Source organism: Alnus glutinosa, chromosome 12 (genome assembly GCF_958979055.1).
Source record: "Alnus glutinosa chromosome 12, dhAlnGlut1.1, whole genome shotgun sequence".
NCBI classification, from domain to species: Eukaryota; Viridiplantae; Streptophyta; class Magnoliopsida; order Fagales; family Betulaceae; genus Alnus; species Alnus glutinosa.
In genome coordinates this window covers 15,106,571-15,229,475 of record NC_084897.1, presented here as the reverse complement: position 1 = coordinate 15,229,475, position 122,905 = coordinate 15,106,571, and the positions used below count along the sequence as shown (strand labels likewise).

At 37.5% G+C, this 122,905-nt stretch overlaps 3 protein-coding genes and 1 pseudogene across 5 annotated transcripts; 3 read left to right on the top strand and 1 right to left on the bottom strand.

The window, feature by feature from the left end:
- The first annotated feature begins 8,560 nt into the window (after nt 1-8,560).
- On the top strand, nt 8,561-88,917 carry LOC133851382 (protein PIR). The gene is made up of 31 exons (XM_062287787.1): nt 8,561-8,732; nt 8,845-8,938; nt 9,086-9,158; nt 16,686-16,750; nt 16,960-17,037; nt 17,722-17,841; nt 17,928-17,998; nt 18,202-18,294; nt 19,769-19,838; nt 20,072-20,136; nt 20,345-20,540; nt 20,670-20,821; nt 22,845-22,938; nt 23,036-23,251; nt 29,488-29,699; nt 36,906-37,053; nt 37,922-38,090; nt 38,170-38,246; nt 38,768-38,938; nt 50,914-50,990; nt 51,070-51,172; nt 62,663-62,782; nt 62,886-63,029; nt 67,428-67,577; nt 67,839-67,982; nt 71,898-71,985; nt 74,490-74,617; nt 84,679-84,886; nt 86,951-87,123; nt 88,082-88,288; nt 88,596-88,917. The coding sequence occupies exons 2-31, from the start codon at nt 8,885-8,887 to the stop codon at nt 88,788-88,790; spliced, it is 3,861 nt and encodes a 1,286-aa protein (XP_062143771.1). The 5' UTR covers nt 8,561-8,732; nt 8,845-8,884; the 3' UTR covers nt 88,791-88,917.
- A 1,347-nt stretch (nt 88,918-90,264) lies between these two features.
- On the bottom strand, nt 90,265-91,825 carry LOC133851076 (pentatricopeptide repeat-containing protein At3g61360-like; annotated as a pseudogene).
- Nucleotides 91,826-95,994: 4,169 nt separating this feature from the next.
- LOC133851657 (U11/U12 small nuclear ribonucleoprotein 48 kDa protein) lies at nt 95,995-107,101 on the top strand. 3 transcript variants are annotated; one of them, XR_009895835.1, is made up of 6 exons: nt 95,995-97,337; nt 99,092-99,206; nt 101,504-101,611; nt 104,129-104,925; nt 105,024-105,123; nt 106,778-107,101. XR_009895835.1 is itself a non-coding variant. In XM_062288177.1 (5 exons), exons 1-4 carry the CDS (start codon nt 96,283-96,285, stop codon nt 104,909-104,911), a joined length of 2,061 nt encoding a protein of 686 aa, XP_062144161.1. In that variant the 5' UTR covers nt 95,995-96,282; the 3' UTR covers nt 104,912-104,925; nt 106,778-107,101. The 3 variants fall into 3 exon arrangements, 2 of the variants coding, with proteins under 2 accessions (XP_062144161.1, XP_062144160.1); XM_062288177.1 differs by lacking the exon at nt 105,024-105,123; XM_062288176.1 differs by having other exon boundaries at nt 105,024-107,101.
- A 7,271-nt stretch (nt 107,102-114,372) lies between these two features.
- LOC133852424 (U-box domain-containing protein 9-like) lies at nt 114,373-117,332 on the top strand. The gene is made up of 2 exons (XM_062289182.1): nt 114,373-114,825; nt 116,030-117,332. The coding sequence occupies exons 1-2, from the start codon at nt 114,556-114,558 to the stop codon at nt 117,104-117,106; spliced, it is 1,347 nt and encodes a 448-aa protein (XP_062145166.1). The 5' UTR covers nt 114,373-114,555; the 3' UTR covers nt 117,107-117,332.
- The last annotated feature ends 5,573 nt before the right edge of the window (nt 117,333-122,905 follow it).

The window sequence follows — 122,905 nt, the reverse complement described above, 5'->3', positions numbered from 1 at the left end:
AAAAAAACCAAAGTTATTATTGCTATTTGCATTCTGCTCAGGAAAAAAAGTGCAACTATTTTCATTTGAAATGGTGTTGTCTTCCACTTTATTTAATCATGAAAAATGCTAAATACTACACCTCAACCTACTAGGCTGACGTGGTAATGTATGTCAGGCCTTGAATTTATTTTTTTAGCAATAATTAATTCAAAGGCAGATGGATACTTAGAAGGAGATCCGTTCAAAGAGTTAGCGACTTAAATATGGCCTCGTAGAACGGGGCGCAAGAGGGGGCAAATAATTTCCTGACCCACCTAAAAGAACTTTCACTAATACTCTTTTTGTTTCAACGAAATCAATTTTTGAAGGAAAATAAATGATTTTTTTGAAAATATTTTTCGACTTTTGGCTCGTACGAAAAAATTACCAACGCGAAACGCAATTGGTGACAAGATTCTGGCGATGGTGGTTGGAATTCAGCGGCACTAGCCAAATTCCGGCTGGTTTCGTTGAAATCTGACTAATGCCGTCGGATTTTAGCCAATGTCGCTGAAATTTGACACAATTGCCGAATTTCAGTCAGTATCACCGGAACTAGATTGAGATATATATATATATATATATATATATATATATATATATAAGTTATTGAGAGTACTCTTAGTGTGAGGTCTCTCCCATCATCATAGTGAAGTCTAGTCTTTCTGTGTTCAGTTTGGAGGCTTTACGATTCAACTTGCGGGAGGAAACAAGGGTACTTTTTACTCTACGTTGCAGTGTTATCCAAGAAAGACTGAAGGAGAAGGGTTTTCCACTACCCGTTGGTAATCAACATCCTTCACCTCGAAAATATCTTCACTTTTTTTTTTCTTTTTTTCTTTTTATAAGTGTAGAAAATATCTAATCAATGCTTGAACATAATAAGCCAATTGAAGAAAAGGCCCAAAAAAATAAATAAAATAAAATTGAATATCATGCAGCCATATTATACATATCATCACATAAGGAAGTAATTGATGGCCTTATGGGTCCACCTATCACTATAAATTTTTTTTTTTTTTTCTCCAAGAAGATTACATAATTGTGTTTTTTTCTTTTTCTTTTTCGATTATTTCTATGCCCTTGCTTATCTTTCAAGTTGGGAGCAATCAAAGTGGCTTTAGGTGTTCCTATCCCACCCCCCACCTCATCATAATCAGTATATAAATTCTATTATTAGCGTGATTAAAAGTTAACCAAAGTACAAATTTCTATGTCCATCGTATGACAAATTGAGTGACGACTAGAATTCTTTCTGACTGCATTCTCATCATTTTTTTTTATCTAATTTTTTTCCTCTCCGTTTTGGAAAAGACTCATCTTTCTTTGTTCCCTAGCTTTTTTTTGTTTTTCCTTCTTTCCTTTCATTGTACTTGCAAAAAAAAAAAAAAAAAAAAGGTTGTAAAGTATAAGAAAGTAAATTTTATAATTAAATTACTATCATCCAACATATTAGCATGACAAGTCATATTCCATTTTGAAAGTGAATTAGAAATACTATGCATGTATTGGTAAGCAACTATAAATGGAAAGGACGAGTAATGCTACATTTTACCATTGTATCTTCATTTTGTCTCCCCAAAATTGATGTGGCCCTTAAAATCATCATTAGATCAAAATTTAATAGTAGTCTATCATAAATTCAATGGTGATTTTAAGAGCTACATCAATTTTAAGGGGACAAAATAGGGATACAAAAGTGATATGTAACATTATTTAGAAAGGGCATACCAAAATATCAAAATAGAAAGATAGATAATGGGAAGAGGGTTTTAGAGCTTCGTTAGTTACTGTGATTAAGTATGATTTTAAAATAAATTATAAAAAATTGATTATTTGGAAGTGTTTTAAAAAAAAAAAAAAAATTGTGATTGAAAGTGTAAAAAATTTTATGTTTTCAAATCGCAGACAATGAGTGTTTTTAATAATGCATGATTTTGAAAATTCAATTGCAATTTTAAAGGCCTTTAAAAATCATATTTTCATAATGCACGTTTTAAAATCCTTATTTTTAAATTGCACATTTTAAAATCAAAAAACCAAACAAACCCTTAAATATACCTATCATTTTCACAACAATTATTTATTTGTCCTCTTTTATCCTCTTAAAATTGATGTACCTTTTAAAATCACCATTTACTTTAGAATTGATCATTTTTTATGTTTTAATCTAAATTGTAATTTTAAAAATCACATCAACTAAAAAAAATAATAATAATAATTTCTACCACTACTCTTTTTATTTCCCACCGGTGAATATCAAATTATTTGAATAAAAAATAATAATAATAATTTGGTCACTTCAAATTCTTCAAGTCTGCGATGAATATAAATTACATTTTTTTCCGACTTGGAATTCTTGTAACATCCCCATTCCCCATGCGTAAAAATGTGCCTCCCCCTCCGTTCATGATTTTATTGTTACATATTTATATATATACACGAGAGTTAGTTGGATACATTTTTGGACAACATGTCATGTCTGAATTGTACATGTGTGGGGCAAAGTTGGCCGACCACCTTTTTTCTTTTCTTTTCTTTTTTATTAATATGCTTTTAACTTTTTTAATTTTGGTTTTTTAGTATATTTATAATTTATAGTAATTGTGCCACGTGACACATTTAAATGACACATAATGTATCAAACAAGAGTCACGTAGCATTAATTGATTGATTTAACATGACATGCCGCTAATTAATTAGGTGGTAAATTGATGAAATAACTTATTTGAAATTATATTAAAACTTAAGTTTCTAGTTATTAAAATTGAAAACTTAAGGACTAAATTAAAATCATATGAAACTTAAAACTTAGGATTAAATTTAATATTCTTTTCCTTTAATTTTTTAGCCTTGTTTATTTTATGTGCTCAAAACAAATATATTAACAAATAACTCAAAACATAAAATATTCTTCAAAATATAAAATAATTTTTATAAATCTATCTTCTTCTCTAGTTGTAAGAATATTTTGACAAAACACTAATTTTTACAAAGGTAAGAGTTAACTTATTATTTTTTAAAAAAATAAAATAAAATTAGGGAAAAATACAATTTAGCCTCCTAAACTACCACTATTGCTCCAGATGGCCGCCCAAACTACCAAGACTTGCACTTTGGCCCTCCAAATTAATTACAAAAACCTTTGAAAAATGCCATTTTTTGTGAAATATCCCCCATAATACCCCTTCCAAGTGTCATCTTTCAATTAAAAAATTTCAAAAAAATAATTAAAAAAATTATTTATTTATTTATTTTTAAAAAAGATGGGTATTTGGTATGGTGTTATTTCTCAACCGCAACCCGATCTTCCCGACACCACTCCGTTTGCAACGCCGTGATAATCGATTTTATAACCCGGCTCGACGAGTTCCAATTCGCAATCATCAGCTTGCCGATCTCGGCCGAGTTCAAACTCGCCCCGTTGTGGAAAATATCTTCCACCTGAGAGAAAAGATTGTGATCCTTAAGCCCCAAGTAGCTATTGGTCAACGTTTTGAATGCCGAAAAATCACAGAGAGAAAAATGGATATGAATATCAATGAACAAGCTCATGACCGTTGATTTCTCTGTCAGAAACCGATTGAGATCTTCCACAACGATAATAAACTTACTCGTCGTTTATAACAAAACAAAATTCAGATTGGAATCATTCATAACCTTCGAAAGATCAATATCATAGATATCGAATGATAGGAAGTTAGCCATGCCCATGTTCGGAGAGGCGGGGACAAGTTTGCCGAGCTGCAGGCATGCATCGTACCCAACGATGATGCTGGAAAGAAGTAGTACATCCTTTGATCAATCGCAATATTTTTTCAAAAATAAAAAATAAAATTTTAGTTTTTTAGTTTTTAATTATTTTAAATTTTTTAATTGAAAAATGATACGTGGCATGAGTATTATGGGGATATTTGGCCAAAATGGGTCTTTTTCAAAGGTTTTGTTAGTTTGGGGGATAAAGTGCAAGTCTTGGTAGTTTGATGGGCCATCCGTAGAAATGATGGTAGTTTGAGATGCTAAATTATATTTTTTCCAAATGATTAAGTGAAAGAAGGTTGGCCTTACGACCACCCTCATGTGGGTGTGATGGTCGTGCAGCCACTCCAGTGTCTAGTCAAGGTGGCCACGCGACCACCCGGTCGACCTTTTCTCCTTTTTAAATTTTAAATTGTTTTTTATAATTAGGGTTCTACATCTGCTTAGGTTTATCAAAATCAATAGGTATACTATATAGATGACATTTTCTCAAATGTGGACCGTACTAGAAAACACTTTTAAAAGAGCTCGTCTATACAGAGGACAAGGGTCAGGCCCTTGTTCGACCCTCGTCCTACGTTGCAGCTTTTTTGCGATTTTTTTTTTATTTGTTTTCTTTTGAAAAAAAAAAAATGAAAAACCGATGCATCATTTATCTTCTTGAACATTTTTCATTCCCCAAATTTATTCCCCCTCCTCATCTTCTCTCCCTCGCTCCTACATCTTCCCTCTCCCTCCCACCTCTGGCCGAAAGCCACCCACCGGTGACCATTAGAACCCAACCTTCGAGCACTAGTGACCACGCCGCCCAACCTTCAGCGACCTCAAATATGGTTTTCACCCAAAAATTCATCCCTCCATCTCCATCTTCCCTTTCCCCCTCCAATCGCCGACCTAACCTTCGACGACCTCAGATCTGGTACTAGCTCTAGATTTCCCCCTAATTTTAAGTATCCTCCCTACAATATTGTATCCGTCTCATTCTCCCCAATTTTTTTTCAGCCCATCCCTCTCCAACCCCCACCTACCGCCACCCTCTCCTCCCTCCACTGCAGCCCACAAGGATTCGTGTGGAGAAAAAATTGGGATGGTTTCCTCCTAGTGGCATATGAAGTGCTAGTTATTGTGATGGTCATTTTTTTTCCAAGTGGTTCTTGTATATCTTTTTCACCTTTTTTCCTTGGTTGAATAGGATTTTTGTAGACATTTAGAATGCTTTTGCTATTATCTGGTTGCAAGTATAGGCATTAACAATCATTTAGAATGCTTTTGCTATTTTCCCAGTTCTCAATCAGTCCAAATTGTGGACACGTGAAGAGATATTTGGTTGATTTGTTATATTTTGGTATTGGTGATCCCTAAACGATTTCATGTGTGTAGTACTTCATTTTTGTGGATGGTTTGGAGGACTAGTTCTTTTCCATGGTGGCAGATTTAGTTTTTTTTTGCTTGCGTTAGACCTGCTTTTTTTTTTTGAAAAAAAAAAAAATGATGAACAGAGCTGTTTAGTAGATTCCTTGATTGATTATGTGTCCAAAACCAAAAACATAGTGTATAACTACTGAGATTGTCAAATAACAACCATAAGGAGAAATCGTTGTTAAGCTTTGGGTTGATGATTGGGATAAATATTTTCTGTTAAAATGTAGTAGTTACTGCCAATTAGCTAAATTTGCAATTATCTTATGCATGCAAGATTATGTACAGAGAGCCAGATTGAAGTTTGTGAATAAAGCCAGAGAAGCTCAGAAAAGTAGAAAGAGCTAGTGATTTAGTGAAGCTCAAAGCCAGAGAAGCTCATCAAAAAAATATTTTGGTATCCAAAGATGGAGATTATCATGTGACATTTTGGAACTAAACTTTTTTGTTCATGTAATTTTTTGTTTTTGGGGGCTCCTTAGCATTGGCATTGATGTTGTAATTTTTGTTGATGTAATTGTTCTTATAGGTTTTGGTATGGTACCATATACAAAAAATCTTATTCTTTGCGTGCAATAAATTAAGATTTAAATACATTAATGACTCTTTATCCTTATTTGAATTAACCTTTACATGTGATTTTTTTTTTTTTTATATAATCATCAAATCGCACATTCACATGCCTGAGACCATCAATCCACTGATGAAAATGATGTCCGATTTGTTAACAAATACATATTGTAACTATTAATTTTATTGGCTTCATTCTGTTGACAAAACCACTATACGTAATGTTGTTGTCTTAATAGGGCTACCGTATTATTTTAGAAGTCTTCAGACATTCAGAGTTTATTTCTCTAATATGGAACTGGCTTTATTATGATAAGTATCAGTGTCACAAGCTTCAAGAAGGCAATTTAAGAGTTTCAGGAAGATTCTGCAAAGTTTTCAACTCAGCAAAAGTCGGATCCCTTATTTCTGTCTGGACGCCCTCTTGTGTCGAGAAGATTCTGCCAAGCTCAGCGTACATCCAGCCGGACGTCAAGGCAATACGTCTGGACGCTCTTCAGTGTTCGAGAAGAATCCAGATTTCCTTTGCAGACACGGATCGGGAAAGACAGCTTTGTATCCGAACGGTGTCTGGATGCTAGGGCAACACCGTCCAAATACGACCTTAATATGGAAACAAGTGAAGCGCATTATGAAAAGGCGGTTGCACAGTTCACCATCCGGACGCCGCCTAGAGAAATCTAAATCAGTGGGGATTTAAGTCTTCTAAGCCTATAAATAGAGACCTCTAGGCATGGATTATTTACAGAATTCGGTATTGAATTATCTAAAGCTTAGAGAGGGTGTGTAGGTAGAATTTGTGAAGATTTGCTAGCTCTCTAAGTTCTGCCCGGTGTGTGGTTATTGTTCATGTGAAGTCTAACTTAGGGAGGAGCCTTAAGTTAAATGAATTCATTGAAGACCCCTTCAAGTAGGAGATTTGGTTGTGAAGCATTTACATTGGGTCATGTGTTGGAGTGCAAGGCAAGATCGCTGTATCGGGGTATGCGAGTGTTACTGCTTTGTTACTAGCTTTGTCTTCTGAATAGTGAAATTCCTGAGTTTTGCTGCCACAAAGTGATTTTTCTCTTAATTGAATTTTCACTTCATTAACAAAATATCTGTCTTATTTAAATTCCGCACTTTGATATTTTGTTACACATTGTTCACACACACAGAGGGCAAATTAGAAGTCTCTATATTTTTCAGTAACCAACAATGAAGGTATGTCATGATCAAACATCGAAGCACAGCCGACTAACAACAAAGGCAAAATCTGGAGCCTCTAGCAACATGAAAATGGACGGAACCAAAATACACCCTTCAAATTTACCGGTACCCAGAGAGTCCGTTCACTGTATAAATCACGCAGCCATGCATTATCTTCCAGATTATAACACTCAAGTAGATTCTGTCAGCTTGCATCAAACTCGTCACATGTCTGAAAATCATACACACAACTTCGTATGACACTCTTAATGACATTATACTGTGAATGTGATCCAATTTTTTTTGGAAATCTATTTCAAATGGATACTTTTTTATTTTTTATGTTTTTTTATTTCCTTAATTTCTATTAAAGAGATTATGAATTCCATCTTGAGGAGTCGTGTTCTTAAATGCTGCATATGATCACTCAATACATTAAAGTATTGACCATGCAAGATCTTATTTCTAAATATATTAAAGTGACATATACTTTACATTTGAGTTCACACTCATCTCGAGATTGAGAGTGAATGCGCTAAGTAGTCGTGAGTTCAAATCATTTAGTTAATAGTAGTTTATAAAATAACAATTCATTGTGATCCAGCTCAATGTATTCCAAAGAGATCAATATATATCAATTAGAAGTCACTACTTCCAGGATCAAGATAGATCATAATGATTGATATGTTATAGTTTTATAAGATAAAATGCCCAATTTCATCATTGACTACTAACTAAAATTTATAAGTCACAAAAACTTATGATTTATATCTTATGTGCATTAATCTCATTAACACTACAACATCAAATACGACTAATGGACTACACAATACATTAATTAAATGAATAAACAGTTTCTAGTGTTTATGTAAATCTAAAAAAATAAACAATTTTGTTGATAACTAAGATGTCATACAAAATTGGGTTGTAGGCCAGGCCATTTTTTTTTTTTGAAATCGACTCACAGGTCAAACCGAACTCAACCCAACTAGATAAACATGTTAAACCCCTTAACTTTGACACAACTTATTTAAATTAGTAAGTGAGATAATAGGATCCACTAACAGTTTAATAAACATGCCATGTTGGGTTGACCCAACCCGATCCACATAACTAATTAAATAAACATGTTATATTAGGTTGACCAAAATACGACCCGTTTCAACCTGTATGTCAATTTAAATACAAAAAAGAAAAAAAAGAAAAGAAAAGATGAATTTAAGTTGATATGAATTTTTTTAAAAATGAATTTATAAGAATTTTAGCCTTTTAAGGTTTTTTTTTTAATTATTAAAAAAAACTAATTTAATTTATACAGGTTATACAAGTCACTTATGCATCGAGAGAGTTGATTTGAAATTGACCCATTTATTAAATGAGTTAATCCAGTCTATCTGAATTCGATCGTACAAAATTCTCACTAATTGTATTTTAAATTCGTATTGAATTTGCAAATCAACTGATCGTGCTAAAAGTGATAGCCCGTTAACTTAAAATTTAAATCACCTAAATTACGGTTTCTTTTTTTTTTTTTTTTTTTTTTTTAAAAAATATAGCGGCGGTATGAAGACTCGAGCCAGACCACCCAGCAGCAAGGTGATAGCCACGTCCATTCCGCTACGCTACACCCTGGAACGTCCAATTCCGTAATTTACTCCCCCTGCCTTCACTCTTCAGTCACCAAACCATTACCTGGCGACCTTGAAACGACATTTCCGGAAGCGACTCGCCGGCGATCCCAGTCCTCATTCGCTCCAAAATTACCGAAATTTAAGGTGAGAAAAAAGAGAAAATACTTTCATTCGTAATCCCAGTTTTGATCTATCCGCTTGCCCAAAATGCAAAGCTTTCCATCTACTAACTTTGCAGTGCCTTAATTTTTCGCAGTATTCGACTTAAAGATTAACTGTAAATTTGAGCTTCATCCATGGCTGTCCCTGTTGAGGAAGCCATCGCGGCTCTTTCCACATTCTCACTTGAGGTGAGTCCTGCAACTGCTCAAAACAGTTCCATTTTTGATCTACATTCCGCAACCTTGCTCAGTAAAAAGTGAATATAATTGTATAATGTGCTTTTGAAACCGAAGCGTTTATGTAGATATTTGTATTTTTGTGGATAAATTATGTAGGATGAGCAACAAGAGGTGCAAGGACCAGGACTTTGGGTGTCGACTGAGAGAGGTGCAACCGAGAGTCCAATTGGTATGCATTCTTTAAGATTTTTAGTTTATCAGTCACTGCAATTTTGTTAATCGTTACACATATGAAGAATTGTGTTGGTTTATGTAACTGTTTGGAAAACTATGAATTTTTGTTTCGCAAATCTGTGGCCAAATATTATGTGCATCCGAGTTCATTCCTATCAGGCAAAACTTTATTCTTTTATTCTTTGGCTGGTGTTTAAGGATGCTTTAATCGCCAAAGAAAGAATGTGTAAATGGGGGTTTGAGGGTGACTGCTTGTGTCTGTCTTGCCGGGGTAGTATTGAAAACAGGTCACATTTATTCTTTCAGTGTGGTTTTAGTAGACGCACATGGAGAAATCTCATGTCTCTTTGTTTGGAGCATCGGTCTTTGCAAACCTGGTATGAGATTATTCAGTGGTGCTCTACTGAATTGAGAAAGGAATGTTTTAAAATCAGATTGAAGATTTTGTGCTTGGGAGCTGCAGTGTATAATTTGTGGAGGCAGAGGAACACTCTTCTTCATAGCAAGAATATTGCAACTGAGGAAGTGTTGCTGTCAAAGATTAAATGGGATGTCAAAACGAGAATTTTGGAGAAGGGAATGTTCAAGAGGACAAAGGAGAATTTATGGCTTGTACAGCTTTGGAATATTCCCTTTATCTAGATGTTTGGCTGTATTTTGTTTTTGTTTTTGTTTGTTGTAGCTCAGGCAGGTTGATTGCCTTTGGATTTTGGTTTTTCTTTGCTGATAGGGCTTACAGAGCTTGTTGCTTGTGTTTGCCCTTAGTGTAGTTTGTAAATAGTTGGGATGTTTCTGGGTTGGTTGGTGCTATGAAGGTTTTTTTTCATAAAAAAAAAAACTTTATTAAATTTTTATTTGGATTTTGCATACCTATGGCGGTTCAACTGCACTTTGCCGGATCTATACCAGTCGTTGGAGGGAATGCTACGGGATTTATTCAATCCTCGTACTCTTGGCAATTATCTGTCGTTTTTTTTGGCTTTAACATTTTACTTTTATCGGCCTGAGAACCTCTTCATTTGGAAAACAGAGGGAAAATATTAGTTTTACATATTTGTGGTGTATAATGGTGATTAATGTTTTGGTCTCTCTATTATTAGTGCTAACAAAACAGATTCTCTACTAATTTTCCATAAGAGCTTCTTACGCATGAAATTTTGAAAATATTCTCCTTGTGTCCTATTGTATACAAAATCAAATAATTTTAAGAAAGATGTCAAATATGTGTCTTGGATAGATAAATCATTTTATCAATCTTTATAAACAATTTAGTTTCTCTTATGGCTTCAATAATGACAAAAAAAAAATCCAAATACTATGAGACTTCTGGTACAATGATGAAGTTTTATAGAAAAAATTTCAATTTGCAGAAGAATAATACAAAAATATATATTTTTTTTGATAAGTAATAAAAGTTTTATTTAAAAGCGTAAGGCGCCCCTGAGTATACCGGAAGTATACAGAGAAGCAACCAAAAGCTAGCCAAAAGAAGAGCCCAAAAGAACCTAAAGGATCCCAAACAAACCCTACAAACCGAACAGCCCAAGACCACAAAACCCACCAAGGAGAACACAATCCTACGTCAAGGGATCCTATCCTTTTGGCGGCTTGAGGGAGCGCTCAAATAACCAAAGTATATAACCAAAGTCTTAAAAAATGTTAATAGGTAACCAAGTGTAGCATATAAGAAAGGGAGGCAAAGAGAACATGAGGGAGATAAGGAAGGGGAAAAAAAGCAGGCATGAAGGAATCTTACAGGTAAGAATCCTATTTAATAATTTTAATGCTGTGAATACAAGTCTATATTAAGGAGTAATAGGCCCTTTTTTTTTTTGATCAGTAATGATAGTATTATTGAAAGCGTAAGGCGCCCCTACGTACACTAGAAGTATACAACAGGAAAACACCTAACTAGTAAGCGAAAAAGAAATCAGAAATTCAGCAAAGCTGATAGATAAAGGGTACAAATAAGCCATCGACCAGACATACAAAGTATGGAGAAACAGCTCTAACACCTCCTCTAGGGAGCTTTCTAGATTCTCAAAACACCTAAGATTTCTTTCTCTCCAAATGCACCAAAAAAGGCAAATAGGCACCATCTTCCAAGAAGTAGCGCTCCCAGATCTCCCAGACTTCCACCAACAAGCAACTAAGTCCATCACACTCCTAGGCATGACCCACGCCATACCAAAGCGGGAGAAAATGTTGTTCCAAAGAGCAGAAGCCATATCGCAGTGCAGAAGAATATGATCCACTGATTCCCCATCCCGCTTGCAAAGATAGCATCTGTCCACAATAATTAAGTTCCTCTTCCTCAGATTATCCAACGTCAAGATTTTGCCTAGAGCTGCAGACCAAGTGAAGAAATTTGCCCTCGAGGGAGCCTGAGACCGCCACACACACTTCTATCTTAAATATAGCTACTTAAGGTTTTAATCTGTAATACAGTTTAAAATAGCCGTAACTAATTATTCTTAAAATTAGTAGTCTTTCGGGTATCTTTTCTTTTTTTTTTTTTTTTTTTTTTTTTTTTTTCTCCTAAAAAAAAAAAAAACCCGTAAGTAATGCAAGTAATATTTTATTAATTATCTAATATAGAAGCTGGTTCCTCAGAACAGTTTCAATTATCAGAATTATTGAATAACTTAATACTAATTATTATTATTTTTTTGATAAGTAACTTAATACTAATTATATAAGGGTCAATTGTTTATTTATTTCAATTTCTCTGTATTCATTCTCCTCCCTATCCACATTTTATGTCTTCTCTTCTCTCATGAGGGTTTGTGGAGTGTAGGTAGGTGCAGGGGCCTAGTTAGTGGAAAGGTGATTGAATAAACATTTGACTACCCCCAAAAATGAAATTTCTTGTTTGACACAAAAGAGAAAAGGCGAAATGAAGCGAAAAAATAAATCCGTATAATGTGAATGTTTAGAGGGGTTGGCTTTATCATCCGTTTTTCATAGATGATGTGTTTCTTTGTCATCTATGGATATTGAGACAGTTAGATCATTTGAGCAGCATCGGCGTTTGTATGCTAGTCATATCTATAGCTCTATCTTCTTTGTTAGGGTACGGGATTATATGAAAAAAATGTGATATTGGACTTGTTGGGTTTCAAGGAAGTGAAGCTACATGATATCTTGGTATTAGCACATTGAATCTTTATGCGGGGGGGGGGGAGAGAGTAAAAGAAGAAAATAAAACCTAATACAAAAGAAATGCTGCCCTCTCATCACCTCAATGTTGTCTTGGAATGATTCTGATATGCTCTTTGGTATAATACTGCAAAGATGCAAGAGTTAGCCTCCATCAATCTTTTCTATGGTGGTTTCGGATTTGAGACTTTGGAACTGCTGCCTTTGTGCTCCTAGTAAGGGTATTGAAGCCCATAGATAAGTTAATGATAAACTTATTTAGTAGTTGCACTGATTGAAGCAGTCTAGAAGTTGATTGGCGTGCCTAAGGAAGAAGTGTTGGGTGGTCCCTCCTATGTGAGGGGCCCACCCATGTGAGGAGAAAAAGTAAATATGGGTAGCAACCCACCCATTCTTGTGAAGTGCAACCATTTTTGAGATAGAAGAGAAAAATTGGGGCTTTTCACATAGCCATTTCTGTTCGAGATTGGAGGATCGTTTATGATCCTATCTTGATGAAATTTTAATATGGTGTTCATGATGACGAGATCTACGTATTGACTGGTGTCAATCGTTGGTTTTCCTCTCCAGTTGCTTGGTTGTCCATTCCGACTTGGTGAGATCTTTCTTTGTTGTTCTCGTTGAAATCCATTAATGGAGTGACGAATTTATGTTATGATCCAAGAATGTATGTGTTTTCAATATGGTGGTAGCCTCTAGAAAGTGTTCCAGAGAAGACATTTGTAATCTCATTATTGTTAATAGTGAAAGATTTAACTTGACTATGTCCTATGGTTTTTTCCTTCACACTGGAGGGTTTTCCACTTACAAATCTTGGTGTCTTGCTTGTGTGTTGTTTGATTTATTTCTCTACATTGTTGGTGAGTTTGTTTGGTGCTAGATTGTCTATTTAATTTGTACAAAGAAGGGTAGATAAATTTCTACTGCTTGTGTTTGTGATTGATTTACACTCACTTTCGCCCCTAACAAAGTGGTATCAGAGCTTTGGTTAATTGCTAATGAGAAGTTCTTGTGTTAATTAAATGAATGAGTCATCTAATAGCATGGTTAAACTCACAGCTTCCAATTATTCAATTTGGAAGACCAGGATGGAGGATATTTTGTATTGTAAAGAGTTGTTTGAGCTTATTGAGTTGAAGGGGGTGAAACCGGATGCTAAAACTGAAGATGAATGGAAGAAATTGAATAGGAAAGCCGTTGGACATATTAGACAGTGGGTTGACCAAGGTGTCTTCCATTATGTAGCCAAAGAAGTTGATGCTTACAGTCTTTGGCTAAAGTTAGAAAGTCTTGATGAACGAAAGACTGCTAAAAACAAAGCCTTTAATGATAAGAAGGCTTGTGAATTTGAAGTACAAAGATGGGCAAAGTGTTACGGAGTACTTGAGTAATTTTGAAGGATTGTTGAATGAGCTCTCTACCATGAAACTTGTGCTAGATGATGAGGTGCAAGCATTACTTGTGTTGAGTTCTTTGCCAAACTGTTGGGAAACCTTGGTGGTATCACTTAGTAATTCGGCTCCTAACAGTATGATAACTATGAGTTTGGTTAAAGATAGCATATTCAATGAAGAGGCAAGAAGAAAAGAGCAGTGTATTTCTTCTCATACAGAGGCACTTGTTACAGAAAGGCGGAGGAGAAGTAAAAGTATAAAATCTCGCGGTGACGACGGTCGTGACAAGTCAAGAAAAGAGATAAAATGTTTTCATTGTGGCAAGCCTGGGCATATGAAGAGAGAGTGCAAGAAATTTAAAAGGGAATAGTTGAAAGAAAAAGATGAAGAACCAAAAGAAGTAAAAGAGACTACAGCAGTTGCATTTGATGGTGATGAGTTAGTTGTTTGTGATGATGCTTATGTTAATCTCGCATGTCATGATTCTATGTGAGTAGTTGATACAACAACTTCCTTTCATATTACTCCACATAGATATTTCTCTTCCTACATCAGTGACAATTTTGGTTGGGTTAGGATGAGAAATGAAGCAAAGTGTGAAATTGTGGGTATGGGAGATATATAGTTAGAAACCAGCATTGTGTGCAAATTGCTTATCAAGGATGTCAAACATGTTCCTAAAATGCACTTCAACTTGATTTCCATTGGGAAACTTGATGATAAAGGCTACCATAATCACCTTGGAAGTGGAAAGTGGAAACTTAGTAAGGGTTCTCTCATTATAGCCAGAGGGAAGAAGATCAACACTCTCTACAGGATTAATGCAAAATTAGTCAAGAGAGATGTGAATGTTGTTGATAATGAAACCTCCACTGAGCTATGGCATAACAGGCTTGGTCACATGAGTGAGAAGAGACTTCACTTTCTTGCCAAGAAGTAGCTCCTAACTAATATCAAAGGTACGCCACTAATGCCCTGTACTTGTTGTCTTGTTGGAAACCAAAAAAGACTTTCATTTCATAAATCCCCTCTATCAAGAAAGGCTAATATTCTTGATTTAGTTCACACTGATGTTTGCACTATGAATATTGAAACACTTGGTAGTGCACTTTTTTATGTGACTTTTATTGATGACCACACTAGAAAAGTGTTTGCCTTTTCTTTGGACACTAAATATCAAGTGTTGGATGTGTTCAAAGTCTTTCATATGAAGGTTGAAAGGGAAACTAGAAGGTAGCTGAAATGTGTCTGAGCAGATAATGGTGGTGAATACAGAGGGCCGTTTGAGGAGTACTGCAAAAGTCATGGCATCAGGCTTGAAAAAACTGTTTCCAAGACCTTGCAACATAATGGCGTAGTAGGGAGAATGAACGGAACCATCTATGAAAGAATCATGTGTATGCTCTCTCATGCAAAATTACCCAAATCCTTTTGGGGTGAGGCAATGAGGAGAACAATTGACTTGATTAATCTTTACCCCGTCAATTCCTTTGGATTGTGACATTCCTCAAAGGGTTTGGACAGGGAAAGAAGTTTCTTTTGAGCACTTGAAAGTGTTTGGCTGGAGGGCGTTTGTCCATGTTCCTAGAGATGAGGGGTCCAAGCTTGATAGCAAAGCCAAATAGTGTATCTTCTTGGGTTATGGATATGAGGAGTTAGGTTAAAGATTGTGGGATCTAGTTAATAAGAAAATGATACGAAGCAAAGATGTCTTCTTGTTGGTTTCCAACATCAGATCTGTTTGGTTGGATTTGGCTTGGGAAATAATCATAAGGTTTTGGGCAGTACCAACTTGCTTGTATTTGGCTTGAAGAAAGTTACTTAAAGTGAGAAATACATGCTCTTGATGAGGAATAAAGAGTATTGATGGTATATAACACTTTCCCATACCTCATATCCTGCCAAAATCTGATCTTAGACCCATTATCCACCATACATGCTCTAGAGAAGTCCCCCCACTCCCTTCTAATGAATTCCCACGCCCTAACCACAAAAGACTTAGAAACCGTATTAGAACACCACCCCCTCACATACTACTATATTTAACTTCCACAACCAATCTCCACATAGCCTCCCTCTCCTTGGCATAACACCATAACCACTTTCCCAAAAGTGCTTTGTTAAACAAAAGCAAGTTTCTAACCCCTAAACCACCCGAGAAAATCACAGTGCAAAGCTTAGACCAACCAATAAGATGGAATTTAAACTCCTCGCCAAATCCATCCCACAAAAAATCTTTCTGAAATTTCTCAATACAATTGGCCACACCAACAGAGATGGGGAAGAGGGACAAATAATAAGTTGGAAAATTAGAAATAGTGCTTTTAATCAATGTAATCCTACCACCTCTTAACAAATAAAGTCGCTTCCAACCAGCCACCCGATGTTCCATCTTCTCAATAATACCACCCATATTCATTTTGCCTTGAAAGAAGCCGGCAAAGGAAGACCTAGTTACTTCATATGCAAAGGACTCCTTACAACCAAGAATGCGGGCCAGGCCTCCAACATCTTCCACGGAACCTACATGGACTAACTATGCTTTGGCCAAATTAATTTTCAACTCTAATACAACTTCAAAGCATAAGAAAAGGCAGCGCAAATGACGAAGATGATCCGTATTCACCTCACAATTGTAATAATACATAAACTCCCACCAAAATAACAATAATAAAACAACTTAAAATAAACCCAACATATTATTGGTTGATTGTGTTCTATCCATACTACAGGATCAATTTTGTGCTTTATTTATGCTACAGCTCGTTCGTCTGTCTTGCTCTCTCATTCACACACACATGCTATAGCTCTCTCTGTCTCTCTTGCTGTCATTCACACACACACACATGCTACAGCTTTCTTTGTCTCTCTTGCTCTCTCATTTACACGCACAAACCCACACAAACACATGCATGTATGTCTAAAGACAGTATAGTTGGAAATATAATTACAAGCGTTTCCTATTGTAGAGTACAGTGATGTTTCTGCATACCGCCTATCTCTATCAGAGGACACAAAAGCTTTCAATCAGCTGGTATGTAGTTATTGTTTTCTCCTTTTGCCTTGCCTTTTGAAAGCATAGAACTTATACTTTAAGCATTTACCTTCTATTCAGATAATTGGGATATTAAAAGGTCAGATATAAGTAAAAGTTTAAGTACATAATTACAATTTGATTCGTTCTTGTACGCAACATTGTTGTTATTTTCATGTTATGTGATGGCGAAGCTGTAAAACATGCAGAATGCCCTTATCCAAGAGGGGAAGGAGATGGCATCCGTGCTTTATACATATCGCAGTTGTGTCAAAGCACTTCCTCAGGTTCATTTTGGGTTTATTTTGAATTGAACTTTTCTGGACATCAAGTATATATTTGGTCATTCTAGTCGTTGTTAAACACACACACACACACACACACACACACAAGTCATGCTTCATGGTGAGGCGCATCCATGACCCCCTAATGCATGAAAATTTTGCTAAATCTTTCATGTGTATGCTTAATGATAAATACCAGGCCTCTCAGATTTTAATCAAAGGCATATGCCTATCAACCCCAATTAATTATATATATCTTAAACATAACAACAAAGTTATGTCGATTATTTCTGTAGTCTTGAGTTTGAATCTTGTCTTTATTCTATGCTTTTAATTTAAGTGAAAAATATTCTACAAGTTGCTTCCTACCCATTAAGGGATTTTGAGCTCGTAGGCAAGATGTAGTATTACAATATAAATTAAAAAAAAATAAAATATTATCCTTTCCATCAGTTTAGGCTTTTGACATTATGGTAGTTCGTAATGTACGTTATGTGGCAGCTTCCTGATTCTATGAAGCAAAGTCAAGCTGACTTGTATATAGAAATGTATCACCCATTGAGGGGGAGCTTGGGCTCATGTGTGAGATGGAGTGTTAGAATATAAATTAAAAGGAATGAAATTTATTCTCTCCATCTGCTTAGACTGTTTGGATTATGGTAATATATAATGTATACTATGTGGCAGCTCCCTGATTCTATGAAGCAAAGTCAAGCTGACTTGTATTTAGAAACATATCAAGTTTTGGACTTGGAGATGAGTCGTCTGCGTGAAATTCAGCGATGGCAAGCATCAGCTGCATCAAAAGTATGAGCTCTTATTTACTCTTTTATTTTCTGTGTTTAAACTTGAGCCAAACTTTAAGTACCAAATATTGTTGTTTTGTGATGCAGCTAGCTGCTGATATGCAACGCTTTTCAAGGCCTGAGCGGCGCATTAATGGCCCGACAATAACTCATCTCTGGTCTGTTATAACTTCTCTTTTTTCTTCCGGAACTGATTGCTTGATTTTTCTTTTTTTTGTTACCACCTCATTTCAAGTGCTGAATATGTTTGAACTTAAGCTCCTCACCATCATATAAATGTTAATACGTCATCAGAGAAATTCGTAAGTTCCTATGATGATGCCCTGTAGCTATCCTCCTGAGATATCTTTCTCAACTCTAGGTCCATGTTGAAGTTACTTGATGTCTTGGTGCAACTTGATCATCTCAAAAATGCTAAAGCAAGCATACCTAATGACTTCTCTTGGTATAAGAGGTATGACAATCATCTTTGTTCTATGTCATATTGCTATTTCTTGGTTACACCTCTCTTCTGCTCTTTAAAGTGGATTTATCTTTTATTTTATTTGATTTTATTTGAGTTGATTTGATTTGATTTTTCTGTCTATTATTTTAATTGTTAATGGCTAGTAGCTTGCAGTTGAGAGTCTTCTCCTCTCCCTATCTTCTCTCTGATGTCTAGTGGCACGCTTCTTACAATGTTCTTTAAAAGTTTGTGACTAATGGACTCCTATCAAAAAAAAAAAAAAAAAAAAATTCCTATCAAAAAGTTTGTGACTAATGGACCGTCTTTAAGTATTACATTTGTCTACAGCCTGCATGTGTGGTGCTTAAAATCTGTTCTTTCATGCAGCCATTTCCAGGCCTACTGAGGTGGCTTAGAAGGATGATGTAGGATAATGCTGAAGTTCTAGAATAGTGCCATATATGATCTTTTATATGGTGGGCTAATCTACAACAACTTGTAATTTATTGGTTCTTCAAAAAAAAATTTGAAAGCAAGAGGACTTAATTTTTTTTTTTCCTATCATAAAAATTTATTGGTTCTTCAAGAGGACTTAAAATCTGGTTCTTAAGAAAGCAAGTCATATCTTTTAACAGGTGTATTGAGAAAGAAAAAAGAAGAAGAAAAGAATAAGGAGAACAACAGGAAACCTAAGCGATGACACCCAGAGGTTACTTACTATAGCACTAAGGAATAGATTCCATCCTCGCGCAAGCACTTAGGTGATGGAAATTTTTCAGAAGAGTCCCTTTGAATTGAAGAAGTTGTGTGGATGTGTGCTGTTGGGCACTGGACTGCTAAGTGGGAGTCCAAATTCTTTAACGAGCAAAGCCAACAAAACTCCACAAGCAATAAGAGTTATATTTGGAAACTTTGAACAATGAAACTGAACTTTAAGCTATTAAAGACCATAGACATTATTCTCATACTTGTTCCTCTTTAAATTTGTAATTGACATTATGTTACCTCCATTTGAATTCTTTAGATTTTAAACACTAAAAATTTTGCATTTTGTGCTTAGGAATATAAGATGTGCCCAAGGTAGAGAGGCTTAAATGTCAATGAAACAATAGCGTAGTCCAGGCGTAGTACCTGGAATAGAATTTGTTGACTGAATTCTTGAGTTAAAATTTTTCTAAATATACTTGCTAGTAATTCTCCGGAAATTGTAAAGTTGTTATTTCCTGAAAGTACTTGACCAAACCATTTTACAGCTTCTTTAAATGTCCGTTGAGTTACCAAGAGAAAAAATAGAAGATGTAAATCACAAGATCATTAACGTGTGAACCTCTTATATTGCAGTTTTCCATAATTAGTAGCAATTCATTACTTTAGATTCTTTTATCTGAAAATTTGTAGTTGATGTCGAATTAACAGCATTAGCAGCTCGATCTGCATTGCAGCTTATTATCCATTCTTTTTTGATCTCTACCCAATATTGCAGGACATTCACACAAGTCAGTATTCAGTGGCAAGACACTGATTCAATGAGGGAGGAGTTGGATGATTTGCAGGTGTGTGACTGTGGTTCCCTTTCTGTCTTAACATGTAGGCACAGGATGTAACGTTTGACTGTTCATGTTGTTTGGGAACAGTAACTTTATTTTTTATTTTATTTTAATTTTTTTTCCCTTCCTTTAATGCTCTTGTATTTTATTCACAAAGTCGCAATTGATATTGTGCTTTCTGGTCGTTGATCAATTACAATTATATTTTAACCATTTTTTATTTTTTATTTTTTTTGCAGATTTTCTTAAGCACAAGGTGGGCTATCTTATTGAATTTGCATGTTGAGATGTTTCGTGTGAACAAGTATCCTGCTATTTGTACTATTATTTTTGAAATCTTGTCAAATGCAGAAATTTCTATATGATACATGTGTAGAAATGATTTGCCTACTTTGTATGTGTGCTGATAAATTTTTTACAACTTGGAATGTAATTCTCCTTATGTTGTTCATAGCACATATGTGAATGAGGATACAATGTTTTATTCTCTTGAGTTCCTTGACCTGAAATAGTGTAGAAGACATTCTTCAAGTTCTCATAGTCTTTGCAGTTGAGTCATTGGAATTGGATTTTGCACTTCTGTTCCCAGAGCGGCACATTCTTCTACGCGTTTTGCCTGTTCTTGTTGTCTTAGCAACATCATCAGAGAAAGATAGCGAGTCACTGTACAAGAGGGTGAAAATTAACAGACTGATAAATATATTTAAGGTATTGCTGTTTGTGAATGATTTAAATGTGAATATTTGTGATAAAGTCGCAAGAAACAGATATTTATTTCTTTACGTGTGGCAGAATTGGTCAAGAAGCTTGCATTAATTTTGTTCTTTTTCTTTGCAGAATGAACCAGTCATTCCTGCATTTCCAGATCTTCATCTTTCTCCTGCTGCAATCTTGAAAGAATTGTCAATTTACTTTCAAAAGTTTTCTGCTCAAACTCGTCTTCTCACTCTTCCAGCACCTCACGAGCTTCCGCCCCGTGAAGCACAAGAATATCCTGTTCTTTTGTCATCTTGATCAGTAATTTTTTTTTTTTTTTTGACAAGTAAGAAAAGTTTTATTAAAAAGCGTAAGGCGCCCCTAAGTACACCGTTAGTATACACAGAAGCAACCAAAAGCTAGCCAAAGGAAGAGCCCAAACAAACCCAACAAACAAACCCTACAAACCGACAACCCAAGACCACAAAACCCACCAAAGAGAACACAACACTACGTCATGGGATCCTTTCCTTTTCATACCTATGAAAGAAAATAATGTTAGTTCGTGTTGGTTGTGTTTTCTTTTTCTTTTTTCGTTGTTTGGTACTCTCTTGTTAGTGCTATTAATGCAGACATATGAAGTCAGAGTTCCAGTTTAGCTAGCTTTTAGAAATGCTTTACTTGCCGCTCCCTTTCTTTCAACTTGTAAGAAAGGCAAGAGGGCGTCAAGAGGCTGCAGTCTCCACTTCTAAGTTTAAAGGGAGTCGTGAAGTGAAGAACTTAGAGTGCACGATTAATTATGATGCCAGGGGTTTTGGTTCTAGCCAGGGCAAGGCAAGAGGGCCACTAATGTGATGCAATAGTCTTTGGGTTTTGTTGGGGTGTTTGGGTTTCCTCCTATTTTTGGGGTTTGTGGGTGTTTTTCCTCTCTTCCCTATTTTTTCCAGTTTTGGTGTCATTTTTGTATACTTCTTGTATGCTTAGGGGCACCTTTATGCTTTTTATAAACTTCTTTGCTTACTTATCAAAAACTTATAAGAAAATAATGATTGGATTATGGACATAATAATAAAGTAATGTGGGTTAGCTTTGGCTGCTCCTGTGTACTTAGGGGCGCCTTACGCTTTTATTAATAAAGTTTTCTTACTTATAAAAAAAAATAATGATCAATAAAGTAAACCACATTGAGATTGTTCCCTGCTTTTTGTGGTGTGTTGACAATCTTGCTTATGTGTTTAACTAACCAGTCTCAGATTTGGGGTGTGATAATTTTGAGTGCAAATGCATCTTCAAACTTCCTTGAGATAAATTTTCTAATTGTTGATAGAAAGATAGGGCTTGTGGAATTGATATGTACCCTCTGACCTGCCCGAGAGTAAATAGTTTAAGGTGGGAATCTATTTTGGTTTTGCTTGACTCATTACCCATCATGGCTATGAATGTGTTGGGTTTAGGTTAGTTCCTGTCTCACCAATCTTAAATAATTGTGTGTTTTTTTCTTCTAAGCAATACAAAGGCTAGAGGGAAGGGGGACAATCTTAATTAATTGTGTTGAAACTGATTTATTTGTAATTTGTTTAAAAATATTTTGCATATGGGTCAGTTAGGTTTTTTTTTTTTTTTGGTTATACTTCTATATCATTTATGTATTTGATTGTGAAGTTCTCGTTTTATTGTTTTGGTGGGTTTACCACAGCCTGAATGGGCTCGACTGACTTGGGCACTTTCTGGCCCAACCCAACACTGATCCTCTCTGAACATGGGCCATTTGTAAAAACCATAAAAGTGAACTACGAATTTCAAAAATCACTTGTCTGTGATATAAAATACATGGAATTGATTTGTATTTTAATAATCATTAAGTTTGTAAGGTAACCCCTAAATTGTAAGAACAATTGTGCCCTTTAAAAGATTCAATACATCCAAAGTTATGTTTGGAATCGTTGTCAACCATTAAAGTACTTACTTGCCTGTCAAATATATTACATGGAATTGAGTTGTATTTCAATAATCACAAGTCTGTAATGTACTTGTGGAAACTGTAGCCATTTCGTTTCAATTTTTAATCTTATTATTACTTCATCTATTACTTATCAAAAAAATATATTTTCTGTAAACTTGTGTTTGTCATAGTTGGGATGGCACAAGGAAATATATTCTTTCATCCCTAGAATAATCCACTAATACCCCAGTTAGATTTGTATGGAGTTACAATGCATGAATAGAACTTTAAAGTCTACTTCTTATGTGTATATGCGTTTATGCACAAAATGTCTATTTGCTGTGTCTTTCTGTTGAAACCTTGACATAATCTACTTATCAGAGACATTATCTGATTATCAATCACATTGGAGCAATCCGTGCTGAGCATGATGATTTCGCAATTCGTTTTGCTTTGTCAATGAATCAGGTGCTATCCCCTCCCCTCCCCCTATATGCCTAGACCGTTTCTTGGTGTCCCTGCTGTATATGTTTTCAATGTCCATAACTTTGCTCTTCTCTTGCAGCTGTTATTGTTAAAGTCAATCGATAATGCTGAGGTTGAGTGGGGCAAAGAAGTCAAGGGAAGCATTTATGAAGTAATTGTTGAAGGTTTTCAGCTTTTAAGCAGATGGACTGCACGCATTTGGGAACAATGTGCATGGAAATTTTCTCGCCCATCCAAGGAACCAGTCCCTTTGGAATCACATGAGACTTCAGCATCATTTTCTGACTATGAAAAGGTATATTGTCCTTTATCTGCATTCATATTGTTTTTCCTGTTGATCTGTAACAGAAGTTCTCTCTCATCTTTCCACCTTTTTCTGGTCCTCGGCCTCGAGAGCTGTAACAAACCAGTATCTTTGCACGTGCAATGAATTTTCTGAGGGTCTGAATTGTATTGAATTGTCAGTAATTCCTCTTTTTGTTTCTCTTAGTTTCTTGTGTATTTTGGGTATTGCAGCTTATTTGGTGATAACTATGCTTGCTTTTGTGCTGGTCATCATTCTGCACCTAGGCCCCACTTAGACAAAATTTGTTTTATAAGCTATGTGGTTGAACTATGAAGCATTTTAAGTTCTATATGTCATATTCTTGCATCTGCAGTGGTACCTACAATTAAGGGGGTTTCTATAAATTTGTTAACACTATTACATCATCATGATATGTAGCTAGAGGATCAAAAGGGCTTGAAAGCTTGCTTATGAATTTTTATTCTCCTCCTTTCAGATCTTTCTTCTTTTCAAAATTCAAAACCATAAATGTTTCTCTTTCATATATTGCTTTTTTTTTTTTTTTTTGATAGGTAAGCGAAGAATTATATTAAAAAAGCGTAAGGTGCCCCTAAGCATACAAGAAGTATACAAAAGAAACCAAACACGAGCAAACAAAAAAAAAAAGAAAAAAGAAAAGAAAAGAGAAAACCCACAAAACCCTACAAATAGCTGAGAAACCAAGCCATAGTTAATTTTGATCACAAACTGCATAAATTAGTTTTTGGATTAGATCCTTTGGTGTTAATTATATATGTATATATATAGAGGATTAGATCCTTTGGTGTTTGCCTATCCTCAATTTTTGACTCTGAATGTTTTCAGGATTGGATTTCATATTCGAATGAACCTCATAATCGTAAGAAAGTAGGTTTTTTAGCTATGGGCCTAGCAAAAGAAAAATTTGGGTAGGATCCTATAGGATATCCCCCTTCAAAATCAGACGTGAAAGTTTCCTTTCATCCGGCCCCCCCCCCCCCAAAAAAAATAAATAAATAAATAAATAAATAAATAAATAAAAGATCTACTCTTTACTCAAGTTAAACATACAAGTCTACACCCAAACAGGATAGAATACATGACCTAACCCTCTACACCGTACTTATTGGGGAATAGATGTCATTTAGATCAAGGACCATTGGCATCTTAGTAGTTTGATGAGTACACATAATTTTTGGGCAGTGTTTCAGGTCTATTAAAAATTCTCTTGGTCAATTTGAAATTGCAGTTTAGTACTTCAGCATGAGACATGAACAGACTGGCTCCTTGCATCCCTATGTTTTCTGTGGTTGATGGTGTTCACTTTACCATTTATTTTAATTTTTTTTTTCTCGAATTCGACTTTCAATTACATCTTCTACTGGCTCACAAGCTTATTGTTTATGAGTGTATTACTCAGTTACATTTCACACAATCAGTCTAAAATTTTTCACCATCTTTCTTTCTATCTTTTTATTTTATTTTATTCAATTTTCTTTTTATCCTGCAAGTTCATTGAGTGGCGGGCTAGATTTATGAAAAATTTGGGTTTAGAGTTTTAGAGAGTGGAATGGTGGATTTAGGGGTTATGTTTTGAACTAGTCTTGAAAAGGATCACTTTTTATCGCTGAAGGAATTACATCAGCGAAGGAAGCAAGGACATCTATTGAAGGAATTACATCACAGAGGCCATTTTACTTTTTGGGATGTAATAGTAAAGGCTCATGGGGTAGGAAATGGTTATGGCTGTGAAAAGTACGGTTTACATCAGTGAATTGGAAAAAGTTACCTTATTGGAGAAGATTAGTTGAAGGCAGAAGTCAAGAGCTTTTTGGCTAAAAGAGGGTGATAAATGCATGAAATTTTTCCATAGGGTGGCGAACTCAAATAGGAGAAACAACTCTATTGAATTGTTGTTAGTAAATGACTCAGTTTCCTTTGTACAATTTGCTATCAAGGAACACATTGTGTAATACTATGATAGTTTGTTTTTCAGAACAGTTCAGTTGGTGGCCTAAGCTGGATGGCCTTGCTTTTGACTCCATAGATGCGGAGGAAGCCTATAGGTTAGAGAGTCCGTTTGAGGAGAGTGTGATTCTTGAGGTGGTGAAAGGTATGAATAGTGATAAGGTGACAGGACCTGATGGTTTTTCTATGGCTTTTTTCCAAGCTTGCTGGGATGTGATCAAAGCAGATATTATGGGGGTGCTCCATGATTTTCATGCTGGTAGTAAGTTTGAAAACAACCTCAATGGCACCTTCATTGCTCTTATTCTGAAGAAATTTGGGACTATTGATTTTAAGGACTTTCGACCTATTAGTCTTGTGAGTGGAGTTTATAAGATTAGTGCCAAAGTTCTTGTCAATAGGTTGAGAAGGGTTGTGGAGAAGATTATTTCGAAGCCTCAGAATGCTTTTGTTAAAGGTAAGCAAATCCTTAATTTCGTTCTCATAACAAATGAATGTCTGGATAGTAGAATTAGATCTGGTACGCCAGGGGTGCTTTGCAAACTGGATATTGAGAAGGCCTATGATCATGTCAATTAGGATTTCTTACTTGTTAAGGAGATGTGGTTTTGGGGAAAAATAGTGCTCTTGGATAGTGCATTGTATTTTCTTCAGTGCGTTTTTCTATTTTGGTGAATAGCAATCTGTCCTGTTTCTTCAGTAGCTCCCATGGTTTGAGACAGGGAGATCCTTTATCGCATTTTCTCTTTGTTATTGTTATGAAGGCCTTATGTAGAATGCTTTTTTTGCATTTGTTAATGGGGGGTTTTCTCTCAGACTTTTCTGTGGGTTCTAGGCACTCTGGTATGGTTAACCTTTCACACCCGTTGTTTACAGATGAAACTTTGGTTTTTTGTGAGGCCAAGCCTAACCACCTTCACTATCCGCGTGCTTTTATTTTTATGATTCGAAGCTGTCTTCGGTTTGAAGATTAATCTAGCTAAGTCAGAATTGGTTTCTGTGGGTAATGTTGATAATGTGGATGGGTTGGCTGGCATTTTGGGCTATAGGGTTTCTTCTTTGCCTTTGAAGTATCTTGGCCGTTCGATGGGGGCCTCCTATAAGGCCAAGTCTATTTGGGATGGTGTTATTGAAAAGATAGTGCTTCGGTTGGCTAGTTGGAAAAAGATATACTTTTCTAAGGGTGGTAGGGTTACCATTATAAAGATTATACTTTCCACTTTTCCTATGTATTTAATGACTCTCTTCTCTCTCCCAACGAGTATTGCAAACCACATAGAGAAGCTTCACTGAGATTTCTTATAGGTTTTTTCTCTGATCTTTGAGTGAGGGTTGGAGGTTCGGAACTTGCTAATGTTCAATAGTGCTCTCTTAGGAAATGGCTATGGCACTATGTGCATGAGAGAGGTTTGGTGGAGAGTTGTGGTGGACTCTAAATTTGGAAGTTTGTGGGGTTAGTGGTGTTTTAAATTGCCTCTTGGGTCGTATGAGGTGAGGTTATGGAAGAATATCAGGAGGGGTTGGGGATGTTTTCAAGTCTTAAAAGATTTGAGGTGGGAGATGGCTCTAAGGCTAGATTTTGGAATGATCTGTGGTGTGAGGATAAGGCCCTAAAGGAAGCCTTTCAAGATTTATATGTTATTGCTTGTGCTAAGGATGCTTACATTGCGGCTCACCTTGAGCTTTCTGGTGGCTCCTGAAACGTAGACTTTGCTAGAACGGCTCATGATTTGAAGGTAGATGTCTTTGTCTCGTTCTTTAATTTGTTGTATTTAGTTAGAGTGAGACGGGGAGGTGAATACAAGCTTTGGTGGGCCCCCTCCAAAAGAGGGTTCGATATTTTTTTTGATAAGTAAAATTTATTGAAAAGGCGCAAAGGGGCGCAACCCAAAGTACACAGGAAGTATACAAGGGACCCCTAAGGTAAGGGGGAAAGAGAACAACTATCTAAAAATTCACAATAGGAACATTCCTGCATAGAAATAAATCTATCCCTCCACATATACAACATTTGGAACATCTTTCTCTTCAGATTCGAGGCATCCATCTCACAATCTTCAAAGCAGCGAGCATTGTTTGTAATGATGACATTCATTTCCCTTGGAACAATTTTTTGCAGACTATGGTTCCTTTGAGAGCGGGTTTTTTTGCTTGGTTGGCAACCCTAGGGAAGATCCTTACATGGACAACCTTTGGAAGCGACATATCATTGTGGTCGATAGGTACTGTATGTGCAAGAAGAATGGAGAGTTTGTGAATCATCTTCTGCTCCATTGAGAGGTTGCATGTGCTTCATATAATGTATTTTTATTTTATTTTATTATTATTATTATTTTTTTCCCCAGTTGAGCTGTATTGGGTTTGCCTAGACGAGTAGTTAACCTGTTTGCTTGTTGGTAGACTATTGGTAGCATTTAGAGTGTTGCTGTGTGGAAAATTGTCTTTTTGCCTTTTGTGGTGTCTTTGGAGGGAAAGAAATTATAGAAGTTTCGAGGCTTTTTGTGATGCTTGAGTGGTCCAGCCTATGCCGGAAGCGATGAGCTTGGTTTGTCCCCAGTTCTCATCAGTTGAATAGTCTCCTTCGACAAATTTGGTGGCCCTTGATTAGAACGGGATTCAGCACGTACTACGTAGAGGAATTAGAGATTGTGCAATGTGTGATGGAGATTGGCCCTTTATTGGGGATTTCTTGTGGAGCTGATGGGAAACAGTTATTAGGTCTCTTGACAAGCCTCGATAAGAAAACATTGTTAAGAGGTCTTGGCTACTCTTTCCAAATGTGGCATGAAAAGTAGAAGGGAACTCAAAATCTTGGAATGTTCCATTAATATTGAAGGCTCTAGCCGTGGCAAAGGGAAGAGGGCTATGTCAGTCTTCTGAGGTTCCGAGTTGTGTTGTTGGGGGTGTTTTTTTTAGTTGTGGTGGGTCTCAAGGTTAAGGCTGGCGGTTTCGCTATGGGTGTTGTTTTGGGTTTTTGTGGGTCTTTGTTTCCTTTTTGTTTTTCTCCTTTTAGGTTTTTTTTTTTTTTTTTTTTTTTTTTTTTTTTTTTTTTTTTTTTTAATAAAACTTGACATTACTTATAAAAAAAAAAAAAAAGTTTCGAGAACTGCGAGAAGATGGTGGAGTTTGTCTTTTTTTCTTAGTACTCTTTATCTTTGAACAACTGCTTTTATATCTCTTTTGGTGCTTAGTTTTCATGATTTCCTTCTTTTTTTTTTTCTTTTCTCCTTCTAACTAGGTGTTTCTCTTGTATACTTCCTTTGTACCTGGGTTGTGCTTTACACTTTTAATGATATCTCGATTCTTTATTAGAAAAAAGAAAAGTAGGGTTTTCATTCAAAAGACTAGAAAACCAGGATTCTTTGGGGCTTAAAACCAAGTACAAAAGGACAAGAAAAGAATTAATGAAGATGGAAGCATAAGAAGATTTTAGGTTTAGGCCAGAGTTGCAACTCAAAATCCTTAGTGGGAGCTTCATCACTGCTGAAATGTCTCTACTTGCTCTTCGATTGATTGTAATTGTAATAGATGTAACTAAGTTACTTGGTACTCCTAATTCTAGTTGAACAAAAATGCCAAATGTGGAAGCTAGAACCAAGATACTTTGTTTAATAGAACTTATTTTGTAGCCTTACTTAGTTCAATTGAAGTTCTTTCATCTACTAAAACCCTGAGAACTTGTTTTTTTGGATCATGTATTTAAGGCATTATGTAGTTTCGTTTGCAAATATTGATTTGGCAATCTGGAAATTTCCTTCTATTTCTGTCCCTAATTGTCATTTTCAACTAGCACAAGATAAAGTGTAACGTTGAAACTTCATACATTGGGCAAAAAGAGGCTACCGTTATAAAGATTTTGAGTGAAGACTACGTGGTCACTTCATAACCTCGAATTATGCAAGATTAGTAAGTTGTAATAAGCCTAACCCATCGTACCACATGGTGGAAAATGTGTCATAATACGTTCACATTTCCCTCCTATGTGCCATAGTGAAAGCTAAAGTTTGGTTTGGGAGTGCTTGCTTGAGGTGTCTTTGAAGGTTATACACATGGAAGGAAACTCTTATGAATTAAAAATAACTTGAGTTTGTTGGGTTGGTGTTGCATGCGTGCATATCTAGGTTAATAAAGTTGATAAATTAAGATAATTTGTTGGTTGTGTGTTAATCAATAAATTTTAGCTTTTAGCACTACAAATACATGTTTATGTCTATACTACAGTTTGTCTGATAGTGGCAAGTTTCTTGCATTACTTGTAGGTTGTACGATATAATTATAGTTCAGAGGAAAGGAAAGCATTGGTCGAACTTGTTAGCTACATAAAGAACATTGGATCAATGATGCAGCGGTGCGACACACTTGTAGCAGATGCATTATGGGAAACAATTCATGCTGAGGTCCAAGATTTTGTCCAAAACACTTTGGCAACTATGTTGCGAACTACCTTCCGAAAGAAGAAGGACCTTTCAAGGTGGGGATTTGAATTTGTAATAAATGATCACTTGTTAAAATTTCTAAATGTATCCACTTTTTAAATTATTAGAATTGTTGTTATTATTATCATTTTAAGTGATCCATCAAGAAATTTAATCCTTTTTTATTTTTTAATAAGTAAATGGAGGTCACTAAAAACCAAAGGGCATACCTAAGTACACAAGAATTATACAAGAGAAACACCTAACAAAAAAACAAAATATAGATCAAACTAGTCATGAAAACTAGAAATAAGCAAACAATCATAAGCAGCTATCCACTGAAAGAGGGTATGGAAAAAGAAGTCCTTTAGCTCTGCCACCGTCCTCTCATTGCTTCAAAGCTCCGGTCATTTCTTTCTCTCCGAATGCACCACGTCAAACAAAGTGGAGTCATCTTCCACACAGCTTCACTTTGAGAATTACCAAAGTCCTTTCTCTACAAGCGAGGAGATCTCTCACCCAACGAGGCATGACCCCCGCTAAACCGAAAAAACCAAAAATAGAGTACCATTAGGCACAAGCTATCTCGCAATGGAGTAAGAGGTTGTCAACGGTTTCCCCACTCTTCTTTACACATGCAACAACAATCTACTACAATGATTTTTTGCTTTCTTAAGTTGTCCACAGTAATCTTACCTAAAGTGGCCAACCAAGCGAAGAAGACCACTCTCAAAAGGGGCCCTGCTCTGCCAAATGCACCTCCAAAGGAAGGGATTGTTGTCATAGGGGATTAAGACATTATAGAACACAGCCCACATTAAGCTCTATCTTCAAGATAGAAACACCGTGGCATGTTGGGTTTGCTTCCCTTCGGGAATATGGAGAACCGGTTCTATGTAGAGGCTAAGTCGTTTTTGTTCTCAGTGGGGCTTGGGATTGCAGAACTCAGAGTACTGGAAAAGCGGAAAGCTTTCTTTGGGGTGATCCTTTTGGGATCTCATTGCATCGTGTGGCTATTGTCGATGTTGGAAGAGGCTTTGCGTAATCCTGGACTTGTAGATTTCGTGAAGTCTTATAGGGAGGGGTCTAAGGTGACCATCGTGCGAAGAGGTGAGAATAGTTCCGGCCGTTTCTTGGAGGTGGCGGTCTATGACGTGGGTGGCCGGAAAGGTCTGGTTTTGTTTCTCGAAGGTCGTGATGGGTGAGGATGGAGTCGTGTCTCTGGCAAGTTGTCTAAAGTCTTGGCTTTTTTTGAAGATGCCAGGAAGACGATGGGGAAGGCAGCTGGGTCTCTGCCGTTCACGGAAGTGGTGCGTACAGCAGCTCCCGTCTTTGTCAAGGACGTCTAGAAGCAGCGTAGTGCCACGTACGTTGTGTTAGAGCTAGTGGAAGCCTGGCTAGAACCAAAACCCTTATCTTCAAAATTAATCGTGCACTCTAAGTTCTTCATTTCACGACTCCCTTTAAACTTAAAAGTGGAGACTGGAGCCTCTTGACGCTGCTCCGCATCAACTTGAGCCATAAAGTCTAAAATGCCCTTAACATTCCCCTCGTGGGAGACCTCAAAAGTTTGAAAACATAAGCTAAGATCAATTGTTGCCCCAAGAGGACCACCAATCTCTACAAAACCACCTCCTCTCGAAGAATCACCCACCTTGAGAAAGACAACATAGGAGGGCACCCAAGCACAAACTAGACCAAAGAGCGAGGAGACCCACCCACTTCTGACGGTGGAAGGACCGAGTCGCTTGGGAGAAGGAAGCCACACTGAAGAAGAGGTTGACAGACCTCGTCTTGAAAAGGCACAGACGTAGACACTACCCGATCCCTCGCTGGTGCTGACAAGGGCTTGGCAGCAACCCGAAATAATGGCATAGAAGGAGCCATGGGAGCACTGAAAGCCTCCACAAGCAGATGCTCATCCAATTTGAGAACCTTATGCTTCCAAGAGTATCTACGCACCGACTTGGATTTTGATGGATAAATAGGCGCTCTAGACTCCGACATCACAGAGAGAGAATAACACAGCCTTTCACCTAACGCATCCGCACCTGAAGAGCAGTCGCTGGGAACATGCAAGAATGCTGGACGAAACCTAGCTAGAGCTAGAGACGTAGCCAGCTCCGGCAAGGCAAACTATTCATGTTGACCAGCTCTGGCGGACTTCCTGATAGCACCCATCTCTAACACCCCGGAGCTGGCCACTAATGTGATGTTAATAGTCTCTAGGTTTTGTGGGCTGGTTATGTTCGGGTGTTTGGGTTTCCTTTTGTTTTTGGGTTTTGCGGGTGTTTTTTCTTTCTTCTTTTTTTCTGTTTTTGTGTCCTTTTTGTATACTTCCTATATGCTTAGGGGCGCCTTTACGCTTTTTATAAACTCCTTTGCTTGCTTATCAAAAAAGACACAGTAGAACGATCCTACATCAAACAAACCTTTCTTGGAGGGGTTCTAACAAAGCTTGTATGCACTGTCTTGTTTTAACTTAATGGAATACAATTTCGGCTCTCTTGATAGCGTTGGAAGAGGATCATGCGAAGGTGGTTAAGGGTGCTTGCTCTAAGTTTAGAGGGAGAAAGGAGCTTCTGAACCTTGAATGCTCTAAAAATAATGACTCTACAGGTACATGCTCTGGGCGTGAGAAAGGCAAGGTCCATGTTTTTTAGAGTTGAGTGCTTCTGGCGGGGATCGGGTTTGAGGGTTGTTGTTTGTGGGCTTTGGGTTTGGGAGCTTGGTCTTTTGTGGGTTTTTCTTGGGTGGGATTTTTTTTTTTTTTGGATTGTTTGGGTTTATCTTGTGCTCGTTTTAGTTGGGTGCAGTTTGTTGTATACTTCCTGTGTACTTTGGAGCTCCTTAGGCTTTTTATAATATTGCTTTCAAAAAAAAAACTTAATGGGGCTATGGAAGAACAGTAGGAAGGGGTGGAGTCTGTTTAGTAGCCATACCCGATTTATTTTGGGTAATGGATCCAGGATCAGATTCTGGGATGATGTGTGGTGCGGAGAGATGCCCTTCAAGGAAGCTTTCCCAGGTTTGTATGACATAGCTTGCGACAATAATTCGTTCGTGGCAGCTCATTTGATTCTGGAGAGCGGATCTTTTTAGTGGGATGTCAAATTTATTCGAGCGGCACACGATTGGGAGGTGGACATCTTGACTTCTTTCTTTACCTTATTGTATTCCATCAGTCTAGATCGTGATGGGGAAGATAAGCTTTGGTGGTCTCCTTCTCGCAAAGGTAAGTTTGATATTGGATCTTTCTATAAGTCTCTTGCCTTTAAGGAGACAAGTCATTTCTCCTTGAAAAGTATTTGGCGTACCAAGGTTCCCTAGAAAGTGGCCTTTTTCGCTTGGGCGGCAGTGCTAGGGAAGATCCTTACATTGGATAATCTCAGAAAAAGGCGGGTCATTATAATTAATAGATGTTGTATGTACAAAAAGAATGGGGAGTCTGTGGATCATCTTCTTCTCCATTGTGATGCCGCTTGTGTTCTTTGGAATGCCATATTTAGCCGCTTCAGTCTTTCTTGATGCCTCGTTGGGTGGTTGATCTTTTCGCTTGTTGGTAGACGGGTGGTTGCTCTCAGAGTGCGGTTGTGTGGAAGATGGTTCCTTGTTTCCTTACATGGTGCCTGTGGAGGGATCGCAACGATAGACAGTTCGAGGACAAAGAAAGAACCATTGAGGAGCTCGTTTCTTTTTTCTTTTATTCTTTGTACTCTTGGACGGCTGCATTCCTTGCCCCTTTAGTGATTAGTTTTAATGATTTTCTTGTAATGTTTGCTTCTTCTTCTTAGTTGCCATTCTTGTATACTACCTGTGTACTTGATCGCTTCTTGCACTTTTAATGAAATTTCTCTTACTTATCAAAAAAAAAAAAAAAAACTTAATGGAATACAGCTGATCGAAAAAAAAGGAAAAGAATTCCAACTTCCAATCATGGGCCACTCTAGCAAAATTAATGTTCCACAAAGGAGAAACATTAGAGAATTGAAGATGATCAGCCACGTAAACATCCTTGAGGCAAGCGATGCTATACAGCTTCAGAAACGTTGCCTTATGAGACCATTACCCACACCACATATCGTGCTAAAAACTAATCTTCGAGCCATCACCCACCTTAAATCTAGAAAACTCCTTTCAACCCTTCCTAATGAATTTCCAGAGACCCACTCATTAAGACCCAAAGACTTCATTAGAGCACCACCGACAACACTTACTGCCATATTTAATGGCCACTACCCTTCTCCAAAGAGCCTCTCTCATAGGCGTAATGGCATAAGAGAGAGAATATACCTTGGACCAGCTTTCTAGGTGGATTTGACCTCTTCCCCCATACCTCCCTATAATAAATCCCATTGTAACTCCAAGATAGAGTTGATTAAAGAATCTATCACTCAATATTCCTCGAATCTCCTCACCGAATCAGCTCCTTGGTGGACCCTCTTTAGATGGTTAAGCGTTCCCTTGTGCGTCCAAAGACCAAAGGTATGAAGGAGCTGTTGAATCTGGTAAGCTCCATTAACTACGGCGATGCAAGCGCGTCTTCCTGACTAAGGAAAGACAAGGCTCACATGCTGTAGTGTTGAGTGCTCCTTGAGGGTTTGGGTTTGAGGGCATAGGTTTTTGAGGGATTGTTAGGTTTTTTCTTGTTGTGGTCTGCTTTGGTTGTTCCTGTGTATAATTCTTATGTACTTAGGGGTGCCTTACACATTTTTTTTTTTTTTTTTTTTTTTTTTATATATATATATAAAATTTTATTACTTTATCAAAAAACAATTTCTAATTATTTTGATTTTGTAGTTTTTTGTTCTTTTTTTTTTTTGATAAGTGGTTGTGGTGATATGCTACGAAGATGGAGGCTCTGTGGAGATTGGTGGTGGACCATAAATATGATAGTTTGAGTGGAGGTTGGTGTTCTAAGGGTTGCGGGGCCCTATGGTGTGGGAGTGTTGAAATGTATAAGGAGGGGGTGGTAAGGTTTTTCTAAATTTGTGAGGTATGAGGTGGGAGATGGATCTTCAATGCAGTTTTGACATGATTAATGGTTTGGGGAGCAGCCTTTGAAATTCTCTTTTCAGAAATTAGTCATTGTTGCTCGTTGTAAGGATGCGTGGGTAGCGGATCATATGCAGTTCCGTAATGGAAACATTCATTGGAATATTTTCGTTACAAGGCTTGTGCATAATTGGGAGGTGGAAGTGGTGTTTGCTTTTGTTGAGTTGTTGTATTCCCAAAGAGTAAGGCAAGGATGGAGGATAAAATGTGCTGGATTTCTTTTTAAAAGAAATCGTTTGAAGTGAAGTTTTACTATCATGTGTTATCTACTCCGGTAAGTTCTCATTTTCCTTGGAAGAGTATTTGGAAAGTTAAGGCTCCCTCGAGAGTGACGTTTTTTGTGTGAATGGTAGTTTTAGGGAAAATCTTAACTTTGGATAATTTACAAAAGATAAATGTTATTGTGGTGGATTAGTGTTGTATGTTTAAGAAAGTGAAGAGTCTACTGGTCACCTCCTTCTCACAATAGGTTGCAAGAGAATTATGGAGTTCGCTTTTCTAGTTGTTTGGGGTTACATGGATTATGCCTCGAAGGGTGAGAGAGTTGTTGGTGAGTTGGAGGGGACAATTTGGACACTGTAATGCTTTGGAAATGTGGATGTTGGCTTCTTTGTAATTTTGAGAGAAGGGAATGCTAAGAGTTTAGTTTTCTCTTGTAACTCTGTTTGGGCTCCTTGTAGGTTGTTTGGTTGTTCTTTCTTGGGTTTTGGGGTCTTTTCTGTTGGTTTTGTTGGTTGATGCGGGTTAGCTTTGGGTGTTTCTGGCGTATACTTCCTGTATACTTAGGGGCGCCTTTACGCTTTTTTAATAATTCTTTTCTTACTTAAAAAAAAAAAAAAATCAATACTTGCCATACAATATTGTTCAAAAACTGGATGAGCATGATGGTGGTGAAGTTATAAAAGTTTTTGAAGAAATGAAACTTAATGAATTTTTAGCTTGTGGCCAGCAAGTTTGATATTTATGGGTCAACACTGTCCTTTATACTAGAGTTTCCAAAGGAATATGTCTTTTGTGCCTCATGCGGTTTGGGTATATGATTTATTTTTCATAACTGCTAGCCACTTTCAGAGGTGAGGGAGGACTCCTCCATAGATTCTACTCTCAAATTGCTTAAAGGTAATAGAACTTGGAAATCAAAATTATTTGCTCTAGCTGACTTCAGTTTCTCTGTTAGTCCAAATTGTTGGAACCAGACGAGTGGTTGCCTTGTCATAGGCATGGAGGTGCTTGATTGAGATGTGTTTCTGCCCTGACACAACCTCTGTGTGCCTAGATTAGGTGTTCCATGAGATTAGTTATTTGTAAATATCTGTTTTGTGCGAAGCCAAGAATAGAGTAGAAGAAAGAGAATGGATGTTTATGAGGGACGGCATTCTCTGTGACAGCAGCATCAAATACATAATCTTGCAATAGCACCTCTAGCATTTTATCAAAAGGAGTAAAACAATACTGTTACTCAATAACCATGTGTACAATGTAGACTATAACACACATTCATGATATTGTAATAGATTTGTAGAGAAAGCAGTTATCCTTAAAAGATTTTAAAATAGAAAGGAAGTTTGGGACATCTTATGGATTGGAATTAGTTAGACATGGCAGTGATGTGATGGTTGTTATTATGAATATACATAGATAAATATTGAACCAAGCAACTACAAGCAGCCAGTTACACACACATACAACAAACTTAGTCAAGTATATTACTACCCACTAGCACTCATTGTATATGTCGGCGTGTCTAGTGCGTGACTGCAAATGAAATTGGGTGTGTGCGTGTGTACAAACACATGCACACACCACACAGAATCCAAATGTTCATTGAAGTGATTGGGCAACTCAAAATTACAATTTATGATGTTAGAGCTATAGGTGATTAATCAGTTTCAGCCTTGTAAGTCAGGTTATTATTATGTTTCAAATGGTTATGCATTGAAATCCTCATCACGGATTTTTCTTAGTGCTATGGTTAATTGCACTCAAAGTTTGCTTGAGCCTTCAATTAGGGCTATCATACGATAATACCATTAGGTGGAGTTCATGATTCTTGCATCCCATACATTATCTGATTAATCTGTGCTTTTGCCATGAATGTATTTTGGAAATGTATGTACTTGTTAATTATTGTCAAACCTGCTGATGGTAAATCAAGTTTTCTACCTCAGTGTTTTGCTTATATGTTTCATCTGACTGGTAACTTTCAGGATTCTTTCTGATATGCGGACCCTTTCGGCAGACTGGATGGCAAATACAAGCAAGTCTGAATCTGAGTTACAATCTTTACAGCATGGAGGTGAGGAAAGCAAAGGGAATCTTTTTTATCCAAGGCCAGTCGCACCAACAGCTGCTCAGGTTTTTCTCATTTTTTAAACTTGTTTTTGTTAAAGTATTGATTAAATAAATAAATTTACCTCTTCTTATTAGCTTAAGCTTTTAGGATAAGTGGTGATTTAACAGTTTTGTGCATACAATTTTTTTAGTGTTGATTATTTATACTGTTAATAATTCTTGGACTATGACTATTTCTACAATTGGTTTTTGCTAAGAATATTACCCAAAATCTAATATCTACACACACACACACAACCATGCATGCATCGTGTATTCATACTTACATGTGTATGCTTCTGCATTCACACGTAATATATTAAAATTTAGATTGTAATAATTGCTGGTTCACTTCCTTTGTATTTATTCGTGCGCGTGCGCTCACATACGTGTGTATAATGCCCTGAGATTGTCATAATTGATATATTCATGTGTAAAGGCCACTGTTTTTAGTTCCAGGCATATACATATTAACTGAGATTTAATAATTGATACATACATACATACATGTCTAGGTGCATCCTTCAACAGAAAATGTTTTGACAATTAGTAAGTATTGGTTTCCCCTAGAAGAGTTCCTTCTTACCTTGGGTCCCAATTATGTCCTACATTCTAAATCACTTGATTATAAAATAATGAAGAATTTAAATGTGTTCATACTAAAATATAGATAAGCTTATTTAAGAAATTCATGATTTTTCTCCATTAATAAATTTTGGCAGATACTGTATATGACCTAATAACATTATCTTGCAGATGATCACACAATTGGTATGGCAATGTTTCTTCCTTAGATTCCCTGTACAATTATTTTGTGAGGCATATGCACATAAATATTTGTATAAGATGGATGAAGGTTGAATGAGCTGATAGATGCATTTTCTTTTTGTAGGTCCACTGTTTGCAGTTCCTGATATATGAGGTGGTCTCTGGTGGTAACCTTAGGAAGCCAGGGGGGCTCTTTGGGAATAGTGGGTCTGATATTCCTGTCAATGATTTGAAACAGTTGGAAACCTTTTTTTACAAGCTTAGCTTCTTCCTGCATATTTTGGACTTCACAGGTATTCTTCTCAACTGTAGATACATCGCCCTCATGAGCTGTAATATGGTTAATTTTAGCCTGATCTGATGTGATTGCAGCAAGTGTTGCAACTTTGACGGATCTTGGTTTCTTGTGGTTTAGAGAATTTTATTTGGAGTCTTCTCGTGTTATTCAGGTACACACCATATACATCAAAATGATCTTTTTTTTTTTTTTTTCTTTTTTCTTTTTTTTCCCTTAATTCGTACTATGATGATATTTGTATCTATACTGGTTTGACATACTGAAAATGATATTATGCTCATAATTTCTGGATGTTTAGATGAAGAATTTTAAATCATTCTTGCAGACATTGAAAACTCTTGTAGTTTGCATGAAAGGTTTAGAGAGAAGGTGTCGGCCGTTACTGTTACGTAGCCTACCTCCCACATCTTATTATATAATTTTTGAGAAATATGACAATAACCAAAATACCCACAACCCTAATAACTCTTCTAACACTCCCCTCAAGCTGGAACATATATATCAATAAGCCTAACTTGGAAGAAACAAGCAATTGTAATTCTTGATTTTTATTGCAATGAAGGTTTCTTTTTGTTTTTTCTTTCTCTCTCTTTTTCCCCTTGATATAGCTCTTTTTTCTTCACTCTACCCCTAACATGGATTTAAGGGAAGTTGCTTGTTCGCTGTGTGCAGTTTCCCATTGAATGCTCTCTTCCCTGGATGTTGGTGGAGTATGTGCTTGAGTCGCAGAATGCTGGTCTTCTTGAGAGTGTTATGATGCCATTTGATATCTATAATGATTCGGCTCAGCAAGCATTGGTTGCACTGAAGCAACGCTTTCTCTATGATGAAATTGAGGCAGAGGTATGTGAAATTTAAACTAAATTATAATATTTTGATTGGGATGGTGTTGACTATTGTCCGTTCGTGATTCGAGTTTTCAATTAGTTCCATTTCTTGGAGTTATGCTTCATATGTCGTCTGCACTCTACACACTACTATTTATTGATTGATAAACTGGTAGGTGACTGCCCAATTTGCTGGAATATCTGTGAAATAGCTCCTGCTCTACTAGCCCTTTTTACCGCTTTTAGTATAGATTTCAAAAAGATGTAATGCCTTTCGTGTGAATAAACAAACTTCGTTGACTTCAAAGAATTTCCTTTCAGGGGATGAAGACCTTTTCCGTCTTTTTTTCTTTTTCTTTAAAAAATAAAAATAAAAATTTAAGTAAATGAAATTCATTAATAATGTAAATGGCGCATCCAAGTACACAAGACTTCTATCCGATCATTTTCCTTTGTTGCTGGATTGCGAGGCACCAAGAGGAGGTAACAAGTACTTTAAGTTTGAGAACATGTGGCTGAAACATGAGGGCTTCGTTGAGCAGGTTAAGAATTGGTGGTTGTCTTATGAATTCTTTGGTTTACCTAGTTTTATTTTGGCTAATAAATTGAAGGCCTTGAAGAAAGATTTGAAGAAATGGAACGTAGAAGTGTTTGGTTATATAGGGAAGAAAAAGAAAGAATTATTGGAGGGTATTTGAGAGCTGGATGCTATTGAAGAATGTCGTAGCTTAGAGGAGGACGAAAGGGTTTGTAAGATTGATATGTCTAGAGAGATAGGGAAAACTCTTCTTTTTGAGGAATTGAACTGGAGACAGAAATCTAGAACTCTGTGGCTGAAGGAAGGGGACAAGAATACAAAATTTTTTCACAGGGTGGCAAACTCACATCGTAAATTCAATCAAGTGAACTCTTTGAAGATCAATGGTGAAATTTCCAAGAACCCTGCGGAGATTCAGGAGCACATAGTTCAGTTTTACAACAATCTGTACTTTGAGAATTATTCTTGGCGACCAATGGTGGATGGTCTTTCTTTCCTATCCATTGATGAGGATGAAAGTATTTGGTTAGAAAGAGATTTTGAGGAGAAGGAGGTGTGGGATGTGATCAGGGAGTTGAACGGAGATAAGGCACCGGGTCCAGACGGCTTCACTATGGCATTCTTTCAGAAGTGTTGGGATATTTTAAAATATGATATTATGGCTGTTTTCGCAGAATTTCACTCTCGAGGTAAGTTCGAAAAGAGCTTTAATGCTACTTTCATTTCTTTGATTCCAAAGAAGACTGGTGCCATGGAGGTGAAAGATTTTCGCCCTATTAGTTTGATTGGAGGGATCTACAAGATTATATCCAAGGTCCTTGCGAACAGATTTAAATCTGTTTTGGGCAAGATTATCTTCAACTCTCAGAATGCGTTTATTGGCGGTAGACAAATTTTGGATTCTGTGCTTATTGGTAATGAATGTGTGGATAGTCAAATTCGATCGGGGGGCCCAGGACTCCTGTGCAAGCTAGATTTGGAGAAGGCATATGATCATGTGAACTGTGATTTCTTGCTCTATTTGTTGCAAAGATGTGGTCTGGGGGAAAAATAGAGGGATTGGATACGTTTTTGTATTTCTACGGTGAGATTCTCTATTCTTGTAAATGGAACCCCGTCGGGATATTTTAATAGTTCTCGTGGTTTGCGACAAGGAGATCCTCTTTCTCCTTTGTTGTTTGTGGTGGTTATGGAGACTTTGAGTCAGATGCTAACTGCCGCATTGGATCAAGGTAATTTGACAGGGTTTTTAGTGGGCTCCAGGGATTCCGAGGCCTTAGTTGTGAATTAACTTAGGATTGGATCAAGGCCTTCTGTTTGCTGATGACACACTGATCTTTTGTGGTGCTCAAGAAGAACAAATTCGACATTTGAGATGTATCTTCTTATGCTTTGAGGCAGCTTCTGGCTTGAGAATTAACTTAGGAAAATCAGAAATTGTTCCTATTGGTGAAATAGAGGATGTCGAGGTGTTGGCTAATCTTCTTGGATGTCGGGTTGTGTCTTTGCCTATGACTTACTTGGGTTTGCCTTTGGGTGCCTCTTACAAGTCCACTTCTATTTGGAATGGTGTTATTGAAAAAATGGAAAGGAGGTTGGCGGGATGGAAGCGAATGTATTTGTCGAAGGGGGCCCGGTTGACTCTTATTAATAGTACGCTTTCCAATATTCCTACGTATTACTTATCTTTGTTTCCTATTCCAGTGAGGGTGGCTAATCGTCTTGGTAAAATTCAAAAGGATTTTCTTTGGGGTGGCATTGGTGACGAGGCCAAATTTCATCTAGTGAATTGGAACAAGATTTGTACTCCTTTGCATGCAGGAGGATTGGGAGCTCACAATTTCATTCAATTCAATCGAGTACTCCTGGGAAAGTGGTTGTGGAGATATGGTAGGGAGAGAGAGGCTTTATGGCGATTGGTGATTGATGCCAAATGTGAGAGCCTAAAGGGTGGGTGGTGCTCGAAAGAGGTGGCGGGTTCTTTTGGAGTGGGTGTATGGAAACATATTAGGAGGGGGTGGGAGAAGTTTCGCAATTTTGTTCGTTTTGAAGTGGGGAATGGATCACATATTAGTTTTTGGCATGATTGGTGGTATGGGGATAGACCATTGAAGCAATGCTTTCCAGCTCTTTTTAGTATAGCGAGGAACAAAGATGCGAGGGTGGTGGATAATTTGGCTGTTCATAATGGTGTAATTCATTGGGATGTTCTTTTTACGCGTCAAATCCAGGATTGGGAGATGGATATGGTCCTTTCTTTCTTCGATCGACTATACTCTGTTTCGGCTCGACATGGAGAGGGCGACAGGTTAGTGTGGAATCCCTCTAAAAAAGGTTTATTTGAGGTGAGATTCTTCTATGATGAGCTTATTAGGAAAGATGGCCCATCTTTTCCCTCTTTTCCCAGGAAGAATATATGGCGTGTTAAGGCTCCAACAAGGGTGGCTTTCTTCGTTTGGTCAGCTGCTTTGGGCAAAATATTGACGCATGATAACTTGCGTAAGAGAAATGTTATAGTGATTGAGTGGTGTTGTTTGTGCAAGAAGAGTGGGGAGTCTATTGATCATTTGTTGCTTCACTGCGAAATCACACGGGATCTTTGGAGCTACATTCTTACTTTATTTGGGGTAGAGTGGGTTATGCCACGATCGGTATTGGAGTTGTTGAATAGTTGGGGGCCGGCAATAGGGTGTGCTCGTGCTAAAGAAGCTTGGCGGTTAGCTCCTCTGTGCTTATTGTGGTGTATTTAGAGGGAGCGAAATGCGCGGCTCTTTGAAGATGTAGAGACATCTATGGTGGAGCTACGGAAGCGGTTGCTCAATACGTTATATATTTGGATAGCGTCCTATCATAGTTTGAATGTGTTTACTTATGTAGACTTTTTAAAAATTTTCTATGTCCGTCCCTTTTAGGGGTTCTCGTGTATAAGGGTTGCGCCCCTCTGCTCTTTTTTATAAATTGCAATTACTTATCAAAAAAAAAAAAAAAAATGAAAACATTCATAGGCAGCCATCCCTTGGTATAGGTGTTGAAGAAGAAAGCCTTTAATTCCACGACCGTTCTATCACTGTTTTCATAGCTTTGATCATTTCTTTCTCTCTACCTGTACTGCCAAACTGATCTCTCCAACAAGCGAGGAGATTTATAGCTTAGCAGGGCATGACTCATGTTGATCCAAAGAAACCGAAGATAGAGTTCTATCAGGCACGGGCCATCTTGAAATGAGTAAGAGGTGGTTTGCGGCTTTCTCACTCGTCTTGCACATGTAGCACCAACCTACCATAATGATCTGCCCCTTTCTTAAATTATCCAAGGTGAGGATCTTATGTAAAGCGATCAATTAAGCAAAGAAAGCCACTTTCAAGAGGGCCTTATTTTGCCAAATTCTCCTCCAAGGGAAAGGAGTGCTAAAATGAGGAATTAAGACATTATAAAACGAGCTTACATCAAACGACCCTCTCTAAGAAATGGCACTACAAAATTTGTCTCCACCTTGTTCCAACCTAATGGAATAGAACTGATTGACGAACGAAGCAAAGAAGGGCACAATCCTATTGACACAAAAGACTAAGGATTAGAGGGCTTCTCAGAGATTGGAAGGCGGACATTGTATGTTTATTAGAGATAAAATGAGAGAATATTTCTAGGGAGGTGGTTCAGAGTTTATGGGGTTGTCAATATGTGGATCGATGCCTTTTGGGATCAAGAGGGGCTTCTAGTGGAGTTTTTTTAATGTGAGATAGGAAAATGGTGGAGAAGATTGAGGATTATGTGGGGAGTTATATAGTTGCATGCTCTTTTAGAAATGTAGACGATAATTTTGTTTGGGTGTTGGGGAAGAGGGGGGGGGGGGGGGGGGGGGGGGGGCATGATGGTGAAAGGAGCATTGTTTCTCTACGGTGCACTTTTCCATTCTTGTGAATGAAAAATTGTCTGGATTCTTTTCTAGCTCTCGTGGGTTCAGATAGGGGCGTCTGTTATCGCCACTATTGTTCGTGGTGGTTATGGAGACGTTGAGTCAGATGATGACTGCGGCAATGGATAGGGTTTTTTGATAGGTTTCTCAGTGGGGTTGAGGAACAATGAAGAATTGTTAGTGTCTCATTTACTGTTTGCTGATTATATGCTAATTTTTTGCAATGCAAATCCCGAACAAATTCGACAGCGGTGTATTTTCTTATGTTTGAAGCAGTTTTGAGGTTGAGAATCAATTTAGCAAAATCAGAAATTGCTCCTGTAAGCAAAGTGGAAGATGTAGAAGAACTGGCCAGTATTCTTGGGTGTAGAGTCTCTTTTTTGCCAATGAAGTATTTGGGTTTGCCATTGGGTGCTTCTGATAAGGCCACTTTTATTTGGAATGGCGTTATTGAGAAAATGGAACGGCGGTTAACTGGATGGAAGAAACTCTATTTATCAAAGGTTTGTAGATTGACTCTAATCAAGAGTGCTATATCCTATCGTACATAGGGGCGCCTTACGCTTTTTTTAATAAAACCTTTCTTACTTATAAAAAAAAAAGAAAAAAAAAGTACTATATCCTATCTACCTACATTTACTTGTCTCTTTTCCCTATTTCAGTGGGAGTGGCTAATAGGCTTGAGAGACTTCAAAGGGACTTTTTATGGGGTGGTATTGGGGATGAGTTTAAAGACCATTTAGTGAATTGGGTAAGGATTTGTACTACAATAAAATTAGGTGGGTTGAGATTAAGAAATATGATTTAGTTCATTCGAGCCCTATTGGGAAAGTGGTTCTGGCGGTATGCTATGGATAATGAGGCATTATGGAGATTGGTGGTTGAGATTCCACTTTCTATCTTTGATCCATTGACTCTCGCACCAAAACATTTGAACTGAGCGTCCTTTTTTTTTATTATTCTTTTTTTCACTTGTCTCTTTTCCTCCTTGACCTGTGAAATGACCTTTACCAAAGCCAAGTTGTTTTCTTTTTTATTTTCTTCTTCTTTCTCTTTCTGAACCAAATATAAGAGTTCCTTCTCTTGAAGCCAAACGAAGTGGAACCTTCATGCATTTCTCTCGCAACATAGTAGTAGAGGGGAGGTCCAAGAACGTGGCTGGGTGTAGTGCAGAAGCAGCTCGTGGATGCAAAATCCGGCAAGGATGTGATGGTAGAAGAACTCTCCGGTGAAAGGTGTACATCGGCTCTATGGAGACTGGCGGTGGCACGCGAGCTGGACGGTGCAGGCTGAGATGCTGGGAATTGTGGTTTCTTGCGGTGGCTGGTGGAGAGGAGATCTACAAGTGATAGGTGCTTTAGATTTGTGGCGGGTTGCGAAGGAGTTTGCCTTGATTCGCCTATCAGACACCCGGTTGCTGTTCGGGGATAGTGTGTTGAGCATCTGGTGTTTGTGGGTCACGCTAGTTGCTCGCGTAGGGGCGTCAGCCGGTGGGTCTTGTGACTGTGTGGCTCCTTTTTGTCGAAAATGTGATCATTCTCTGGGTCGATCGCTTGGGTTATGGGTGTTTTTTGAGATGGAGTTAAGTTTTATCGTGGAGTCAAAGACTTTTGTCTTCTCGGTTCTGGATGGGGCGTCGACGCTGAGGATGGGGGAGAAGCTTCTCTGGGGAAATTTTCATTAGTTCTTCGTGCTCTGAGTGGTTGGCTTCGACGTTGGAGTGTCTTGTGGATTTTCCGGAAGATCAAGTTTTTATCAAATCTTTCAAGGAAGGATCGAGAGTCTTGATGGCTCGAAGATGGTGTAACCAAGCCGGCCGTTTCTTAGAGGCAGCTTCATTCGGGATGGGTGGCCGAAAAGGGTTTATTCTGATCCCTGAGGGACGTGGAGGGTGGGGTTGGATCAAATTCTCTTACGAGCTGAGGAAGGCCGTTGTTTCCTTCTCTGCTTCAGTGGGCTGGGGGTCTGGGCTCTTGCATGAGTCGGTGGAGAATAAGGGGAAGAAAGTATAGGCGTGGCCGGGTTTGGTTCCTTTCACGAAGGGGCCCTCCTTTGTGGAGGTGTTGAAGGCAGGCTCAGCCGCTGTCGTGAAGAAGGCGCCTATCGTGGGGGGTCGTTTGTCCGGGAGAATGGTTACGCCAGTGGATCAGTGTGAGCTTGACCTTCTTCCGGCGGTGAGGGTGATAGATGCAGATCTGAGGTCGACGTTGGACTGTTCAACCTTGGAGTCTTCTTCGTTTGATCTGTTGGGTAAGGACCAGGCTCACCGTCCGATGGGTAAGACTTTTCTCCCACATGCGAGTTTGAAATTTGAAATTTCAAAGTTGCGCACGTGGAGTAAGCGGGTCATAGGTTTCAACTTGGCTTTGGGCCGGGCTGCTAAGAAGCTTCTGAGCCGGCTTGCAAGGAATGGACTGAGACAAAAGGAATTGCGTTTGGGTCGCTTCTTGCGAAAACCTATTCCCTTCTGGTCGTTGAGTTTCTCGACGGAGACGACGCTGGTGGCTTCTTCTGGGCCATGCAATCTCAATTTATCGGAGTTTCCCGTTGGGGTTCCTTTGTGCGAAGACCGATCTGGGGGTGGGTCGTCTCTGGTTAAGTCGGTTCCTCCGTTCGTCTTCCCTCCTCTGCTGACTGCGGAGTTGCCGTCGCCAGCAACTTTGGCTGCTTCTCCAGCGTCGACTGGGCTTCTGTGTGGTGCAGATCTGTCCGTCTCTTCTGTTCCTTCTCTCTCAGGGGCCTCTGAGTTGGGGAAGAAGATTCGTTCTTCCCCCTCCCCCTTGCTGCATAGTCGCTCGTTTCAGCGATATTTCAAGAGGGCTAGGGAGCGCAGGGTAGGGCATTCTGTGTTATGGAATGATGGGTTTCTTTCTGACTCTTTGGAAGCTTCGAAGTTGACCGCAGAACCTGTTCTTTTTAAGGATACGGGTGGAGAGTTTTATGCGAAAAAGAAGAGAGAATCTCCAGCGAAAAAGGGTCTTTTTAGGAAGGGATTTCTTAATCTTCCCCCGATTGTTTCTGTCCCCCCCATTTTGCCGTGGGAGGTTAAGGACGTCGGGGTGGTTCGTCCTTCCTCTCCTCCAAGTGGCTGCATCTCTCCTTGTTCCGTTGAGGGAAATGGATTCTCCCATTATCGAAATTGGTCTGTCGGTTTTGACCACAACGGGGAGATTGTAGTTTGGGAGGAGGTGGAAGATGATTATTGGGATGGATTGCCCTTGGATTGGGCATTGGAAGGGGATTTTGGGAAGGAGGCCTTGGCAATTAGGGATGCCATGGAAGAAGATTTTCAGCGGGAGAAGATGATTGCGCGCCAAAAGTCTAAAGGAAAAAGGGAGCTTTTAAATCTGCATAGCTCCATCAATTATGGTGATGCTAAAGGTCCGTCTAGGAGTAGGAAAGGCAAGGCACACATGATGTAGGTTTGTGTGCTTTGGTGGGTGGGTGGCGGGTTGTTTTGTTCTTAGTTGGGTGCTATTGTAGTTTGTTTCGGGGTTTTTCTTCGTTTTCGGGGGTTCGGGTCGTATTGGTTCTTTTGGGTTTTTGCGGGTTAGCTTTGGTTGTTCCTGTGTATACTTCATGTGTACTTAGGGGCGCCTTACGCTTTCATTAATAAAGTCTTCTTACTTATCAAAAAAAAGATTTGTGGTGGTCAGATGGCGGAGGAAATTGTCTGAGCGATGTCTCGTGGATATATGCGGATGGTATTTTCTGAATGGCTCCTTTCAGTTTTGGGCATTGGGTGTCAACGGTGGTTGGATTGTGGATATTGGCAGTGGGTGGGTGTTGTTTTCTTTTGGATTTTGAATGGTAGTGATTGCCGATTGGGTGTGGGTGATTGGGATTTCTTGTGTTGCCTGTGTCAGTAGTTTAGTTTCTTGTGGGTGGGATGGTACCTTAACTGGGTGGGGTTTTCTGTTTGGGTTCCATGGTTGACGACTGAAGGAACAATGGTCTTTTGTAGTTCGTGGGCAATAGTGGTAGGGTGGGGGTTTTCTGTTTCGGATTTTTTGTTGCCCGATGGTGGTGATGACTTTTGAACGACAGTGGTTGCCAATTTGGGGTGAGTGTTTGGATGGCCTTTGTGGCACGGTGGGGGTGATGGTTTTGGTGGGGATTGGGTTCTTAGGACATACCTTTGCCAAACAGCGTCCATACGTTTATTCCTAGCATTCATCTATTTCATCAATTCTTGATGGTAGTCTTCATATGGTGTTGGACTTGCACGACCGGTTCCATACAGTTGTTGTTGAGTATGATGGTTAGCACCATACTTATCTTGCAATTTGAGTCTCATCTCTTCCCAATCTGAGATGGGTGGTAGACGTGAGTAAAGTATTCGTCGACACTCTGCCACCAAACACTTGCTTGTTCCTTGAGTTTCATCTTCACAAAATGAACCTTTCAGTCTGGAGAGAGACCAATCCACTCAAGGTAGTCCTCTAAGTCATTGAGCCAATCTTGGATCGCATACGGATCCCGTTCGCCGTGAAAATCTGACACATCCATTTATACCTGCGTTGGGATGTCGTACCGTTGCTGTTGCATAAGTAGGCTTCTTGTGTTGATGGTGGGGTAATCATAATGATACATGGTGAATTTTGGGCATTGGTTGGGTTTGAGTGTTTGGATTTTTGGCTTGGTGGTGGGTTTTCTTTTTGGTATTGGTTGTGTCGATGGGTTGTTTCAACGAAGGTGTGGGTTTTGGTGCTCGTCGGTTCTTGCAAAAAATAATCGAATATGAACTCTGATACCAAATTGACGTAGGACGAAAGGATTTTTCCACAAAAATAGATAAAGAACAACATAAAAGATATAGATAAATCTTATGTTAATTCAGAGGCTGACCAAAATAAAGATAAGAATGGGTTGAACCAGAGTCTCACTGGCCTTGGTAGAGTCTCACCCCAAAAGAGAAGAGAAATCACATCTCAAACAAAATATTTATTTTCATTAATCATAATCTGAATCATAGGGTTACAAAAGATTATTTAAATAGACTCTGACAGAACCCTAACCCTAAATTGACCAACTTTTGGGCCAGGCCTATTATTTTTATTTTTTTGATAAGTAGAGAAGTTTTATAAAAAGCGTAAAGGCGCCCCTAAGCATACAGAAAATATACAAAAAGGGCAGGAAAACAGGAAAAAAGAGGAAAGAGAGGAAAAACACCCGAAAAACCCAAAAACAGGAGGAAACCCAAACATCCTAACATAACTAACCCAGAGATTATAACTTCACATTAGAGGCCCTCTTGCCTTGCCCCGGCTAGAACCAAAACCCTTGGTATCATAATTAATCGTGCACTCTAAGTTCTTCACTCCATGACTCCCTTTAAATTTTGAAGTGGAGACTGGAGCTTCTTGACGCTGCTCCGCATCAATTTGATCCATAAAGTCTAAAAAGCCCTTCACATTCCCCTCATGGGAGACTCCAAAGTTTGAAAACAGAAGCTAAGATCAATCGCTGCCTCGAGAGGACCACCAAACTTTTCAAAACCACCTCCCCTCGAAGATTCACCCACCTCTGAGAAAGACAACAAAGGAGGGCACCCAAGTACAGACTAAATCGAAGAGAGCGGAGACCCACCCACTTCTAACGGAGGAAGGGCCGCACTGCTTGGGAGAAGGAAGCCATGCCGAAGAAGAGGCTGACAGACCTCATCTTGAGCAGGCATAGACACAATCCCATCCCTTGTTGGTGCTGACAAGGGCTTGGCAGCAACCCCAAAAAATGGCATAGAAGGAGCCTTGTGAGCACTGAAAGCCTCTAGAGCCTCCGCAAGCAGATGCTCATCCAATTTGCCAACCTTATGCTTCTGGGAGTATCCAAGGACTGACTTGGGATCTGACAGATAAATAGGCGCTCCAGACTCTGACATCACAGGGAGAGAATAATGCAGCCTTTCACCTAACGCATTTGCACCTGAAGAGCTGCCGCCGGGAACATCGGACTTCCAGACAGCACCCAGCTCCAACAACCTGGAGCTGGCCTCAGACGAAGACGGCAAAGGAGGATCCCCCCCCAGCAGGCCTCATCAAGGCAGAGGCAACCAATGGAAAAATCTGATGAACCACTGCCTGCTGATGGAGAAACCCTGAAAGGACACCGGATGAACCACTGCCTGCCGATGGAGAAACCCCCACTGAGACCTGCCCAGACCTTGCCAACAACGAACCAGACTTGGTCGTCGGACCTGTAAAGCCCCTTGTCAAGCCCATTACTAAATTACAAAATAACTGCAACCTTATTTTGACTTACTTTGGGCCAAACCCATTATTGAATTGCTAAATACATTAACTCTTAAAATATAAAACCTAAATAAATCTAAAGACCAAATATTATTTTCTCATCCTGCATCTGACAGTTTTGTCGTGGTACAGTTATGGAAGTATGGAAATTGGTTCCATTGTGTCTTTAGAGAGAGAGGAATACTCAGAGCTTTGAAGATGTAGAGACTTCGAAGACAGAGTTGCGGAGGATTGTGTTCAACACTTTATATACTTGGATATCTGCTCATCATAGTTTGCTTGTTTCTAATTTTGCAGATTTTTTGTCTTTTTGTTCTTCTTTCTCTTCAGATTAGGGGTTTTCTTGTATACTCTGTGTACTAGGGTTGCACCTCCTTGCACTTAATTAATAATATTGATAATGAGATTACTTATTAAAAAAAAAAAAAAAATTCTCCACAAGCTTGAAAGAACGCCATAGAATAATCTTTAGGACCCAGGACCTTATCACTATTCAAAAATGAAAGTCAATGGAGAAGTTTTTGAGTGTTATGTCAGTGCAAGAGAATTCCATTGTAGCCTTGAACTTAAAAATAAAAAAATATAAAGAGATTAATTTGGAGATGGATATGGAAGTAAAAACGAACATGGGCTTTTTGCTGTGAGGTGATGAGCTGCTACATACGCACACGCAGACATTCCGAATCAACACATGAGGACTATATTCAAGAAACAGAGCAGCTGGGGCAGTGCACGTGTCTTGCAATTTCCATAAACTAACTAAAATCTCACTCTTTCAGATACTTAGCGCAAAGAAACAATTGCTAATATAATCTTAAACATGCCTAAGAATATGGCATAATTAAATCTTGGCTGTATATTCCTTTTGTCCCTACGATGAAGGGAAACTAATGCTGGTGTCTCATCAATTTGACCCTGATGAGACTTCAATTGAAGTATAAAATGGTGACATATTAATGCATTTATAACTTTATTTAATCTTTTTATTTCTGCTAGCTAAGTTCTTGATTCCCTCAAACCAATCTGGAGTCTCACTGGTGTCCTTATGGCTACCACAGACTGGATTATCTGAAGCCATGTTAGTTTGGTGCAATAAGTTTTCTTGCATGAATTGTATAAGGCACTAAAACATCTTGTGCAACTGTTCATAAAGCGACTGATAGACACACATGCTTCTATGTTAGTGGGCATGTATATAGAGACAGCCCTCAAATCTTTTTACAAGTTCCTTTTATGTTTTCTGCTTGTACTGTCAACGATGAGTTATATTTTTTTTTTTTCTGTAGGTGGATCACTGTTTCGACATATTTGTTTCAAAACTTTCTGAGACTATTTTCACTTACTACAAGAGTTGGGCAGCAAGGTACACCACTTGGCCTTTGGCTTATTCTCCTGTACCACTAAAAGTTTGTAAATCTTGTATCAATTGCAAAATCCTGCAGTGAGTTACTTGATCCATCATTTCTCTTCGCATTGGACAATGGAGAAAAGTATTCTGTCCAGCCTATGAGATTCACTGCGCTACTAAAGATGACTAGAGTGAAGGTGAATACATAACTTCCATTTTTTGAATTTTTTTATTTGTTGTGGAACTATTCTGGTTTTATTGGGGGCATTGGTATGAGCTAAATATCGTTAACCATTTGTTTTGTTATTTGGTTATAATCTTGACCTTATCTCTCGCCAAAGTTTCATGTGTTGGCCCCCAGAGCATAGGCAATGCGGGACAAGTTGTTACTGGCAGTAAGTGATGTGACGGGGTGGAGTGGGTTATGCCTAGTAGTGTCCTTGATTTATTGAGTGGTTGGGACACTTTGTTGAGTCGTGGTCCTGTTAATCGTATTTGGAAGCAGGTTCCTTTGTGTGTTTTGTGGGGCTTGTGGTGTGAGAGAAATTCTAGTCTTTTTGAAGATGTGGAGGTACCGGTTGGGGCTCTTTGTAAAAATATGCTTAATATGTTATATCTTTGGGTGTTGGCGCATAGCCCGGGTAGTATGTCGTTCGCTGATTTTTTACTTGTTTGTTTCTTTCCTCTGATTAGGGGCACTTTTGTATACTTCCTGCGTACTAGGGTTGCGTCCCTCTGCGCTTTTTATTGAATTTTTACTTATAAAAAAAAAAAAACATTTCTCTTTAATGGGTCACTTTCCCAATTTTAGGCAAAAGAGAGGTAAGTAGTGGAAAGGCATGGTACTGGTTGTCCTTTGGTGCATTTGGAGGCAAAAGCAAGCTATACTTTTGGCTATGGGAATGCTGATATTAGTTTATGTCATTAGAGCAACACATCAAAAGATTGTCATGGTTTTTTTGGCTTAGTCTTTGTGGAAAATTCCAATGTATAAGTTTCTCTTTTCATGAGAGATTGGAAGGTTTTTTTTTTTTTTTTTAATAAATATGTCGTTAAGATCAAAGAAGTACATTTAAAGCCCTCCTTTTGGTTGCCTAGCCCTTGTTTGGTGGTGTTGGGCCTGCTTTTTCGGCGTTTTGGTGGGGGGGGGGGGGGGGTGCAGTTCCCTCCCTCTTTTCAGTGGGTTTTGTTTCCGTCTAGGCTGTTCTCCTTTGTGAATGGGTATTCTTCCCAATTTTTACTTGGTATGTCTTCGAGGGACCAGTAGTCTACTTGGGTCTTCGAGGTGGGCGAATCTTTGAAAGGGGGATGATCCTAAGGGAGGGGTTGTTGGATAACCCAGGGCAGTGCAAGTTGCTAGGTCATGTTATCACACAATGGGGGTTTCTTACGGGGGGACTGAGAAAGGTTTTTTAGATTTCTTGACTTTAGTTGATGAGTGGTAGGGCTCTGTCTCTACTCCTAAGCAAAAAGGAAAAAGAGAGCTCAAGCTTTAAGAATGCTTGATCAATTTCGTTGCTAGGGGTGTCGATTTTAGCCGGGTCAAAGGCAAAAGGGTCCTTCCTGATGTGTAAAGGAGCCCAGGTTTCTTTGAGGGCTATGGGTTTTGTGTTATGGTTGGGGGTTTCTTCTGTCTTTCTGGTTTTTTCTGGTGTTCTATTGTCGTTTTCTGTTTTTCTTTTATTTTGGTGTCCTTGTATACTCCTTGTATGCTTAGGGGCGCCTGTCGCTTTTTTAATGCTATTTCTTTGCTTACCTATCAAAAAACATTTAAAGTCCTCCACCCCTTGTCAAGGTGACATATTTAATGGTTGCTCTTCATAAATCCTGGGCCTATTGGAGCTGATGAAACCTCTAGGAGTCATGAATATGCTTTAATTCATGCTTGTTTTTACCTAGAGTCAAGCTCTTTTGGTAGTCTAAGGTATCCTAAGATGGGCTCTTGGCGACTTCTGAGTAAAGCAGCTATTTTTTGTTTGTATTTTGGAGAAAAGACTGGGTGGAGGGAAGTATATGATATAGGAAATTCATGATAAGGATTTTGGACACAGTAAGAAATGTTGTGGCTTCCTCTTGGGTGCACTAATCAGCAAATCAGGAGGCAGACTGTCTTGCCAAGGAAGATAGGGGCTATAATCATTTTAAATTTTGACACATTTCCGTCCTTCATCAGCTTAGTTCTTACATAGGTTTTTTTGGTGCTTTTTGGTTTTTTGAGGGTTTTCTTGTTTGCTTATTCTGTTTGTTTTTGTGGAAGCATGAGAGTTTTATTTACTTTTAGACTCTTCATTCTTTTTGCCTGCTCTTTTTCACATTTTGAATTAATACTTTCTTTGTCCTAAAATTGATGGGGAGTTTGCAACTGGCATGCATTTTAGTGAAACAAATGAATATCACAATCTTTTGAATGCCCTTGGGTGGTCCAAGATGTCACGGCCCCCTTTTTATACCAAAGGCCAAGTCGCCACCATAAACCTGTACATACCAGATATCATCTCACAACATGAGCATATCATTTCATAGATGTTTACATCGCAGTAGAAACATCTCACAACATGAGCATATCATATCATAGATGTTTACATCGCAGTGGAAACATAATACACTTGAGTAGCCACAACACTGAGAGCTGACTTAAACATCTATATTTTTAAAGCTTATACATTGATTCTTTTACATACAAAAGAATGACTATACAAAAGTATCACATACGACACAATGCCATAGGTGCATCATAAGTGTTTATAAACATATTAAAAATAAAGTAGAAAAGGGCCATGCTAGTCTAATACAAAAGTATGCGGCATCCCACTACCTCAATCATAATAGCCCAAGTACGAGACCACTAGATCCTCGTCGACACTGTCATCAACTACAACCACATTATCTATGCGATCATAGAGTTAACCACGTTGGCTATTCTAGTAGGAGTGGCCAATTGATTAGAAAAACTTTAGAGTGACTTTCTTTGGGGAGGTATTGGTGATGAATTTAAGTTTCATCTGGTGAATTGGTCGAAGATATGTTCTCGGATAATTTCAGGGGGGTTAGGGGTGAAAAGTATGATTCAATTTAATCTGGCCCTTTTGGGCAAGTGATTGTGGAGGTTTGCTACGGAAATGGATGCTTTGTGGAAAAAGGTGGTGGACATTAAATATGATAGTATGAGGGGAGGTTGGTGTTCAAAGGAGGTTGGGAGACCCTATGGGGTGGGAGTGTGGAAATGTATAAAGTGTTGTTTTGGCATTATGTTTGGTGTGGGGAACAACCATTGAAGGTCCTATTTACTGAATTGTTCACTTTTGTGTGGTAAGGATGCGTGGGTGGCGGAGAATGTGCAGTTCCATAATGGAAACATTCATTGGAATATTATATTTACTAGACCTATACACGATTGGGAGGTGGAAGTGGTCTCTAGGTTCTTTGAGTTGTTGTATTCTCAAAGAGTAAGGCATAGAGGCGAGGATACAATTTGTTGGATACCATTTAAAAAGAAATTATTTGAAGTGAAGTCTTACTATCAAGGATTATCTAATCCTACAATTTCCATTTTACCTTGGAAGAGTACTAGAAAGTTAAGACTCCCCCGAGAGGCGTTTTTTGTGAAGATGACGGCTTTAGTGCAATATTAACTTTGGATAATTTACGAAAGATGAATATTATTGTTATGGAGTGGTGCTATCTATGCAAGATTTGTGGAGAGTCTATAGATCATTTTCTCCTTCATTGTGAGGTTGCAACAGAGTTGTGGAGTGCTTTCAGTTGTTTGGTGTTGCTTGGGTTATGCCTCGCAAGGTGAGTGATTTGTTGGGAACTTGGAAGGAACAATTGGGAAACCGTAATGCTTTGAACATATGGAGGTTGGCTCCTTTGTGTTTGATGTGATGTCTTTGGAGAGAGCGGAACGCAAGGAGCTTTGACAATCGTGAGAATGGATTGTTGGAATTGAAGAAAATGATGCTCACACCTTGTATAAATGGAGAGTGGCATGGAATAGTGTCTATTTCTAATTTTTTTGAGTTCTTAAAATTATGTTCTTTCTTTATGATTTAGAGTTTCTTTTGTATATTTCTTGTGTACTAGAGTTGCACTCGTCTGCGTTTTGATTGAATATACATATCAAAAAAAAAAAAAGAAGAGTTAACCATGTTCGCACAGGCGGAAATATGAATCCACAAGCGCGGCGAGTATCATTATCACTAACTTTTCACATTGAGCCAACTTTTCTACATGAGTTTACAATAACAGCTACCTTTGGTTTTGTTAAATTACCACTTTTCCTAAAAGTTTAAGCTGATAAAAAGAGATAAATTTAATTATTTAATCAATACTTTAACACTTCCCCTCACGTGTGGGCTCAAACTCTCTTTTAATAGGTGATGCCTAACACGTGGAATATTTAAATGAAATGGGAGGTAAATGACAGAGTTAAGGTTCGAATTCAAGACCTTTAGTTCTGATATCATGCTTATATTTATGTAAAAATCTAAAATATGAGAATAAAAATGAAAGCAAGAGAGAGAAAAGAGAGACAGAATTACGGGTGGTTCAATGTTAAACACTTACGTCCACCACTCGGAATAGCTCCTAGCACTACATTGTGCTTATTGACTTATTTGTCTACAATACAAATGTCCCTATTTATAGGGTATAGAGTAAATACAAGTATTGTAATCAAATACCCATAATTTAATTACAATTAACCCGTAAATAGAGAATATTTCAATATCAACCAAATATGGAATATACAGAAAATATATTCTATATATTCTAAAATCCTCCTAAAATTCAAAGTGAATTTTTGGAAGCTTGAGTTTGAAAATAGAAAACAAAGGCCACTTATCAAAAAAAAAAAGAAAATAGAAAACAAAGGCCGGTGGGGAAGACTGACAGACGCTGCCAGAGGAGATAGAGGCTGGCGGGCTGAAGGCCAGCAACAGCGGCAGGTTGCAGCATTAGCAATAGAAACAAGGTTTTTTTATTTATTTATTTTTTTTTGTGACGACGGCAGCGATGGAAGTCGGGAATGGGCCGTAAACGGTGGCTGATGAACAAAGGCCAGTGGTAAAGGCTTGTGGTAGACAGTGCCAAAGGAGATAGAGGCTGGCGAGTGGGTGGCCAGTGACAGCGTCAGGTGATAACATTGGAGGCTTCGGAATGCAAGGCCGACTTGGGCCAAAATCCAAAAAAGGCCGACAACAGACTGAAAACCAAAAAGGGGCTAACAACAGGCTAATAAACCAAAAGCGGTGAGCCCCACTTGGGCGATTGTCGAGTTAGGGCACCGAACCCGATTCGCGCATGATGTGATCCACATGTTCTTCTCTTTTTTCTTTTTTTCTTTTTTGAAAAACCAAAACATAACTTACAAATAGTCTGGATGATTCCTTACCCAACTTAACTTGGACGTGAGGCATGGCCTTCATGATTGCTAATAGTAAGTCTCTAACCAAAAAAGAACCATAAGTGCACATGCTGTGAAGAAAGAAAGACTTGGCATATGTAAGACATGTTGGACAATCTCTAGAAACTTTATGCACATCTAGATGAAACACAAAAACCAAGAACTTGAGCAATCTGACCGAATCCTTCCACAAATAAACTGAGAAAGTTGAAGACCTTCTGTGTGGTACATCTATCCTCTGGCATGCTCAATTGTGATCAAACCAGTTGAGCAAAAGCAACGAAGGCTAGGACCCGTAGAAAGCAGCGATGACATCGATAAATAATTGGAGTCTAAAGAAAAAGTGGCTCTGATACCATGTTCAATCACCACTTTTCCTAAAAGTTTAAACTGATAAGAAGAGGTAAATTTAATTATTTAATCAATACTTTAACATGTTCAATATTTCTTTTTTAAAATCAGTTTGTGGTTATGAAATCATTGTGAAACATAATACTTAGCTGTGAATGAATGTGCACGTTCCAAAATCATGCTCGAAAATCATGCACATACCCATCTAAAACATATCATATATCTCATATAACTTAGCTACACCCATATCCTTGTGCATAACGTACATATAGTCATGAGGGAATGGTCCCTAAGCTGTAAGAAATGACTCATCCCATCTTAAGGAATATATCTCATCACATTATTTCATTAAAAGCGTTGAGGGATGGCCCCCGGGGAATAGTCCCTTAATGTAATGTTGAGGAATGATCCCAATTTAAAAAAATCTCTTCTTACATTTTTATATTTATGTTCATAATTATGCTTCATGCCATAAAACTATTATACTTTTGCTTTCATGTTTATGCATCATTTGACATCATTTCATTACTCATAATTCATCAAAACATATCTTTAACATACTTGAAAACATCGAAAGTAATCATCGTATGTTCATCAACACAATATACAATTGGCTCGATTTCAATTCATATATCATGCTTTTGAAAACACTTTAAAGCATTAAAACATAGTATTTTTGCTCAGTTAGTAATATCCTCTCAAGTATCCGTTTGACGTCTAAGAATAACTCCCAACACATGCCCGGCTTTGCAACATCACATTGCATGTCCCAATTATACTCAATTCACAACTTACTTTAACTCTAGACATCTCATAATACTCGAATTTCACAAGTATTAACTACTCATGGATCATGTACGCCCTTTCGCAATTGTGACACGTGGAATACATTATGTACTCCCGCCAAGGTAGGTGGCAATTCAACTTTGTATGCCATGGGGCCAACAACTCCAATCACTTAGAAAGGCCCAACAAACCTTGGACTAAGTTTCCCCTTTTTGCTAAATCGGACTACACCTCTCATCGGCGACACCTTGAGGTACACAAGGTCATCAACATCAAACTCAAGCTTGCGGTGATGCTTATCCACATAGCTTTTCTGTCTACTTTGAGCGGTGAGTATTCGCTTTGGGATGAACTCAACGTTCTCTTTCATGTCTTGTATCATTTTCGATTCCAATAGTTGTCCTTCTCTGACTTCATTCTAATACAAGGGCAATCTACACTTACGTCCATATAACGCTTTATACGGTGCCCTACCAATGGTTGTTTGATGCTTACTGGTACAAACTTAACTAAAGGTAAGTATTGAATCCAATTACCTTTGAAGTCGAGCGCACACAATCTCAACATATTTTCAAGGGTTTGGATAGTCCTCTCATATTATCCATCGGTTTGCGGATGGTACGATATGCTAAAACACAGCTATGCTCTCATTGCTTCTCGTAACCTCTGCCAAAACTTCGATGGAAACTGAGCATCACGGTCAGAAATTATGGAGAGAGGCACTCCATAGAGTTTGACTATCTCCCGCACATACATGCTCGCCAATTTCTCCATTGAATCTATAATCTTGAAAGGGAGAAAGTGAGTGCTCTTTGTGAGTCTATCAATGATCACCATATAGCATCTTGACCACTAGGTGCTTTAGGTAGACCTATGACAAAGTCTATTGCAATCTGATCCCATTTCCACATTGGGATTTCAAGTGGTTGTAATTGTCCTGCTAGCCTTTGATGTTCAGCTTTCACAAGCTAGCACGAAAGACATCGTGCAACATACTCAACAACCCTACACTTCATGCCACGTCACCAAAACTTGTTCAAGTCTCGATACATCTTGGTATTGTCTGGATGAATTGTGTACCACGTTTGGTGTGCTTCGTCAAAAATTTCTTTCCTTAACTCAGCATCATTAGGCACATAAAAGCCAGATGCTTCTCCATGTTTGGCTTCTTCCATAAGCTCCCTTAACTCAGGATCATCCTCTTGTGCTAGCTTGACTCTTGCTTGGCTAACGGTTCCACCACCAAGGCTACTAGAATTGGCGACTCTCCAATTAGCACATCATCTATTTTTCCACAATTGCAAATTGCTGCGCTAGCTGATCAATAATTGACACAATCAGCCTCAACATCATGAGACTTCCTACTTAACACACTACATTAGCTTTACTAGGGTGGTAAAATATTTGGCTATCATAGTCCTTTAGCAGCTCTAGCCATCTCCGTTATCTCATATTCAAGTCCTTCTGCGTGAAAATGTACTTGAGACTCTGATGATCGGTGTGAATCTCACACTGCTCACCATAAAGGTAATGTTTCCATATCTTCAAGGCTTACACCACAACCGCTAACTCCAAGTCATGAGTAGGATAGTGCTGTGTCAAAAAGATTGCAAACCCAAGTGCAGGCTATCACTAGTAATAAATTCTCGATAAGACCAAGGTCGATCCACAGGGAATGATAGATACTAAGTTAAAATTTCTATTATAGTGCAGAAAAATTAAATGATTCGGCTTCTGTTTTTCACTAAGAAATGGAGCAATGAAGTGATTAAGCTAACAAAACTAAATTAAGTAAAATAGAGCTAAGGAAAATTAATGGGAAAAGACTAGGGCCTTAAGGATCCACCTAGCATTCTATTACATATTCTCAAGACATTTTTAACTCATCTAGGTAGAGAATCAACTCTCCTAATTGGAAGATTGAATAGTCAAACATTAATTTAAAATAAAGTCAATTGAGCATGGGTTTGATTGAAGATTTGATTTCAATGACATGTTAAGAGAGATTAAGCATTCACTATAAATTCGAATCATAACAAATCAAACGAAAAGTAAGCATTTTTTTGATAAGTAATAAAGTGTTTTATTAAAAGCGAAGGCGCCCCTAAATACACCGGTAGTATACAAAGAAAGCACCGAACAAAAAGTAAGCATTTGATATAAACAAAAATGATAATGAATCAAAAACTTGTCAACATGAAATATTTCTCAAATTAAAATCATCCCTAACATTCAATCCTTAATCATTGAAAAACATTAAACACAGTCTCAAGAACACATAATAAAAATACTAATATTCACCTCTAGCCCTAGCTGAAAGATTAGCCACTCATAATTATGGAAATAAATTCCATAATCAAAGTGCTAAACATTAAACACAACAAAGAAAATAAAAACTAAGAAAAGAAATGCTATTGGCCGAATGGGAAGAACCCCAAGCTTCAGACCCAAAAATCAGACTCCACCCTCTGGCCTTCCTCTAAGTTCACCTCTAGCTCCTTTTATAGAGAAAAATCTCCCTAGTCTTAGCTCATGTTTTTCCTCTTTTTCAGCTTAAGCAGCTTTAGCATTTATTTCTTCCCACGCTTTGCCGGTTCTCTTCATAGATTTTCTCTCTTGCACATTTTCAACCAGATTTTTCTCTCCAAGTATAACTGTATGTCAGATAAGAAGAGATCCTACACCAATTCGTGGGGCTCATGTTGTTGACGTTAACTTCAGCTGTCAGGATAAGGAGACAAGAATTCATCTCATTCGATTTGCTCCTTTCTTTCAGCCTCTTTTCAAAAGATTTGAGTTTCATCATTTTTTTTTTACGCTTTGCTTCATTTAATTCCTATTGTAGTACTGATTCACGTTAGTCTTAAACTTTTCTTTTTGTTTTCTTCTCTCCTTTACATCCAACCACCACGTAGACACACCAGCCCTTTCTCTTCCAAGAGTGAATTTCGTCTTCTTCATCCCCTCTTTTGTTGACTTTCGTTTCATTCCCTTTTTTTGTTTTGTTTTTTGCTACTCTTTCTTTTGTTAGCCATACACGATAAAGACTTGCAAAATGAGCCTTTGTCTTCTTTGCATGAGGGCCCCATGTCCCATTGCTAAGGAGCTTCTTCTTTTTTTCTTTTTAATTATTATCTCTCCTTTCTCAAAAATTCTGCTAGTCCCTACAAGAAGTGATTTCTTGCATTAGTATATTATTTAAGCTCAAGATTAATAATTAAGCAAAATTTCACAATTAAGTATAAAATATAAGAATTAGTACAACTAAGCATGATAATGCTTACTTTTAATAAAAAAAGGAAAGGCACATTTAAGCTATTATCAGATATTTCTTCTCATGATCTTTTAGTTGCCTTGAGGCGTAACTTACTACCTTGCCTTCTTGCATAAGCACACACCCCAATCCTTTTCAAGATACGTCAGTGTAAACCACATACCCAATTGATTGCGCGGGTAGTGTGAGAACAGACGCAATCACCAACCCCTACGATTTAGCTCTTAGAAGTTTGCTTCACATTCGTCATTCCATACATAACGAGCATTCTTCCTTGTGAGAGTAGTTAGAGGTCCTGACAATGAGAACAATCCTTCAATGAATCTCCGGTAGTAACCAGTTAAGCCCAAGAAATTAAGAATCTCTTGGACATTTGTTGGTCGCTCCCATTCAACTATAGGCTTAATCTTCTTTGGATTAACATCGATTCCATCCTTGAAAACCACATGTCCCAAGAATCACACTTCTTCTAACCAAAACTCACATTTCGTGCTCAAGATAATTAGTTGAGTAGACTAAGATGTCATCAATGAACAGGACAACGACCAAATCCAAATATTTATGGAACACCTGGTTCATCGAGTCTATAAATACCGATGGTGCATTGGTCAATCCAAACAGCATAACCAAGAACTCATAATGGTCATATCCTGTACGGATAGTTGTCTTTGGCACATCTTCTTCTCGCACTTTGAGTTGGTTGTATCCTGACAGGAGATCAATCTTCAAGAATGCTGAAGCCCCCTTGAGTTGATCAAATAAATCATCAATCCTTGTTAAGAGATACTTGTTCTTGATTGTTACTCGGTTCAACTCTCGATAGTCTATGCATAACCGCATTGAGCCATCCCTTTTCTTCACAAATAATACCGGTGCTCCCCACGATGATACACTTGGACTCTATGCGTTCTCTTTCTCCACACTATCGCATTCTCTATCACCAAAGACTCGAATAGGTTATTTTAAAGACACGGGAGGGGTTGCTAAAGAGGGCTTTATAATTGGCTGGGAGACGGAGAGTAATTTGGCTCAAACACAAACTCCAAAACCAAATACAAAAGCAATTCTGCTGGACCTTCTTCATTGTGAAGTAGCAAGAGATTTATGGAGCTCGCCTTTTATTTTATTTAATGTTGATTGGGTTATGCTTAGAATGGTAAGAGAGTTGTTGGTGAGTTGGGGAGGTCAAGAGGGGCGTCGTAACATTTTGGAAGTTTGGAGGTTAACTCTTTTTTGTTTAATGTGGTATATTTGGAGAGAGCGGAATGCTGAGAGCTTTGAAAATAGAAAGACTTTGGTGGTAGAGCTGAAAAAGATAATATTCATTTCTCTTTACACATGGATGGCAACACATAAGTTTTTGCTTTTTGTGGGCTGGTTTGGGTTTGAGGGCTTTTGGTTTTGAGGGTTTGGTGGGTTTCTTTCTTTTTTTGGACTATTTCTTTTTCGCTTTCTAGTTAGGTGCTTTATCTTGTATACTTCCGGTGTACTTAGGGGCGCCTTACACTTTTAATAAGACCAGTTTATTACATATCAATTTTTTTTTTCTTTCTAATTTTGCTGTTTTTTTTTTTTTTTTTTTTTTTTTAACTGGTCTTCTTTTTCTCCAAAATAGAAGGTTTTCTTGTATACTTCCTGTGTACTAGAATTGTGGCCCTTTGCACTTTTCTAATGAAATTAAACTACTTATATAAAAAATAAAAGAAAATAAAAATAAAATTATGTTTTCAGACAGGTACATATTCAGTAGGATGTAATCATGCAGTTGTAGACTTAAAATCCACATATCTATAGATCTAGGGTATGTATTTATTTGGAGTCAATCAGAATCCTTCTCTCTCACAACTTGACTAAGATTTTTATGGAGTGTAGTTACTTGGGAGGAGCATTGATTTAAGAAGTTTGATTGCGGAACGGATGAACAAAGTTTTCAGGGACAATCTCGAGTTTCTGTTTGATCGTTTTGAGTCTCAGGATCTATGCGCTATAGTGGTAAGTAATTCCATTTTTGTTTTCTTGATTCTTGTTATCATTGAAAGCTGTTTGTTTACCATATTCCATCAACAGAAGACTGACACGATAGTTTGGTATTTAGGAATTAGAGAAGCTGCTTGATATCTTAAAACACACCCATGAATTGCTATCAAAAGATCTTTCAATAGACTCTTTCAGTCTTATGTTGAATGAGATGCAAGAGAACATCTCTCTTGTGTCATTTTCAAGTCGACTTGCTTCTCAGGTATGGCAAATATTTCTTCCTCTGATTCTCTTTTTGGACATATTCTGTTTTTGGTTGATGCTCTCTCTCTCTCTCTCTCTCTCTCTCGCACGCGCTCGTTCACATGCGCACTGTATACTAACTTTTTTTGGATAGATATTAATCCTGCCAATAATGAATTCCGAATTGTGGTTTGTGAGAATTGGATTGAAATTTAATATCTTGTTCTCTCTCTTCAGGTCCAATATGTTCAGGATGGGTAGACAAATCAAGAAATTTTTAGCTCTTTCTGCATGTTGTTAATCTTATTGATTCCTGAGAATATAAATAGTGATAATTACAAAAAAAAAAAAACTTTTCAATTTTAGGATGCATGTGATATTTAATATATATATATATACACACATTGTTAATTTCGGTATTGTTGTTGTTGAGTGGAAGGTTAGATGACGAAACAAAAATGTTTGACGTATATGAGGATAATGAGTTTGGATCATTTGTTATCAATTTCTTTCAGCACTTGAATTCCTTTCTTCTTCAAGCAGCTTTTTTTTTTTTTTTTTTTCTTTTTTTTATAAGTAGAGAATTTTATAAAGAGCGTAAAAGGCGCCCCGAAAAACTCAAAAACAGTAGGAAACCCAACAACCCCTACAAAACCAGCCCACAAAACCTAGAGACTAAAACATAACATCAAAGGCCCTCTTGCCTTGCGCTAGCTAGAACCAAAACCCCTGGCATCATAATTAATTGTGCACTCTAGGCTCTTCACTTCACGACACCCTTTAAACTTAGGAGTAGAGACTAAAGTCTCTAGACGATGTTCCGCATCAATTAGAGCCATGAAGTCTAAAAAGTCCTTCACATTCCCCTCGTGTGAGACCCCCAAAGTTTGAAAACAGAAGCTAAGATCAATTGCTGCCCCGGGAGGACCACCAAGCTCTTCAAGACCACCTCCCCGCGAAGAATCATCAACAAAGGCTACCCCGGGAGACTCGCCCACTTTTGAAGGAGAATGGGTCGTGCCCCTTGGGAGAAGAAAGCCACGCCGAAGAATTGACTGACAACCCTCGTCTTGAGCAGGCGTAGACACTATCCCGTCCTTTGTTGGTTCTAACAAGGGCTTGGTAGCAACCCCAAATGACCTTAAGGAAGAAGCCTTGGGAACACCGAAAGTCTCAAGAGCCTCCTCAAGCAGATGCTTATCTAATTTGCCAACCTTATTCTTCCGGGAGTATATAAGCACAGGCTTGGATTCCGATGGGTAAATAGGCGCTCCAGACTCATCACAGGGAGAGAAAAACACAGCCTTTCATCAAGTGTTGCCGCTTCTGATAAGCAAACGCCGGGGGCTAGACCAAACCCATCTAGAGCCGGAGAAGGAGCCAGCAAATCGCAGTAAACCTAAGAAGAAGACGACAACAGAGGACCCTCACCCAGAGCAGATCTCACGAAGGACGCCGAAGACAGCTCAGCTGCAAAAAGTGTCAAGATGCAACCCACGACTGACTACTCCGGAGTAGCGGCAAACACCTCCACAAAAGCCGTCGGAGATGAGACCTTCAGAGAAGGAGAGTGCACAACAGACACCGAGCACTCACCTGATGAACAACCTAAAGCAATCGGCGCCGGAGAAGCAACAGCGTCCGCGGAAGCCGCCAGGCCTAAGGTCGAACTCGGACTTGCTCTCAAATCCATAGAAAAAGCGTTGGAGACCTGTATCTAATCAAAACCAGACATGGAAGACTTCTTAGAGCTACAACCCACTCTACTAGACCTATCCCTAAAATGCCTCCAGCCCAACCCATAACCACTCTTAAGCAACCGACCCAACCCAAATCAGTCCATTCTCCACTTCAGTCCAACAGAGGAGTGCAAGGCCAAAAAAAAGCCTATGCTGACAAGCCCAACCAAGCCACGCTTCAAAAAGACCAAGAAGCTTCCTAAGAACCCCAAACTCCTTTAAGGCATCACCATCACACTTCTTCAAGCATGCCAAACTACTTCTTATGGACACGAAACCCTCTGAAGCATCACATTCACCCACCGCAGCCCTCTGCATGAAACATGCCAGACTGCACATACAGGAACCTCGAATCTTGGAGCCACCAGCAAGAGGATCTTTAGAGCATCACTAGTGAGCTCTCTAAATTTTCTTTAAATTTTAGCTCAAGAATCTACTTTTTTTTTTTTTATCTGTCACTTTTAAAAAGCTTCCTACATCAAACTCTCTAAATATTTCTATATTTTAAACATATATTATTTTTTAATGATTTTGATAGAGCCCTTGAGAGTTGAGAGATAAAATTCCCCAACAAATGAATTGGGTATTGCAGATTATACACAAATTTGACCCACCTACCCCTACTCCGGATGACAAGCCCATGGTCCCACCTTAGTCTTCTTCCTCCAAACCCCTTCACGCAACATAGAAGAATCCAACCCAACGGCAACAAATCCCTCTCATCACACACACAGAGGTGTTGAGTCCATTAAGACAGAAAGAACGGGGAAGAAGAACAGGGAAGGGTCAAACTTCTTCGGGGAGGAAAAGTGAAGGAGAGAGAGGCGGGAAACAAAGGAAAAATAATAAACTATTGAATAGCTCATGAATTTTGTAAGCTAAATTTAGAGTGAAATTCTGACGAGAGCCAAAATAAAGAAACTATAGAGAGTTTGCTGGAGTTGACTTTTTTGAGTTTTTCATCAAATTTTGGTGAAAATTTTGAAATGGAGAGCTCACTAAGGATGCTCTTACCCAAAGGATCAGGAAAAAAAAAAAAAAAAAAACACTCCATTGCGTAGCAGTCCACTGCCTGCCAGATCATCTCCTACTCCCGACCCATCGGAATAAGCTTCTCCATCTCACACCAGACCACAGGCATCGACTGAACCTGAGGCCCGTCAACTACGACAGGAGTCGGCAAGCGTACCACCTCAGCGAATGACAAAACGCTCGCAACCTTACCCAGAATCTTTCCCGCCAGAGCGCCACTAGAGGATGACGACACCATCATGGAACCTAAAAAAATCAACACTTTGCTCAACTCCCCAAAAACACGACCCCACCCCCGCTTGGCACATCCTTCAGGGAACACTACCATTCCTCTCAGGCCACCCACATCATAAACCGCCACCTCCGAGAACCGGCCGGAGCTATTACCACCTATCCGAACAATGGTCACCTTTGAATCCTCCCTAAAAGATTTCACAAACAACTTGGAACCACGATCTCCCAGCACCTCTTCCACCATCAACAGCAACCAAGCTACGCAACACTCACCCAGCAAAACCCACCCCGAGAACCCATTCCTCTTTTCCACCACCCTCAACTCAACAGACCCTTTCACCACAAAGAAGGTGAAAGATTTGCCTCCACAAAGAATCGGTTCTCTATACCCAACCACACAGGACAACCCCCAAGGGGGTTCGCAGCATCCACGTGGCCACGCGGTGCTCACATGACTGAAAACCAAGAGACACAAGCTGATCAGATCCAACAAACTCTATGGAGTGCAGAACCACTCTTTACTTAGCACTCCTAGACAAGTCAGTGAGAAAGGAAGGAGGAAGAGAGATATCTGAGGCTGAAGGCTAGCGGGACGCGCCACCACTAGGGAGAGGAGAGAGGAGAGAGCGTTTGTGGACATGCCTAAACCCAAAAGTTGGTGCTAGCAAGTTTTTCTTTTGTATACACACTGTTTGTGTTTCTAATGTAAGGACTTTGGCTAAAATATCTTAGTAAGACAAAATAATGCATAAATCCTAGAGTCACCGGACCTCCCAACAATAGGTATCAGAGTTGGCATTGATTTTATGCGGACCTTTTTTGGCAGCTATCTTATAAATATTTTATCTTTTGTTCTAGATTGTCATGTTCTTTCATTGGTCTTTGATGCCATTTGTGTGTTATACAGTTTGTTGCAACATAATGTGAATTATGGAAAATAATCTAAACACTAATAATAGAACAAAGAATTTAGTATCTGTATGGCAGTTGTTTATCTAATCCTTACTTATTTCTTTATCAAATTCGTTGGAGAGGATGGATGCAAAGGAAACCTTGTTTTTTATGTCCATTTATATGCTAGTTTAACGTTTGAACGAGCACTGGTCTCAAGGCTGGTGGTCACACTCATGTCATTGGGGGAATCAGTGTAGAAAGTGGTTACTCCTAGCTTTTTAAAATTACACTCGTTGTATTAACAGTATAGAAAACTTCCCCAATACCTTTATCTTATGCATTGGATTATGGATATTGGATTTGATAATTAGTTGATGTCTTGTATTATAGAAATTGTCAAGTATCTTCTTACTTTTTGGCTGCTTGGAAGAATCTTGGTTATTTTTAGAAATGCGATTTTGTTGCTCTTGCGGCTTAATTGCTAGCCTTCACTTGATCAATTTGTTTGTGTCTATTAGATCTGGTCAGAGATGCAGAGCGACTTTTTACCAAACTTTATCCTTTCCAATACTACTCAGCGTTTTATCCGATCATCGAAGGTTGCCCTTGTTCCTGTTCAGAAGCCATCAGTTCCCCATGCCAAGCCTAACTTCTATTGTGGTACTCAAGTAAGGAACGTACCTTAATCACATTGTTGGATTTTATAATTAAGGTGTTCTCATACATAATTGTGAAAGCAACTTTTACAGTTTCATAACTCTTATTTACCTTTTTCAAACACCTTAGTTTAACCAGATGTATTATTGACCTAACTCACTTTTGTAAATATTTGTTAACTAAAAAATAATGAGTAGCTTTCAATATAGCTGTACTTGGTCATGATATATTGTTCGTATTTGCTCTTAATTATTTGTTTGTTCTCGTCATAGGATTTGAATTCTGCTCATCAAAGTTTTGCACGACTGCATAGTGGGTTTTTTGGAATACCCCACATGTTTTCCATTGCAAGACTGCTTGGATCTAGATCATTGCCCTGGCTTATTCGAGCGCTTCTAGATCATATATCAAATAAGGTTTGTCATGATTCATTAAAATTGATATGAATTATGTATCAAAAAAAGAAAAAAATAATTATGTGAAGACTGAAGTTGCACAGAAAGGCATACGAGCTGTTACCTTGAATTTGTTTTGTTTTGTTACTTCTATTACTACAATTGATTCCATCTGAGTCACGATGCTGTCATGATTGTTACTTATATTTTTTTAGTCAAAATATTCATGATAATTGGCTCATTTGTCAAAGAAATCTGTAAAATACAATTGTAGTGGATTAGATCAACAGGCTGGATAACTATGCATAAAACCTGCTATTTGCAAACTTTTCTTCTGTTACTTTTAGGGAGTCTTTTATGTGTCACGTAATCCTCAAGTTTTACAGCCTTTAGGTCTCTGAATAGCTTTCACTGCCATAGTTTTTGGTTGCAGTCATGGCAGCATCTTGTGTGACCCAGATTTCTGGCTGTTAATTAGACTCAATTTAGCCATGTCTGAATTTGCTCAACCATAATGATCTGATATCATACATTCGGTCAGCCAACTTACGCATGTATGGTGTATATGAGCATTTTGTTGGTCTGCAATGCAAATTGAAAGATACTACTCGAGGAGACCTTTATCCCAACTATATACCTTTTGGCCATTCAAATTCATCTGGAACCTCAGCCTTTTTAAAAATCATTTTTTGATAATTAATCAAGATATCATTAAAAGCGTAAGGTGCTCCATGTACACAGGAAGTATACAAGAGATGCCACCTAGATACTAAGGACAAAAAGAACAAGAAAATCATGATAACTTAAAGAAGAAACATAAACAATTGTCTGAAGATACAAAGTGTTAAAAAATAAAGATTTCAACTCCTCCAAAGTCCTCTTGTGGTCCTCAAAATACTTATCATTCATTTTCCTCCATAAACACCACAAAAGGCACGTACGTACCATCTTCCATACAGCGAGACTACGAGTGTTGCCGGCAGTGCTATTCTCCCATATCTATATATATATAGTGTTAGAATATATCTGAATATAATATTATTGATTTATATTTCCTAGTCTAGGTTGATTTGTGTTTCCTTGTTAAGTTGATTTAGGTTGCTTGTATAATTCGACTTATTCAACTATAGATAGGGACCTATGTATTGTAAACATTCAAGTTAATGAACACAATGTAGCCTTTAGGACTAATTTAGAGTAGCGGACATAGGTGTCTAACACCAAACCACCCGTAATTCATTGTGTCATTTTCTCTCTCTTGCTTCTGCTATTATTCCCGTATTTTAAATTTCTACACAAATCTCAGCATGGTATCAAAGCCATCTTTCATTGGCTTAAACAATCCAGTCACGCTTCCATGCGCCGTCAAGAGTTTCTGCTCTGAAACTCCGCCCCTCCAAAGTTGTCCAATCACCTTGGTAGTAGTACCAATCGATAGATCTGAAGCAGACGTGTCCATCGCTGCCGAAATCGCCGACATAGTCCATGTCACGCGCCGCCACGCCCTGCCCAAAGATTCTGCCTGTTCAGCCACGTACCACAACCAATCCGCAACGCTCATCTCACAGTCAGCTCCAGCCTTGCACCACCTAGTAACCGGCAACCCCGAGGCACTGCTGCCCACAAACAAGTCCACCATCGAGCCACCACAAGCAACTCCGGCCTTTTCACCAGCAGCCAGCTGCCATCCAGCACCGCGCCGTAAGCCCACCTCCCAAAACGCATCGCTCTAGCCACAACAGCCCTACCGGCCATCTCTGGTCAGATCTAGCCCAGTGAAGCCCACCATCAACGTCAGTCATGCCGCCACCAATTCTGACCATCCTCTCCAACACCAGTTCAACCTCTACCGGAAGCCACAAAGTCTACCTCTATGTCAGCCTGCTGCCTAGAAGACACCACCCCAACCGTGCTTCACTGTTCACACCTCACGGCCGATCTAAAGATCCACTAGGTTCATCCACTCTAGGCCACCATCGCGATTATATCGCCGATGTCTCCACTAAAATCATCAGCGTTGCCGTCTAGATCATGCAACACCAAACTAAGAAGACGAAGAGTGAAGAGGCTTCCTTGTTTGGTTTAAGAAAAGACAAGGGCTCACAACCCCTATGGTGTGTCCACTGACACCAGATTCGAACCCATATAGCACCAAAAAAAAAAAAAAGGGTCCATGCAAACCACATCACGCGCGCCACACACGAGTCGGGTTCGGTGCACCATCTCGATAACTGCCCAAGTGCGCTCATCCTTTTTTTTTTTTGTTCTTGGCCCGCAATCGGCCCATTTTCAGTTATGGCTTGCAATCGGCTCCTTTTCGGTTCTGGCCCGCAATCGGCCCTTTTTTGGTTCTTGGCCCGCAATCAACCCATTTTTTGTTCTTGACCCGTAGTCTGCCATTTTTCGGTTCTTGGCCCGCAGTTGGCCATTTTCGGTTCTTGGCCCTCAGTAGGCCTCTTTTCGGTTCATGGCCCACAGTTAGACCCTTTTCGGTTCTTGGCTCGTAGCACCTACCTAATAACTACCCAAGTGGGCTCTTTTTTGTTTTTTCCTCTTCAGCAGCATTTCAGTCTTCACCAACGGTCTCCGTTTTTCTATTTTCAAACTCAAGCTTCCAAAATCTTCCACCTTGAGTTTGAGGAGGAATGTTAGAATATATTCTGAATATAATATTATTGATTTATATTTTCTAGTCTAGGTCGATTTGTGTTTCGTTGTATAAGTCGATTTAAGTTTACTTGTATAAGTTGACTTATTCAACTATAAATAGGAATATATGTATTGTAAACAATCAAGTTAATGAATATAATGCAGCCCTTAGGGCTAATTCAAAGTGGTGGACGTAGGTGTCTGACACCGAACCACCTGTAATTCATTGTGTCCTTTTCTCTCTCTTGCTTTCACTATTATTCCCGTATTTTAGATTTCTACACAAATCTCAACATATAGTTGGAGAGGGAAAGGAAGAGCAAGTTTGAAATCTCTCTCTCAAATTCTTCTGAAGTTGTGTTTTCTCTTTTCTTAACAAAGCCTAACTTCTATATGTTATCAAAGTAATGATCATTTAGATTATATTTTGTGAAATTTTTAAGCTTGTAAGAGTCTTTAATGATCATTTAGATTATATTTTGTGAAATTTTTAAGCTTGTAAGGGTCTTTTTTGTTTCTTATTTTCCTTTATTTTCTTCCCCATTTATCCTCTCATTGGTTTACCTCTTCTGTGCTGGCCTTCATCGAAAATCCACTTAAGCCTTTGATTGATGTTTGTCATGTGGAGCTTACTTGTCAATGGTATTTTGGGCTTCGTCGATGTTATGTTGGTTGGTTTGTTAAATGGTTCTGGTTATGCCTTTGTAACAATCATTTTCGGAAACATGATCTTCTTTAGTATCTTTCAGCCGAAAATCTTATAGTGGATGATTTGTTGCTGATTTCATCGTTAAAATTGGTTTGATGGTTCATTTATTGATTTTTTGTTTGGCTCCTTCATAGTTATTAGTGATTGTACAGTTGTAAATGTCATTGCCGTCAATGTGTAATGCGTCTCCCTCTTAGGTGTGATGTCCAAGGACCCTAGTATGACACTACCTTTATGCATCTTCTTCTTCACTCTTTGCTTTACTTGCTGGTTGCTGTGTTCCAACCCTTGATTAGATTTTTCCAGCCCCAAAAAACTAGTTTCCTGTGCCCAAATGCGATATACAAAACCAAACCTTTTACAAATCTGTTAGTATATCCTATATGAGCCCCAAGATCCCTAAATCCTTAGTGATTAGATGCTGAACCGCATAAGATGCTGCATCACTGTATTAATGTTCGTTTAGTTGAATGAACGTAGCTAAAACATTCTATGTGTACCTTATATATGTTGACATTTTATTTGAAGATAATACTTAATTGTGGTTTTGTCTAATGTTTCACGCATGCATGTTTCAGATAGCTACACTTGAACCAATGATCACAGGATTGCAAGAAGCATTGCCAAAATCTATTGGATTGCTTCCTTTTGATGGAGGTGTGACAGGTACCTGACTGTGTTGCAAATTTTTATTGAAGTCTTTTTCATTTTTTGCGTTTTTTTCACATCATTACTAGAAACAATCTTCCCTCCACATAGTTTAAAATGCAAAACAGAACTATTGCAAAGACTTTGGTCATTCAAAGCTGATGACAGCATTGGACGCTTATGGATGCATCAATGTAGATCATGATACATTTGGGATTTAGAAATGTTATTGAAATTAGGGGAATCTTTGTTGATCATTCCATACACTGGATACTTTAAACTTGGATAAACAAATAAAAATTTATATTGAAGAGAAAAAGTAATAGGGACACCACCAAGATATAGGGAATTCTAGTCAGTGTTGAAAAACTTTTCTGCTATATTTTGATATCATGTGATGAGTAAAAGCTATCATCATGTTTTTCCTTATTGTTTTTATCAAATTATGATCTGCTTAAACTTGATCACATTCTCATCTTTTTTGTTCATAGTATAAAAATCTCAAAGTAAAAAGCAGGGCATGTGAGCTAAATTACCAAGCGAAAAGAAAAAAGAAAAATCTCAAATTCAGGACAATGAACAAGTGAATTATTAAAATGCTGCCTGTGCCTTCATGAATAGTTTAGGGAAGAGTAGTACATTTGGCCAAATACAATAATGTATGTTGTTCGAATGTGAACTTGCTTTAAAAAAGAAAGGGCTATTGTATTACATGTATTTATTGACAGTTTCTGTCAAGATTATTCTCCACTATAAATTGAAAATTTCCAAAACCCAACATTCAAGGTGAGTCAGTATAATGAAAGAAACGAATGTCAGTTTTTGAGATTGACAATTTTTTTTTTATCAGTATAGTATATTTCAAAAAGCGCAGAGGGGCACAACCCATACTATACAGGATGTATACATGATACCCGATATTCAATGAGAAAAGAGAGCACATATCTAAAAAATCAGAATAAGAACACGCAGACATAGATTGTATCTTCACTTCACATAAGTAAGGTTTTTATCACCAACTTTTTCAAGTTAATCAAACCAAACTCAATCTTTAAAACTGCATGCATTCCGCTCCCTCCATATACACCACATCAAACACAACGGAGCCATTCGCCAAATCGGCATCAACGTCCGGTTACCCTTTTACCCCCTCCAACTCCCCAACATCTCTTTCACCGATCGCGGCATTACCCACACCACACCAAACAGCTGCAAGATTGAACTCCACAATTCTGTAGCAAGCATACAATGCAAGAACAAATGATCAATGAATTCTCCATAAGTCTTACACATATAGCACCACTCCATCACAATAATATTCATCTTTCGTAAATTGTCCAAAGTTAGAATTTTCCCTAAAGTCGCCGTCCATACAAAAAAATCCACTCTCGGGGGAACCTTAACTTTCCAAATACTTTTCCACGGAAAAGAAGACTTTATAGGACTAGATAAAACCTTATAGTAAGACTTTACTTCAAAGGATTTTCTACGCGCAGGAACTTATCAAGAAAAAAGGATTTTCTACGCGCTGGAATCTAACAAATTGTATCCTCTCCTTCACACATTACTTTAAGAGAATACAACAGCTCAAAAAATCTAGTAACCACTTCCACCTCCCAATCATGTACAGGTCGAGTAAACAAAATATATCACAGAATTGTACCATTTTGCCTTTGCATATTCTCTTCCACCCATGCATCATTGCCACATGCAATAAGAAACAGCTCTGGAAAAAGAGTCTTCAAAGGTAACTCTCCACACCACACATCATGCCAAACAAGACTTTAGAACCATCCCCGACCTCATAACTCACATGAGCTGCAAACGCATCCCAACCCCTCCTAATACCTTTCCATACTCCTACTCCAAAAGAACCCCCAACCTCCTTAAAGCACCAACCACTTTTGAGATTGACATTAAATGTCAAACACCGCAACTTTGTGAGATCTAGACGGACACAGCCACATACATCTTTTGATTATTTAATATGATGCATTAACATGTGTTTCCTGTATGTGAAAAACAACAAAGAATAACTTGAGATGACAAATGCATAGTTAGGTCTGTTACAAAAGACAAGGCTCGTGGAAATTTTTGAAATAAATGGAAGTGGACAATGATATGAAGTGTCCAAACATGTTTCTGAAAAAGTTTAAGCATGATTCTGTTCGACACAGCAGTTGTCAATAGGCGCAAGGGTTTTATATATAATAGGAATTCGGCATATATATTGCAAATGTTCACTAATCTGATTTGAAGCTGATCAAAACATGATGCCTTTTCATAGGTTTTTTAGTCACTTGTATTTCAGAGCCAGAACCCATGTAAGGTTGACAGTGAAAAACAGTTTTGTGGACTACTAACCATCCTCTTGCGGTGTTTAAGTTTTCATATCCACTGGAATTATTGTTCCTTTTTTAGATATCAGATTTTTAGCATGCATGCTCTTGTCGTTTCTGCTCCCATTTTCTTGGACTTAGTCTCTCCTTTCCTAGTTTGTGAATTTAATTCTCCATACACAGGTTGTATGAGGCTTGTGAAAGAACAACTTAATTGGGGGACAAAGTCAGAGCTCAAAGCAGAGGTTCTTCGTGGGATAAAGGAGATTGGAAGCATATTATATTGGATGGGACTTCTTGATATTGTGTTGGTTAGTGTTCTAAACTCTTCATAAAAATGACTATGTCTAGCGATTTCTTACTGAAGCAAATGCAGTTCAGATTTGAGTTAAATCAGTGGCTCCTGAATTTGCGAACTTCGAAAATATTAACAATGCGTTGGAATTTCTTTTAGAGTTTCTTTTGGCGGCCCCACACACCCAAATCAATTTTTTCCTTTATTGTTCAGTATACCTGTGTTGTATTTGTTTAATTCAATCTTGGACTTCCTTTAGCAATATTTTACACTTAATTGCTACATTGACATTAAAAAATATAAAATAAAATATGAAGGAGCCATATATGACGACCCTTTTTTTTTATAAAAAAATAAAAAATCCGGATCATTGCAATGGCATGACTACACGCCATGAACCAAACATCAACATTAAAAAAAAGTCTCATAGCATGAGCATATCACATTAGAGATTACACATAGCAGCGGAAACTACTAAACATTAAATGATGAGAACATATACAACACAGAGCCAGCATAAACATCTATGTGATTAGAGTTTGTACGTTGTATCTATTACATATAAAATGTGTCACATGCAACACAATGCCATATATACCAAATAGTCTAGGTACATTTGGAAGGTTAAGGCCCTTCTTTGCATTGCGTTCTTTTTATGGACTACAACAAAGGGTAGAATCCGCACAGTTGATAACCTTAGAAGGCAAGGTTTCTTTCTTGTTAACTGGTGTTGCCTATGTAAAAAGAATGAGAAGGCTATTTCTTTCTTGTTACCCTTCAGATTTCGAGTAGGTGCAAAGATATTATTGGAAAGCAAAGAAAGGCAATGTAGCACAAGTGGACACTTCTCTAATTGTTGAGGCTGTGGCGGCGATCAATGTTCCGACAGTGCAGTCCTTGGGTGTTTCTTCTCAGCCCCCTATCAGGGTCATGGACCGGTCCTCGATGGCACTAGGTGGGGGAGGGGTTTCGGTTGCCCAACCCTCTTCTGGTGGTGTTGGGCCTGCTTTTTCGTATCCGTTTGGCGTGGTGGGCTTCTCTCCCTCTTTTCAATGGGTTTTGTTTCCACCGAGGCCGTTCTCCTCTGTGTATGGGTGTTCTCCCCAGTTTTTACTTGGTATGTCTTAGAGGGGCCAACAGTCTTCTTGGTGTAAACTAAAACAAAACTAGGGTAAAAGACCTTAAGCACTTGATGCTTAGGGTTTTGTATTGATGTATATTTATAAGGATTTACAAGTACATATATGCCGTGTACACTGTCGTTTACATAAGGTAAGAATTATTCTATTCTAGGAAGGTAGATATGGTAATATAGCCGTTGAGGTACAATAGGAAAGTTGCGAGAGAATAATGCTAGCTGTAGGTTTTATATGGAGAGAGTATCCGAGTGTGTGATTATTGGGGAAGATTGCCTTGATTCACGGCTGATTGAGCTAGGGTTTGTGTGGCAGCTGCTAGGGTTTGTGTGCTGTCCATGAGTGAACTTGAGATGGTAGATGCGGCTGTTGGCATGGGATGTGAGTTGACTATTATATCCTTAACACTTGGGTCTTCGAGGTGGGTGAATCTTTGAAGGGGAATGATCCTAAGAGAGGGGTTGTTGTATACCCCAGGGTAGTGCAAGATGCTAGGTTGTGTTTTCGCACGATGGGGGTTCCTTTCAAGGGGACTGTGAAAGGTTTTATGGACTTCTTGGCTTTAGTTGATGAGGGGCAGCACTCTCTCTGCTTCTAAGAAAAAGGGAAAAGAGAGGTTAAGAATCTAGAATGCTCGATCAATTTCGATGCTAGTAGTGTTGGTTCTAGCCGGGTTAGAGGCAAGAGGTTGGGGGTTTAATGTAGCCTTTCTTCTGTCTTTTGGGTTTTTTCAGGTGTTATTCCTTTGTTTTCTGTTTTTCTTTTGTTTTGATGTCCTTGTATACTTCATGTATACTTAGGGGCGCCTTTACGCTTTTTTAATGCTATTTTGTTTTCTTACCTATCAAAAAAAAAAAATTAATCACCTTCTCATTCATAGTGAGTATACTAGTGATATCTAGCACTTGGTTCTCAAGTTATTTGGGGGTTCATGGGCAAAGCCTAGTAACATTCTAGAGTTACTTCTTTGCTGGAAGTTCCAAGGGTGGGGACATCCCAAAGAGGCAATCTGATAGGTTATTGTTGTTTTCTTAATGTTGAGCATTTGGAGAGAAATGAATATGAGCCTCTTTGAGGACTGCGAGTCCAAAATGCTTTCTCAAAAATCTTATTTTCTTTGATCTCGTTTGGATTAGGTTGTTGTACATATTCCTAACTTTTCCTAATCGGATCTGGTAAATCTGATTAAGTTTTTAGATTGTAGAAGCCTATAGGGTGTTTGGCTCTTTTGTATACTATTTGTGTACGAGGGTTCTAAAAAACTCTTCATGTTGATAGTCATCCCCCTCAATTTTGTTGCCATCTTGAGAAGGATTCTCTCTTTGCGCAACGCACTGGACAAAAGCTTCAATCATACGGACCACTAGTTGTTGATCAAATGCAACGTTCTAATTTGGTGCTCCACAAAGCTGATTCTTTCTCCTTAGTGGCATCTTGCAATTCCTTAGAGAAAATAACCCCAAATCCCCACTCAATTCCAACGGACCAAAACTTGCTCTGATACCAACTGATGCAATTCCGAATATGAATGAGAGAAAAAGGGAGTTTAAGAAGGGAAATCGGAGAGCTCGTTCAAGCTATCAATTTAGCAAGAACACCCAAACTCAATCCCTAAGCAAGAGGGAGAGAAAAGCCACAAACGTTGGCTGAAAGTTCATTCAATTCTCTGGAAAAAGTTGTTATTACCACTTCAGAAAACTCTTAAATAAGACAGTAAGTTGCTGCCCTAGATAAGACGCGATCACAACCACTGATTCAAATCTCTTCTAATGTTTTTAAATTTGTCCTACAGTAGTCACATGCCTAATTAAAAAGTCAGATGACTTGTTACATAAAAATTAAAAGACTTCATGTAAGGAAATACTTAAGTCCAAGGCACAAAAAAACAACTAAAATCAACCAAGATTGATCACATAATCAAACTTATGGACGACTAGGCTTTGTTTTAGTGTTCCTCTTCGGATATCAAGTCCTCTTCCATATACTTTGCATCATAGTGCTAGAGTTTTTTTGTGTAGAGGCTACTTTTTCTCATTTCCAGCAGGCCTTATTACAGGGATTTTCTACGCTTGCTAGAGATCTTTTCCCTCTTTGCAGAGGCAAACTTCTGCACAGTTGTAAAAACTGGGTGCCTTATATGCCCCATTATATGGTATCATAATCCACTAACCAAGGTTGTGAATAGATAAGTCATGTCATAATGGCATAGCTACAGGGAAGATGTAAAGGCAGGTAGCAATTTTTATACGGATTCCTTAGAAGCCTTCAATAAGCTTCTTGTGGTCAGCTATACGATTCTCCTTTTCTCTGTCCAGCACTATCTTGGTTGTTTCCTTTGTGAAATCAATGGTTATGATAGGCAAGTGAAGTTTCTATCTTCTGTCATAAAATAAAAGGGTAAATGTATCATAATTCTCTGACTCGGAGCGCAATTTGAAACTGGTCCCTCATTTTTTAGAAATCAATGTTGGCTCCTTAACTTTTTTGCGAATTTGAAATGAGTCCTTCCGTCACTTTTTTGTACATTTTCGCAACTTCCTTTAGTGCCACGTCAGCCTTTTTGTCACATCACTTTAAAATATTATTTTTTTAATAATTTTATTCAAAAAGGAAAATTAAAATAAAAAAGGAAGGGTTGGGGGTGGCCCCCAGGGGCGGCCACCCCGGGGGTAGCCGCGTGGCCACCCGTGGCCTAGCAACTATCCCCAACCCCTAGGGGTGGCCGCACGCCACACCCAGGGGGTGGCTTTCAGGTCACCCCTAGATGGATCTAGGGGTGGCCTTCAGGCCAACCCTAGGCCCAAGGGGTTGCCGCGCAGCTACCCTTGGCCCTTGGGGTGGCCATGAGCCACCCCTGGCCCCAGGCCCGAGGGTGCTTTCAGGCTACCCCCAGGCCCGAGGTGTGGCTCGCAGGCCACCCCCAACCCTTACTTAAAAAAATCTTTTAAATAAAATTGTTAAAAAATAATATTTTAAGGTGATGTAGCAAAAAGGCTGACGTGGCATATTAGAACACCTCTCGCACAAGACTCAAAGTCCTAGCAGGAGTCTTGTGCGGCTCAATCTGTGGAGGTGTCCAACCGGGACTCTACTAAGAAGTCCTCTACTTCTATCCAAAAGCCGAAACATGTTATAGAGTCCTAATGAAATAGTATCATAACTAGATAAAGATTTCAAGTGTTATAGTTTGAATGTATTTAGAGGTAGAAACCGGTTGCTAGACTAGAGTTAGTATTTAACTTAAACTCTGTAATCAAACTCTATATATGATCAATGAATGCTCGGTAAAGAGCACGGTTTCAACTTCCATAATTTCTATGTTCTATCATGGTATCAGAGCCATCTCAAAGACACATGTCTTGAGCTATGGCTCATTCTGATTCTGAATCCAGTGCTTCTGCCAGTTCGGTGGCTCCCATAGCCACTCAACCTCATCTCCCACCTCCCCAACCGCAACCGGTTGTCTTTACCATACCCAACATGAATCCGAATCTTCATATCAAACTCTCCAAAGGAAACTTTATGGCGTGGAAAACACAGACTCTCGCCTACATCAAAGGACAGGACGCCTACGGCTTTCTTGACGGCTCATCTCAGCCTCCACCTCAAACGATTCCGAATCCTTCAACTGATGCTTGAGCGCCTGCCACAATTGTCAACCCAGAATTTCTTGCGTGGAACCAGCATGATCAAATGATACTCAGCATTCTTATATCCACATTAACCGAACCCTACGTGGTTCATGCAGTTGGCAGCATCTCCTCGGCAGCTCTCTAGTCCACTCTGCTTTCCATGTTCGAATCTCAAGCCCGTGCTAGAGTCATGCAAATATATTTTCAGCTTGCCACAGTAAAGAAAGGTAGAAGCTCCATTACAAAATACTTCCAAACCATCAAGACTCTTAGTGACACTCTCGCTGCCGCCGGACAACCTCTCAATGACTTTGAGAGCGTCTCTTTTCTCCTCAAGGGTCTTGGCTCCGAATATGGCCCATTTGTGACCTCTGTCACCACTAGGGTTGATCCCTTATCCATAGATGAACTTTATGGTCATCTACTGGCTCACGAGATGCGCCTGGACCAGCAGACCTCTGCCCTTGATCTTCCTCCGGCTGCAGCAAATTTTACAAATCGCTCCTTCCCACCTCGAGGCAGGGGCTACCGTGGCCGTGGAGGACGACCCTTCAACCGTGGTCGTGGCTATTTTCCTAACAATCGTGGCCGTGGCTCCTATTTTTCTCCTGATGCTGCTACCGGTTCCCGTCCTACCTGCCAAATTTGCGGGAAAATTGGCCATACTGCCTTTCGTTGCTACCATCAACAGGAGTCTATTCCAGATCAGCAACCTCCTCCTTCTCCACAGGCCTATTACTCCACACCAGCCCTACCAGCAGAGGATGTTTGGTATCCGGACACCGGTGCTACACATCATGTCACTAACGAGCTACAGCACCTCAACTTATCTCGTGAGGAATATCACGGCCAGGATCAGATCTGAGTAGGGGATGGAACAGGTTTGCCTATTTCTCATGTTGGTTCTGCATCATTCATCTTTTCTCGGCGTAAATTTATCCTTAACCAACTCCTTCGTGTTCCATCCATCTCTAAAAATCTTCTTTCAGTTCAAAAATTTGCCTTTGACAACCCTGTATTTTTTGAATTTCACTCTTCTTATTTCTTGATTAAGGACATTCAAACCAGGACCATCCTCCACCAAGGGCCAACTAAAGATGGTCTCTATCCCCTTCTTCCGTCAACCAGTTCTTCGTCAATAAAACAAGCCTTTGTCGGTGAACGCACTTCTACAGCTTCATGGCACAAGCGCTTGGGTCATCCTGCCTTTCGCACAGTTCAGCATGTTCTTTCTCAGTTCAACCTTCCAGTTTCTTCAAATAAGGCTTCCTCCCCTTGCTCTGCATGCGCACAAGCCAAGGGTCATCAGCAGCCATTTAGTTCTTCTAGTGCTTCAATTTGTAGTCCTTTACAATTAATTTACTTCGATGTATGGGGACCTTCTCCAACATTATCAATAAACAGAAGTCGGTTTTATGTGTCTTTCATTGATGCCTTTAGTCGTTTTACTTGGGTTTTTTCTCTACAAGCCAAATCAGATGTCATGTCTGTCTTCCTTAAGTTCCAAGTTATGGTTGAACGGCTCTTAAACACAAAAATAATCAGTGTGCAATCGGACTAGGGGGGTGAATATCGTAATCTTCACTCTTATTTTCAATCTCAAGGCATCACGCATCGTATTTCTTGCCCTCATACACACCAACAGCAAGGGTGTGCCGAACGCAAGCATAGACACTTAATTGACACCACTCTAGCCTTACTGGCCGAGAGTTCTCTCCCTCAAAAATTCTGGGAAGATGCCTGCCTTACCTCCTGTTATCTTATCAACCGAATGCCAACTCCATTGCTCAATGATCAGTCCCCTTTTGAAAAATTATTTCATCAAATTCCTGATTACCAGTTTCTTAAAGTTTTTGGGTGTGCGTGTTTTCCAAATCTCAGGCCTTACAACACTCATAAATTCTCCCAACGTCCAAAGAATGCGTTTTTCTTGGATACAGGCAACATCACAAAGGCTATAAATGCCTTCACATAGAATCTGGCCGATTGTACATCTCTCGGGATGTCATCTTCCATGAATCCCGATTTCCTTATGCTTCTCAAGGTTCTGCAACTCCTCCTAATTCCACTCCTGTTCAAGCTCCTATTTTCCCTCTTATTCTTTTACCTCCACCCGCTCCATCTTCACCACAACCTCCTGCACCACCACCTTCTTCTTCCAATTCCTCTTCTTCCAATTCTGCAGAACCACACGGCTCTTGTTCCAGTTCCTATGAGGAAACTCCTCCTGCCCGAGTACATCCCATGCATACCAGGTCTATGAACAATATAGTTCAGCCAAGACAGCTCACAGATGGCACTGTCCGATATCCTGCTCCTCGGGGTTTATTAACACAGCATGCCTCAGCCACTCAGGAACCGACCTGTTTCTCAAATGCTGTGAGTATTCCAGAATGGAGAAATGCAATGCAACTTGAGTTTAATGCTCTTCTCCATAACCAGACATGGTCCCTTGTACCTCCACACGGCTCCCAAAATCCAGTAGGATGCAAATGGGTGTTCAAACTGAAAAGAAAAGCCGATGGTTCCATTGAGAGACACAAAGCTCGGCTGGTAGCCAAAGGATTCCATCAACAAGCAAGTGTGGACTATGGAGAAACTTATAGTCCAGTTGTTAAGCCCATTACGATCCGAACAGTGCTTTCCCTTGCATATTCTGCTGGATGGTCAATGAAACAGATTGATATACAAAATGCTTTTCTTCATGGTCTTTTGTCCGAGGATGTTCATATGGTTCAGCCACCGGGATTTACCAATCCTAACTTTCCTTATAATGTGTGCAAGCTTCACAAGGCTATATATGGCCTCAAACAGGCGCCTAGAGCCTGGTTTTCCAGGTTAAGTGCCAAGCTCATCCAACTTGGTTTTGTCGGGTCCAAGGCCGACTCGTCTCTTTTTCTCTACAAAACACAGTCAGTCACCGTATTTCTGCTTATTTACGTTGATGACATCATCATCACAGCTTCGGATCCAGCTGCCATCCCGAATTTACTTCACCTCCTTAATGCTGAATTTGCTGTTAAAGATTTGGGTGATTTACATTATTTTCTTGGTGTTGAAGTTTACAAACTGAACTCAGGTCTTCTTCTCTCTCAACGGCGCTATATTATGGATCTTTTAAAGAAGACAAACTGCATGAAGCAAAGCCTATTACTTCTCCAATGGCTTCCTTGTCCGTCCTCTCTGCCTTTTCAGGGGATCCAATGGAAGATCCGTCTCTCTATCGCAGTACAGTCGGCTCCGTACAATATCTATCTCTCACAAGACCAGACTTAAGCTTTGCTGTAAACCACGTGTGCCAATTCATGCATCGACCACTTAAACCACATTGGCAGGCCGTTAAGAGAATTCTCAGATACTTGCAGTATACACTATCTCATGGGCTCCTTCTTCATCGCTCATCTTCCAATGTTCTTCAAGCTTACTCGGATGCTGATTGGGCTGGATGTCCAGACAATCGTCATTCCACCGGTGCATATTGTGTTTTTCTTGGTTCAAATTTGGTATCTTGGAGCTCCCGCAAACAACCCACTGTCTCTCGGTCCTCTACAGAAGCAGAGTATAAGGCTGTTGCAAACACCACAACTGAACTCTTATGGATCCAGGCACTCCTTCAAGAACTTGGTGTTCGGACCTCCTCTCCCCCAACTCTTTGGTGTGATAATATTGGTGCCACCTACATGTCCGTTAATCCGGTATTCCATGCGCGTACCAACCATGTGGAAATTGATTTCCACTTTGTCCGAGATCGCGTTGCTGATAAGTCCTTGGTGGTTCGGTTTGTTCCTAGCTCAAATCAGCTTGCCGATGTCCTTACAAAACCCCTTGTTTCGGCCAAGTTTCAACAACTCTGTTTCAAGCTCAACGTGCGATCTCCCCCGTTGAACTTGCGGGAGGGTATTAGAACACCTCTCGCACAAGACTCAAAGTCCCAGCAGGAGTCTTGTGCGGCTCAATCTGTGGAGGTGTCCAACCGGGACTCTACTAAGAAGTCCTCTACTTCTATCCAAAAGCCGAAACATGTTATAGAGTCCTAATGCAATAGTATCATAACTAGATAAAGATTTCAAGTGTTATAGTTTGAATGTATTTAGAGGTAGAAACCGGTTGCTAGACTAGAGTTAGTATTTAACTTAAACTTTGTAATCAAACTCTATATATGATCAATGAATGCTCGGTAAAGAGCACGGTTTCAACTTCCATAATTTCTATGTTCTATCATGGCATTAACAGAAGTTATGAAAATGGACGGAAAAGTGACGAAATGACTCGTTTCAAATTCGCAAAAAAATTAAGGAGTCAACATTGATTTTTAAAAAGTGAGGGACTAGTTTCAAATCGCTCCCCGACTCAAGAAGTTATGATATATTTACTCTAAAATAAATATCATGCCATTCAACCTACATCATGGGATCACCATGCTTTGCAATTAGACTGGATACAGAATCAATTCCTTGAATGAAGCTGAACCAAATAATTTTTAAGACTCCAATTTTGTTGACTTGAGAATCAATTGCATGAACAAATACCAATCTTGCTCATGCCGTTTTTCATGTGAAATTACTACTTTATACATAAGCATTGTTGGAGCCTCAAATCTATCTTTTTTCTGTTTTTATTACTTTTGGTATAGGTGGCGATCCAAATAAAGATAAGGAGTTGATAAAAGAAGGGAGAAAAAATAAATTCTTTTCCAACCCCATAATTTGTCTCATTTGGAAAAGGAAACAGACATTTTATGGAGCATTTAATGCCTTGCCAACTCAATTTTTCGTCTGTTCTCCCAAAGTAACCTTTGTATTATTTTGCTTTGAACTTTTCATACAGGATACAAACTTCAAAATAAGGATAAAAAGGGAATGCGAAAATTCAAATTCTTATTGTTTTATTCTGGGACAAACTATGGGGCAAACAAAATTTGAGAAGGCATTCGTCATGAGATGAGAGTCCAAAACAATGCTTATTCTATCAATTGGATCCTTTGTTTACATAGACTAAAGAATCTAGGCATACCTATTTCTTCATATTTCATATACTCAGTATGTTTGTGTGCTTGATAAGATTCAGAATGAATCTATATAATTAAAAACCTTTCATTTGAACATTGAGATTTTATATCCCATATTTTCATATTCAGTAATATAAAATGTTGTTGAGCATGGTGGAAGCCAATTATATTGGTTCTTTTCATCGCTCAGAAAAGTATTGATTCTTTTCATCTTATAACTGTGTATCATCTTTGATGTTGTCAATGTCTTTACCTGCTCGAGTGATTTCTGCTTACTCTTGCATTCTTGCATGCTCAACAGAGAGAAGTGGATACCATGCATTTCATGCAAACGGCCCCATGGTTGGGCTTGCTTCCTGGTGCAGATGGGCAGATATTGCATTCTCAAGATGGTAGAGATAGCCCTATTGTCAGCCTTTTTAAAGCTGCCACTACTGCTATAGTGTCAAACCCTAGGTGTCCAAATCCAACATCTTTCCACACCATATCAAAACAGGCAGAAGCTGCAGGTACCCAATTGCACATCTTCCAATCTTGCTGTTATTTATCCCTGTTTATGTGCAGGCAAAACAGAACTTATGCCAGTTCTATCATATACAATTTACAGGTCAGTTATGTATGGCTTAGCTGTCAAAGAAGTGCTGTTCGATCTTTGTGATGCAGTTGTAACAGTATAATGTTCATAAGCATTTGTCTTTCCTTTTCATGGTGTCATCTTTATCTTATGAAATCTTAACTTCCTGCTAAAACTCATTGGAACATAGACTGGGTTGCCATAGGAATAGCTCTGTGGGCTAGTTCAAGGCACATTTTTTGTGTTACTGTTGCATATATGCATTCAGAAGCAACCTTAAAAGACAAAATTGGAACCATTTGATAGCAAGCTTGGAAAAATGGTCAGAAGCTAACAAATAGATGAATGAAGCATATTAGTTTATCACAAAAATAGCTGGAAGAAGTTGATGAATAAGACAGATGAAGAGTGATGGGGTTGAGAGGAGGATGTAGGTGGGGAATGAAAGGTAAATTTGAAGCAAATCACTAAGATTCTGTTGCAGTGAGAACTGCTCTGGACTTTTAAACGTTGTCCTTAATATAACTTAATTGCTCTTCCAGGATAAAAGCCATTAGAGAAATGCCCCAAAAACCTCCAAGACTTGTTTCTAAACTTACTATTTGCTTTTTTCACACTTGCTGCTTATGATAATCCAGAAATTTTGCAAATGTCACTTTAAAAAGTTTACATTTTCTTTCCAGTTTTACGGAATTCCACCGAGTTTGTACCCATATCATGACCTGGAGGTAGATTTGTTTGAGATGTTATGTCATTCTTTAAATGTGCATAACTTCATTAAGGATGCATATAATAAAACTTATGCCAAATTCATGACTGTACATATCTTTGAGAACAGCAATGGCTATTCAAAATTGGAATTTTTGTATGCAAAACTGCTAATATGCCAACTTGTGACATACATCACGATGAAGAATGTCAAGGATTGCGTCGATTTGGATTATGAGGACATTGCATGTGTTTGTTTAGTCTTACATTGGGGCATGGTCTAGGTCGATCTAGGCCATATGAACCAGTATGGAGAGCCCCAATAGTGACTGATCTTTTTGGGGTATTCTACCAATGTGGCATCCCATAAGTGGGTCATGGCACAACTTGTTGAAACTCTGGACAATTAGTGTGCTGAGAATAAAGATGTTTTGCTGGCCAATAATATAGGTGTTTCAGGTGATTATATTGTGTTGGAGCCTAAGACTGATGTGGACATTTATTATTGGGATTGGATTTGGTGAGTTTCTTGCTTTTTGTATTGGGTGAGGCTGCAAGTTGATAAGGGAGGATTGTATTGCTTGAAGGTTATCCAGGAATCAGAATTTTGAGCATAATGATATAATATGGTGGTTTGGGTTCCTTGTTAGTGTCGGTGTGTTTTTGAGCTTGATATACATTTTTAGGCCACTTCTTAACATGGTACCAAAATCTGGTTGTCCATTTCGTCATTGGTTCAAGTCTTGATGACCTTGATTCAATTGATTACTTTTATACTGTTTGTGCAAACACATCCTTGGTGTTCATTGCATGGTTTACTTATTCAATCTATTACCCTGAAAGAAAAATTGATAAAATCGGGCCAGCCGCTCTCTAAATTTTACTTTCAGGACTGGTTTAGTTTAGACTGTTTATAGGAGAGATACAAGATCAAGTTAAGGCCTCCACCTACTAAAAAGAAGGAAAAAGAATAGGGGCCTACACCTCATCCTTGACACAAGACTTGTCCAAATTTGGTCCTGGTCCAATGTCCATATGTAATTCTCTGCACGAATGTGCAGTTGAGAAAGAAAACCAAGAGAGAAAGAGGAGGGGGGGGGGGGGGGGGGGGGGGGGGGGGGGGGGACTATATATGATCTTTGTGTTTCATAATTCCAGTGCTAGTCCTGAAAATGTAAATTCTTTATTCAATAACTATAAGCCTTTAGGTGTTTGTCATTTTCGTAGTCATTTTTTCATTGCTTTGATGGCTCTTCAGTTTAAGGGTTTAGATGTCTTCCTATTGTTGCAGATCTTTTGTACAAGGCTAACATGAATACTGGAAATGTACTGGAATATGCTCTCGCTTTTACAAGTGCAGCGCTGGATAAATATTGTAGTAAATGGAGTACTGCCCCAAAGACAGGGTTCATTGACATTACAACCTCAAAGGATTTCTACCGTATATATAGTGGCCTTCAAATTGTAAGCAAGAATCTTCCAACACGTGTTTCCCTGAAATTGTATATAGTTCTTCTGACCTAAAATGTTCTAGGTCTGCATGTCTTTGTTGATACGTGATTTTTTTCCAAGTGGCATCTACGTTGAACATGCCGTAAATTTGCACAATATAAAGCAAATAATTGAAAGGGGGATATCTCTGCATTTACACTGCAATATTTCTAAAAGAAAAATTGATCGCTAAAGAGCCATATCTAGGAAATACATATTGATTTCACGGCGTCTCATTAGTTTTTCAGTACTACTAGTTTTTGTCTTGGGACATTAACTGCTATGTTTCAATATAGATCTCTGTTCGGCCAAGATAAAGTTAGGTTTCATCTGACATTTGGCCTATTGATGGAGTGGCTGGCATCTTAAATGATCATGTCACTTTGTAGCCATTACAATGAATTCACTTCTGGAAAAATTGGTATTACATGAACCTGGACTATAAAAAGTTCATATATTGGTGAGGAATGCTATGTTTGTTAATGTGTTTTGGGGAATGTTTTTCGTTTTTGGTTTGAAAAAGTGCTCTTACGTGACATAAAGGTGAAAATTATTTTTGTATTTTTAACAATGTTTTGTGTTTTGAGTTGTTTGTTAATGTTTTTGTTTTAAAAATAAAAAATAAAAATAAAAGACAGAACAAGAACCAGAGCCAAAGCCTTATGATAATATTCTTTCCACCTTTATTTTTTAAAAAAAAAAAAAAAGAAAAAGAAAAAATAAATAAATAAATACTTGAGCATAGTTGTGAGCTACAAGTAACAATTGTCTTCAGGAGTTACGTGATTATTTCTCTTCATTGTAATGGTTGACGACTAACCTTAAGTGAGCCTTTACTTATTTTTTTCATACCTCGTATGGTTCTAGTTGTATGTGAATGCTGGATATATTTGTTTTGCTGCTAACATTCTCTAATTCTTGTATTACATAGGGATATTTAGAAGAGAGTGCTCAAGCACCATCAAACAATCATGAAGTGCTGGGTGATTCAATAGCTTGGGGTGGCTGCACCATAATATACTTGCTTGGGCAACAGCTGCATTTTGAGCTTTTTGATTTTTCATATCAGGTCCTCAATGTTGCCGAAGTGGAGGCTTCATCAATAACTCAGACACACAGAATTCCTCAACATGTCCAGGTAAATATATTTTCATTTTGCTCCTACTGTTGTACTAGTAGCCACTCTAGACAACTTGAGTCGGAGGTTTGTGTAGCCAAAATATTTATCGAAACGCTTTTCTATTGTTATATTGATGTGTCTGTATGGGTTTCCGATTTCAAAACGTGCAATTTGAAAACGCGATTTTTAAAAATGTAATTAAGCGTTTAGTAAAATTGCAGTTTGGCCTTTAAAATCACGCGCTTTTAAAAATACACCACATTGCTTGTGATTTAAAAACACATTCTAGCTTCCTTTGATGGTATTCATGTTTCTGTTAAAGTAGGGATGGGACGGACTATTGGAAGCAATGAAGAAAGCGAGGAGGTTGAACAATCACGTGTTCTCCATGCTGAAAGCACGTTGCCCTCTTGAGGACAAGACAGCTTGTGCTATCAAGCAAAGCGGTGCCCCTATACACAGGATTAAATTCGAGAACACCGTCTCTGCATTCGAAACGCTGCCACAGAAAGGAGTCTAAACTTTTGGCCATGGGTCTCTTTTAAGCTCTGTTTCTGTTTCTTTTTCTTTTTTCTTTTCAATCAAGCAACCCGATTGATCTTGGAGGAATGTTTAAATGAAAAAGAAAATGCATATTTGTTTGTCCATTGAATTCGTGGGAATCATCGTGTATGCACATGCATTATTTTAGAATTTAGAAAAATTGTTTCAAATCAAAAATGTCCATTTGATAAAATGGTTGTTGAGTGAAGATTGCTTGGGCCTCCCGAGGTTGTTGGACTGGCCCGGGTAAAGAATACAAATTGTGCGTTGAACCCAACTTTGACCGGCATCCCCTTGTTGGCGATGGGCCCAATAAAAATATGATATGGGCAATGAACCCAATAAAATGTGAAGATTGTTGATAGAGATCTTGTGAGCTCTATTTAACTGGACTTCGGCTCAAAATCATGATTCGGTTTGAGTTGGCCTCTAAAATCTTTCTTAAACTTGCTTTTCCCCAAACCCTATTACCTATGCGGTTTACTGGGCGTTAACTCATTCTTTCATTTTTTTTCTTCCAGAGTTAGCAGGTTGGCTCTCGAGTTAGGGTGTACAATTAGCTCGTTTTCTATAGTTAATATTTGGAGTCTGGTTAACTATATTTTAACATTAGAAGTTTCTTCTTCTTCTTCTTTTTTTTTTTTTCTTGTTCTAATTGGAAAGGGGAAAGGTTACAGGGGAGGGTAGAGGTTTCTTTAATTGTTTCATCATATTAGTTATTTGTTCCTATTGGAATGTGAGCCCTGGGTTTTGTGATTTTTAAGTTTGTTAGATCCAGATTATGCTGCTGGTGGAACATGTCTTAGAAATGAATTGGTATCTCTGATTTCAGATCAAAAAAAAAAAAAAAAAAAGATTGGTATCTCTGATTTACTTGTATTTGACATTATGGAATATGGAGTGTTTTAATGGAAAGCCAGGAAAGGTATGTTTTTTTTTTGTTTATATTGGGATTTGGTGGGTTTATCTATTAAACTCTAACTCATGGTCTGTAATTTTAATAGTATAAATAGTTTATTCTTTGATAAAATAAAAATCATTAAAAAAAAAAATCAAGCAGTTTTAATGTTAATATTTTGACAAAGTACACTTATTGTTTGAGGTTTGAGACATAACAGGTGTTTTTAAAACTAATTAGAGGCATTCAGTGAAACAAAGTGATTGACTGCCCTTATTACGTTGTTGCTAGCAAATATCACTCTTCTTCTAAAATAAAAAAAATAAAAAAAAATTAAAAAAATTAAAAAAAAAAAAACAATTAGATCTTCCAAACCTTCCCAATCCAAATTATTTATGGTCCTTCAATTGAAGGATTTAATGCTCCACTCCGAGCAAATGCGCCAATAGCACGCCTTTTTGTCGGGGCAGAAAGCATAAAATCTAGAAACTCAACAAATGGATCAAATAAAACTATTCATACATAATTAGAACAAAGTTTAATGAATCATTCATAAAATTAAACATACTACTTTATCTCTGTTGAGGCAGCAACACAGCATGCCCTGTTGATGGCGGCAAAATATCTTGTAATTTCTTTATCATCTGGTTGAGCGTACTCAACTTGTCCATCTCACCTCTCTGCAGTAGAAATCTTCCCAACATTCAAGACACTGACTCACTAATATGCCTCCCTCTTTCCAAAACCTGTTTGGTGCAGTCAAATGCTTCTTGGACCCTCCCCAAGGAGCACAGTCCTATCACCAAGAGATCCAACGCATGGCCATGAGGACAAGAGCCTTTTTCCACAAGGCAATTCCAAAAATTCAAACCCAAATCAAGCTCACGATTTTCACAGAAAATTTTCATCAACATCACTACCGTTCGTGTTTGGGCCACAAAATTTCTCTCAACCATCTTGTGGTATAGCTCACAAACACCCTCAATGCCATTTGACCTCTTCAATCCTGAGAAAATGATATGATAGGTCATACTGTCATGCTTAATATGTTTCTCTTCCATCTCATCCATCAAAGCAACTGTAGAATTCAGATCTTTTGATCTAACGAGCGAGCTCATCAAAGCATTATAAGTACCAGAATATGGGCGTAAGTTCCTCAAAGGAACTTCATCGAATATCTGCTATGCCTTGATTGGATTTCGAACAACCCCTGCTCCATGAATCAAAGTAGTGATTGTTTCCAAGGTAGGCAAGCAATTCGCCTATTCCATTTCTTTGAGAAGCCTCAAACCATCGCCATAGCAACCTTTCTTACAGTAAGCATCAATTCTGATATTATAAGTTATACTATTTGGATTAAAACCTCTTAGGACCATTTCATGATAGAATAGTTCTACTGCAGTAACATCACCTGATTCCCTAAACCCCAAGAGCAAGATATTCATTGTCTTTGTGTTGGGAGGAAATCGAGAATGCATATTTAGGAACACTGAGCGTGTCTCCTTCATCTGCCTCTGCGTGCAGAATGCTCAAAGCAATACATTGAATTCATCGGTACCAAACTTCCTACCAACAAATACATCATTCTCCATTTTTTTAAATGCCTCCAGGGTATCTTCAAAGGATTAGAACTTTGCAATTTTAGATAACAAGATACTCATTGACTTGAGGGTGAGCAAGGAAGGATGTCTTTGTTGGATTTCTTCCATCAGTTCCCAAGATTTATCAAAATATCGCATTCGTGCAAGAATATGAAGCGTCTTTTCAAAAGCATCTGAACTTGGACAAAACTGGGAAATGATCGAGGTAAAATTTGAAGAATTCAAGTGCTTTGAGACCATTGGAGTGGGCAGCAAAGAGGCAACCGAAAACATTCTCCACAAAGGTGTTGGAAAGGACAGGTAGAAGAATGCACTAGACAATGGTAGGTTGAAGCGGTTGATCAGAAATGGATGGTCGTTAATAATTCTGATAATCTTGTTGATGCCAGAATTGGTTTCTATGGATAGATTTGATTGGTTGGATGATTTAACAGCAACAATGAACAAAGAGGAAAACTTATGAGGTAAGCAAAAAACTTGGTTAGATCCCTTTCTTCTCATCCAAATGAGCATCCTCTCTTTCTGGAGAGTTGAGTCGTGAGTGCAACGCTGCAAGCACTTGTAAGCCTCCATTTGTGGAATGATCTGTTAGCTAATCAAACTCCTGAAGCTCTTAACCTAAAGATGTGAAGTTGGTATCTTACAAAATCTGCTACAAAATAAGGGTAAGCTTTTCACATATGTGAACTTCTTATTACTTTTACAAATATGTTTTTTAGAAGTAATTGAGATATCATTAAAAGCATAAAGCGCCCTCAATTACACAGAAAGTATACAAAAGAAGCTACCTAGGAGCAATTACTTCACAAAATTGAAATTTTTATTTTCTAAAGAAAGAGAAATACTAATCAATTCAATTGTCAATGTTGATAATATTGCTAAATCCCAAACCTGCCCAATGTGGAGCAGTATACATGTTATATTTCTATAACAAAAGGCATATGCAATGTTGTGCAAAACAAATAGAGTGAAAAAATAATTTCATGTACATACAACAATTGGCTTGTATTAATTGAAATGCAAATGGATAAAAAAAAAATGGCAATTAAAGATCCCATTAATTGTGAAAACTAAGAGGATGAGAAATTGAAATGAAGGAAAAAAAAATGAATAAAAGAGAACCAAAATAGTCAAACAAAAAACAAACATCTAACAATAGGATCAGAAAGCAGTGTAAATATAAAATGAAAATTGAATACTTCTCTCCCTATTCCCAATGAGGACTAAATTAAAGATACTTAATTTTATTTGTACCTGAGCCTTCTAGTTGACTTCTTATTTTTCTTTTGGCAATTCAATGTTGAATCATCCTACTCCATGTAAGTATTCAGCAAAATCTTAAAAATAAATTCAAAAGAATTACACTTCTACCTTCTCCAAAGAAGTATTCTTTTCAAAATTTATGTTAGATTGGTTTAAGTGGAAATACTACACTTGCACGGACATATTTCTAAGATGTTAATGGGTTTACACTCCGTAATCTTTTGCCGTCTGCAACTCAAATTCAGGGACCATACACTGACAATATATTTTTCTCTTTCTTAGATTCATAATTTATCAACAAGCAAAAATTTAAAATTTTAAAAAAATAAAATAAAAAACTAATGGATAAACAATTACATGGTTATACTAACTAAATTTTTAATGAATAGGTTACACTAACTAAATAAAACCTCATAACCGCATTAGATTAAAATATGAGGCACTGTACTGAAGTAATTATCAGTCCTCATACAAGATCTATTAAGCACGAACTTGGCCATTAGGGGTTTCGCTTGAACGGAGTTTGATGTTGAAGAGAGATGGAATGAAGTTGGAAAAGAGGGTGCAGATTCAAAAATAATGAAACAGAGAATTAGTGAGACATAGAATAAAGAAACTCTTACTAACAAATGTAGAAGATAGAGATGAGAGAAAAACTATGAACAATTAACTCTAAAAGAAAATGTCCTAATAGAGAACACATAAAATATTGAGAATTTTATTAGGATTTTATGAGACTTCTTCAAAATTTTGTATTAAGCGGAGACCCAAAAGGACAAATGCCTTTCTAATAACTATAGTTATTTTCTGTTTTTTTTTTTTTTTTAAAAAAAAAAAAAAAAAAAAAAAAAAAAGGCAAAAAATTGAGAGATCAATCATAAATTTTTAGAAATGTAAAAATTGAAGTGCCTAGTCTTTAGTGGGATTTTATCCAGACATGCTAAGCATATCTAGTTTTGTTGTTCTGAATAGGTCGGGGTGATTAAAACATGCAGCAAAACATTCAAATAGGAAAAACAAATGCCAACTATATGATTCTAATTAAATCCTAAAATATGGAAGGTAAAAGGTGTAATCCAAAATCCACCATGTATTTGGAGAAACTAAGTTATTGGAGAATGCGTAAAAAGATGTTCAAAGGTTATATATGTTGTTTATGTCTAATAAGCGTCGATGTTTAAGATTGCTGAAGTTTCTAATAGTTGTAAAAAATTTTGCAGGAGGAACTCAGGATTGAATATAATGAAGATGTTGGCATAAGTTTGCAATCATATGACTGGTAAGAAGCATGATTAGTATTATCACTCATAAGTACTTTAAGGTTACAAAAACATACTTCAATTTTTTTTTTTTTAGCCTGCCCATCTACTCGTGTTACAGACACAGAACAGTAATTAGTATTATCACTCATAAGTACACAAATTAACACCTATACAAAAGAATATTTGTCGGTTGCACTTACAAATTTTCCCATATGATGTTCTCCTTTACCCAAATCATTTGTCTATATTTTTTAAAATAATCTTTCTCTTCTTTTCTTTATTACCCGTTAATTACTCTAGATGTCTTAGAAATTAGAATAATGTTAAGTGGTGTTGTATTTTGAACTCATGCACCAGTTGGTCATTGCATTTGTAGATTAAGAGAAGGAATTTTAGGATGTGCAAGCTCCTTGTAGCTTTCTTATTATGCAAACGAATATAAGGGAATAGATTATGGTGTTATTTGTTCCTTTATGGCATGCAGCCACCAATTATAGGCTCATTAAGTGCCAAGGCGTAAGTGGCTGCAGTTTTTATATGTTAATTTTAGGACTTGCCTGAGGGGTTGCAGTTTTTAATGTATTGTTTTATGATATATCATGTTTTACTATCTGCATATGTAATTTTGTTCGACGTTTTAACATTTTTGAATTCCTAAGAAACATCAAATAAGCTTCGGAAACATCAAATGCAGAGAACATGTGTACAAAGAAGTTCAAAGATTAACCTAAATTCATCACAAAACTCATTCTAAACAACAAACAAAGCAACCACATCAAGCTTGCAAAGATAAGCCCATGAAACAATAAAAAGTTCTTCCTAAGACATTTCATCAAACATATGATAGACAAAATTTTCTATGCAGTTTTCTCAATAAAATTTTACAAATCCATCCGATCTTTTTTTTCATATCCGCACTGTAAAAACATGAGAGAGCAACTTTTTCACATGGCCATCACAAATTCAAACGAAAAACAATGAAATTTATGGACAAAGACGTTCCCACCCATACCTGCACATTCAAAGAAACCCACAACTAAAAATGTAACCTATAAAATGTTATCCTCTAGAGTGGCGAAGAGAGCAGCTGGAGGGATAGGCGCTCCTTGTGCTGTGAGAGAGAAAACTGATCCTGGTGAAAGAGACGATACTTGTGCTGAGAGAGAAAGAGAGAGAGAGAGAGAGAGAGAGAGACTGTGCTGTGAGAGGGAGAGAGTGAATAAACAAAGACAAAAATGGAAGTACTGACTACTGAGACGTGGGAATGCAGTTTCGAAATATTTCGTTTGTCGTTTTTTTTAAAAACGACGTAAGGGACATGGATAAGTCGTTTTTTACACTGTAAACGACGTCAACAACCATTGTCAATTCACGTCGTTTATACAAACAAAAATGACGTGAATTATTCACGTTCTTTTGGCCATAAGTTCACGGAGTAATGCTACACACCATCCTCTTGTCCACCTTTTATCCTCCCAAAATTGATGTGGCTCTTAAAATCACCATTAGATCAAAATTCAATAATGATCTATCATAAATTCAATGGTAATTTTAAGAGCCACATCAATTTTGGGAGGATAAAAGGTGGACAAGAGGATGATGTGTAGCATTACTCTAAGTTCACGTCCTTTTAAGAAAGGTTGTGAATAATTGACGTGTTTATTCTAAAAACCGACTTAATATAATATTTTTTGGCTAAAAGGACTTTAAATGTTTAAACTTTGTTACGTCACCAACTCACAAAATTAAAAACGCTTTATTAAAATAATCCAAAAAAAGAGACATAAAATCCCTACTTTTTTGTAATGTGCATCTGACACTTAGATAGCGAGCAAAGTTGAGACATTTGTTTCCATTAATGCTTAAATGTGACACATAGAATTGGTTGACAAAGATATATGTTGCCTTAATTAGAGTAAGATGTAGTCTATATACGTCGATTTATTAAGATTCGGACTAACGAGTCAAGCGAGTAATTTGGTCGATCTTTAAATGAGTGAAGTTTGGAAGTCCTTTATCAAATTTTGTCGAACGAGTAGGATATATATCACTTACTAATCGAGTGAGTTTTTACAATATCGAGCTCGAGTTCGGATGAGGCTAAATCAAGCTGATCGTTAAACTGACTGATTTTTTTATATCCAGTTTGAATGAAAGGGAAAAAGAGGTTTTTGTAGACTTTTGTTTTGGGTTAAGATTCGGTATTTTCATTGGTATTTTATTTGGTGTTTTTAGTTGATGCCTCAAATTTGAATCGGAGGCTGTAAATAGGGGGGTTTTGCACCACTTCCGGTGACTGTCTCTGTATCTAAAGTTGGTTTCGAGTTACTTTCACCGGAAACGGCGATTGGCTCACCGCCTTCCTCATTCACCGGAGCAGAACCACCAACTCAATGTTCTCTCTCTCTCTCTCTCTCTCTCTCTCTCTCTCTGTGAATTGAACCCATGAACCCTTCTTCTTCTCGCCCATATTCCAACCCATCTTTCCCTTTCCTTCCTCCAAACCCCTTTTACTCTCACCCTCAGAACCCTCCGCCTCCGCCTCCACCTCCGCCCATCGCCGACCTGTCCACCACACTCTCGTCCCTCAAAAGCCTCATCCACCTCTCCCACCAAACCCTCCAATCCCTCTCCACTCTCCTCCCTTTGAAGCCCCACAACCCCAATCACATCCCATGCAAATCCCGCCAACACCACCCTTTTTATCAGCCTTCTCCCCATTCCCTTCCCGACTCCGATCAACTTTGCTTCTCTTTCGACAACGCCGCTTCCAATTATTTCTACGACGATTACCCGGGCGTAGTTCGCTTCTCCAATCCACGTGCTGCAAAGAAGACCTTGACGATTCCGGGCTTTTTATCCGTCGAATGCGCGAGAGGAGAGATTGAGGGGCTTGGGGAGCAGTGCCTTTTCAGGATTCTTCCATCGGAGCTGCTGGCGATTCGAGGCGAAAGCGAGGCCTGGAGTGATTATCCGAGTGCCTACTCGTGTATTGTTCTTCGTGCGCTTTCTTGGGGGACGAGGATGGTTAGAGAGCGTGATTTGATGAATTGGGTGATTGCCAGTTCCCCGCGTTATGGTGTTGTGATTGATGTCGCTATGGCGGACCATATTTTTTTGCTATTTAGTCTGTGCCTCAAGGCTATCGTGAGGGAGGCTTTAAGTTTGGATGGGGATGAGAACAAGGGGTGTCCCGTTTTGGTTCAGGCATTGATTTGGTTCGCATCTCAGGTATCTATTCTGTATGGGGAAACGAATGGCAAGCTATTTGCAATTGAGATGCTTAAACAGTGTATATCGGAGGCTGCTGCGCGGGGGTTGATGATGACTGAGTCTCCTACTCTGAAAGAAGAGGGCTCCCACTCTCAGAATGAACTAAATCCCACTGTTACAGGAAAGGTCATTTCTGCGTCACAAGTCGTTGCAGCGGTTGCTGCATTGCATGAATGGGCTTTGTTCGAAGAGAAGACTAAGGGTTTTCGGGTTTCTCAACCGCTAACGTATGTATGGCCTGTATTTTTCGATTCTTATTTTTTACTTGTGCTTGCACCAACGTTAGTGTTTACTGTTCTGATTTGTATGTTGTTGTCTCAATTGTGGTATGATCACTGTTGTCAGACACAACAAACGAGGTAGAAGAGCACTGGAATATGCATTTATAGTTTGCTTCCTTTTATTTAAAGGTTGTTTGTGTTTGTTTTCTGTGATGTACGTCATGTACACTTCCATTTTTATTAGTAGGAAGTTTTTTCATTCCAAGAATTTCATACGAGTATAATGGATATTTCTACATGCATGGAAGTCATTTTGGCATCGCATATGAGTACTTTCTTGTTATGAGCCTACCAAGAGATTACTTTCTCAAATACCCAGGCTCATAACATTTCTGGATACTTCCAATATGTGTATGATACTTGGTCAAAATGTATCTGGTAATTGTATCTGATACCTATCCAATACTTTTGGACATACATCTGATGCACCTTGGACAATAGGATATGACCCTTATTATTTGCACAATGGTTGAGAAAAATAGTTGCAGAAACGAAAAAATTTGTAAAACATGGGAAGGTAAGGGACATACATCCTAATTATGTATGTATCAGCAAGGATGCCTGGATGATAAAATTATTTAACAATTTTACCAACACTTTTGATATTACGATATTTATTCAATGCCTTCACCTTGCTTGTTCACTTCCTACTTTTTTGAAAAAAATTTAGGTTGTGGTATTCATACCCTTGCTTTATAGGTGGTAAAAAATTATGTATGTGGATTGGAATATAAGAACAATATGGCTATTTATCATGTCAATGTTTAACAATCACTACATTCTTGCATCAACTTGGATGTCTATTTTAAATTACTAGTGCTTAGAAAGTGATCAAACAAGATTTTGTAATTGTACAATCACAATGAGCCAGAATAGTTGAACGAGGTCCCTGCTGGGTGGCTAAAACTAGTAACACATAATAGTCTCCTTGGGATTGATTGGGTTATGGCAGTGTTTAATGTCCTTAATTTCCAATTATTTGAATATGATAGGGTTAATTATGCCGAATCTTTTTTCCTTTTATGTTTTGTTCCCTTTGTTAATTTGGAAGAAGAGGGATTCCTGCTTAATGATAGCTTCAATGGTGTAACTTTACTCTCATTTCTCTATAATACTTTACACACCATGCCTAGGCAAAAAATTCACCTAGGCTAAATTTAACTATTTGGCACCCTAGCTATTCTTGTCTGGGAGATATTTACATGGCCTTCTGATATATTTTTGAACTGGAATTTGTTGGAGAAAATTCTATATATGTAATCCTTCATTCTATTTTACTTGTACCAAAAAAAATATTGTCACTATTTTTTTTTTCTTTCACTTTTGTCACTCTATCTTTTCTCCTTTTTTAAAGTTGCTTTATTATTGGTTTAATTGAAGAAAGTACTTGTATGAAATTTATATGGTCTTGGATATGCAAATTGGCATCTAAGTGTGCTGTTATTTACAGAGAGATGGCAGATCCATATGATATACCTGTAAGAAGACTAGTAGTGTTTACTCTAGTCTTGTTTATGATATTTGTGATGATTCTCTGTAGTTTTGAACTGAGTGTCATTATTTCATTCTCACGTTCCAACTTGTTTTGCTTATGCTTTTAGATCTTCTCCTATTTTTATATAGTACAGTTTTAGCCTTGACAGATATACCAGTTTCTTTATTCATAATAAATGCTGAAGTAAGCTTCTTTCTACATGTAGAATGGCTGAGCATGAATATATGTCACAGAAAGCTGATGAGGAGCGGAAGAGACGTCCTAACTACAGGCCTATAATTGAGCATGATGGACTTCATCGACAAAGGTCATCTTATCAGGTACTTATTAATATCTTTTCTTTTGCATATATTAGCAAGAACTTAAATCCTAAATTATTTTTCTTTCTTTTTTTTTTTTTTTTTTTTTGGGGGTTTGCACGAAGTGGTTTCTCACTAGATGTCTTTTTTTGCCCTAAAAAACTACTTATGTTGACTGTGAGCCTTATGTCTTGGGAAAATCAATCTAATTATGATCGGTTCATACTGGTTTTTACATTTTTTAGAACTTTGATGGCGTTTCTCATTTGTGGAAACCTACCCTGTGTTTGGTGAGGAGAAAAGGGGTAGAGGGAGAGGCTTTTTCCTTTGTTTGGTTAGAAGTAAAGGATGGGGGGAACAGCTCTCCATGAGGCACATGATTTTTCAACTTTTTTATTGGGTGGTATGGGAGAGGGAATGAGTGAATTTGATTTTAAATTATTTCTATGCCCTTATAATGAATTAGTTACCTATCACATGATAGTAAATTTCTTTTTGCGGCTGCTTTTCTATTCTCTTCCTCATGTGAAACTAAACAACAGGAGGACAATCCTCTCTTTTTTTCCATTTGTTTCTTCTCTGCATCCAAACATATCTAAGGGATAACACCATCCTTTCCTTCTCCCTTCCTTTTTCCATTACCCATATCCTTTCCCTTCCCCCCTCCCCCATTGGGTTAGTCATTCATCAATTTGAGGAATCAGGAATGACTCTGTTTTTTTTTTTTTTTGTGGGGGGGGGGGGGGGGGGGTGGTGTTCAGTCTCATAAAGTATGAATATGAATAGAAACTTACAGTGGTAAATAACTGCTATTAGAAATATGAACAGCCCTGTTTTGGTTGAAGCAGCCACAACATTGTTTGCAGTCGGTTTAAAATGCATGAACCAAGTCCACTTGCTGTCATGTTGATAAAATATGACTAAGTTTCTTGACTTGACCTTTCATCACGTCCATAATAGAAGATCATCTCACTTGGGTGACCTAGCTGTAAAAAATCCATAAAGGAGTTGAGCAATTGGCAGATTTACGGTAAGTCTTCTTTCGGCTTAGCAGCACAACCTAAACATGAACTTCTAAAGTGCTTCTTTAGTGAGTTCACCCAAGATAGTTGTAGGAATTCACATCAAGAATTACAATCAGGGATCATAAACGGACTGGAAATATCTGTTACACATCTGCTTGAGGGACATTCAGCATGAAAGTTCTAATTGGACTTTTAATCGGGTGGAGACCACTACCGCCATGATGAAGTCTTCATTTTTACACTTGTTATTTAATTGGATGACTACTTTGTTACTCTTCCTTTTTTTTTCTAATTCTCTTCATTCGTTAAAAATTTTAGACTAATATTTTGGAGAGCCGGTCAGTTGGTGAACATTACAAAGTCAAGTTCCTATCTGTGTCTTGGTGCCCTGGCTTTTAAAGTAGTGCTTTTCAAGATTGTATTCATATTTGCATGACTTGAAACTTCAATTGCCTAAAAATTTATGCAGGTCTTAAATGTTTAAGGATTTGCATTTAATCCCCCCTGAGGGGGACATAGGGGAGTAACGAGTCCGTTATGTTCTAAAATTTGGATCATGGTCCAGAAAACTTGCTGACCTTTTGCCATTATGGATAACTGGATGATTCCATTTATGATTATAATGCAAGTCACCATGTGACATTAAGCCTTCTCTATATGCGTCTTCATCGAAAAGATATGTCTGTCTGCTTGTGTAATACAGCTGTGTCATTGATGATGCACATATGGTATTTCAGTTGAAGGGGAAGTTCATTCTAAACTTTGAGATGGCTGTTGAAAACTATGGATTTGGAAGTTCATTTATGTTTACATGTGATTTATGCATAATAATTAACCCCATAGTTTGGTAATCTCTCGTGCCACAAATATGTCAAATATAAGAAAATTGAAAATTGCTGTAACATTCTAGCCACCTTTCTAAGATGATCTCTACTGATCTATTACTGCTTTCTGGAATATTGTTGTCTAACCCTTGGCTTTTAGAGGAGGTGTGATATTATTTCATCAAACCAAGGGATTCAGTTTATTTTTCATGATTAAAATATATAGTAGTGGATAAGTGCATTAAATTATGACTTTAAACAGATAAGAATAAAGCTCAGAGCAGCCCAAAAGTATTCCTCTTTAGCCAGAGACGACATGATTGTGAAAAATCATGTTGTCTTATACTTCTTCTCTGTTCAGCAATTTTGGTTATAATAGGCAGATTGACTTAACTCTTATTCTCTTTCTATTTTTTGGTAGGTAACTTGCTCTTACTGTCATAACTTCAAAATCTTGTGTTTATGCCAGGAAGCAAACAGGACTAAGACTAGAGAGGAGTTATTGGCTGAAGAAAGGGACTACAAACGCCGAAGAATGTCATATCGTGGCAAAAAGGGGAAGAGAACAACTTTACAGGTAAGAATCAGTTTTTTGGTCATTATTATTTGTATTGTCATTGTTATTATTAGGTATTGTTGTTGTTGTGGTCATCATTCTTATTATAATTGTTATCATTGTCATCATTATTGTTGTTGTTGTTATTATTGTTATTATTATTTTAATTATAAGTAAACACAATTCATTAAAAAGTGTAAAAGGCGCAACCCAAGTACACAAGAAATATACAAGAGAAACACCTAATTAGAAGAAAAAAGAACATCAAGAAAAACATAATAGCTAGAATTATATAAGCCTAAAAAAGCTGTCCAATGGTAAAGACTCTTGAAGAAAAATCCTTGGATTCCACCACTGTCCGTTCACGGTTTTCGAAACTCCAATAATTTTATTTTTCTCCAGAGGCACCACATTAGGCAAGACGGAACCATCTTCCATATAGAAGAATTCTGAATCCTACCAAAATGTCATTTCCAGCAAGCAAAAAGGTCTACCACTCGATTAGGCATGAATCAAGCCAACCCTACGAGGCTGAAGATACTATTCCAAAGGGCACTAGCCATCTCACAATGGAGTAAAAATCGATCCACTGAATCCCCACTCTTTTTATACATGCAACACCAATAACAACAATGACATGCCACTTTTTAAGATTATCCATGGTTAGTATCTTCCTTGAGGCAGCCAACCAAGGGAGTCTCAAGGGAGTCTTATCCTGCCAAATTCTCCTCCAAGGGAAAGGAGTACTAATTGGGGAACAAGGACATTGTAGTAAGATTTAATATCAAACAACCCTCTCTTTGAAGATACCCAACAAAGCTTGTCTTCGCTACCCTGTCTCAATTTGAAGGAGTACAACATATTGATGAACGATTTAAAGAATCCACCTCCCAGTTGTGAGCTGCTCTAAGAAAGTTAACATTCCACTGAAGAGAATCACTTGAAACCTCCAAATGATTTGCCATTGAAGCATCCTTACAACTGGCCAAATTGAACAAGCATCCTAACAACTGGCCAAATTGAACAAGTCTGGAAAAGTTGCCTTGAGGACCTTATCCGCACACCACACATCATGCCAGAATCTAATTTTTGAGCTATCACCGACCTCAAATTTAGTATGACTAGAAAACTCCTCCAACTCCTTATGATATTCTTCCCCCAACTCCAAACGACCCAAGAACCTCATTTGAACACCACCCACCCCATGCGCTGCCATATTTAGGATCGACAACCACCCTCCATAAGGCCATTCTCTTATGAATATAATGCCAAAGCCACTTCCTCAAAAGAGTTCAGTTGAACAAAAGTAAATTAGGGACCCCCAACCCTCCTTTAGAGACATGGGAACACACCTTAGACCAGCTAACCAAATGGAATTTGAACTCTTCACCAATATGACCCCACAAAAAGTTAGGCTGCAACTTCTCTATGTGGTTGGCAACACCAACCGGGAGGAGAAAAAGAGACATGAAGTAAGTAGACATATTAGATAAAGTACTTTTTTTATATAAGTAATGTATGTTCAATCAAAGCGCAGAGGGGCGTAACCCTAGTACACAAGGAGTAGACAAGAGAAACCCTAAAATATAGAAAAAGAAGCACATAACTCCAAAAACTCAGAAAAATTAGAGACATGCACATTATCCCAGGCCATTTTGTTTATTTTTGGCAGTCTTTATAGGAAGAACTTGTGCGAAAGTGTGTTTGGTGTTTGGGATTGTGTTGGAAAATATAGCTTTATATCTAGAAAGAACTTTTGAGAAAAAGCTTCATTTTCAAGTTTTTTCCAAAAGTGTGTTTTGGCCTTTTTTTAGAGCAGAAAGTTAAAGAAGTATTTTTTGAGTTTTTTTTATCAAATAGACCAATTTTTGCTTTGCACAGCTTTCTATGTACTAAAAGTACTTTTTAAGGTTTTTAACGCAATCCCAAACAGACTCTTAATTACAAGTATCTCCATAGTTTTAAAACACTGCCATACTTTATAGGACCATCTGTTGCAAGAGAGTGCTGGTCACTAGTATTGACTCTATTGACTCTATGGGCTTTATTGCTTGAGAAGGTGTGTACTTCAGTTTGAAAGGGATGTGTGGGTGACAGCAGTGGTTTCATATGAAACTGTCCTGCTCTGCCTTATATGGGCTATTCAGAGAGAGAGGATAATTGGACATTCAATGGCATGAAGCTTTCTAGGATTGTGCTAAAATCTCTACTCTTGAGATCATTGTATGATTGGATGGTTGATAGTGAATTTTAGATTATAATATTTTGGTAAAATCTTTTGTATAGACTGGATTCTCCTCTTTCAAATAATTTTTCGTAGATGTGTGTGTGTGTGTGTGTGTGTGTGTGTGTTGTGCTAAAATGAAGTTCACCACTCTGACTAGAGTATTTGTAAGTCTTTGATTTTCGTTTGTTCATATATTTTGTCCAATAGCAGCTCGGTTTTGGCACCAAGTTATTTTCTTTTTACCTTTTTTTGGTTTTCCAAACCCCCTGGTCAGTTCATTAATGCCCTGTTTTTGTTACACTTTATCAAAGGTTACGAGGGATATAATAGAGGGATACATGGTGGAAATCAAGAAAGCTGGAGGGATTGGGTGCTTTGTAAAGGGAACTGAAGATGGAGGAATGTTTCTATCTGAATCTCCTTCTGCTCATGACATCACCGCCAGTGTTGATGAGCCAATAGGAAGCAGTTATGCAGGAAACGGAGGTAGCCAATATAATAACAGGACACAGTCACACTCTGATTATATTAAGAGATCTAAGAATTTCAAAGATGTTTCTCCTAAAGACTATGAGCAGCCAAGACGAATAAATGTAGATCAGAGAATTGTCAGTCAGAGCAAACATGATAGGGAAAATTATTCAAGAAGCCCAGAAAGATACAAAAATCGTGGCCGGTCACATGCCCGAAGTAGTCATCTATTGGAGCAAGATGATCTGGAGGTGACCAGAATCCAGCATCGTGAGGTTAAGCAGCCATCTTCTGGCATGTCAAGATATGGTAATAGTAGATCATCTTCTTCTGTTTCAAATTCTGTGAACGATGTAAGTGTGAGAAAGGATGAACAGAAATCAAAAGTTGAGCATAGACGGCTAAGGAACAGATATGAAAATGTTAGTTCAGACTTTCTGAGACAAAATGCCTTTGAGGATCGATACAATCCTTCGGAATCCCTTGACATGTATGAAGATGATCTCTCCACTGGCATCAAGCGTGTCAGACAAGATAAATTATGTCTTGGGGAATTCCATGACCAACCTAGCCGCTACTCTGCAGGAAGGCACTCTCCTGACTACCATGATAAATCTGAGTAGCTTCACCATTTGAAGTGAGTATTCTAGTTCTTCTTCTTTCTATTTTAAGCAGGATTTAATTTGAGTCAAATATGTATAGCTTTTGACATGGTTTATTCATGTAATTTTGCAGTCTTAAAGTCATCAGGCCTCAGCAATTCTATCTACACTTATATCCTCCTCTGTATCCTTACCTGTTTTCTTTTGTTTGATGTTTAGCTCATTTACATCTTGTAAGTGGTTTGCTATCTCCTCCCCTTTTTTCCATCAGAATAGATGCACTGTTAAAGGAAGCCAATGTCTTATGTCATTTCCCCACAATCATCAAGATCTTCAGTAGCCATTCGTTGCATCATCATATCACTCTTACTGCATTGTTGCAACCTGTATTGACATTATCTAGTATCTTTTAATGTATTTGTGACTCACTGTACGAGTGTTTTTTTTTATTGGTGCTTGTTTGGGGTAAGTTACTGTGTGGTCCTTTTTAGATTTGAATGAAAATCCTTACTTTGTGGACAAGATGAGTGAAATGTAGAAACCCAGAGAACTGAAATAAATAGGGGAAAAGTTAAATGATCTTTCATTGGGATGTAGATGCTTTTAACAATTAGGAGAAATTTAGTTTGAAAAGAAAAAATAATAATAGAGAGGTAAACATTTGACTTTTATGTTCTGCTTTTTTATTTTTTGCATGAGTATGTTCCATATGTTACACAAAATCATATGGGAATATTACAACTCACATAGATGAGCACATCATCATGCACATATGACTATTTTTGTCTGTTATTTTGCTGTAGGGCAGTCATTTGAAATCAAGCCCTGCTCATCAAAACTACTTTTGGCTCTATTATTGATGTAGCCAGGGATCATATGACAAAATATTTATAAATTTGAAAGTTGGATGGTATAAGATATAAGATAGGAAGGGCCAATATTATTTGCAATATAATTGTAAAAAATGTGTGGGGTAGTCTCTATTGTAGTAACCCTTCAAAAAACAAGGAAAATTATTCTAGTAGAAGATACACATTTTATTGTTCTTAATTACTATTTGATATATTCTGGAATTGGTAATCTCAAAAGTTTATAATCTTGTGAACCCTAGAGTGGTTCTGGCATATCTGAAGGCTTTATAGTGTTATTAGGTTTTCGACTAGAAAACACAGATTGCAGTTTGTACGTGTTTAGAAACTGCCTACCAAAAAAAAAAAAAAAATTCGTATAGCAAAGAATATGTTTTGCATATACACAATTTTAAATATTGTTTATATTGTCTGAACACAAATAAGGAGCTATACATACAATTGGGGGGGGGGGGGGGCGCATATGCATAAACCCTTCCTATCTTGATGAAGGCAGGATTCAGTCTCTACTCCCGGTAAAACACTATTCAAACTGTTTTTACCCTCTCTTTGTGATAAATGATAATAATCCCCATTATACTTTATCAGAAGATTACTTTACACCTTCCAGTAGTATTTTATGATTGATTAGACTTGTATAATTACACAATTAAAGCAGCTTTCTCTGCATTGTAACGAAATTTACGTAGGGTAAGTGATCTCTGTTATATATTGTTTCGTTATTGGAAGTTCTAGCGACTAAAGTAATGTACATAATATATGCACTGAAGGCCAGTGGGTCATAATTGGCTAAGGAAAAATGCTACAATCTGCATAGAGGTGTAAGGAGATTCAGGGTAGACTGTGGTATTGCTGCATCCTTGATATTTCATTTCAATGTTATATGATCTACTACTAGCAGAAGTTTTCCAATGTTCGGTGGACTTGCATAACTTCAGAGCTTTTATCTACATGTTTTATATATAGGCAATGCCTATCTTGGTTTGAATTTGCTCATAGCTAACCTTGTTTCTTGTAGATTACGAAAACATCCACATCTTTTGTCAGAGATAGTTGGCGAGGATACTGGATATTTTGAAGCTTGCTGTCTGCTCTTTTAACCACAGATGGGATAACTCTTAGCTTCTTCTCCACTGAAATACAAGTACATTTTTAGTGTATATTCAGTGATGAAAGAAGTATGCATCTTCTGTAATGTCTGTACCTCAGATTTTGGTTTCTGTTTGGGGACCGCAACCTCTATCATGTACTCCATTGTAAGAGCATTTCCAGTGAATTATCTATTCGCAACTTTAAGTTAGAATAGATAACAAAAATGCTATAAAGAGACTCTATCGGCTTATGTATTCAAACTCTATAATAAATTTTATTTAATTCCATAAATAATGCAACCCTACACGTAGCGTTGCACTATGCCACTATTAACATATATGGCTTTGCAAAAATGAAGGATTGCTCCCTCTCTCTCTCTCTCTCTCAGTTCTTTCCCAACGCCCATGCTCTCCCACTTCTCTCTCTTGCTCAGTGAGTCTACTTGCCTCCAAGAAGTCGTCTTCTCCGGCATTCTCTCTCTCAATCTGTTTAAGTAACCTTCTCTTCTCTCTCTTTTTGCCCCCCTTTTTTTTGCTCTATTATCTTGTCAGGTCACGAGCAGGGATTCCCCTCTCCCTTGTTTCCCCTTCTTCTTCGTAACCCATCCCTTCCCCATTTCCTTCCTTCACCAGACGAGATCGATTGAGAGAGAAATTAGTGGACTGAGTAGTTCAACAAGAGAGAGAATGGGTGTGTGAGTTTTGATTATAATTTGGATTTGGGTTTTCTCTTTGGGTTGTTTCCGCAACCGGTTGGAGGATGGGTATAGGATTTGGCCCGGTTGTATACGATTGCGTGAATTTTAAGTTGAATTGGTTTTGTTTAAAAGGGTATCGTTTGAACTTTTCTGGTATTTGGGAATTCAATTGTGGTTTTAGCACGGTGTTTAAGAAATCTGGAGGAGTAAGAAGGGTTTGGGGTTCAATTCGTGTTGAATTTAAAGAGGCTTTAGTCAGCCTTGAGCTTCTCTTTGGCTCTACTTTTTGTTGGCTATGGGGGATTTTGAGTCTATGATTCCGGAATTAAAAGGAGAAGAAAACTTAATTGCCTTTAAAGTAATAAAAAATAAAGCATATTTAGATGATATAGAGTTAAAGATAGATAATCAGATGTATATTGCCTTTTAAAACCAATTAGATAAATTAGATAAAGTGAATTTTGGTTAGCTATTTTAGACTGAAATATACATAAATTATTGGGAGTGCTCTAAGAGGACTGTTGAAAAATCACCACTTCCATTTTGGTGAAGAAACTAAGCTTTTAAAGAAAATGTCCAGCTAGATCTTTAGAGAAAACCTCACCTCTCATTCAAAATTGCATTCAAGTCATCCTAGTTAAGAAGATACTGATGGAAGTGAAAATAATACGAGAAATGTTTAGTTTTCATCTTTTGCCCATTTCTTGTTCATCTCCATACAAAGAAATTAGCAAATCTACCATTAAATGTGGTACCATACAAAATCAATATGCGGTCTCATAGATTCAATGATGAATTTCCAAATGATATGAATAAAAATATGGGCAAGAGATGGAGGTGAAACATCTCTCAAATAATACATCAACAAGCAACAAGCATATGACATATTCTGTTTCCTCTATTTTATTTATTTTTTAACTCAAATGGGTTGAGCATTTGATAGGTTACCAAAAATAGTTGATAGTTGAAATAGTGTGCATATCTATAAAAAGAAACACAACTCTCAATTCTCTCCACCCTACCAAACATGAGGATATTTTCGACAACCTACGTACCAAATTCCTTTAAAATTTTTTAAATATTTTAATATATGTCCAATGCATACACGCATCATATTTCATCATCATTTGACCATTTGCCCCACTCGAAATATAATACTTTTTTAAAAAGTTTCCACCAAAGAATAATCTTATTGAGACAAATTTTTCAATTTTGAAAATTCAAAAAAAAAAAAAAAAAGAATTAGAAGCTTGATTCATGATTTTTTTTTTTTTTTTTTTTTGTCTTTTTTAATTAATTTCTAGGGTGAGAGGATTGAAGAAAGTTTGAGGGGAAAAAAAAATGATCATTAATCGTGCCCGAGCTTTTTCTAGCTGTTCAATGGCTTCCGGCGTAGTTGTTCAACATTTTGAATAATCTTAAAGAAGGGAAAAATTAATAGAATTGGGAAAATAATAAGGAGACATGTTAGTAGTTATTCATATATATTGTTGTATGAATTGTGTTTAAGTTAGTTGTGAGGTTGAGCCCACTTTGTAATGTTACATAAAAATCTTAATAGCTTCTTTATTAGCCTCCTTGTTTGTTTTGAATCTTTTGATTTTGATGGAATTGCCGAGCCTTCAACTATCTCATCATCCTAACATCAAAACCATTTATCCAATCATACTACTCAAATTTTAAACTAATTTAATTTTTTTCTTATATATATATATATATATATATATATAAAAATTTAATGATTTTCTACCTATCTTATTTGAGTTTATTTTCTTTTATGAATTTGATCCCCACCCCCCTTCCCCCCACCCCCCCCCCCCCAAAAAAAAAAAAAAAAAAAAAAAAATCCTAGGAAAAAATTGCTCACAATAAGAGGAAAAATTAATAGAAACAATTTCACTTATACTTTCCAAATTATAAGCGGTTTTGCAATCATGACTTCCAAGTTTAAAAGTTTGTAATGTCAGTATCCCATGTTTAGCCCATTTTAATTTCACATATTTTTTATTTTTGGTTAAAGTGCCCAAAATGCTCCCCATTTTTTTTCTTAAAAAAAAAAAAAAGTGAAATTAAAAATAACTAAAATATGGGATACCGACATTACAAATTTTTAAAATTCAAGGTTATGATTGCAAAATTGCTTATACTTTAGGGGTGTAAGTGAAGTTTCTCCAAAATAATATGACCTTCCAATTAATGAAAAAAATAAAATAAAATCATGATGTCCTTAGAGAAAAAAAATAATAATAATAATAATAATAAAATAAAATCTGAAGTGCAGGTCTTCATCTGCTTTTAAAAATAGAAAACTATCAAAATCGGTGATTTCAAATACGTACCCCAAGGGATATGAATTTTAGAAGTCAAACAAAAAGAAAAAAAAAAGATGTCATGAAAACAATTTCTGTTTGAAGGCAACCCAATTCTCTCTCTCTCTCTCTTGCGCACGTGCACACACAAAATTCTCACCTCTAACATTATGTTACGTATCAAATATGAGAAGAAGTCTATAAGAGTTCCATCAGGCTGCAACAAACAAGCGGAATTTATTATAAAAGTTTATCTATTCGAGTTTATTAATATATACAGATTAAAGGATATATTGTATATTCTAAGTGTTAGTACGTTAGGAGTCCATAAGAGTTACCTTAATTTGTCCTTGTTTTAGGTATTTATGTAGTTATCATCAATTATGTCTATCTTTTGGTTTTCTAAGGATATATATATATATATATATATATATATAATAAAAGAATGAAACAAGTTAATTATCAACTCTATTAGTTGGTTTGTGTTTAAAGATGCAAATTCTAAAAAATTATTAGGAAAAGGAGTTAAGGTTAAAAGCACATATGAATAGTTTCGTTAAGGTCAATTGAGCTGTAGCTGTGGAGACTATACAAAAAAAAAAAAAAAAAAAAAAAAAAAAAGGAAGGTAGTGGTATTATAATCAAAGATAGCAAAGGTCAGGTTCTAGCAACTTTATTTGAACCTAAGGATCATATCATTACATTTAAAATTACTGAGGCAATAGCGGCTTTAAGGACTGTAAATTTTAGTCGCGATTTGGGCTTCTATAAGGTAATTTTGGAAGGTGATGCTCTCAAAATAGTGCAAGCACTGGGAAAAGATTGTAGTAATTGGTGCATATATGGCCATATAATTGAGGAGACAAGAGGGGTACTGTACAATATGCAGAGCTAGAAGGTCCATCATGTTAGGCGTACTCTAAATGGTGCAGCTCATCGTCTCGCAAAGGCAACTTTATTTTTGAGTGAGACTCACGTTTGTCTTGAGGGAACTCCTCACTGTATTTCTGATATTATCGTTGTTGAGTGATGTACTTAATTTGTCTATTTATAAAATACGCTTGATTCTATTAAAAACAAAAAACAAAAAACTCCAATAATTATTTTTGAGAGGTTTAGAGTTTTTCGAATTATCCTAAATTCTTCATTACGCACTTAATAAATTAGGCACGTAACACATTACAAACTATATTTGCACTTTTTGCCGTTGTTTAGTTTATTTAGGTGGATCTCTATTAGTGCTACAGTTATATGATATAATCCATGTTTTTCATTAAATTTATAATCTACTATTTTCAAAATGAGAAACGATCCCTACGCTTATTTCTCACAACAGTCCCACAACAAGCTGATGTGGCTGGTAATATTTTAGGGATTTTATTCATACACAACACCAACACAACAACCACACAACAACCCCTCACATGAGGGTGGGCTCCACACACTGGGGCCCACCCTTATGTGAGGGGTTGTTGTGTGGTTGTTGTGTTGGTGTTGTAAATTTAACATTTTCCAATATTTTATTATTTTTTTACAAAAAGAAAAGAAAACAAAACAAAAAAAATAATAAAATATTACCAGCCACGTCAGCTTATTGTGGGGCTGTTGTGAGAAATGAGTGTAAGGATCATTTCTCTTTAAAAAAAAAAAATTGTTCTTATTCTGTATTTCTTTTTCAATTTAGAAAAGAAAGTAAGAAAGATTCTCCCCAATTTTCATTATGTGTTTATGGGGTGTGTTTATTTTTTATATAATGTGGTATATTTAATATAGTTTTCACTTGATATAAATATATAATTTTTAGGAACATATGAAATTGAAAGAATTTACTCCTTAATTATACTAATGGATTTTTTTTAATTACTTTTTAGTTATAAAATTAGGTCTGCATTGCAAATTTTGCAAGTAATGTTTGAAATTAAAGTCTTACCCCCCCCCCCCCCCCCCCGTAAAACATTTTTTTTTCCTTGGACTTTGCTATTAGCAACTCGCAATTAATATTTGGACAATTGTAATTCCAATTTTTGGATCAAGATTTTCTCAATTTCACTTGAAATTGAAAGAAATTATTTTATGATTCAGATTAAATTTTTTTTAAAAAAAAATCAATAGTGTATATATATGGAAAAGACCAAGGATTCCTCAAATACAAATCTATTCCTCACTAAGAATGAGTGCTTATTCCTTCGTAAGACTGTGAGCAACCCCATTTGCAATTTGCCGGATATGAGAAACTTTTCACTGACATAAACCATTTAATGCCTCATAAGCCTCATCAATAATATAACTATATTTATTCAAGTTACAACCTTCCTAAGACAGGGTCTGCACCACTTAGAGAGCATCTCCTTTTAACTCTACCATTTGATAGCCTAACTCCTAACAAAATAAAGCTGCCCGCCAAGCTGCAGTGGCTTCTGCAATAACAGTGTCTCAGGATCTGTAATAAAATCTCGAATGATGTTAGTGTCGGTGGATATATATAATATCACGTTATTTAAAAATTAAATAATATAAAATTAGAGCGTAAAATAAATCCATGTTGAATGTATGGGTTTTCAAAGAGAGGCAGTGTAATTCAAGTTCGGCCTAACTCTTCCAGAAATTTCTTATTCAAAAAGTCAAGGAATTCTTGAAAATAAAATGCCTTCCCCAACCGCCGCCCAAAGAAACGTGTTTTCTTGTTCATAGGAAGTTTCTCTCCTTTTTATATTTTATTTCTTTCAAAGTTTTTTTTTTTTCCACGTTCCTAAATATTTTTTTTTTTAATTTTTCTCTCACTAAAAATTTAAAATTCTTTTCAACTTTATATCAAATCATTTAATTTTTATTATTATTTTTTTTAAAAAAAAAAATAAAGTTTCTCTAAACAACTATGATATACATTTTTTTCTCTCATAAAAAATTCAAATCGTATTATTTTACCTTTATATCACATTAATCACTTCTTATTGCTATTCAAACTAAAAATTTACAACAAAAGTTTTTACCAAACTACCCTTCTTTCAATCTTGTTGTAGTAATATTTTTCTTTTTAAATGCCACCCCCAACTTGACTCTTTTTAGAGCATCTCCGGGAATAATAACTAAAGTAGCTACTAAAAAAGTACAATTCTCTATTTTAGCTACTCGTTTTTTTTTTTTATATTCTCTCCGACAGATTTTCTACTTACATTTAAATATTATTTTGTGTGAAACAAAAAAAAATGTAAAAGAAATAGGGAGAGAGAGAGAGAGAAGGAAGGAAAGGAAGATTAAAAATAAAATTATTTGTAATGTGAATAGTAAATAAACAGAAGAAAAAAATTTATTTTACCTACTCTACTAAAAATAAAAGATGACTCAAAATAATTAAATTTAATTATTATAAACTATGTACTTATTCGGTAAGATATGCTCTTAGGCACTTAGCTTCGAAAACATTGGCTACGAACGCTGTCATAAATACAGAGAGTGATGTGAAGGTACAAAAATCAAAAAACGGGGGGTTGAACTTTCACTTTCAGAAACACTATTGAATATCTCAGGCCCCAGGCAGGCCTAGGGAGAGAAATGGGAATTGGTGGGGCGGCTTTCTACTTTGAGTAAGAGGGAGGCTCGAAATTATATTCTTATTTCATAATTATTCTATATTGTTAACTTGGCGTTCTAATCAATATTTTTTTAAAAAAAAAAAAAAATTAATAATTTTAAGTGTCGATTGAAACTATTATTTCAGTGTTGTGAGATAATCGTAAGATAAAAATGTAATTATAATATTACTTGAGATATAAATTATAAGTGAACTCTACTCAAACAGTCTCTACATGAAAGATAATCAAACCATTGAAGGAAAACAAATCAATCACTTTTAAATTATAGGTGGACTCTACTCGATCAATATTATACAGATTATGCTCATTTTTTTTCTCTCCCACATTCTCTATTCAGTTTTATACGAAAAGTTTTACTGATTTAAGCATTGAAGTGTATCCAATCCTTTTGGGAACCGACAGATTTTTTATGACTATTTTCTCTATTTTGCTTCAACAACTAAATACTGCATTTTTGTCGCAAGCCTTCATTTTTTTCTTATTCTTTTTTAACAAAGACCGATCTAAGAATTAGTAAGGACTATTATGTCAGCATGACTAAATAATTATGGATCAGGATCCTTTCAAATTATCTATTCGAATTTGAGAGAATTCAGATAGGTGATTTTGAGAGACTACTTATAGGATTCACCTGACCAAATAAAAATTGGACTGTCTAACCACTTATCCGGTCAGGTGGGTCTCATGAGTCATAAGTAGTTTTTCACAATCACCTGTCTGAATCTTCTTAAATTTAGACAGATAATTTGAGAGGATCATGATTCAATAATTATAAGATAAAAATGTAATTTCTAACGTTATTGTATAGTTGATTTTAAATGAAAATTAATAGCTTTTTGTTTTCAAAAATAATAATAATAATTAATGAAGGGCTAATAACAGTAAACAGGCTCGGGGTGCAGTATGACGACATCCCAATTTTTCAGTCTCATAAAAATCTTTTTAAGTTTCATTCTCTGGTTGGAAGAAAAGAAAGACGAAAGAAAATCCAAAGCAAGAGCGAATGAAGAAGCAGGCGAGAGTTGTGAATCTCCTGTGGGTGTACCCAATCTAATTCCCATCCAAGATTTTCCTTTCCTCTTTCTTTTCTTTTGATTTTCTCCAAATGGCGAAGACTGATGATAGAGCTGTGGCGGCCAAGGCTACGGAGCTGAAAAAGGAGTTGCAGAGATTGGTGAAGGCGATTGTGGATGAAGATGACTATACGGTAGAGACGGCTGACAGGGCCATCAGAACCTTGTCTTCTTTGAAGGACTTGAAATTGAAAGAGTCCCTCTCTTTCAGATTGGATGATGCTTTGGCTGTTCCTCAAGAATTCAGATGTCCCATTTCAAGAGAGCTCATGAGGGACCCTGTTGTTTTGGCCACTGGGCAGGTTGCTTGCTTCTCTCTTCCTCTCTCTATTTTTAAGTTGCATTCACGTTTGTTGTTGTGGGAATTTTGGTGGGTTTGGCTCAATTTCAACGTGAGTGCGAGTTTTTTTTTTTTTTTTTTTTTTTGCTTACATTTTTAGACCATTTTTTAAAGTATACTAGTATTGAATGTTCTGTTCTGTGATGGCGATGGATTTCAAGTCTTTTTTTGTTTGATACATTTGAGTTTTGATTCATCCTCTGACTTCTTGTGTTAAGAGTTATATTTTGGGATTTGGCAATTTCTAGAATTGTAGATTGGAGAATTTCTGCTTGATTTTGAAAGAGCCGTGGCTTTGCCCAGGACTGGATTTGTTTCAGGAGTTTAATTCTGAGGAATTCAAAACAATTGCTTTCATTCCGGAATTGTTTTCTGGGAGTTTACTTCTATTGAAATCTAGATTATGTTCCGAATTCTGTAATATGAAAACCAATGATTTCATGATAATAGACTTGGTGAGTTAAGCTATTGCCTTTTAGTGACTTCCTCCATTATTTTGAGAGAAAAGGTGTGGGTGATTCCAATTTCTAAAGATAAATTGATATACATCCATCAAGATAAATCCAAAAGATCTACTATACCATCTTCTGTATAAATCTCCAGCTATCACTTTTGTCTTCATTTGATGCTTTCATCTCAGTTTCTTGCTTGAACTTTCATCCAAGAATGTCATTTTTTTTCTCTCATTTTTTGGTAGTTGAAATGATTGAACAAAAGTGATATTGAGAATTTATGACAAGCTTTCCTTCTGAGAATTCCATCTTCTAGATGGTTTGAGTTCCAAATTTTGATGGAAGTTGATTTTTATGAATCGAGTGGATCAATGATATCGAGTGAGGTCACTGTCTCCATGTTAACAGTGTTGGTAGGCTAAGTTATTGAAATGTGAAATACAGTGGAAGATAATCCAATTTTGCATACCAAAACAATATCTCAAATTATGACCAAAAAGTAGAATTAGGAATCTGTTTTCATTCATTCATAACATACAATGAATTTGTTACCAACAAGCACCAATTATTTCTACTTCAAAATTATTATCATCTTTGTACAGTCCATCTTTTTCTTTATGTTTTTGTCATTTCTTATGCTTTTCCCTTCTCATTGATCTGCAAAACCACTGTATAACTGATTCTAATGTATTTAATACTTGTGTTGATCTGCAGACTTATGATCGTCCATTCATCCAGAGGTGGCTGAATGAAGGCCACCGAACATGTCCTCAAACCCAACAAGTTCTCCCCCATACAGTTCTCACTTCTAATCAATTGGTGAGAGAAATGATTTCCCAATGGTGCAAGGAGCATGGAGTTGATCTTCCAAAGCCTGTACAGAATATTGATGAGGTAGTGACTGATGCAGACCGAGACTATTTGAACTCGCTGCTCAACAAGTTGTCCCAAACCCTTCCTTATCAGAAAGAAGCTGCAAAGGAGCTTCGGCTTCTAACGAAGAGAATGCCGTCATTTCGGGCCCTATTTGGTGAGTCCACCAGTGACATTCCTCAATTGCTCAGTCCACTCTCACCAGGCAGGGCTGATACTCATCCTGATCTTCAGGAGGATTTGATCACAACAGTTTTGAACCTCTCAATTCATGATAATAATAAGAAATTAGTCGCAGAGAATCCGGTGGCCATACCTCTGCTTATTGAATCTTTAAAATTTGGAACCATTCAGACAAGGAGCAATGCTGCTGCAGCCCTCTTCACATTATCGGCCCTTGATTCCAACAAGCTTATTATTGGAAAATCTGGTGCTCTCAAACCTCTCATAGACCTTTTAGATGAGGGGCATCCATTAGCCATGAAGGATGTTGCTTCAGCGACATACAACTTATGCATTGTCCACGAGAATAAAGGGAGGGCGGTCCGTGAAGGCGCAGTCAAAGTTATTTTGAAAAAGATCATGGACTGCATACTGGTTGATGAATTGCTGACCATACTTGCAATCCTTTCTGGCCATCAGAAGGCCGTCGAGGAAATGGGCGAGCTTGGCGCCCTGCCGTGCTTGCTCGGTATCATTAGGGAGAGCACTTGCGAACGCAACAAGGAGAATTGTGTTGCTATTCTATATACAATCTGTTTCAATGATCGGACTAAATGGAGGGAGATTAGGGAAGAAGAAAATGCCAATGCTACACTCTATAGGCTTGCACAAACCGGGACTTCCAGGGCCAAGAGGAAGGCAAATGGGATCCTTGAGAGGCTTAATAAAGCCGCATCATTAACGCACACTGCTTGATGAAATAAACCCTTTGTAGATGCCCTGTTTTCATCTCCTTCTGTACACACCAATCCCAGTTCTGTTACCTGTAGAAGAGTTCAAATAGTTGTACACATTACCTGTATTGATCATCCTTCTTAGGCGTGTATAGATGAGCAAAAGTAGATTGATTTTTTCTTTTCTTTTTTTTCCTATTATCTCGAATGAATACTTTTAGTGTATAAGGGAATGTTTGGATTTGCAATTTCTGATTTGAAAATACTGATTTTTTTTTTTTTTCATTTTCAAATAGTAGTTTTTCAAAAACGCACATTTAAAAAATACTTCTTTTTTTTTTGTGATTAAATTTAAAATTGCACTTTTTATACACAAAATAGCAGTACTGAAAGCGGCCTAAGACAGGACACTACAATTGTTTGGCTTGAGTTGCCTAGTCTACATCAGCTAGACAACCTGTTTTAATTGCCAATACGGAATTGTTTTGGATTATACGAGTGATATGATATTTGGCCTACTCGGTTAAAGTGATTCCGATGAATGAACGGCTGAGAGAGTGGTTGTTCATGTTCCTATCATCAACAACCTTTAAAAGTGTCGGCAACACTGAATTGTGGATTCAGTATTAATAAATCAGTTTATTTATTTGTTTGTTTGTTTATATATAGATAATATTAATAAAGCAGTTGATTTGATACGTAGTTTTACTTGGACGGCGGTTTAGCACATTCATGCGCCGGTTGTTATTCCGTCATTCTCCTTTCATATTATTATACTAAAAGTTCAACCTTTAGAAAAATAAAGAAATAAATGAACTTTGAGAAATGAAATAGACCAATTTGCGTAGATTTCGCATTAAATTCCGATTTGAAGCTGCCTAAAACTTTTGAAAAAGAAAATAATGATGACAACTAGTTAGACTTTTTTTTACCATATAACATAAATCATGAGACAAACACATCTTATCTTTTTTTCTTTTTCTTTTTTTTTTTCTCTTAAATAATAATAGTACTTTTCAAAAAGAAAGAAAAATGTCCAAAGGTTAATGAGATATCACTTTTTGTCAAATCCCGCTTTATGTTTAAATTTTCTCAATTTACTTTTTAAGGTTCTAATATGTAACAAATAAATTATTATGTTAGAGTTCTGTTAATTTTTTAATATCATTGTCATGTAATATCCAATTAAATATCGACATGTTTTCCCAATTTTTTTTTTAAAAAAAATATTATTATAATTCTTTAAAAATTAAAATTTGACTCCCAAATATATATATATATTTTTTTAGTTTTGCCTCTCAATTCTTTTTTTAATTTTTCAGTTTTGCTCCTCTAAATTTCAAATGTTAGCTCCGTTCCTGTGCACAAGCAATATGTCTACTCAATGTCTATGACTAGCTGTCTTTCATATAATCACAGAATTAGAGACGCTTCTCACTTCTTTTACTTAGTCGTCTTCCTTCGTTAACCCTCTTTTGCGCGGTCGCTGCTCACCGTAATTAAGCCAACCCATTTCGATTGGTTCTCGCTGGTATTTTAAAATGGGAGGCGGCTATGGTCTATTCGAACCGACCATGCTTATTATAATTCAAGCATAAATATATTAGTTAATTTCCTCGATGCTTATATCACCAGTCATGCCATCCTTTACTTAATGTGGATGTTTATTATACTGTGGGCATAAATATAATAAATTATAAACAAAGATGAGTGAGAAACTTGGCTTTAGCATACGTGTATTAAGGTATTTTATATTAACCTTCCAAAGGGACTTGCATGCTCAATAGTCAATCCTTTGTGAAACCTATAAATATTCAAGGATATTCAAGGTATTTTATATTATCTCCTTTCTTTATGTCCATAGATACCGGATATTCAAGGACGTATCGATTTGGTTTTTTGGATGTTGGATATTTTAATTTCAAAAGAAATATGTAACTGACATTTGACATGACAGTAGGTAACATCATTTGCAGAATCCAATTCTTGAGGCCAAAAGCTTCCACTGGTGGATAATTGGGATAATTGTGGTGTACTATAACTATAAAGATTTTATATATATATATATATATTATTTTTTGCATAAAGACCATTTAAAATTTTGTCCTTATACACTCTAAGAGTTTAATCGGATTAGGATTGTCATTAATTATTTGTCCAAGTTACTAATAATTTTGACCAATTAAATAAGAGGCTTCATATGTGATTTATCTGTGTGAGTAGGTAGATAGAAAGTCCAATATTTATTTAGACAGATAGGCCTCGTATGAGATTTACCTGCCCAATTAGGTAGCCGGACAACCCAACATTTCTTCGGACAGATACGTCTTATATGGGGTTTTATCACATTACATGTCTAAATTACTAACAGTTTAAACAAATAATTATTGTGAATCATTATCTAATCCAATGCATAAAGGAAAGTGCTAATTGCGAGGCAAGTAACTATAATGATTTAAATTTCTTTTTCCCTTTTTTTTTCTGCTAAAAGACATTTAAAATTTTGTCCTTACACATACACCCGGAGCAACTTCGGTAATATAATCGGATTAAGATTCACATTAATTATTTGTCTGAATTACTAATAATTTGAACAGATAATGTGAGAGGTCTCACATGAAATTCACATGTCCGAGTAGGTGGCTGGACAACTCAACATTTATTTGAACAAATATACCTCATACAGTACTTATCACATTACTTGTTTAAATTACTGACAAATCAAACAGATAATTATCGTAAATCCTTATCCCGTCCGAGGGAGATAGCACCATACCTATTGCAAAGGATAAGTAGAAAGAAAAAGGATAAAGGAGAAATGTAAATTTAGGTGTGGTTGTTCGTAGGGTTGTAAGTTTGAATGGATGTGTCAACGTAGGCAAACATGTTTTGGAGTTGCTTTCGGTTTAAAAAAGTAGGGGGAGAGTTGTTGGTGGTCCGACAGGGGAAGTCAGCTTTAGATGGTTCGAGATTAATGAATGGTGTTTTTTTCTTTGACCAAAATCAATGCTTAAAGAAAGCCTAAAGCCCTAAATCAATGCGACAAAATATGCTTTTTGGATCCATTCTCCACAGCCTTCCACCTGTCCTCGGACAAAAGCGTCATTTGAGGATTGTCGGCGCATCTCTCTCTCTCTCTCTCTCTCAAACCACATAGAAAATCCTAACTTTTTTTAAAAAAAAAAAAATAATGATAGAAACGAGTGAATGATCTCATTGGATCATAAAATTCTTTTTTAGAATTTTACTCAAAATTTGTTAAAAGTATATTAAGAGATCAGGTTATGTACAGCATTCATGCTCTAATTTGTTTTCATGTTAGGAATGAAATTAGTATTTTTTTTTAAAAAAAAGTAAATAAATAAATAATAAGATTAAAGTTATAATTGAAAATGATAAAATAACTACAATTGAAATCTAACACTTAATTATAATTACTTAGGTATAGTTGAAGTGTATTTGTATGATATATTTCTTTTATAAAATTAAAGTCCAAGTACGAACGAAAATTGTTTTACTCCAAACAAATACGTGAACAAATAATCCAGCCTCTGCTTTCCCTTTAAAAAGGAACATTTACCGAGCCTTTTAAAAAGGAGCTTTGATTCCGAGATAAAAACTCTTCCAAACTCCAAAGCATGTGTACATTTTTTTTTCCCTATAAATAATTAGAGAAAAGGTATGAGTAAATGACACACACTAAGCCTAAAACCCAAATCCACCTAGAGAATAAAACTTGGCTCAAGATAGCATAGCCTCATTAAACTTAACTCCCAAATTCATCCCCAAGTTCCTCCTCCTCTTCTTCTTCTTCTTCTTCTTCTTCTTCTTCTTTCTTTCTTTCTTTCTTTTTTTTTTTTCAAAATTATTTAAAATATGCCATAACAGAGACTCATTACCTAATATGCGTATAACAGATCATAATCACATTTAATAACCGCATACTGCACGGATGTGGTTAGTAAAAACATGATACAAATAGCCAAAAAATAATATATGCATTTTACGAATACGGATGTTACAAATAACCGCATCCGCATATACACTCCTAATAAGACCTAATGATGCATCATCATATAGTTGTTTTTTTTTTTTAAAGGCAAAATGCATCATCATATAAATGGCAATCTCACGTACAAATTTGATAAATGAAAATGGATTTTTGTTTTTGCTTTTTTGCTTTCCAAACAGGCATTTGGTGAATCCGACTAATCCTAATTGCATGTTGTTGGTACAGTTTCCGGTATGAATCTGCATGTTCTTTTGATGTTCTTCACGCTTCTTAATAATTCTGCAAAACAACAAAAACTAAGGACCCTTCCGGGGTCCTCTCCGATGCCTAAATTAGCTTCTGTAAGAAAATAATGCTCTGCGCATAAAAACTGAGTCTCAGTTTATACCTGAGGTATGTCCCTATTTATAGGTAAAGAGGTGGAGTCAAACCTGAATTAAGACTCCTGCTCCTTCTTGATCTAAAACTGTTGTTAGAGTTTTAATTATAATCTGATATATTTTTTTAGACTTCTGATCTAATCATTCTTCTTATTTGATTAGACCATGAGTCATATCCCAATTCCATCAGGGATAGGACTGATTTCTCTAGAGTTGTTAAATGTCTATCTCCTCCTTAGATCAGGTTGAGTGGAACTTATCCCCAACACATGTAATTATTGAAATATGAGATATGTTATATTGTCACCTCAAGACACAATTATTAACCACTTTTGTTCACGTGACTACTTTTACTTTTACTTTTTTTTTTAAAGAATAAAACTTTAAAGCTAGCTAAGGGCCCGCCTTGCCACATGTGCAAAGTGGTCAGAAATTATGTCTTGAAGTGACAAAAGATCATATCTCTTAAAATGTATCACTCAGCGTAATCCAGGTTTAGATTGCGGGCATGGGAAGACCTGCGGTTTGGGTCGAGTTAATGAAGCCCAATCACAGGCCCCGAGTGGGCCATGGAAACAAACATGCCAGCAAAACAACTGCATAAAGAACATTGGAGAGAGTGAGGCCATAGCTTCCCAGTAAGTCGTAATTCTACACCACCTCTGGCTCTGGCAATGACCGTAGAACCAAATCAAATGCTCATACAACAAATCTGCCAGCAAAACCAAGGATTGTCCCATCCCAATGACTTGTAACTGACAAGGCTCCCATGGACATGCAGGCTGTTAGACTTTTAGTTGGCTCGATGTCCAAAACATGTGCTTTGTACTGAGGTTTTATGTTGAAGAATTGAAGACTTCTCCAAGAAATATAAGCACAAAAGCTATATGCCTGGACATGGTGTATTGATGTCCAAACATGGGCTGGGTGGAAAATTGTGTGCACATGTCCATTGAGATTCACAGATTTGCAGATGAGGAGCTTGTTTGCACACAGATTCTACTACAAATCTTGTGCTGTTATGTGTGTTTAATTTTATCATTATTACAATTCTTTTAAGGAAAAAATCATATTTAGTCCCTAAATTTTTATCTGATTTAGATTTAGTGTCCTTAGGTTTTGCCTAAATTTCAAATTGATCCCTCCATTACTTTACTGTCAAAGTTAACAATTTTTTCATTTCACACTCTAGGGTTCATGCTAACACCTAATATAATGTCGGACAAAAATTTCCTACAACCCACATAAAAAGCATGTAAGAAGCACAAGCTATTTAAAAAACGTGTTACTCACATGCCAAAGAACACATGTCAATCTTATAATGTCTATGTCTATGTCAGCATCGAAATTAACAATTTTCCATCTAATATTACAAATCTAAAAGATTAAGATGGCGAAAAAGATAGCTTTTGTTTATTTTTTTGTGGAT

What these genes read in the sequence shown, in the direction of transcription:
- LOC133851382 (XM_062287787.1), top strand. Translation starts at nt 8,885, where the DNA reads ATGGCTGTCCCTGTTGAGGAAGCCATCGCGGCTCTTTCCACATTCTCA. An exon ending in AAGAAGAAGGACCTTTCAAG is followed by an intron (nt 29,700 to 36,905) that starts GTGGGGATTTGA and finishes GGTAACTTTCAG; the next exon opens with GATTCTTTCTGATATGCGGA. An exon ending in ATGATGAAATTGAGGCAGAG is followed by an intron (nt 38,939 to 50,913) that starts GTATGTGAAATT and finishes TTTTTTCTGTAG; the next exon opens with GTGGATCACTGTTTCGACAT.
- LOC133851657 (XM_062288177.1), top strand. Translation starts at nt 96,283, where the DNA reads ATGAACCCTTCTTCTTCTCGCCCATATTCCAACCCATCTTTCCCTTTC. An exon ending in GACAAAGGTCATCTTATCAG is followed by an intron (nt 99,207 to 101,503) that starts GTACTTATTAAT and finishes TGTTTATGCCAG; the next exon opens with GAAGCAAACAGGACTAAGAC. An exon ending in GGAAGAGAACAACTTTACAG is followed by an intron (nt 101,612 to 104,128) that starts GTAAGAATCAGT and finishes ACTTTATCAAAG; the next exon opens with GTTACGAGGGATATAATAGA.
- LOC133852424 (XM_062289182.1), top strand. Translation starts at nt 114,556, where the DNA reads ATGGCGAAGACTGATGATAGAGCTGTGGCGGCCAAGGCTACGGAGCTG. An exon ending in TTGTTTTGGCCACTGGGCAG is followed by an intron (nt 114,826 to 116,029) that starts GTTGCTTGCTTC and finishes GTTGATCTGCAG; the next exon opens with ACTTATGATCGTCCATTCAT.